Here is a 127,137-nt window from a genome sequence, read left to right as displayed (position 1 = left end):
AATCTCCCAACAAACAAGAGTCCAGGGCCAGATGTCTTCCAGCGGAATTCTACCAAACATTTAAAGAAGAATTAATACCTATTCTTCTGAAGTTGTTTCAAAAAATAGAAATGGAAGGAAAACTTCCAAACTCTTTCTATGAGGCCAGCATTCCCTTGATCCCAAAACCAGACAAAGACCCCATCAAAAAGGAGATCCCTGATGAATATGGATGCAAAAATTCTCACCAAGATACTAGCTAATAGGATCCAACAATACATTAAAAGGATTATTCACCATGGCCAAGTGGGATTTATTCCTGGGCTGCAAGGGTGGTTCAACATCTGCAAATCAATCAATGTGATATACCACATTAATAAAAGAAAGGACAAGAACTGTATGATCCTCTCAATAGATGCAGAGAAAGCATTTGACAAAATACAACATCCTTTCTTGATAAAAACTCTCCACAGTGTAGGGATAGAGGGAACATACCTCAATATCATGAAAGCCATATATGAAAACTCACAGCGAATATCATCTTCAGTGGAGAAAAATTGAGAGCTTTCCCTTAAGGTCAGAACACAACAGGGATGTCCACTCTCATCACTGTTGTTCAACATAGTACTGGAAGTCCTAGCCTCAGCAGTCAGACAACAAAAAGAAATAAAAAGCATCCAAATTGGCAAAGAAGAAGTCAAACTTTCACTCTTTGCAGGTGACATGATACTCTATGTTGAAAACCCAAAATACTCCACCCCAAAATTGCTAACTTATACAGGAATTCAGCAAAGTGGCAGGATATAAAACCAATGCACAGAAATCAGTTGCATTTCTATACCCTAACAATGAGACAGAAGAAAGAAATGAAGGAATCAATCCCATTTACAATTGCACCAAAAACCATAAGATACCGAGGAATAAACCTAACCAAAGAGGTAAAGGATCTGTACTCTGAAGACTACAGAACACTTATGAAAGAAATTGAGGAAGACACAAAGAGATGGAAAAACATTCCATGCTCATGGACTGGAAGAATAAATATTGTTAAAACGTCTATGCTACCTAGAGCAATCTACACATTTAATGCAAGCCCTATCAAAATACCATCAACATTTTTCAAAAACTGGAACAAAGAATCTTAAAATTTATATGGAACCACAAAAGACCCCAAATAGCCACAGGAATGTTGAAAAAAAAAAAAAAACAACCAAAAAACCAAAGCTGGTGGCATCAAAATTCTGGACTTCAAGCTATATTACAAAGCTATAGTCATCAAGACAGTATGGAACTGGCACAAAAACAGACACATAAATCAATGGAACAGAATAGAAAACCCAGAAATGGACCCTCAACTAGTCTTCAACAAAGCAGGAAAGAATATCCAATGGAAAACAGACAGTCTCTTCAACAAATGGTGTTGGGAAAATTGGACAGCCACATGCAGAAGAATGAAACTGAACCATCTTCCTACACAATACACAAAAAAATAAACTCAATATGGATGAAAGACCTAAAGTGAGACAGGAATCCATCAAAATCCTAGAGGAGAACACAGGCAGCAACCTCCAAGATCTTGGCCACAGCAACTTCTTGCTAGAGACATCTCCAAAGGCAAGGGAAACAAAAGCAAAAATGAACTATTGAGACTTCATCAAGATAAAAAGCCTTTGTACAGCCAAGGAAACAGTTGACAAAACTAAAAGACAACCGACAGAATGGGAGAAGATATTTGAAATGTTTTATCAGATAAAGGGCTACTATCCAAGATCTATAAACTTACCAAACTCAACACCCAAAAACCAAATAATCCAGTCAAGAAATGGGCAGAAAACGTGAACGGACATTTCTCTAAAGAAGACATACAAATGGCCAGCAGACACATGAAAAAATGCTCAACATTACTCTGCACAGGGAAATACAAATCAAAACCACAATGCAATACCACCTCACACCAGTCAGAATGACTAAAATTACAACTCAGGAAAGGACAGATGTTGGCAAGGATGCAGAGAAAGGGGAACCCTCTTACACTGTTGGTGGGAATGCAAGCTGATATAGCCACTCTGGAAAACAGTATGGAGGTTCCTCAAAAACTTAAAAATAGAGCTACCCTACGACCCAGCAATTGTACTACTTAGTGTTTATCCAAAGGATACAAACACAGTGATTCAAAGGGGCACCTTCATCCCAGTGTTTATAGACTATGGAAAGAGCCCAGATGTCCATCAGCAGATGAATGGATAAAGAAGATGTGGTATATATACACAATGGAATATTACTTGGCCATCAAAAAGAATAAAATCTTGCCATTTGCAAAGAAGTGGATGGAACTAGAGGGTATTATGCTGAGCGAAATAAGTCAGTCAGAGAAAGACAAATGCCCTATGATTTCACTCATATGTAGAATTTAAGAAACAAAACAGATGAACATAGGGGAAGGGAAGGAAAATTAAAAAGATAAAAACAGAGAGGGACACAAACCATAAGAGACTCTTAACTCTAGGAAACAAACTGAGGGTTGCTGGAGGGGAGGGAGGTGGGGGGATAGGGTAACTGGGTGATGGGCATTAAGGAGGGCACACGATGTAATGAGCACTGGGTGTTATATGCAAGTGATGAATCACCAAATTCTACCTCTTCAACTAATAATACACTATATGTTAATGAAATTAAATTAAACATTTTAAAAAAGAAGAAATTAAATAAAGGAGAAGAAAACCATGAACAAAAACAGAACAAAAAAAAAAACCCAAATAAATGTAGTGTTTAATTAAAATAAGACTTTTTCCAATCTTTAGACCTCTGCAACTTATTTCTTTTCAATTTGAATTTAATATCCTCTAAAACGTGCTAAGGGCAAGGAAGCTCTAAGGAGAAATTGCTTCGGTGTTTTCAATTTGACCACACAATTCAAAACAAATAAACAGTAATTAGTATCAATGCACAAGAATGCTTTTTGGAAAGCCATTATTGATCCACACATATGTACATGCAGAATAATCCTGGAACAAAGTTAATTTTATTTCTCCTATATCATTATATATACTTTTCAAAAGTGGTGACTTTGCCTTTGTGAGACTTTTATATTAAAAAATATCTGCTATAAGTGTTAGCTAATTAATGAGGTGGTTGACTAGGTTTTTAAATGAGTGTTGTTAAATGCCGTAGCTTTTATTAATTGCATGGGCCCCTAAACAAAAGAGTAATTGAAAATTTAATTACATCAGTGTTTTTCCTCAAAGAACTGAAGCTTATTAAACTTTAAATGTTCAAACATTTAAGCATCTATTGGAATACCAATAGCTATAAACAATGTGCAGTTCTAAATACTAATTAAACAAACTCTAAATCACCATAAAGCGAAGCTGAATTTTAAGTAACTTTTATGGTTTAAATGTTCTTCTCCGCTTTTCCATAAGGAAGATTATCCACTTCACTACTGACCACTGCAGCAGCCTCGTGGGTATCTTCTAAAATGCTGTGGCTGCTGTGGGACCACATTCTTCCTGGACATGGACCAAGAAAGGGAGACTGATCGGACCACCTGAACACTTTGCGAATGTCACACTGCTACTCTTGGAGACTTGTTTTTTTGTGTTTTATTTCTTTTTCAACCACTAAAAGAGAATATGAGAGTGTACAGATATGAATTGGTATATTTGATGGTTTGGTTTAAAAATACCTTCATTTGGAAAAATAACATTTATTAGGTTTTATTTTTAAATGCAAAAAGTATATAAATATACTTTTAAAAGTATATAAAAATATATAAATCACCACCCAGATAAATCTTTCTTTTCTTTTATTTGAGAGAGAGAGCATGCGTGTGCATGTATGAGGAAGGGGAGGGGCAGAGGGAGAGGGAGAGACTCTCAAGCAGACTCCCCACTGAGTGGGAGCCTGAGGCGGGCTTGATTCCAAGACCCCAAGATCATGACCCCGGCTGAAACCAAGAGTTGGGAGCTCAACTGACTGAGCCACCCAGGTGCCCCATCACCCAGATAAATCTTGTATGCATCAAAAAAAAAATTGATAAAGCTTTCTGCTTCCCACTGTGATCGAGTAACAGGTGCCAGACTAGCCTTCCTACCGTACACAGCTAGAAACTTGGCCTACGTACATGAATAATCTGTTTTCAGCCAGTGGACAGTGTGCTCACGGGAGAAGGGCTTCAGCTTGGAAGCAGTAACCGGGTTCTGACACCCAAGGGAGTATCTAAGCAGAGCAGAGATGAGACCGAGAGAACACTTAGATGGTTGATGGTGGGAGGAAAGGGGACCAGGGAGGAGGGGGCTCTGCAAACAAATTGCTCCATATTTCTGAGTTTTGGGCTGAATACTAAGCTGTGCATCTATAGAGTGAAAAATATACAAAGCTGGGGAAAACCCAGTTACCAGGGAACGATAAACTGAACAACTAGTGGTGTTCACATAACCTCCTTGTAACACTGAAAGATATTTTAATGCCAAGCAGCCCGAGTGGAGAAATGCTGTGGAAGAGCAGAGCACTTAGTGGAGTTTCCAGGAAGCCTGTGCATTAGGAGTAAGCTAAACCAGCCCTAGAGTAAGGCCACTTTAGATCTCTCTTTCCTAACAAAGCTTAAAAGCAAGGCTTGATAGGATCAGACTTACCCACAAATAACTAAACTATCCGCCAGAATAAAACTCAACACACTTAAAAGAAGACAAGAAAATCCAGACATTCACAAAAACTGGCATCCAATAAAAAACTACTAGCGGTTGTAAGAAACAGGAAAATCTAACAAAACCAGGACAAAACTCAGTCAACAGAAATAGATTCAGAAATAGTGGAGAAAACAGAATTGGCAGACAAGGACTTTAAAATAGCTATGATAAATATGTTTAAGGATTTAAAGAAAACAGAATTCTAAAGAGGAAAAAACCAGAAGATAAAAAATAAAACACAACTCACAGAGTTGAAAAAGTATTTTAATCCGAAAGACTCACTAAAAACTATCTAAACTGCCGCACATGGAAAAAGTTTGAAGGAAAAAATGGACAAAAACCTCAGTGACATGATGGATGATATCAAGGAGTCAAACACACATTCAATTCATATCCCAGAGCAGTGACGAAGAGGAGAAAAAAATACAAGGAAATCATGGCTAAAAATTTCCCACAGATCCAAGAAACTCAAAACCTTCCAAGCAGGACGGACACACACTTGTTAGTTGTGACAAAGCAAGGTGCTTTGTTATGAGCTGCTCTCTGGAGACACCCATGTGGCAAGGGACGGAAGGAAGTTTCCAGCCAACAGCCAACAAGAAACTAAGGCCCACGGTCCTCCAGCTCATAAGGAACTGAATTCTGCCAACAACCATAGGGGCAGAAGGAACACGTTTGGGTGATAGAAATGTTCTAAATCTGAATGGGAGTGCTGATTACATATGTGGACCCATTCATGGGACTGTGCACTTAAAATGAATGCATTGTACTATATGTAAATGATACCTTAATAAAGGTGATTTCAAAAGTGATATAAGAACTCACACAATATTTAACAGAAAGACATACAATGAAAAGTAAATGCCTTCTTCCCTACTCTCCACCCCCTGCCCATTTCTGCTTTCTCACCCTGTAAGAAACTGTCATCTGTCGTTCCTGATATACCTATTTAGAAATATGTGTACACGTCATAAATACATATGTATTTATATTTTTTTCTTTTCATGGAAGAGATCATTTTCTTCATTCTGTATTTCCCCCTTTATTACATATCTTGTAAGTCTTTTCACAAATGTTTATGCAGAGCCTGAGTCAGATACATTAAGTTCTGAGGATATGGTAGTGAAAACAAAACAAAACAAAACAAAACACTGCCTCTACCTTCATGATGATTATCTTTTAGTAGGGAAGGCAGCTGACAGGTAAACAGGAACCCAAGGAGAGGAATTGCTGAAACATAGAATAGCCATAAGTCCAACTTTAGTAGGTAATGCCCAATAAATTCCCAAATTTTCCCAATTTCCCTATGGGAAAACAATATAAACTGTTATATCAGTTTATATTGCCTTTACAATGCATGAGAATTCCTATTGCTCCACATCCTAAGCAATATTTGGCATTATCAATTATTTATCCTTTATTTTATGTTTCTTTGATTACAAATGAGGTCAAGTACCTTTCTGTTAGTTTATTAGCCATTTGGATATCTCATTTTGCAAAGCACCTATTTCTCTCGTCCATTTTTCTATTGGGTGAGTCTGTCTTTTTAACTGATGTTTGGGGGGAACTCACTATGTGTTTGTATATTAATTCTTTTAAGTGCTGGTATTATGCTCTCTTTTATGAACACAAATTCATATTTTAATAAATGTCACTTTATTCATCTTTCCTTCTACAGTTAGTGGGTTTTTTGTATCCTCAGAAAATCTTTCCCTATTCCAAAATCATGAAGATATTTCTTATATTATCTTCTAAAAATCTTACTGTGTTCACATTTAGATCTGTAATTCATGTGAAACTGATTTGTGTGTGCATGCACACATACACATGTCTGTATGTAAGGGATGAGGTAGGACATATACTTTTTCCAAAAGCATTTACTGAAAAGATGTCCTTTCCCACTGTTCTTTGTCCATGTACATGCAGAATTGTTTCTGTGCCCTCAAGTCTGTTCCACTGGTCTAGTTGTCTACTTCCTATGCTAATACCACACTGTCCTAATAACTGTAGTTGTGCAATCTCAGTATCTATTTTTTTTAAAGATTTATTTATTTTTATTTTGGGAGAGTGAGAATGAGAGAGAGAGAGAGAGAGAGAGTACATGAGAGGGGGGAGGGTTAGAGGGAGAAGCAGGCTCCCCGCTGAGCCGGGAGCCCGATGCGGGACTCGATCCCGGGACTCCAGGATCATGACCTGAGCCGAAGGCAGTCGCTTAACCAACTGAGCCACCCAGGCGCCCAACCTGAGTATCTATTAAAGCAAAGACTTTTACTGTTTTTTTTTTTTTGTCAAATGATTACTGTTACAACACATATTTATGTATTTTAGAATCAACTTGTCAAATTCCACAAAGATTGCTGGATTTTGGGATGGAATTGAATCTGAAGATAAACTTGAGGAGAATTGACAAAAAATAATGAGTCTTCTGATCAATACCTATCCTTTTTATTCCAACTTTCTTACATTTTTTCAGTAGCAATTTAGAAGTTCTCTGCCTAGAGATTTTGCCCATCTTTTGTTAGATATACTTTTAGTCCTTGATACTATTGTAAATGGTTTTCATGTCACTGTAAATGGTTTCTTGTTTTTTTAACTTCATCTTATGTTTATTGTTGATATGTAGAAATACAATTGATTTTTGTATATTGATTTTATTTGAGCAACACTGCTAAATTCCTTTATTGATTCTAGGAATTATTTGTGGATTCTTTTGACTTCTTTATCTATGCAATCATATTATCCATAAAGAAATACAGAGTTAATGCTTTTCAATTCTTATGCCATTTGTTTTTCTTGCCTAATCTTACTGGTTAAGACCTCTAACATAATGTTGAATAGAAGTGGAAATAAGAGGCATTATTGTACCTGACGGGGAGGTACTAGCAATCCAGGAGCTTTTTTTTTTTTTTTTTTTTTTTAAATGTAGGCTCCACACTCGGTGGAGCTCAATGCGGGACTTGAACTCACGACCTTGAGACTGAGACCTGAGCTGAGATCAAGAGTCAGATGCTTAACAAACTGAGCCACCCAGGTGCCCCTTAATCCAGGAACATCTTAATCCAGTTTCAGGGACTGAGATTTTGGACTGAGCTTGGGCAGCTTAACTTCTCCTCTGTCCTTATGCCTGGGACTGATAAGTCCTTCACAGGTTTTTATCAGGGTGCTCGATTATGCGGGGTCCTGGATTCCAACTTTTGCGCCTATAGCACCTTCAGGTTGTCAAACTAGTATGTTATAGGCAGGTAAATGAACTTGGGAAAAAGTGGTTTCAAATGCCTTGGTCATGTCTGTGCATTAATGAATACACTGTTCCCCCACCCCCACACAGGTATGTCTGTAGGGTAAAATCCTATAAGTGCAGCTGCTATATTAAAGAGTTTTTATGTGTGTATATTTGACATACATGCATCTGTAGAATAAAGTTCTTATGGAAATAAATGAAAACCAGGGGCACCTGGGTGGCTCAGTCGGTTAAGCATCTGCCTTCAGCTTGGGTCATGATCCCAGGGTCCTGGGATCGGGCCCCGCATCGGGCTCCCTGCTCCACGGGAAGCCTGCTTCTCCCTCTCCCTCTTCTCCTTCTTGTGTTCCCTCTCTTGCTGTGTCTTTCTCTGTCAAATAAATAATTAAAATCTTAAAAAAAAAAGAAATCAATGAAAACCATCCAAATGAGAGCAGACGCCCTTTATTGAGAACTTGCTGGAGCAAGCGATGTATCATCGCTTGCATTTGGCAGAGAACGGCAGGCAAGGGAGTGGGAAAGCTTGACAGTGAAAAAAAGGAAGGCTTCAGGTATTTTCTGACTGGAGGTTGTTGACTTGGGACTGCTGGAGGCAGGCTAACTAGAAGCAGGGTACCTTATGTGACTGATTTGGAGAGCATATTTGGCTTTCTCCGCTTGGTCCTCATTTGGAACCTGGGGGCAAAAATCGGGATGCTGGTAGTTGTTGACCAAATCCCGACCATTCTGGGCCAATTACTACAGAGGCTGTGATTCCGATTCCTGGGCAGCTTGCTGTAGAGGCTGTGGTTTGGTTTTCTGGGGTGGTTGTTGCAGAGGCTGTGGTTTGGCTTCCTGAGCTTATGTGGGTCTGACCACTATCCATTGATATATTCAGTCTCTGATCCTAAAACTGACATGGCTGTACCGAAGAATGTATACATTCAACATTTTGCCCAGTAGCTTCAGTAAAAGTTGTATCAATTTATACGTCTACTAATAATGCATGGTGATTTGCTCCAACACAGCAGGCTGTTCTTTTGAACTTTATTCATCTAATAAGTAAAAATTTGTATCACATTATGTCTTTGATTTGCATTTTTATAAGATTGAGCATCTTTTCATACATTTAAGACTCATTTGTGTTTCCTCTTTAGTGGACTATCTTTTCCTATCTTTTGCCCATTTTTATAGTAAATTGTTGGTCCCTTTTTCCTGTTGATTTGTGGGCGCTTATTATATATAAAGGAATTTGGCCTTTTGAACATTAATAAAATTGTAAATATCTTTCCCGGATTGTTTTCCTTTGACCTTGTTTTTGATTTCTAAAATTTTTATGTAGCTAAATTTATCAGCCTTTTTCATTAATGGTTTCTGGGGTTTGTGTCCAAGAAGGCCTTATTTACTCTGAGATTAAAACAAAACCAAACCAGGGGCACCTGGGTGGCTCAGTCAGTTAAGCATCTGCCTTCGGCTCAGGTCATGATCTCGGGGTCCTGGGATCGAGTCCCGTATCGGGCTCCCCGCTCCGCAGGAGGCCTGCTTCTCCCTCTCCCACTCCCCCTGCTTGTGTTCCCTCTCTCGTTGTCTCTCTCTCTCTCTGTCAAATAAATAAATAAAATCTTAAAAACAAACAAACAACAAAACCAAACCATGCCAAGTAGTTTTATTTCTTTAAGTACAATCTGGGGATACTATTTATTATTTAAAACGATATCTTATTGTTTACTGAGAGGCGACTTGACAAAAGTATAATCAATCTTTTTAAAATTTTATTAATTTTATTTATTTTTAAAGATTTTATTTATTTGACAGAGAGACACAGCGAGAGAGGGAACACAAGCAGGGGGAGTGGGAGAGGGAGAAGCAGGCTTCCCGCGGAGCGGGGAGCCCGCTGAGCAGGAGGCTCCATCCCAGGACCCTGGGATCATGACCTGAGCCGAAGGCAGACGCTTAACAACTGAGCCACCCAGGTGCCCCAAAAGTATAATCAATCTTAAAATGCTCAGTGAAACCGAGGCTTCCCATCTTCAGCATTCTGGAGTATTCTCCAGGCTGGGAGGCCGTGGCACAGAGGCTCACGGGTGCAACATTTGAAAAGTCCAGGAGCCAGAGTCCAAAAGTTTCCACAAAGCAAAAGATTCTGGTCTCCTTCAGAAGTCCCATCCCCTAATGCCCACTGCCCGTGTTTTCCTCCCCCCAAATTCCATGTCCAGGGCAAGTCCTCAGTTAACCATTGAGAGAATCTCTTCCTGAAATCTTGCATTGTCTCGGCCATCATTGGGGCAGTTTGCTGGGCGGGGGCCCCGCTGGAGCTCAGGCAGTCAGAGCCCGGCTTCTCCAAGAAGAGGTTCAGACTGTCGCTCTGGCTGCTTCCTGGGGGTGGGGGTGGGGGGGTGGGGATGATGCTGGCTTGATCTGCTGCTCCTCCCTATTTCAAACTCCTCCTGGTTCCTTTGAATATCAGAAGGGGGCTGGGCCACACAGCTGAAAAGGGTCAGCTTTGCCTGCCAGCCTTTGGGCTTATTGACAGGTACAGATCCGATGTTTGTCAGTACTCCGTAGCCGCCGCTCTTGGGCATCCCATGTACGACTCCCACCATGCCCCATGCTCTTCTGGACTTTCTTAATGTTTTGGTGACAATGAATTTTCCATAATTTATGTTTCTTCAACTAGTACATGATTGTATATTTACGCGATATAGCTGATTGGCATAAAATCTCCAAAATGGATGGGCTCAAGAACTAAATGTGTGACTCCTCCCACCTCCAAGACTGATGTTGTTTTTAAGTACCTGGATGCACGGTTGGCACAGGGTCGTCATTTTGCGCAGACAGGCACCCTTGGAACCAGAAAACATCTGCATCTTCAAATTCATTCTGCACCCAGGAAATCCAGCGGCTTCCTCTTCCTGGGGAACCAGTGCTTCTTGCTTTGGTTGGAAGGAGGACATCAACTCAAAGGCAGAAGTGGTCAGTAATTGGCCTGTACTCTGGGTAATGGAAGGTCTGGCAACACTGGTAATGCATCAGTGGGGACCTCTTTCAGCTTGGCTAAAGGGGCTCCGGATGGCCACAGCTTCTCTGACTTGCTTTTGTTCACCTTAGGTAACCTCTGGCCCGAGTCCAAGTTTTCACTAGTGCTTTTAGAATCATTTTTAAGTCGCTTTTCTCCAAGTGCAGTAGCTGAAGATTTCACGGTCGTTTCCTTTTTCCTTTTTCTTCTGGGGCTAGTCATAGTATGCCTCCAAAGGCATGGTGGTTGGTTCCAATTCATCATGCAGATCAGCCTCCTCAATGTCAGGGAGGGAGTCCACTGACTTTCTATCCAAATTAGAAGTTTTTATCTTCCCTTCCTGAGTCCTTGAGTTGTTAGAACTTTCTCTTTCACCCTGGGCAACAGGCCTCTTGCCCACTGTCCTACATCTAAGCTGTCTTGACTTGGCTTGTTTTTGTCTGATTTGATTTTCTGGGAGGCTCGTGCTTTTGCTTTTTTTTTTTTTTTTAAGATTTTATTTATTTATTAGAGAGAGAGAATGAGAGATAGAGAGCACGAGAGGGAAGAGGGTCAGAGGGAGAAGCAGACTCCCCGCCGAGCAGGGAGCCCGATGTGGGACTCGATCCGGGACTCCAGGATCATGACCTGAGCCGAAGGCAGTCGCTTAACCAACTGACCCACCCAGGCGCCCTCGTGCTTTTGCTTTTTAAGGCATCTGAAGCAACCACCCATGGAGGTGAAAACTTAGGGATGCAGTGGCCCTCTTTCCTTCTTTCTTGACACCCTCACTGAGACCGTGTCTTCTTTGTGTTGTCTCAGGACAGAGGCCTTGGGCTTTCCTCTCTGGAGAAGACCTGGTTTGATTTCTGGCTGATCAAAGCCTTGGACTTCTGACGTCCCTTGGTACCCACCAGGAGTTTGTCCCTTTAGGAAGATTGGTGCCCCTTGCTTTGACTCACAGCCCCTTCCCCTTGGGGCCACCCAGGTGTCCTTCTTGCCTGAGGCCCCTTCTGTCCTGAGAGGCAGCAGAGTGGCCTTCTCCAGGCCTCTGGCATACAACCGTGGGCCTGTGGGGCATCTGTGCCTGTCCCCAGACAGCTCCTGGGGAGTAACCAGAAGATTCCTGCTCTGAGGACTAAACTGGAGCAAGTCTGTGGTTCTTCCTTGTCTCCTCTCACGATGTGGGACACTGGGTGGGGCCTGTCAAGCTCGGAGGCTTTCCTGTGTTTTTTTCGGTCTGTGCTCAGGGCAGTCCGATCGGCCGCTGGACGCTTTCAGGGGTGTGGGTGGTGTCCCTCCATTGCGGCCTCCTGAAGAGCGGTTCCAGGGTGCCTTGGGGAGTCCTCTTCTCCAGGTAGGGCTCAGCGTCTGATCCATGGGAGTCAACTTCTTCCCATGGGCCACGGCCCCGGCAGGGCTGCGGATGTGCTGGTGTTTGTGCAGGTGAGTGACTGTCCTGCCCCTCGGGTCTCCGCGAGCATGGCTAGAGAGCGGCCAGGCGGACTGGCTCTTCAAATCTTGCCGCAGCTTCTTTGGGTGGAGGCTGGTGGGCAGGCTCCCGCACAGCTGGGTGCCCCGACCTCGCTGCCATTGCCCTGAGCCAGGCTTGCGTCGCGCCTCTGGCTGGGTGCAGGCCTGGCCCGGACTGGTGCTCCCGGGGGGAGCTGGGTCTGCAGTCTGGGGGCACCCGACACCCTGGCTTCTAGCTCCTCGGGGTGCGGAGCCACTGCGGCTGCAGCCCACGACGGAAGGAAGCCCCCTCGCCAGATCCTGGCCTCATAGGTATCCCACCCACCCTCCCCTTGGGGGCTGTGACCAGTGCGCGCCCCAATGAAATGAGCTCCTGTGGGTGGTCCCTGGGCCGCCCCGCCCGCTCCGGTCCTGAGAATTAGCAGGAACCAATCAGCAGTGACCACCCTAGTACCCTGCGCCTGCTGTTGACCATCTTAATTTTAACCTCAACTTAACCCAACGAAACGAGTTATATTTCCCCCATTTTATGGATGAGGAAACTGAGGCTTAGGGAGATCAAATTAACTTGCATGTGGTCACATCACAGAAAGAGGTGAAGCTGGAATCTGAATCTAAGTAGCTTGGGTCTAGGGTGAGCACTCACCTCTGAATAGGTGGAGGAATTGAAGCCTAAAGACAGGAAGGATTAGTCTAAAGTCGAACAGTTTAGCCCCGTGAGGACGGTAATAGTCCCGACATTTGGCTTGCCTCCAAAGCAGTGTATGACAGGCATCAAATAAATTCTTGAATGAATGAGTAGCCATTTGTTGTGACCACCTGAACATCCACAGTAGGGCCTGAGTCAAATCAGCCTAAGCACCCCCCTCCGACCCAATTATCCTTGAAGGCACTTACCCTTCTCTTAGAAGGACTACATTTTATTATTACTATTATTACCACTAATAGTAATCACTTACTAGTCTTAACTTAAGATGGCAGCTTTAATTACAGCTCCTTTGATTAGATCAGAACTGATTAGGTCCTAGTCAGATCTCCAGCAATGCATCTGGCCAGAACTCTTGCTCCGATCAAGAAAGTTCCATGGTTGCTCTTCCTTTATTTTTTTATATTTAAATTTTTTAATTTGTTGAAGAATTCTAGAAGTATACATTGTGAGGTATTATTATCAACTTTTCCCTCAATTCTTTCCAGTTGTCTTAACATTATTTACATAGTTTGTTTATATAGTAGCCTATATTTCCCCCATTATTCTAGGTTTTAAAGATATCTCAAGTCTTAGAATTTATTAGATTTAAGAATTCTTGCAGTTATTAGTTTTTGATATTCTCAGTAGCATCAATTGGCAGTTCTAATATCACATGAACGCTTCCGCAATCACAAATCAAGTTTAAAGAAATGATAGGTAACGAAGAGAATAAATAAAATAAAAACAGCACATTCCCACAACCCAGATACACTAAGGTGTTAACCAAAGGTGAGTATATGGAGAGACACTCTTCCAAATCCTTTTCTATGTGTGTATATACAGATACATGCACACACACACATGCTTTACCAAAATGAAATCATATTAAATAGTGTTCTTTAACCAGCTGGTTCTCTAACCTGGATCATGCATCATATCTGGTTGTTGCATCTCTCATGTCTCTTTGAATCAACACATCTTCCCTCACCCCCTACCTTCTCTATTGTTATTATATTTTTTAACAACACCGACTTGTTCAAGAAACCACGAGAATTGTTCTCTAGAACATCTCCCCTTCCAGATTTGTCTGATTGTTTCCTTGAGGTCTCATCTGCTGCTCTATCTCCGGTGAATGAGAAGTTGGCTCTAAAGATTTGATGATTTCAGTTAAATCCTTTATTTACCTCAAAGGCGATACTGAGAACTTCACATTGTATACATCAGGGGACCGATAGTGCCTGTGACAGCAGTCTGATCTCCCTACCGTGCCACTCTGTGATAAACAGAAAGGAGCCTGTGTCAGCATGAGCTTTTGAAAAAAACACAAATATCGTAATTCCATAACCTAGTTCAGAGTTGAATAACAATGGGGTGGTATGGAACATCTCCTGTTTCAGTAGACTTTATACTTCTCTGAAATCCCAAATTCCATAACCAGTTCATACTCAGGATTAACAACAAATGCCTCCTCTCATGGAACACTGTTCTTGAGCATAGTTGATCAGTTCTGACTTCATATTAGAAACAATAAAGGCCTTTCCTGGATCTGTAGACCCTTTTTTGGTAGTTCTAGTGCTTTGTCAAGTCGTACAGCATTTGAAACTTAGGAAGTTTCCTGGTAGAAACAGGAGATAATCAGGAAACAAACAAAAAACAAATCAGAACCTATGGGTATATATTCAAGCTTTTAAGTGAATATTAGATGCAGGGACTGTAAAATAGAACTATAATAAAAACATTTGAAAGAAGAAATGTGTCCTTTTTAACTGTTTGTTTTTGAGATGGAAAGCTTAATGCAAAATTTGGATCTTATTACAGAAATTGAAACGAGCTCATGCAAATTAATCTCTATTGCACCCGTAAAAAAGAAATTAAAAGCACTAATGTTGCATGTGGTGTATATACAGTAACATTTCCTAAACATCTTCTGGGTCTAAAACTAGGGATGATATTCAGTGCTTCCTTTTCCTCAGGCTACAGTCTCATAGGATTCAATTTTGAATCTGATAATGGAGGCATTTTTGTTGCACAATTGCTCACAAAGGAAATGAAGGAAGAAGAAAACAGCCAGGTCACTGAAGCAGAGACAAACGAGATACTGCAGTTAGATGTTCGCTTCTGGACCTCCTTTCTTTGGTAGACAGAAATTAATTGAGCATCTAATTGTGTCCATTTCAGGGGCACACCATCTTTTACAGTTTAAATTGTCCATGTGTTGGTGGCCCATTCTTAGTTTTTTAATTCAGAAGACAACTTCCTATGCTCATCTAGATTGACATGAGTATAAAGATGTTACAGATCTGGTAAACTTTACACTCTTAACAAATTCATGAGACCACAGTCTGTGTTTCAAGTAATAGCACGTCTTAAATATTTAGTATTAGATATTTGAATAGTATTTTCTTATATCTTTTTTCTATTCTTACTAAATTCTGAATTCCCATCAAACTCGTTTCAAATAAAAAGCTGAATTATCATTTCAAGGCCGGGAACCTCCCAAGTACAAGCTGTTTTGCCGTGTGCTTAGTAAGAAAGCCCTTTTTGAAGCATCTTCATTACCAAACAGAATTCTAAGTCACTGAACCAAAGGGTGTCCCTCAATCCCCATTGTCTGCCCTACACATCAGGACTATTTGCCAAACTTGGCGATTCCAGCCAAAAACCACTAGATATACTCTTGACTGGAGTTGGGACAGCTACCATTTTCCAGGAATGTAATCAAACCCCTAGACAAGCTATTCTTTGAAGAATATGGTCAACATTGCCCAGATCAGCCTAGGATCCAGAGGTGCCTCCATCCTAAGAATGAGAGTTTTGCCTTCCTGTTTATCCTGCTCTACTGTGAGTTCCCCAGGTCAGTGGTTCGCTGTTTAGGTGGCACTCCCAGGATTCTAACAGGAGTCTGAGGGAGATAATTCTGACAGACCCTCCAGCTCAAGTTTAGTTGGGGTGGCTGTGAGACCCAAGCTGCTAGCTATGGATGGCAGACAATAGCACTCCTAGGTTTCTCTGCATCTGTGCATGCGAAGTGAGGTGAGGTGGGGTCTAGGGTCACGGGACTGGGACGTGTGGTGTGGAGGAGGTACCTTCAGGTGCCTGTGTACGGATCTTTCCCTTCCAGTGAATGAGAACGCTGCCCTGTACCCCATACCCCCCAAGGCTGGGGCAGAGAACCTGGATGTCAGAGGTGGTAGGTGTAATCCCTTGGCCTAGAAATTTTCTGATCTGTGAACAGTTGAGCCCAAGCTGAAGTTTTGTTTGCTTCTTACTTACCAACATTACATTTAAACAATTCAAAAGTATAGGGATTGACCCTTAAATTGCTGTGCCCCCAGCTCCTTCCTCTACCCAGAGGTAATTACATACCTGGGTTTTTATTCCTCACTTTTTCTATGAGTGGAAGATTGTGGCTGTGTATTTCTGTGACTTTTCACTTTACAACAGATCTTAGAATTAGGTAGATCTACATATGCTGGAATAGAAAGATTTTTAAGACATATCATTAAGTGAGGGAAAAAGCAAGATGCCCAACAGTATAAACAAAATTATTCCATTTTTGTAAATTTTTAAAAATTTGCGCATACGTATGTTGATATATTCATAATTCCTTTCTGAACCATTACATGAGAAATTAAAAATAGTGGATAGCATGAAGAGAGAATCTTGTCTTTTTAAACTGTACTATTTGAAGTTTTTCTTTGTTAAATTTAATTCAAGCTTGTATTTTAAACTTTCTTTCCCTGAGTAACACAGTATTTGGGGTGGGCAGTGAGTGGGGGTGGAGAGAAGACGCGATGTCTTCAGGATCCTCATCAGTGTATAAAGACCCACCTCATTCCTCTGACTGGCGCATTGCATTCCACCATGAGCTCGTGCCGTGACTTATTTAACCACTAATGGACATTAATAGCCTGTTTCTATTTTTTTGCGAATACAAATAATGCTGTATTAAACATCCTTGAACATTAATCATCGTGCATACATGGACCATTTCTATAATATAGTATAATTGATCTTCTATAGTGTAAATCGCTGGGAGTGGAATTGCTGGGTCAACAAGTACGTGCATTTTTCATTTTGATAGATTTTGCCAATTTGCTCTATAAAAGGGTTGTACTAGTTTACATGTCCACAAGTCATGTCTGAGTGCATGTCTTTTCATACCTTGCCAAGCCTGGGTATTATCTGGATAACATTAAGATTTCTGCATTTAAAAAAATTGGAGAATCTTACTGAAAGAAGCTTATTTTTGTCCAATGAACTGAAGAAATATTAACAATACTTAAGGTGCCTTCCTCAACTTTTATGTGCATGGCCAATGATGACAAAACCAAAAAAAAAAAAAAAAAAAGAAGTCTACAGTAAAGGGGAATGAAAGCCTTCTGGATGGTTTTGCGTTTTCTTTTCTTCCTGGTATGTCTCACCTGGACTCACGCAGACTGAGCTGCTCGTTACAGCCGAGTCATCAAGCACATAAAGGAGTGCCGGAGGCAGCCGAGCCCACAATGGGACCAAGCACTGCCATCAGGCTGGTGAGCAGGCTCTCATCGGGGTGTGGGCGATAAGCAGCTCTTTCTCCCCACCATTTCCATTTTGAAGCACTCCAAAATGTTGCGTGAAATGATTTCCATTTTCAGTCAGACCATTTGTTTTATATTTCAGGGTAAAAAATTACTCGAATTATTTACATTCATTTTAACCTTCTTTTCTCTACCTCTCCCCATTTGTTTCTGGCATTTTAAAACAGCCTTATTTGAGATATAATTAACATACCATGCAACTCACCCGAAGCATATTTGTGGAGAGATACAACCATCACCACTGTAACTTCAGAACATTTTCACTGCCCCAAAAAGAAATTGTGCCCCTTAACTGTTACCCATCCTCATTCCTCCATCCTCCTCTGCGCCCTCCCAACCCTTTTTCTTTTCTTCTTTTTTCTTTATTTTTTAGTGAGCTCTATGCCTAATGTGAGGCTTGAACTCACGACCCCGAGATCGAGTCGCACACTCCACCCACTGAACCAGCCAGGTGCCCCCCCTCCCCGTTCCCTTTTAAAAACCTCTCTCCCGGGGCGCCTGGGTGGCTCAGTCAGTTAAGCGTCTGCTTTCAGCTCAGGTCATGATCCCAGGGTCCCGGGATCGAGTCCCTGCCTGCTGGTCCCCCTGCTTGTGCTCTGACATATAAATAAAAAATCTGTAAAAAAAAAAAAAAAAACAACAACACAAAACCCAAAAACAACAAACATCTCTCCGAAGATCTTTTTCTGTTCCCCTAATAAGTTTTCTGGCTTTACCCAGACTCTCATCTTCAGGAAATTCCGAGCTATCAGCCAAACCCAGTGCAGTGTGTGCGGTCCTAGGGAGCACAAACAAAACACTCCTTAGCTAATTTTTCTCAGCATCCTACTCATAAAAGAACTTGTGCATCTGTGCCTGTTTAGATTAGGAAGAAGTGCATGCTTCCAGTGTGAAGGATGGAGAGACTCTGAAATACATGAACAAAGCAACTAACAGCTGTTGAGCACCCACCGATCACTGACCCTGCTATGGGCACAGCACCCCCCAGTTTGCAAAACACTGTCCAGTTGGAAATGGCACTAGTCAGTGTCCAGGGAAGTCCCTCTGAGAATGGACATGGCTCTCATGGCTCTTGTAAGGGACACCATTCTTGTGTTACTACGTGAGGTCAGCTAAGAAAGACTATCTGTTAGCCACAATTGTTTGATTTTAGCAAATTTGGCACACGGATTTTGGCAAGTTAAAATAGCTTCTCTTTAGTCTGTGGTTAATGTGTAGGGGTGGAGCGGAATTGATGAGGAAGGGGTGAATGCAGGGGAGGAAGTGATGAGGGGAAGAGCACTGGATTCTGATCTCAACTCTGCAGGCTTTTGAGCAAATTCCTCATTTATCTGGATCTTGGGTTCCTGAGATTCAATGATCTCCCAGTACCTTCTAGACTCTTAAAATTCTGAGTCAAAACCCCAAGCATGAACTTGAGAATTTGTATATTTAGAAACACAGCCTATCACTTTTATTACTGCTTATTTAACAGGTGGTTATATTTTTATTTTGCAAACTTGGTTTGGACTGAGTTTTGTGATGATTGTCATCTTTATTATGAGAATAATTTGGAACTAACCTGGATTTCATGAAGTGCTTCTCCTCCTAATACACTAGATGGCACTAGAGGCAAGGCAAATCAAATTCCCCCCAAAAAAGGCGGGGGAGGGAGGGTAGGTTTTGACTACCAAAGTCAAAGTTATTAACTACGGTAAATTCAAAAGGTTTCAGTCTTTATCAAGAATCGTTGTGTCAACATCTTCAGAAAGATGAGCAAACACTGCCAGTGTTAAACATCTTAATATCAGGATAGTGTCATTTTGTGTAGCAGCTTTCAAACTGTGACTGTGACCAACTGTAAGATATCTTAGACTGGGACCCAACACATATACACACACACGCTAAAGCAACAGAAGTTCCACAGAGCAATCCTAAGCTTTCTTCCCTGTCACAAATTCTGAGACAATTCTCTTGCATTGAAGGGGAGCCTTGGGGGCATGGGTCAGGGGGAGTGTAAATGACACATTATCTGATGTATTTGATGGTGAGGAAAGTGATGAGGGGCCTTTAGAGGTGTGCTGGTGTTTCAAAATTAGCAATAGGTATACAGAAAAGTAACCAAGCTAAAAAAAAAATGAGGCAATTATTCATTCCAAGAAAAATAATGTACAGAAATGGAAAAGTACTTTCTGATTCAGCAGTGAACATTGTTTACATGGTTACAATAATAGAACAACCGAATCCTGGTATCACTGTAAGGGGAGGGGAGGGTGAGAAGCTGGATGGCAGCTTGGTTCTCATCTACCGTAACAGGATGGGACTAGTTAATGCCGAATATTCATGTATCGTGGAACACTGATATACTTAGAAATGTGGAGGTAAGTATGAGAAGAAACAGCTAAAGTAATTAAGGTTGTTGCATATAGGGAGTGGGTGGGGGTGGGGTAGTGGAGTGGGGCAGAGACTATTGTTTTTCTTTAAAAATGTATAGTACTAGTATTCAGCCTTAAAAAAGGAAAAAAATTGGACACATACTACAACATGGATGGACCTTGATGACATCATGCTGAGTGAAATAAGCTAGACACCAAAGGTCAAATACTGAATGAGTCCACTTCCATGAGGGACCTGGTATAGGCCAAATCATAGAGATGGGAAATAAAATGGTGGTCGCTAGGGCTTAGGGGGTGGGGGGAGGGCATTATTGTTTAATGAATACAGAGTTTTAGTTGGGAGAGAGAAAAAAAAGCTCTGAAGACGGATGGTGGCACAACAGTATAAATGTACTTAATGCCACTCAACTATACATATACATAGTTGAAATGCTACATTTTATGTTATGTATGTTTCAGCACACCAAAAAAGCAATGTAAGAAGAAAAATAATTTATGGTACTGTTTGAATTTTAAAGAGCTGTATGCCCACTTTAATTTCATTACATTCATTTTTAGAAAGCCCTGGATGAACGAGAAGTTTTTGTATGTGTCGTGAGCGTGAGTGTTTGCGCACAGATTTTACGATACGATTTGGGCCACTCAGGGGCCTTTTTTGCTTTTATCCAGTTCTTACCTGTATTCTTAAAGATGTTAGGTAAGCTATTCTCAAGTCAGGGAGGTATTACTGAAAGTAGGTATTTTATGAATACATTTCAGGGGAATTTGAGATATCAGGTAACTAAATGTAGCACATGAACGCTATTGAATAAATGTACAGATGCATCCAGTTTGAATAAGGACATTATTACGCAGGAATTTCCCTTTTCTGGCCTCTGTTACTCTTAGTGGATATTCTTTTTTTTTTTTTTAAAGATTTTTTATTTATTTATTTGAGAGAGAGAGAATGAGAGAGAGAGAGCACGAGAGGGAAGAGGGTCAGAGGGAGAAGCAGACTCCCCGCCGAGCAGGGAGCCCGATGTGGGACTCGATCCCGGGACTCCAGGACCATGACCTGAGCCGAAGGCAGTCGCTTAACCGACTGAGCCACCCAGGCGCCCCTCTTAGTGGATATTCTGAATGTTTGGCTGTGTTGTCACCTGCTGAATGGCTTACTGGAATTCGTCACCACATTTGTGCTGGGACTAGGTGGGACTCTGAGTGAAGTGAAGCTGTCGTAGCAGGTGAATACCTGTGATGTCAGAGCTGATTTCTAGCTCATGAGTTTCTCTTTACCGTCACTTTCCTTAACCTGGCCCAAATAGAAGTGTATATATCCGCTTCTTTGCAGTTAGGAGCAATAAAATGCCAATTAGCTGGGCCGTAGAAGTTGACTAGCAAAGCGCAATTCTAATTTAAATCATCGTACCTTCAGTTTACAAATGAGAAGGCAGCTCTAAGAAGAAGACAATGGAAAATAACTTTATATATTCTTAGAGATGTCAAACTGCCTTCCAGCCTTTAAGTCATGCTTAAAGGTTTTGGTTTTGACAGGTTACATTTCCCTTCAAGGGTTTATTGCTATAAAAAGAGTCTTCTATCTGATTGTCATCTCATTTAAATTTTCCTTTTTGTTCACAGTGCGAGATGAGGACAGAAGCACGACGAAAAAATCTTCTTATTTTGATTTTGCATTACTTAACACAGGAAGGGTATGTTACATTACAAATATTTACAGAGATGATTCCTCTCTTTCTCTGACCCCTACTTTTCCAGATACACACTTATCAAAATAGTTCATAGAATTTATGTTTAGAGCAGTTTTCTATTTATAGAAAAACTGAGCAGAAAGTATAGAGACCTCCCATCTATTGGGAATCCCCCCACCCCAGCCACTCTCCCCTATTATTAACATCTTACCTTGGCATGGAACATTTGTCACAACTGGAGAACCAATCTTGATATGTTATTGTTAGCTGACATGCATAGTTTCCATCAGGGTTTACTCTTCGGCTGTATAACTCCGTGAGATTTGACAAATGCATAATGTATCCAGCATTGTAGTATCATATCCAATAGCTTCGCCCTAAAAATCCCTTGTGCTCTGCCTGTCCCGGCACCCTTGTTCAGCAACCCAGACACATACGTTTATTGCCTCATTTACATAGATATTATTCCCATTACGCATTTGAAAACTTTAACAAAGCTACCCAGGTCCTGAGATACCTTCCCTTTCCCGTTCAGGTTTCAGGCCTATCAAATGAGGTTCCTGGGGTCCCACTGCTGGGTATCTACACAGAAATAATGCTCTTATTCCTCAATTCTCCTTCCCTCAAAATAAAGGGATCGCATTTACCTGATGACCTGTGCTTGATTCTCTTTTCTGGGTAATGCCATTCGATAACTGGCAGGTGAGGAAATTGCTAAGCATTTGAGTTTGGTCATCTACCTGATTCAGAAGCGTGCAAGCCCTTACAATGAAGGCTGCCAGTGTTCTGGGTTTTGTGAGGAAGAGAGCTCATCCACTATTTACTTTCAAGTTTCCTTTCTTTCCAAGTTTCAGCCAGGAAGAAAATACTCGGGTTTCAGGCTTAGGGCTTGAACTTGCAAGTTAAAGCAGCATTTCTCAACTGGGGTGATTTTGCCCCTTGGAGGACATTTGGCAATGTCGGGAGATGTTTTTGACTGTTACAATGGCACCTAGTGGGGAGAGGGCGGGGATGCTGCTAAACATCCTTCAATGCACAGGACAGCAACCCACAACAGAGTTATCCAGCCCCAAATGTCAACCGTGCCAAGACACTGTATCAGGAGGAACTACAAAAACAAAAAGACAAACAAAGAAAAGTCAGCATAGTTTTCCCCTTCTCCTGCAAGGCTTACTGTGTTATTTACAAAGCATGCATTTCCCCTTTCTGCCACAAGATGGCCCCTTGCATCTCGAATTAATGAAAATTCGACTAGAGTTGATCATTTTCCTGAGACCCACTGGTTAAAGTACTTATGAGTGGATCCTCAAGATGAAAAGTAAACTGTCAGAAAAGTAGACCTGCCTCTAACAAAATACTAAGAATTTATCCTCACAAAGAGGATAAATTATAATGGACTGGAATAAACAAAAAGCTTTGTAGAGAAAGTGATATGAGCTGGTCTTGAAAGATGTATAGAATACAGACAGACAGACATGATGGACGAGGATATTCTAGGCAGGCGCGGAGAGAAAGGAAAGAAAGAAAGGGCACGACCTAAGTGGAACAATGAGGTAAACAGAAAGGCCAGAGGTTGACTATCAATTGACACTGACAATGTCTTTAAAGTTAGCAAGGTCACTGGAAATAATCATGGCCACCTCGTTTAAGAAAGTTCAAAGTTTCCAACTGCCCTGAATCTGGGGCAGGGAAGAGAGCATAATAAAGTTTTCTCCTACTTTCCCAGATTAGAATCAAACAGCAAGAACTCTGTCCTGCGGCAGGAATTCTTAATCTGAGGTCCTTGGATGAAATTGTATGCTAACTTGTGCATATTTGCACACTTTTCAGGAGGGAGTCATTGGTTTCAATAAGAAGTCAAGAGTTAAGATTAAGACCTGGAAAGTCTTCCCACTTTCAGAGGATTGTGAGACAAAGCATTTGTTTTTATTGCTAAGACCACTTAATTTGGACAGCCCTTCAACTGAACAGGTTAAAAATCTTTCCCTGGGGAAGATGGTGCTTACACCCACAGTCAGCTGCTAGTGTCACGTGTGACTGAAGAAAAAACTACCAGAAATAATACATCCAAGCTGATGATGTCTTCTTACACCACATTTCCCTCAGTGATATTGATCAACATAGTTTTGGAATTTCCTTCAGAACTCATGACCTACCCTTTTCAGCTGCAGCAAAATCATGGTGAATCTTGCCTCTTGGGGTTGAATTTGGGTTTATCAATTGCCCGATGTTATCCAAAATGATTGCTGGTGAATAAGGAGGTAATCATTTGGGCAAATACCCACTTTAAGCTAAAAATGAGTAAAGGTAAAGCCCAAGACATTTTCTTAGTTGATTTACTTATTTGACTTTTAAGCACTTCCAAAAACATTTTGAACCATGATGACATCAGTAGAGTAAGTACGTAGCTTCTCGAGGCAACTGCTTTGAAAAACACTACGTGCATATCCTCACGGTATGTGGGGCTCCTTACTCTATAGGCAAACCTCATGTATTCTAATTGTTATCTAATGTACTACTTAATATAAGCTTACTATTTGTATTGAACATCTGTAGACTTGTCATGCCTGTTTGCCTTTATTCATTTTACCCAGAGTTAATTCTTTTTTTTTTTTTTTTTTTTCCCTTCGTGAAATGGCCAGATATATTGATGCAGCCAATGCTTTGGAGCAAGAAACTAAACTGGGGTTACGACGCTTTGAAGTTTGTGACAACATTGACCTTGAAACTATTTTGATGGAATATGAGAGCTACTATTTTGTAAAATTTCAGAAATACCCCAAAATTGTCAAAAAGGCATCAGACACAGGTACATGGCTATTTTCTAGAAATAAGGTTTCCTCTCATCTTTAAGATTAGTGTTTCTTCCTCATTGTATTCCCAGATAGATGCTACCGCCACCCTCTACTGAAGGAATAGACTGGAAAGACTGTGTAGCCTCTATTAGGTCCTGTACAGACAATGTAAACGTGATCGTCTGGGCAGGGATGTCCCCATAGCCATGTTGGTATTTGTTCAAGGAATGTATGTTTTAGGACAAGGAAAGCAAAGGGTCTCCTAGTGTATCACAGTTATTTTTTAGAAGACCAACATTACTTTCATTTCTTTAGAGATGGAAAGAGCTGTTGGGAGAGGATAAATGACAGAAGACTTTTTGTTGTTGTTGTTGTTAGGAAGACCTATTATCTATCTTGAAAATAACATGAAAATGAGTATTGGTGAAGCTAATAGCTCATGTATAGATAATGAAATGCTTTTGAAAGCCATCAATCCAGATAATGATCAATATAATGCAGAGACCCAGTATAGGTTAGCAGTCAAGGAGGCTGGCTGGAGGAAAGATCTAAAGTGAAGGCCCTATGTTTTGTAGTAGCATTGACTTAGACGTCTGTAAGTGGGGGAAGTAATTATAAACCAAGGGAGATCATTGTCCTGTTTACAAGGCACTTGTTAAGCCACAGACTTTAACATTTCATGTGGGGACCAGGAAACCAAGAGGAATGTCAATTAAAAATAGCCGGGGCGAATCTCCTAGCTGGAAGGGATATTTTATCTGAGCTCCTTTCCAGTGCAGCGTTCAGAGCTCCAAGTCCTTGGCTGGTCGTTGGATCTGGGTTTTGGCAGAGAAAGCACTGCCGCCTAACCACTGGGCCACCAGGACTATCACTGACACGATCTAATTTCTAGATTGCTGGTTCTGATCTAACTTGGAACCACAGTCTCCTGGGATATTGGACACAACGTGTTTATTTTAAGGTAAACTGGCAGAGTACTGATAAATGTTCATGCAATCGGCCTGGTATCCCAGAGATCACACAGCAAAATGTCAAGTTTATGAAAACCTGAAATGGTTCCTGTCACCTGGCCCACACTGATGCTGCCACCAGGTTCATGGTTTCCAACACGTTTCATAGCTGAGGGCTTTGGGGTCCTCCTCTGTGTGGAAATGCTCGGGAAACACGGGCTTCTTTCTCTTTGCTGGTAGTTTCACTTCTTTCTACAGGAGAATAGCTTAAAGCTCCTGGATTCCACAAGGCTGTAGCACAAATTTTAAGAACAATGTGAAAGGACAAACATACCTGACAAATCACTTTCTCTTAAAAAATTAAATTCTTTCCCTTTCCTCCCAATGTTTGTTTTGCCACAGTGGAAAATAATTTACCACCAAGAAGTGGAGGGAAGACCAGAAGGTAAAATGAATGGTAATTCATCTTGACCAACCCAACTCTAGGAGTTTGTGGGATCCCTTTCCAGAAGATTCTCCAGCTCAGCTGCATGTTTGTCTACCAGCAATTGCAGACTATGATCATGTGACCTTGGTGGGCCCAGCCATGGGTGCTCCTCACATTACAGATATCCAGGATATGGGTCACTGTCTGTTGGTTCTTCTGGTTTTATCACAAATAACTGCATTCACTGGTGCTCCTTCGAGGCTCTGTGCTATGAAGAGTACAGACCTTAGAGATGAAAAGGTCCAGGTTCAATTCCTGTCTCTGCTACTCACCAGCTTGGAGCAAGTTTCCGACACAAAGTGAGGTCCCCACACATAGCAAGCACCCACACATGCTTCATGATAATATTCCCAGTGATGCTCTACCTGAGGCTACCTTTGCTTTGTGCTATTCTTTAGGGACAGTTTTATTGTTTTGACCAAAGTGTTGTCCTTTTATTTACAGTTTCCATAAAGCTAGTCAGACTCTGACAATGAATGATAACTACTTTTGAACAGAAACAGTGAGGAGCATTTTAAGAGGCCAGCTTCGGCATGCATTTGGATTCTGATTATTTTTCAGCCACACGCTCATACCTGGAACTTCCCCAGCATTCTCTACCTGGCAGAACGTTCCATGAGTGAATGTCTTCCGAGCACTTTGCTTCTCTTTAGGGACAGAGCTTGACAGCTTGGGTGTCTTCAGCTCCTCTCTGAGGAAATGTTTGTACATGGCAAGCATAGAGGTCAGACAGCACATGGTTGGAGTTAAGAAGGATAATTAGGAAACTAATGAACACTGTTTGTTTATAATTTTATAATTGAAGATAGCTATTGAAATGAGAGGTTGTGTCATGAGACTTGCTATTAACAAGTAAAGTAGCTTCTCCTAATCTGGGCGTCTCACACCAGAGAGCAAGCTCCCGGGTTACAGATACGCAGATGACCCAGTGGAGGAATGGTTATTTAATGTGATGGATAACAGAATTATGATGCCAAAAAATCCTGACAATTTGGAAGATGGGCTCAAAATAACAAGATGGAATTTAACAAAATAAGGTAGAGGCTCTAACTAAAGATTAAGTCAAATAGCTCCCTCATTACAAAATCAGAGACCCAGAAATTTGAGTTAACAACAGATGCAGTGGGAACTCAACAACGTGATGTGATTGCCAATGTGGTCTCGGGCCTCAGTGATAGAAATACAGTATCCACAAAATACGAGGTGACTCTACTGTGGTCAGAAGACAGTGGACAAAGGAAAAATGACCAGGATGAGGATGAATCTGGGAGCCAGGTAACCTTAAAAATGATTGGAGCAGCTGGCGATGTTTAGCTTGAAGAATGGAAGACTTGGGGAGGAGGTGCCCCTAGTACAACATGGTACCAGTCTTCACTCTCTAAAGAGGGTTGAGCTTTCTTTGTAGAATTCCATAGGGCACACCTTGGAGTGGCAACTAAAGTTACAGAGGGGTGAATTTGGTTCCATACTAGGAAGAATTTTACAGTCGTTAGAGCTGATGGGAAATGAATTGTACTGCTTTGCACTTTAAGCACTTGTCTTTGATAGTGTTAAAGCAAATCTGTGAATCACTTGCCTCTAAAGGGAAATCAAAGAGGGGAAGCAGACTCCCAGTTCCCTGCCAGCCCCGCAATGTTAGGCAAGTTTAACTATATAGTTTAACTTATAATTTATATAAAGTTTAACTTTATATATATATATATATATATACATATATATATATATAAAACCTCACTTCATTTAAATCATTGCTATTCATAAGAGTTTGCACTTGTAAAATTTTTGGTATTCATTTCATAGATATTTCATTTTTGTGCCAGCAAAAGGCCTGAAGGACAGGCATTTTTATTCCTAATTTACAGATGAAAAACAAATGCTGTCTACCTCTTATGACACTCACCCCAGTGGGTCAACACTGGGGTCACTGTGTATGGACACTGGTGGTATTATTGGTGTGGGTGGTCTTGCTGGCCAAACACCTATGTGTTTATATTAGACACAAACAACTTTTTCTTTCCCACAAAGAAATGGAGAAATAGCTGTTCTCTGAGACCCTGTAGAACATGGGAGAAATGCTTCCAGTGAAACTCTTGCAAACATGTCTCACATGTAAGGACAAAGAAACTGAGAAAACCAAACAGCTTCTGATGTGGGAGTTCATGCTGTGCCTCTCAAGCAGTCCTGCCTCTCTCTAATGTCATCTCCTATCTAACAATATTCCAATCCTGAAATTTTAGGTCTCATGGACAGGACCTCGTGAACAAATTTATTTTACTTTTGCACTGATGTATATAACATATATAACATATATGCAAACACATACATACACATATATATGCAGTCAAACACATATATACACATATATGCAGTCAAACACATATATACTCTTGTAAGTGCCACCACCCCAGCAACCCCTCAGCAGGCTCCCTTCCCAGCCAATACTCCCCATGTCCACCAGAGGTAGCCACTATCTGACTTTCAGCCCCATCAATTTGTTTTGCTTTAAGTGAACAATATTTGGTGAACATTTGTTTTGCAAATATGAAGATCTGTGACAAAAGAGATGAGGTAAGGTTTGCTTCCCTTCCACAAGTCCCCTCTAGGTACACCCAGCACACCGGATCAAAACCACTGGCAAATCCCTAGGCTTTCTCCTTCATCCCCACAACCTGTCCCCTGGTCTGCATACTGTTCTTTAAGGAAGATGGGAAGAAACGTTGGAAAAATGCTTGCAAAGCCATGTGTTCTTGAGAATACAGAGCGATGTGCAGAAGGGCTGGAGACAGGCGGCATGAGGGAAAATGAAGAGGAGGTCAGGGGCCTCCGGGGGGAGGTGGACCCTCTAGCCTGGTCTTGGAGGAACCCAAGGAGTAGACTGGATCAAGTCAGAGCCAAGATGGATGGGGTGGGAGGGCAGTGAAGATGGAAGGGCCCAACTGTGGTACATCTGCCTATCTTTCTAGAACTCTTTCTTTAAAATGTGCTACACAAGTTGTTTAGTTACCTCAAATTAAGTGGTTAGAATAATTCCCTCCAAGGTCTTTGTTCCCGCCCCTAGGGTGATGAGCGACAGCTGTCAAAATCTTCCCAAGATCAGTCAGCAGAGGCCACGGTCCAGAACCACAGTGGGGAAGTCAGGGGATGTCAAATCCCTCCATCAGGAGCATCCTAAACAGGTCTGGACAGCTTTGCTTGGCATTGGTAAAACTGCAGGTGGCTGAGAAATAGCTCCAAGAAAAAAGTCACATTTATTTATTTAAGGACAATGTTTTTAAAATGCTGTGTGATTTTGTTAAATTGTAGATGTTCTTCTGGATTAAAACCACAGGCAAATCTCTAGTCTTCCCAGTGTTTTTTAATTTGAGTGGGAGGTCTCCTTCCTCCCCCTAGCCTTTCCTCTGGTCAGAGTGCTAGGTGACAGGCTTTGAGGGGTTCGGCCTGGGCCCAGTCAAAGCAGGGGGCCTGGTTGCTACAATGCTCAATCATCCCATTTGCGGTAACTGTAGGTGGCAAGTCTTCCCGTCCCAAAGCACATTCCCGGGCTCCTCAGATTAGGCCAGGGATAGTCTCAGGAATGGCTGGGTTTCTCCAAAGCACACATGGTCGGTCCCCACGCCGGACCTCCACACTGGACAATCTTGGGGACAGGGTGGGCAGCAAGAGAAGAGAGCCCAGCAGGTGGGTGAGATCAATGGCTCCTGACTCAGGGGATCCATACCTAGAACCTCCTGTGTTGGGATAAACATACCAGGTTTCAGAGGAAAGAGAACCAATTGAAATTGGGAAAAGGAATGGGAAGACTGGATGTCAGAGATGCCCGGCGGGATAGAAAGGAATAATCATGAAACTCAATTGTCAGAAGGAATCTCTCACTCTCAAAGAGGTTGTATACCTCTGGCCAGTGTAGTCTGAACTCAGGTGGAAGGGAGGTGAAGGTGGGGCAGGAGAATTCCACAGGTGGCTGGTTGACTATTGACTCTGCTCCATCTCCAAACTTAGCCACTCCCAGCATCAAACACCTCTGGTTACAGGAGAAAAGCCAGGGAGTGGGTTTGGGTTGAGGCACCGTGGTTTCCTCCACTGGAAAAGCTCCTCAGAGCCCATGGCTTCCAGCGACAGCTCTTCCCACATGGCGCAGGCAGCCAGCGAACTCATCCTGTTGGGACTGCACAGAAGTGGCTGAATTTCACATGGGGTTCCCATCTACTGAACTGATATCCAGTGTGTGATTTGGGACGAGGGAATAGGCAGTTTCTACCGGCTTTTGTAACTTGCTTTCCATGGCTGACTTCCCGCTGGCTTCCTCTTTCTTCAGGAGGCTGTCACTAATTCTCATGCGGAGAGTGCTGACTTTGGCTTGAGTATATCAGGAATCAACAAAGGCAGTGGAGAAGAAAATGTCCGCCCACAAAAAGTAAGTGGAATTCATGAATCTAGCACCAAAAGGGGAAATCCCTTTTCTTTCTAAAAATGAAAACTAAAAAATGTTACTGTTGTCAAACAGAAAAGCTAATATAGAATGGTCAGAGCCTGGCTATGAGGTGGGCTGAGAAGAACACTGGGTGAGGATTAGAGCCCTGGGGCTCTGGTCTGAATCTCCTTTCTGGATGAATGGTCTTGAAGGAACTCCCCATCTCTAAGAATCTCAGTCTCCCTATTTGTAAACTCAGGAGTTTGGAAGAGATGGCTTCCAAAGTCACTGTCAGCTTAAACATCCTGTGATTGAAATGGTAAACGTCGGTGTTCGGCATCATTGAAGGAGTTATGGCGGAGTACTCATCTTTCTCCTCCCTGCCTGTGGTAGTTGACTAGTGGTGGCACCTTGTCTCCCTGGGGGTGTGGCTCTAGGCTTAACTGTCATTTCACGTGAACCATGAAACCTCAGTTGAAATAGGGTGGATCTTGTCCCTACTAGATATCTCTACTCCTTTCATGATGAACCTCGTGTCTTGATTCATAAATAAGAGCTGCTCAAATAGAAAAGACTAATTGGGTAGATGTAGGCAAAAAGCAGGTTAACACATGTCCTTTGGAGATGCGAAGAAGCAGTATCAACATCAACAGGTTTCTCTTGATTATAACTTCAGGGGTTGTATTTCTTGTTAGAGCCATCTCTCTTTCTTTGGGCAAGTTCTCAGACTACAGGACTTCGGATTTACCTCTGGCCAGCTCTTCTTGGGTAAATGAGACTCTGGCTGTGTGCGCTTGGAGGGGAAGCTGGGAGCATCTCCCTGGAAATGAAGGGAGCTCTCATTGGCCTGAACTGGCTCCTTGGGAGGGCCTCCATTATATGGGTGATCGCTGGAGATGATGCATTCAGATCAGTGCCTCCCTCAGAGAAATACTTCCCAGTTCACCTCTGCCACTTTCATTGTGTTTTCGGCCACTTTGGCCTAGTAATTTTGTGGCCCTGGTTTCTCCTGTGAACATCTCACGTTGATATGAATAGTTGTTTCTGATCAGGTCACAAGGAAGGGACTATTTAACCCAGCACTTAACCTTTGAAGGAGTCTGGTTATAAGTTCTCTTTCCAGCAGAAGTGTCCTCAGGGTTAAAATGTAGATGGTTTTCTTCCTAGCACTGCAAATGTTCATAAACTGAACAAGGGTATATGGCCAGGGGCCCATCTCCAAAATGGGTCTATCATTGCCATGTTAGGGCCCCTAGCTTCAGGGTTCCTGAGCCCCCCTACAAATTTAGTAGGCACGGTGTTCTTAAAGGCACTAGTCAGATTGCCTAGGTTCAAAACCCTGCTCAGACTTTCCCAGCTGTGTGACCTTGGGCAAGTCATTCAATCTTGCTGAGCCTCATTTCTCTTATCTAGAAAATGGAAATAATCAGCTTGTGCTTTAAACATCACGAGTGGAGAGTGTTAGCACAGTGCCCGGCATATAACATGCACTCAGTAAGTGCTGGCGACTGCTGCCAATATTCCGTTTCTGCACGCATCCTTCCTTTTTCCTTCTGCCTGCGGGGAAGGCAAGGGGGTGCTGGGAGGAGTATGGGAAGACAGATATCTGGGTTCGAATCCTGGCCTTAAGCCACTTGTTAGATGGGACTCTACTGAGTGGAGAACGTACATGATAGTAAGTGGGAGCTACTGTTACTCCTACGTCAATGAGTTCTTCCCGTGCGGGGGATGTTTCCAAGGACCAGACAACGTAGGGGAGGCGGACCTGTAAGGAAGCAGAGGGCGTGGTGTCAGAAAAATGCTTGGGAATTTCCATTCAAACCGACTTCGCTCTGAAGAGTTTATTTGCAACTTAATTTTTTTTTTTCTAGAGTGCCCAACTTGAAGAAATCGTCTCGTTTATGATTAGTGCAGGTTCTTTTTAAAGCCCCACTTTAAGTTTGCCCTACATATCAGGATACATAAAGGTGTCTTGACTGACTGAAGCTGAGCTATTAGGGATAGTCTTCCCCTCATGTTTTAATGGTGTAAATAACCATTACTCCCTTTCAGGGCCAAATCATTGACTTCCGAGGGCTGCTCACAGATGCCATCAAAGGAGCAACCAGCGAACTTGGCTTGAACAGCTTTGACTGTAACCCCGACCCCTCAGTAAGTGGCTAAGATGTGATATTCATCTTGCAAACTACCAACATCTAGACGAACTTCAGAAATATAATTTTGAGTCCAGACAAACCTTGAGATCAAATCGAAGGTCACAGCAACCTGCCACCACTTACGTCACCGAGATCCAGGCCCCGTTTTGCTTCTAAATTATGAGCAATATTGTAACGTAAGGCTTTCTGTTCCTATCGTCAGGAACGACTGTTGAAACCTCTGAGTGCATTTATTGGCATGAATAGTGAGATGCGAGAATTGGCAGCCGTGGTGAGCCGGGTAAGATCTGATATTCAATTCACAAATTTACGGAGGCGGATTGGGGCTCCTGGAACATTGTGGGCTGCTTCTTTTATTAATAACAATAAATATGATCATTTATTTATAAAGTGCCCTCACTTGCAAAGGCACTCATATTGTTTAGAGGCACAATAATGCATGATAAATAAATTATAGAATCATAAAATTACAATACAAAAAGCCCACCATCTCACTACAGAGGCCAAGAAAACCAAAAGGGAAAAAGACTTAGAAGGGAAGGGACAGGTGAAAGGTTTGAGAGCAGAGCCAAGAGTTAAGGAAAGAAAGCCTCTTAGAGAAGGAAAGAGCATGCCTGTGTCTTGTTTAAACAGTCAAAGTCTAGAAACAGAGATGTTGGGAGTCTAATGATTTCATCATTGGAAATTTCTTTTTTTTTAAATTTTTTTTTAAGATTTTATTTATTTATTTGAGAGAGAGAATGAGATAGAGAGAGGGCATGAGAGGGGGGAGGGTCCGAGGGAGAAGCAGACTCCCCGCCGAGCAGGGAGCCCGATGCGGGACTCGATCCCGGGACTCCAGGATCATGACCTGAGCCGAAGGCAGTCGCTTAACCGACTGAGCCACTCAGGCGCCCTCATCATTGGAAATTTCCATGAAAAACAAGATTAGCAGGAAAGAGCTTATCATCTGGACTACTGATTTTTAAGTTTACCCTCCAGAATTTATTTATTTTAATTTCTTCTTTTTAAAAAAATTTAAATTCAACTAGCCAACATATAGTACGTCATTACTTTTAGATGTAGAGTTCAGTAATTCATCAGTTGCATATAACACCCAGTGCTCATCACATCACGTGCCCTCCTTACTGCCCGTCACGGTTACCCCATCCCCCGACCCACCTCCCTACCCTCCAGAATTTAAAAACAGTGAAGTCTCATGGTTAACGACTGGAATCAGCTCTGGGATCAGTTGAGCTGGATTTGATTTCTACATCCTTCTCTTTCTAGCCATGTGACTTTGAGCAAGTTCCTTGGAAACAGGATAGATTCCTGAGTTATAGGGTACTTATCTGATATCTAGCAATCTCATATTTAATGAAAGACTGAAAGCCAAGCAGACTCAGAGAGATGTTTAATATGCTCCAAAAAATGCGCAGGTATTCCACAGTAAAAGGGTTCCCTAGCTCTGGCTGTTCAGTTCAGCCTCGGTTACTGCCCCTCTTAGGTATCAAGCACGCGCTGGGGGCTGGAAACACAAAGATGAACGAATCAGACACAGTCCTTGCCTATGGAAGTCTTTCATCCCATGGGTAAGGTGCACTTGGAGAACATAAAGGAGGGGTATTTTGTGCCAAAGGGTAGGGAAAGCATGAGGGAAGAAGATACACAAGAAATAGGCACATGAAAATGCACAAGAGGAAGGGTGGAGGGTTCTGGACCAAATAACATACACCTGGAAATTGTACAGCTTTGAGCCGAATGAGCCACAAGGAGCCACAAGGAGTGGTGGGGAAGGGGGCTGCAGAGAGAGGCCAAGTAAGGGGCACAGTGAGCACTAACCCAGGGCTGGAAGTGGCCTGTAGGACGTGGGAAATCTTTGAAAGGTGTCCATCGGCAGAATGGGATACTCAAATGTGTTTTTCGTCTGTTCTAATGACAGTGTGGTGGCTGGATATCAAAGAAATGGAGATGAGGAGACCAGCTCTCGAGTTATTACTAGTGAGAGAGGACGAGGTCTGAGCCAGGCCGTGGTAATTAGGATGCAAAGGAGAGCAGAGAAAAAAAAAATTTCTATGCCCTTAAAAATCAATAGTCTCGTTACTGTTTCTGCAAAAAGACAACATGACTAGTGATGACAGAGTTATAGAGTAGAAGTGGTCTGAAATGATTCCACCCAGCATCTTTTCTACAATACCATGGGAAGTAGTCATCCAGTCTCTGCTTGAATGCTTACAGTGATGGGGAGATCACCACCTCATGACTGATAACTTTTGTTGCTATAAGGAGGAACTTCCTATTGGGAAGTTAAACACTGCTCTGTGGAACTCAATGTCAGCTCTAGAAGAGGGCAAGAAATACTGCTCTCATCTATGGATGCTTTGAATTCCAAGGTAGATGAGTCCCCACTCTGTGCCAAGCTTTTCCTTAGAAAGTATGGTAGTAAGAATGTGAGTGGGTGGTGGGCTATCCTGCAGATCCACAATCTGAATAGGGGGCGTTCTCCCAAGATTTTGGAAGACGGAGTCCTTTCTCTGTCGCTGTATCAATGGATCATGCCCATTACGCACCACCAAAATCACTCGTATGAATATTTTCGCTAATAAAAGTGGTCAGTCGTGGTGGAGGGGATGTGGGAGGGTGGGCGACAGGGATGGGGGTATACCATCTCATCAGCATTGAAAAAACATACTTTAAAAACATTTTTTAAACTTAATTAATTTATTTATTTTTAACGATTTTATTTATTTATTTGACAGAGAGAGACACAGCGAGAGAGGGAACACAAGCAGGGGGAGCGGGAGAGGGAGAAGCAGGCTTCCCGCCGAGCAGGGAGCCTGACGTGGGGCTCGATCCCAGGACCCCGGGATCATGACCTGCGCCGAAGGCAGACACCCAACGACTGAGCCACCCAGGCGCCCCAAAAACCATATTTTTATATTTTGAACCATGTATATTATTTAAAAATTAGATAAATATAGGGGCGCCTGGGTGGCTTAATCAGCTAAGTGTCCAACTCTCGGTTTTGGCTCAGGTCATGATCTCAGGGTCATGAGACTGAGCCCTGCGGTGGGCTCTGCACTCAGCAGGGAGTCTGCTTGAAGATTTTCTCTCTCTCTGCCCCTCCTTCCATTCAGGTGCACACACACTCTCTCTCAAATAAACAGATCTTTAAAAAAATTAAATGACTATAAAAATAGTTACCAGATTGTTCTGTAGTCACTCAGAATGACTTTTAAAAGGAAGCTTTTTCTGATGTAACTCTAGATACTCAGTATGCTTGGAACTGCCCCTACTGAGAAAGGCCCTGAGTGGCTGTTCTGAGGCGTCCTGTGGAATTGAAATTTGGAACCTGTAAATTAGTTATCAGTAAAAGCTACCTTAATTGATTGCCCCAGATGGTTGCTACAGGGCTCCACTAGCAGAGGGCAAACTGTGCTTTTGCTTGTTAGCTTCCTTGAATTCTGTAGAAGCAATTGCTCCTGATGGAAAGTAGGGAGAGATCACTAGGGAAAAAGAGAAATTGGTTTCAGAGGAACATTATCTCTTTTAGGCCACAAATTAAGAAAGCATTTGCGAGATCAAGGAGCAAGCGAGGCCAGGCCCTGGCTGGGAACTCTGTTTTGCAGTAAAAGCCAATGTAATTTGAAGGCATATTCTGTAGCTTCTTTGATTACAGTCATAAATCAGCATGGTTTGCTATTGACTGAAGACAGGTATAGTCCATCGTTAGGAGATTTTGTTTCCTCTTAAAAGTACCATATTATCTCATCAATCTCTTCTTCAGGGAAAAACACGGAATATGTTCATGGCATCCATTTGGTGAACTAGCCCATAATTACAATGCATATATATACATATATCTAATATGGGGAGTTTTTATCACCAGCACTTTATGTCCTATTGTAAGTCAAGTGTTCTGCTGCTCCTGTGTTTATTACAGCTGTGGAGGAAAACATTAGTTTTAACAAAATGATCAAATGTACATTGCAGGACATTTATCTCCATAATCCAAACATAAAGTGGAATGACATTATCGGACTCGATGCAGCCAAGCAGTTAGTCAAAGAAGCTGTTGTGTACCCTATCAGGGTAAGGATGGGAAGCCTCTTGGGGGTTGTTCCTGTTCATTATCCATTGGCCAAACTGTATGTCATGCACCCATCAGGAAGAGAAGGGCAGGCTGTTCTTCTGTCATCTAGTTAACTTTTTGCCTGTGTCACAATATTTGGTTAAACACTGGAGTGCCAAGGCCCTGTCGATTTAAAATCATGTTACATATTGGTTCAAGGCAGGTCTGTTCAAGTGATCATTTAAGATCTAAGACTCTAATGTAGATGATTTGTCAGTTACCATAGATTGGTTCAAATTAGCCTGCCTCCCTAAAAATATACTTCTTATAGTAGAAAGGCCTCCTCTAAGAGAGGGCCTCTCACTTTATTTCTATAGATCTTACCCCCCCCCGCCAATACCCCCATCATCTGAGGTTCTGCTTTTGACTTTTTGTAAAGACTAGACGGCCCCTTCCAGGGCACTGGCCAGTAAAGCCACCATGTTATGCTCACTGCTTTTTCCCGACAAGTCTCCGTGCAGAGTGGGTCATGAAACAGGAAGGAGAATAGGAAAATAAGATGTTCCGTGTCGGGTTTACGACTGTGGTGACGAGAAGGTCTGTATACCACATAGCTTTGGCTGTATAACAGACCACCCCAAAACGTTGTGCCTTAAAACAACAATCATTTATTTGTGTGCAATTGTGGCGGTAGGCAGTCTGGGCTGGGCTCATCTTTTCCACCTGGTACTGGCTGGGCTTACGTGTCTGCGGCACCAACTGGCGTGGCTGGGAAAGTTGGAACAGACAAGACGACTGAGCCTTGTCGCCGTGCCTCTCATCCTCCAGCAGGCAGGCCCAGTTCCTGTGGCGACACAGACTTCCCAGACAGAAGCCAGAAAGGGCAGGTCCCAATCCAACAGCATTTTTCATGTCTCTTCTTATTACAGTCCTTATATTTTCAAGTCTCTCCTTATATTTGCTAATGTCTCAGTGGCCAAGGTCACAAGGCCAAGTCCAGATTCAAGTGGTGGAGAAATGTACTCTACCGAGAGGCAGAAATATACTCTGCCTCTCAGTGGAAGGAGCTGCCGATAATTTGTGACCATTTTCTGTGATCTCTCAAAGTCAAGATAACACATTTATTGTATTGAATAATCTATTGATTCTTACCACTGAGCCCACGCAGCCCCTGATTTTTGGTTGCTTCTATTCTAATGAGACAAAAATCAATAAATTTGGATGGTCTCTCCTGCTTTCTTCCTGTGTTTAGACAGGGGGGTAAGGAATATACTGGCATTCAGAATTAGTAGAAATTTATTCACCCTTTCCTCTAAGTGGCTCTACAGTATAAGTTTCCTGGGAAAGGACAGAACATCTCATTGAAACTCTGGATATGTTAACTCCATGGTGTTATAACCTTTGTATGTGATGGCATCAAGATTTTGGCATTAGCATCAGCAAGAAACCAGTAGCTAGTTACAATTTTACTATTGTTTTTCCTTCTCCCTTGTTCTCTATCAACTCTCCCTTCCCTCTAGACTGTCTGATTTTGAACTAATGAGAGAGAATCCCTGAAGTCCATGCATGTCCTGTTTGGAGTCCTTGTCTCATAATGCATTCAGCACTGAATGTTCCCAACTTCTAAATCAGGCTTTGCCATAGCTTTGTGCTTTATTAATATACACCTTTGTTGTTGGTTTTAGTGTTTATCTTAAAGGGTATTCCTGGTTCACAACATTCAAAAGATTGCCCTGTACAGAGAACTCCGGGGGAAATAATGTTATGTATGTAGGAAATAACTACTGGAGCGGGAAAGTACCTAGATATGCCTTTCTTTTCCTTAAAAAAAAAAAAAAAAATTGCTCTTTTAAAAAGCTACAAAAATTAAGCCAGGCATGGCTATTAAGTGTGAAAGTAAAACTGGGGTAAATAAGATGTAAACAGAAGCAGCCAGCCTTAAGAAAAGGAAGACGTGACTCTCTGCGTTGTGCCGTGTTTCAGTCCAGCTTCCTTCATTTGTCTGTGCTAACGGTGTGCAGGCTGATGTACTGATGCCAAACCTCATCTTTGTTTCTTGTTTCCACAGTACCCACAGCTGTTTACAGGAATCCTTTCTCCCTGGAAAGGACTGCTGCTGTATGGCCCTCCAGGTAAAGGAATCTTTCTGTTTTGGTCTTGATATCAAGTGTGTGCCGAGGATGAGTTGCCCTATCTGTCCTCATTCGGGCCGGCGGCTGATGAGCGCTGGGTAACCACCTCCTTTTTCACTTGTGAGATTGACTTCTATCTGTGAGCAGGGGAACGGAGCTCAGGTGTCACTCATGTTTTATCCCCATGTGTCTCTAGGTACAGGAAAGACTTTACTAGCCAAAGCTGTGGCCACGGAGTGCAAAACCACCTTCTTTAACATTTCTGCATCTACCATTGTCAGCAAATGGAGAGGGGATTCCGAAAAACTTGTTCGGGTAGGAATTCTTGATTTTGCCTTTTTTACAATAAGCTCCAGCAGAATACGATGGTACACGATGATGTTAGAGCTTATTTGTTTTAATAGAATTTACCCTGGATTTTGATTACCAAAAGCCCAGGAGATGGGCTGACTATTATATGTGGATATTAATCTTGTCCCCATCAGCAAAACATGATCTCCTTTCCTTCAGGAATGTGACCAACAGTCCTTTTTTGATTCCTGTAGCTTAGGAACGGAAGCTGGGACAAAGGTTTTTTATGAAGTGGAATATTTTTTTCTTCATTCAAGAAGCATTTATTATTAAGCATGTGCAGTATATTCAGTTAACATTTATCGAGAAGCTACTACCGTATGCTAGTTCCTACACTAGATACTCTCAGAAAGAATCAAGAAATTGAAAACAATTATTTTTTCAGATGCCCTGAGCAACTTTCCTCCACAGTGCCCCAAAGCCTTACAGTTTTTTCCGCTCCTTAGGAGAGAAATATAAAATATATTTTATGTAAAATATAATACAAAATTTTATGTTCTAAAATTTTACTATACTTTCCAGTCACCTTAAGAGAACATCTGTTTGGGCGCCTGGGTGGCTCAGTTGGTTAAGCGACTGCCTTCGGCTCAGGTCATGATCCTGGAGTCCCAGGATCGAGTCCCGCATCAGGCTCCCTCCTCGGCGGGGAGTCTGCTTCTCCTTCTGACCCTCCCCTCTCTCATGTGCTCTCTCTCTCTCTCTCTCTCTCTCTCTCTCTCTCTCTCATTCTCTCTCTCAAATAAATAAATAAAATCTTTAAAAAAAAAAAAGAGAACATCTGTTTATGATTTACACCTCATTGTAAGGTGGGCCCTTCTCAGAAGTCCTGTTAAACAGTTGAATTCTGTAGAATGACTGGTATGAAATCAATACTAAGTCAGTGTAAATACCATGTATTTTCTGAAAAGAAATTACTCTAAAATATTAGGCTTGTTATATTCCCTTGGATGACTCATTTTCAAAATATTATGGCTTACTTGGAAGTCATAATAGAATATTTTTATAGGATTGATTTACCTAAAATGACCTATTATTTATTACTTTGATACTTTTCTCAAGTTACTTCAAATGTGTAAATTTTTATAAATTTTTATCACCCCTTCAAGATTGTAATTCGTGGAAATCCACGTTGACATCTGTTTCTTTGTTCTTTGAGTCTACCTTAGTATCAGGTCTAAAGGTGGGGTTGGATCTTACCTGTTCCTAAATTTGTGGGTTCTTTTTTTTTCTTAAAGATTTTATTTATTTGAGAGAGAGAATGAGAGAGAGAGAGAGAGAGCACATGAAGGGGGGAGGGTCAGAGGGAGAAGCAGACTCCCCCCGCTGAGCAGGGAACCCGATGCAGGACTTGATCCCAGGACTCCAGGATCATGACCTGAGTCGAAGGCAGTCGCTTAACCAACTTAGCCACCCAGGTGCCCCAAATTTTTGGGTTCTATGTGATACTAGTTAGTCTGATTTCAATTAGCTAAAATCCAACTAACTATAAAATCTTCATCAGCCTGAAGACTTTTTTTTAACATTCCATTTCTATGTGCTGAGGAACAATAAAACTTTTACAAGATGACCCCAGAATCAGTTTAGATTCATCTCCTGTCATGAAAAGTGGTGTTTACAACTGTGAGCACAAAACACTGCAAGATGCTCAAAGAAAGATTACATTATATTCCCTGGACAGGACATCCCTAAACAGAAGAATAAATTCAAATATTTTATGAATATTCTTTTTTCTTAAAGATTTTATTCATTTATTTCAGAGAGAGAGAGCACACGCGCATGTGCAAGCATGAGCAGTGGGAAAGGCAGAGTGAGAAGCAGACTCCCCACTGAGCAGGGAGCCTAATGCAGGACTCTGTCCCAGGACCCTGGGATCATGACCTGAGCCGAAGGCAGATGCTCAACTGAGTGAGCCACTCAGGCGCCCCTTTTATGAATATTCTCAGTGAAGATTGAAACTACTAAAAGAATTGTCTTGTTTAATGTTGGATAGCCAGAAAAGTCATTTAACAAGGACTCTCCATTCTGTGTGAACATTTTATTTAACTAAAGTTTTCCTTTGCTTCAGTATTATTTTGTTAGAATTCTTTTTTTTTTTTAAAGATTTTATTTATTTATTTGACAGAGAGAGACACAGTGAGAGCAGGGACACAAGCAGGGGTAGTGGGAGAGGGAGAAGCAGGCTTCCCGTGGAGCAGGGAGCCCGATGTGGGACTCGATCCCAGGACCCTGGGATCATGATCTGAGCCAAAGGCAGACGCTTAACGACTAAGCCACCCAGACGCCCTATTTTGTTAGAATTCTAAGGGCAAGGAAATGATTCCTCCCCCAATTTCTCCCTTTCCTTTCCCAAATATTTTTTAAAAATAACTATGTCGGAGTGCCTGGGTGGCTCAGTCAGTTAAGTGGCTGACTCTTGATCTCAGCTCAGGTCATAATCTCGGCTCAGGTCATGATCTCAGGGTCCTGGGACCAAGCCCCACGTCAGGCTCTGTACTCAGCAGGGAGTCTGCTTGAGGATTCTCTCTCTCTCTCCCTCTCCCCTTCCTCCCACTCATGCTCCCTCTCTTTCACTCTCTAAAATAAATAAACAAATCTTTAAAAAAACCACACTAGTATTTTGGAAAAAAAAAAAAAAAGGTACAAAAGGGAATATAGACCCTTGAGCCCTCTCCCTAGAGGCAACTACTACAGTTTGCTAGAGCAGCCTTTCAGGACATTTATCTATATCTATATTAATATCAACAACTTCCATCTATATCTCCCTTCCTTATTAAATACAAGCTGGAACATACGACACATAACCTTGTATACCTTTTGATTTTTTTCCACACTCAAGAATATAACTTGGCTGTTGTTCCACACTATTATAGACAGAACAGTTCTTTTATAAGTCTGCATGGCATTTCATTGCCCACGTATACCAAAATGTAATTAACCTGTCTTTTCTCAATGGACATTTAGGTTGTTTCTAGTCTCTTGCTATCGTGAACAAAGCTACAGTAAACAATCTTACTATATACGTGTCCTTGCATACATAGTAGTGTAGGACAATTTCTTTGAAGTAGAGTTGCTAGGTCAGAGAGAATGAAAAATCACTGATTGCCAAATTACCTGACAACAGCGTTGCACCAGCTTACACACCCATCAATGATGTGCACTGCTCATTTGCTTCCCCCACCCTGGCCAACGCTTGCAGTACTTAAATTTAAAAATCTTTGCCAATCTGATAGTGAAAGTAATATTTCAGTGCTCAAATATGCATTTATTTAATTCTGAATGAACTTGAGCATCTTTTTATAGGTTTAGAAGATATGTGTATTTTCTTTTTTTCTGTGAAATGCATTTTTGGTTTTGGATATTTAAAAAAATAATTCAACAGGGAAATAGATAACCTCTGCTAACCTTGAAGGATCTCATCTTCTATCCTTTCAGAAATTATTTTCTGAGCTCTTGGAAAGATCCTCACCTGGAAAATCTTGGTCATGCTGTCAAGATCTTTACTATGCAGTTTTCAGATAAAGAGAGCAGCCCTTCAGGACCTTCCCCTAAATCAGAGACACTTTCCTACCATTTGTTTCTCTTTCTATTCCAATTAAAGAGTTATTTATAGGGAACCCTTGGGTTATGTTCCTCCCTCCCCTCCTAATGTTCTTGCCTCCTAGGAATTGATGCTATTGAATAGTTGAGTGGTCTCTTCAGCAAATGCACACACCTGTTGGTGCTTACATCTTTCAACACCCTCCCCCTGCCCCCCAGTCATATGATTTAACTTCCTCCAAGTACTTTTGAAAATTTTAGACTAATGCTTCCAGAGCACTTACCCGGAATTCTATATATTCTCTGGCACTGGAAAGAGCAGTGGCGTGGTCAATATGGAGACATAGGCTCCAGATGTGGTTCTCCTTCCAACTGGATGTTTGGTCTTGTAGAGCCTCTTGGTCTCTCTGCACCTTAGGGAGCACCTTAAAAACATGTGTGGTTCTATTAAAGAGTTCTGATATTCTACTTTTCATTGGGAAGATTGCTGCTATTGTAATCATCCTTAGTATCAGTTATATCTGGGCTTTTTTTGTGATAAGGAAAACAAGTTACTGGCTTCTAATGAGAGGGTCTCTATTGTGTCTAAAAGGCATTTGTGATGTGTGTCCCAGCATTGATACTGTTCTCTCAGTTCATTAGGCTGAGCCAGTTGTCTCGGCTGAATGAAATAGGATTCTGTGAAAGGAAAATACTTGAGGATGAGCATGGATGTACCATACGTGCATGCAGTGGTGAAGGTGAGGAATTTCCCACTCAGTGACAGGGAGACCTGTAAGGGATAACCTGCCACTACTCACGAAAACTGCAATCTGGCCTTTTCTGGGCTCTTCTCCTCTTATTTGTTCTGTGATGCTTTGCTAGTGTTAAGTGACATGGAGAACAAATCCCCTATGCCTATTAAAGAACTTCTATTCTTTTCTAAATCTCTACTGCTTTCTCTGATCAACCAGTGAAGAATTACATATGGTGCTCAAGAGATCAGTTTCAAGGTTAAAAAAAAGAAAGGTTTAGTTTTTTATACTCTTTTCATCACCACCACATCTCCCTTTAGAGCTCTTTATTTTGTTTTTATATGTCTGTTCTTTTGCTGGCTGCTTTCCTGTTCTTGTTCAGTCTATAATATTTTATTTTGGAATGGAACATTTTATTCAATTGGGAATTGCCTTCGAGTACCTGAGCCTACCAAACAACAGTGTTTGGAGTGGAATGGGGGCCCCAAGGAGTGATATGGGGAGTAGAAAGGGGCAACATTCTTCAGCCTTGTTACCCATGACTGGAACTGTATCCTCTCCCTACAACCCTTCCTTCTAAGAATAACTTTCATTGTCCCTAAAGGTTAAGGGAAAATCAACAAATGAGTTTAAACATTCCAAGGCTTTTGTGTCCATATGGAACATATGATTGGCAGGGAGTCTCAGGGGCTAACTAACTGACTAGAAGCTCAGGAACTGAGTTTTATCTTAAGCTCTCCCATTTATGATTAGTAACCTTGAGCTTACCATTAACTCTCTCTGTCTCCAATTTTATCAAGTGATAAGTGGAAATAATTGGACCATCCATGGGGTTGTGCTAAGGAGAAATAATTGCAATGATTATAAAGTTATTGTGAAAGAACAGAGTGCAGCATAAATGCTTAATGTTACAGCCATCCTAAGCTTTTAATCTCTGGGAGCATCAGTGAACTTAAACTTAAGTATATGAATTTGAATATGTGGTTGCTTTTCTCCCACCCAGGTGTTATTTGAACTTGCCCGCTATCACGCCCCCTCCACCATCTTCCTGGACGAGCTGGAGTCAGTGATGAGTCAGAGAGGCACGGCTCCTGGGTAACAGACAGGGTTTTTTTTTTTTTTTTTGGTCATCACTTCTCCCCTCTTGTAAGTGTGTTTGATGGTCGGAAGCCCATCGACATTTACCAGCAGAATGAGCCTATTAATAAGCCCACAAATTTTCTGCAGACACATGGAAAGGTCTTTAAATTAGATCCTGTTAACTGAGTAGCTGATTTAAGGAGTTTTTATAACCGGAGGAAATGTCATCCTCCCTTCCCCCTTTCCCCACAGAGTGGTTTTCAGGCCTGAAGATCACCCAGCCCCATGATCCCAGGCTGCCATAACGGTCTTGCTGGCTCAAAATAGCTGTCTGTGACCACCTCCTCTGGAGCCAGAGGGGCTGCCTGCGGGGAATGGGGCTGCAAAGGCCAAGTCCCGAGAGGCAGCCCTCGACAAGGTGTGTGAGGCCAGGGAAGCCACCACTTCTCTGTGACATCAGGTTGTGGCTCAGCCTGATTTTAAATATGTCAAATATGTCATCTCTAAAGATTAAGTGTCCACTAATGTCCCCAGCAGGAAAGAACACATCTCAGACTGCAGTGAGCCTTCTGTGTGTGTGTGTGTGTGTGTGTGTTTTAAGAAAGTCTTTCTGTCTTAGTCAGAAGTATTCTTCTTTGAAACTTTTTACTAAACCTGGCTTGGAAAAACATGTCTCTGGGCAATCTCAACACAGCTGCATTTATTAATGGCCTCTAATGGTCCATTATCAAGGCAGAACTAGTAGTAATAAGAGGCAAATATTTAGCTTCTTGGATATATAACTACAATATAATTTATGAAATTTTACTTATTGGAAATCATTTTCCTAACAGCAAAGCAACCATTAAGATGCACCCAAGAGGCATGGCATTGATGGCATTGACTTAAATGGGAAAATTGCCATGGCTTAATGGGTGCTAGTCAGCCCCACGCTGGGACACCTTGTCTTTCTATTCAGGACCTGATGGGAGCAGAACAGTGCACAGGCACCCAGCTGGGCACCCATCAGGCAGATCACTCTAGTGCTCATCTCACCTGCAAAGACCTGGCCCACCTGGCTGCCTTACCATAGTGACCTGTGCACTTGTGCTTCATTTGCTCTGTCCATCTCCACTCCCAGGTTTCCCCACAGCTTTGAATGTGCTAATTTGGGAACTTCATCAACTATCCTTGTGTGTGCTCCCAAGGGGAAGCTGAACGTCAGCTTCCTTGTCTGGAACTTGGACCCTAAAAGTAGAGTCTTCAAAGGGTCAGGGAATAAGGGCAGGTGCTCTGAAGACTTCGTGGGTCATATGATGTTAAGAGAAAAATTATGAGTAAATGCCAAATAAATATACAACTCTACTGTGAGACTCTCCTTTCTCTTAAGAAAGGTAGTTTGATAGTGAGTGGCACAGTTCTTGAAAAAACACATACCTAATCGATGCTGCCACCATACACATGCAGAGATGAGAGGCTGAATGGCGTGCGGTCCAAGAAATGCATTTTTTGTCCTTTTACTTCAATCTGTACAAGTGAAGAGGAAGGAGAACCTGCTAATGTAGTCAGTATTTAGAGCCAATTTAGATTGTTAGGTCCTGTAGTGAGATCCTTCTTGTTGGGAGGGTCTTTGGCCGTGGTGGAGGTGGGGCTCAGAAGGTGAATTTGCACAGAAGACAGCCTCAATCTGCTGTGTGAGGAAAGCATACTTTCCATGTCATTATCTTGGTTCTTATTAGAAGAGAATGAAATAGATTCATTGTAGTAGCTCATCTCTCTTCTTCAATAGATTATATCCACAAGTTATACTAAAAGAAATGCTGTGTATAAAAGTACTTTTATGCCCGCTACAGAAATGAAAGGATTCTTCTCAATTACACCGTTTTCACCAAGGGCAAACAGTACTGCAGGTTGACATAGCCCGGCTGCAGTAAGTCCATCAGGGCTACTGTCTACTTTTCAGCTGTTTTCTAGTTCACTGCCAGCCTTTGGTTTTCTTTTCAATATCGTCATTATGTTCATTTACTTCCTTTCTATCACCCTCTATGTGAAAATAGTACCAAACTGCTTGTTTCCTCCAACTCTAGTACAAGTGGCTCCTTAGAATGAGGCAGGGAACCTGTTCTACAGGCACCGAGTCATTGATGTGAATGCTACTCTTGTCCTGGAAGCAAAGGCTCCACGTCTTGGGAGAATCTCACCTCTGTGTCTCTCTGTAGGGGAGAGCATGAAGGAAGCCTTCGGATGAAGACAGAGTTACTGGTGCAAATGGATGGGCTGGCTCGCTCAGAAGATCTCGTGTTTGTCTTAGCAGCCTCTAACCTGCCATGGTAAGAGATCTTGTTACATTTTGAATACATTTTTAAAAAAGATTTATTTATTTGAGAGCAAATGCCCTAGAGGGGCAGAGAAAGATGGAAAGAGAGAATCTCAAGCAGACTCCCTGCTGAGCGCAGAGCCCTATGTGGGGGTTGATCCCATAACTTGGAGACCATGACCTGAGCCAAAATAGAGTCTAATGCTTAACTGACTGAGCTACCCAGGTGCCCCTTGAATACATTTTCATGAGCCACTGAGTACGGATGAAGACATTGTGTTGACCGTTTTGGGCAAAGGCTCATTGTTTGGTTCCAGCCCTGGGGAATTAATCGGAAGTCTTTCCTGGTCAAGTCCTTAGTCCTTGCTATCTGTACCATGAAAGAATCTGCCTTAATAGAAGGAACATAGGCCAGGCCTACCACTAACAATATTTAAAATGGACATTTTGGGGCACCTGGGTGGCTCAGTTGGTTAAGTGTCTGACTTTAGCTCAGGTCATGATCTCAGGGTCCTGGGATTGAGCCCCATGTTGAGCCCCACCTCAGGCTCCATGTTCAGAGGGGAGTCTGTTTCTCCTTCTCCCTCTGCCCTTCTCCCTGCTTGTGTTCTCTTTCCTTCTCTCTCTTTTAAATAAATAAATAAAATCTTTCAAAAAATAAAATGGACATTTTGAGTTTCAAGTCAAATTATTTACTATATTTGAGCAGGGCTTTGGCAGAGAACTATAAAATGCCAAAGTGTTCAGGCAGGATTCAAGGAATATTCCAGAAATAATATGTTTATACTTTAACAGTATTAAAATCAAACTTTTTTTTAAATTAGGAGGAGAATCTTTAATGTTGCATAGTAAATAGGAAGCTAAATAATCTCTAATTGAAAATATAATCTACTCTCAGAGTCTTTTATTTAAATTGTATCCCAGAGTGGTTTAAGAACAATTCTAGAAGTGGAATTGGGAAATAAGAGAGGTTGACTAGGGAAAAACAGTATCTATTTGGAGAGTATATTTAAAAAAAATAATTATAATCCCTTTATAGTTCCAAGAATATTTTCACATACATTATTTCTTTTGAGCTGCAGGTGAAGACAGGAGACAGATAAGGGAGTGCTGTTTTTTCCCATTTGCAGACAGGGACCAAGGACAAGGAAGGTCAATCCACCCAAAGTCCATAGCAAATCTGCAACAGAGCTGGGACTTGTCACCCTAACCCCCCACTGTCCCCCCTACCCCATCCATTTCTGTTTCCACATGCAAAGACGAAAGAGAAACTCTTCTGTCGTTTCTCTTGCTGGTCATCTAGGCTCCCAAAGAAGTCACTGAAAAGAGATGGTGATGTTCACATGTAATCTGTTATTTTAAATATATTCCTAATTTCAACCTGGTTCCACCTTCCCTCAAATTTATAAGACTTCACTAATGTGTAAGGTGATCAGCATTTATGTGTTCATGATAGAGGTATTTATATACAAATATTAAAGTGACGTCCAAGCAGAGAACTGTCATTTAAATGTGACTGTGAAATCCCTCAGAGAAAGAATCTCCATTGCTTCATCCATTTGAAATAGGGTTGATCATAAGCACTTTACTCCCCTCCCAGGTGATGTGGGAGTCAGCTGGAGAGGGTCTGTGCATGGCTCTGGGAACGTCTGTACACCCTGGGGGGACCGACACATTTTCTACAGGAACAGAAAACCTTCTACTCCCAGTGAATACCTAGGACTTTGTTGAGGAAGTTACTGTGCTGCCACAATTTCCCCTAGGTGATCAGTTTTTGGTAAACCCCAAATAAAATGATCAGAGAAGAAAAAAAAAGGCAATCAATCAAATATTAAAGCTTAGAAGTCTTTTCCAAAAGAATTGCCCCTCATCACGGTAAATGACAAATACGCACAATGCTTTTGAGCTTTGCCTGCATCGTTACAATGTACCTTGGAATCAATATGTTCTTTCTGACCCACCCTTGAGCAGTGCTGGGCTCTAGAAAAACTTCTTACTATGAAAAATTCCAAACAGACACTAAAGAAGAGGAAAAAGCACCCACCATTTCCCAGTTTCAGTAACTAACATCTTGCCCAACTGATTTATTGATTTTTAAAGATTTTATTAATTTGAGAGAGAGAGCGTGCACAGAGGGAGAGGGAGAAGCAGGCTCCCCACTGAGCAGGGAGCCTGACATGGGGTTTGATCCCAGGACCCTGAGATCACAACCTGAGCCGAGGGCAGACGCTTAGCCGACTGAGCCACCCAGGTGGCCCTTGCCCAACTGATTTAATCTATTCCTGCCCCCTCCCTCGTTTTGCTGCAGGACCTTAAAGTATATCCCAGACTGTCCTGTCCCTATCGTCATGTCACCTCTCACAATATGCCTCAGTATACATCTTTTAAAAAAAGGACATTTTCTTCCATTACTGTACAATGCCATTACCACCCCCAACAAAATTAACAGTAATTCCTCCATATCATCTAATACCCAATTTACATTCAGATTTCCCAGATTGCTCCAAGATGTCTTTTTACAATTAATTTACTGAACTGGTATCCAAACAAGGTTTGAAGTTTGTAATTGGTTTTTCCCTTAAGTCTCCTTTAATCTAGAACATACCTCCTCTCTCTTTTTCCCCACTTGCCATTGACTTGATTGTCAGGGAGACTGTCCTGTAATACATCTAAACTGTCTGGATTGTGCTCATTGTATCCTTTAGTGGGAAAAATAATATTTAGAGATCGCAGTCTTACAGGGGTGCTCCTTGCTAACTGGGTTTTCATTGCTTCTTGGCCTTTTGATTGGGCAGAACTAGGGAAATACATAGTTTTAAAAAGAAGCAAATAATGACTTCATACTAGTATTTTCCATCCAAATTTAAGATTACAAGAGCTTTAAATTATTTGATTATGTTTGTACCTTTTCTCTGATTGTGAAAATCTTAGTTCTTAACATTAATATAATTAATAATCACTTAATCCTAATATGTAGATATATTTTGTATTTGTGTATGGAAGAGAGTTTCTCAGTAATAATACCAATACTCTCATGACAGCAATATTTTGATGAGGAAGATGGTACACACCTGGCCTGAGATGGAAGTGCTAATTCAGGATTTCTTAACTTCAGCACTACTGACATTTTGGGCCAGATAATGCTTTGCGGGGGCTGTCCTGGGCATTGTATGGTGCTGAGTAGCATCCCTGGCCTTTCGTCACTAGATACCTCACTGAAAGTGAACGGTCCCCTGTAACTGTACCCTGGCAAATATAAATCTTCCCAGAGTCTTGTGTAGCTTAGACACACACACACACACAAACCTCCATTGTAACAACCAAAATTTGCTTTCAGACATTGCCAAATGTTCCCTGCGGGTGGTGGTGGGGGGGGGGGCGGGGGTAAAATCATCCCTAGTTGAGACTCACTGAACAGAAGTAAGTGACAGACATTATATAGAAACAAACTGTCACATGCCCCACAGATGATCTCTCAAGGGGTTTTCTTTTAAACCCCCCAAAATAATTGAATTTGGTTAACTTACACAAAAGGTGGCATATTATATAAATTGTTCTGTATCTTGATTTTTTTTCTTAACAAAATATTCTGAGCAGAAAGTTTTTACTCCCTTTATAGCTGTGTATGTTCCATTTTGTGCAGCATATGATAATCTATCCCAATCACCTGATGATGGGCATTTGGGTTATTCCTACTCTTGCTATTATGAATAATGTTGTAATGAATAATGGTGCGCATATATCACTTTGTGTATTTGCCAGTGTATCTTTGGGATAGGTTCCTGGAAATAGAACTGCTGGGTCAAAGGGTTAATGGGCATGAAATTATAGTAGAGATTGCCAAATTTCCCTCCATAGAGGTTGTACATTTTGTATTCCCACTAGTGTCCTGCTTTCATTACTTAACTTTATAGTGAGAACATTTCCAAAGTCATTAAATAATCCTTGAAAATTGGATTTTGTAATGGCTGTCCAAAATTCCCACATGTGAATATGCCACAATTTAGTTAATCATTCCTTTCCTGTTGAACATATATGATGCTCCCAACTTTTCTCTATTATAAATAACACTGAAATGAACTTCCTTGAATAAAAATCTTTGACCAAAATTTGGGTTTTTTTCTTGAGGACAGATTTCTGGAAGTAGGATTACTGTATAAAAAGGACATGGATGGTTTTTAAGCCCCTGGCTACATACTGCCCAAGTCCATCTATGAGGAGATACCGTGTTCTTATTGAGGCTATTGGAACAGACCTTTCTCTTGGCTTCAGTGTCTTACATGAGGGAACAAACTTATCTGATTAAAGCAGACAGTCCTTCTGGGGGAAATAACTAAATCATACCAAACTATATAAAAACCCAATCTTAAAATCCCCAAAGAGATTCTTCATGGTTGGTTAGTGGTAGTTCTCCCCTACAGCTTCTTTCAGGGCACAAGGCTATCGTTTACTACTTGTTAATTTACCATCTTCCCTGAGGGGGAGTCCATTCTGTCTCAAAGGGTTGGTCAGTTTTCCCTTCTCAGCAGTGAAGCCTCTCTACCAAGGAGCACCTTCCCTCATCTATAGTATCACAGAGATGACTGGAAGGAAGCAAGAAGTAACAGCGTGGCTGTGTCATTTACTGTGTAAATAAGCAATGAGGAGAATAACAAATGTTGCATTTGTAATATTATCATTAAAATAACAGCCATGTAAGAAATGTTTAGTGAGCACAATTAGGGCTAATTTGACCCACCTCAATTGTTAAGTATGCACAAACTCACGCCTAAGAGTCCAGAGGGAAACAAAATACTGAACAGGGCCATTAAGGCAAATGCCATCCTTAGATGTCTCTTGAATTGGATGGTAGTTTGTACAAATAGGTGTGAAAATTTTATGTGTGGAGCATGAGGAAACTCATCTCTTATTAACTATTGCAGAAGGGCTAGAAAGTTCACTATCCTTCTTAAAAATCAGACACTAAGTACGACCAAACTTTGGATTAAAAACAAACAAATCCCAATCCTAATATTCAGAAGGAAGCATAAGATCCAGAAGATTATTGCACTGGGAACGTGCAAGAATTTACCTATGTAAACTGACTTCTTCCTGTATGAGCTATCTCCTCTCTGGTGTGATATTTCTATGAAACTGTGTGCATGGGATTGAAGAGCTCAGCACACATAACCCCAGTTCTTTCCACAATTTCTCTGTGCATTTCCTGGGCTCCAGGGAAAAGCCTCATGCCTTGGCTATCATCACCCTCTAGATCAACGTTTATCTGAGAATGGTCTGCCATAGGTCAGTAAGGATTATCCGAAGGATAGAATCTAGTGACCTAGTAAGTTCAAGAGATACTGAATTGAAGACAGTTCAACTGGATTTTCCCCAGGACAGGACTTCTCGGTGCCTTTAAGATGTTATTATGTGAAGCTAAGAGAAAGAGGTACTTTCCATACTTATTTGACCCCAGAATCCTGTCCTCAAGGAGCATTTCACAAGACCAGTGTTCCATTTGAGAATGCTTTGGGAAACAGTGGTTTGCATGAACTCACTCTGATCTGATGATTGCATCTTTTTCACTGCAATTGCATTCAGTCATGCTTGCAGGCTTTTTATTGTTCACTCTATTTTTGTGCTTACCAGTGGTCAAACTGTTTTGCTTGAAATTGCTTCTGTCCATACATAATGTCACTATCCCAAGCAACAATATTGAGTCCGTGATCCTCCACATGAACACGATGGAATATTATGCAGCCATCAAAAGGAATGAGATCTTGCCATTTGCAACGATGTGGATGGAACTGGAGGGTGTTATGCTGAGTGAAATAAGTCAATCAGAGAAAGACATGTATCACATGACCTCACTGATATGAGGAATTCTTAATCTCAGGAAACAAACTGAGTGTTACTGGAGTGGTTGGGGGTGGGAGGGATGGGGTGGCTGGGTGATAGACATTGGGGAGGGTATGTGCTACGGTGAGCGCTGTGAATTGTGCAAGACTGTTGAATCAGATCTGTACTTCTGAAACAAATAACGCAACATATTTTAAGAAAAAAGAAAAAAGATAACAGGAGAGGAAGAAAAGGGGAGTATGTCAGAGGGGGAGACGAACCATGAGAGATGATGGACTCTGAAAAACAAACTGAGGGTTCTAGAGGGGAGGGGGGTAGGGGGATGGGTTAGCCTGGTGATGGGTATTGAGGAGGGCACGTTCTGCATGGAGCACTGGGTGTTATGAACAAACAATGAATCATGGAACACTGCACCAAAAACTAATGATGTAATATATGGTGATTAACATAACAATAAAAAAATAAAAAAAAAAAAACACAAAACCAGGAAAGAAGGGTGTGGTGCAGGACTGGGTACGTGCAGTGGGGAAGGCACAGGACTGGCTGAGCAAGAGGTTGCTAGTAGTAATCTTGCCCTTGTCCCGTTCATATCTTACTCCATTTGCTTGGTTCCGTCAGACATAAATCTCTTTCAACCTGGCCCTACTGTAGCATTACTCTTTCTTCTTAATGGTGCAGGTTGACTTGTGAACTGTAATTTTAGAACCAAATTTTACAAACTATGAAATGTAACTGTTTTATGGGAAATTTGAGAGCTAGAGAAAAGTACTTACAATTTTATCACTGTGACACAGGTATTAGCCTCTTTGTATATACCTCCTGGCGAAAATGGGTTAATTATCATTTGTTGCCTGTGTACCTTTCCATGGTAATTTTTCCCCCCAAAGAAGGAATAGTTTTACTGTTTCGGCTATGTAGAAAAGTAATACATGTTCATTAAAAATACAGTATATGCTTTGGTATTGCTTGAAAGTGAACGGTCCCCTGTAGCTGATATAAATCTTCCCAGAGTCTTGTGTGTGTGTAGCTTAGACACACACACACACACACAGACACACATGATAAAAAATGTGATCATCCTATGGATGCGTATTATTTTCTTATATGGCCTGTTTTTTTTTTTTTTCTTTCACTCCATATATTGTGGACAAGTTTGAAAATCTACCCAATTCCATACAAAATTCCACTGTATGGATAGGCCATAATTTATTTGATTTTCCTTTTCTTTTTTCTTGAGGGTTTTAATATAGCATCAGCCTGGTGGATCATGCTCCTCCCACCGCGGCTCAGCTCCCAGCTCAGCCCCACAGATACTCTTAGGTGGGAAGCAGTTTTTTTCTTTAGTGTTTGGCTGGAGTAGGGCAAGTATTATCAAAAAGGTTTTCATAGTCCTTCGGATAAAGAGAATGGGCTTTTGCCTGTGCATGTTAGCAGTTTTGGGGCCTATGCGTCTCTAGTACCCACTGGGGATATATGAGAAGCAAAAAGAAAACCCAGAGAAGCCACCGTCACATCATCTCTCGAGTCCCGAGGTGCCTAACCTCTCCTCCTCCTTCCCACCCTTCAGTGTTTCCCAGTATTCGTTCGCTGTATTATGTCCAGGGATTTTTAATTCTAAGAGGGTGGGCTGTTCCATCTTGGCCAAAAGTGAAAGTCTCTTCTCTTCTGATTCCCTTTTTATCTATTATACATCTTAAACACAATGATTTTATATTCTAGGTCAGTGGAGTCTGTTAGTTTCTCCTGCTTTCATTCATGGTGGTTTGTTATAGGTCTTGTAATTTTAGATGGTGAGCTTCCATTTAATGAAGGGGACTCCATCTGTGAGTCTTGCATGTGCCCTTCCAGAGAAAATTTATATTTGACCGTGTCAAGCTTTAGACCACTTTAAGCTAATCCTCAGCTTAAGGTTTCTCTGATCATGCCAATGAGAGTAGGTCTGTAGTGCTGAATCACGAAGGAAGACTTTTTCCTACCCCAAAGTGCAAGACAGACAGATTTCCTGTTCCTTCCTTGGTAGTGGGTGTATTTTTCTAACCCATCCTTTCATAGAGGATGTGCCCTCTGGTTGTTTTATGTAATGGGCCTTGACTCCACCTCCCATCTTGAATGGGCCCAAGGCCTTTTATGCTATCCCACATGTAAACTTTCAGATCCAAACCTTTTTGTAACTACGAGGCAAACACCCCAAGTCAGCCACAGCTTCAACTTCAACAGCTCAGTGTTGCTTCCTCTTCATTTTTAGTCCTCAAGAATTTTGGCCCTGCTTCTTTGTGGGCTCATTATTGTGTATTCAAAAAGTGTTTCCTATTATTCATCATTTTTAAAGGGACTTTATAACAAGAGATTTCTGGATATCCTAGAGTTCTTCACTGTGCTGGAAACAATCTTCCATTTTTAAAAAATCAATTATTGATAATATATTTGCTGGAAAGAGTAATGGGAATATATCTTTGTTGTTGGTACTATAGTAATTAGAAATAATTTTTACTCTTTATTATAAAGAGATGATGCTTTTAACCCAAATATCAGTAGGGCATAAACTGAACCGATTGCTGTAGACTTTCCTACTGGATCCTCTTGGCTCTGGCTTGTGAACTCACTTGTCAGAATGAGAAGTCTCTTGAGATGAGAGGCTGGAGACTCCACATGGAGACTACATCTTTCTTTTCTTTTTTTCTAGATTTTATTTATTTGAGAGAGAGAGAGAGAGAGAGAGAGAGAGAGAGAGAATGCACAAACAGGGGGAGGGGTAGAGGGAGAAGCAGACTGCCTGCTGAGGAGGGAGCCGGGTGAGGGGCTCAATCCCAGGACCCTGGGATCATGACCTGAGCCGAAGGCAGCCGCTTAACCGACTGAGCCACCCAGGTGCCCCAAGACTACATCTTTCAATTCATCTTCAAAAGTATTGCTCAGTCAAGTGAGTTTGATGAATCATCCCCTAAAATCGTTTCCATTATTTTCACTAAAGATGAAAATAGAAAATTTTATTCCCATTGCCTGAATTGATGCTGATTTTCTCTATTAATCAGAACAAATGACTATACAATGCTAATTTTCAACAAAGCAGATAAACCTTCATAAATAAATGCTGGGCTTTAAGAAAGCAGACCATTTTACATGAAGCCTATAGCCCTGCACCAAAAGTTCATTCATTCATCCAAGTAGTATTTATTGAGCACCTATTCTGAGTATTCTGCATGATGGATGGATGGGGAATTCAAGAAATGTGGTCCATGATCATTGGCCTCTGGAAGCTGGCTATCTGATGGGACAATGAATGAGATATAAACACAAATAATATGAGATGGGGATATAGCCAGTACTATGTGAATGGTACAAACAATAAGTAAAATACAATTGTACAGGGAAGAGGCCATTTCTGAGAACAGAAATTTAAAAGAAAAAAAAAAAAGCCTTTATGGACTAGAGCACACTTGAATTGGGCTTGTAAAAATGACCTGGCTCTTGGTCGACAAAGTGGACAAAAATTGCCTGAGTAGAAGCTCAAGGAAGATGGCAAAACATGGATTCTGTGAGCAGCAAACAGACCAGTTTGGCCCACGTGGGAAATATAGATAAAAGTCAGCTTATGCGGGCTTCACTGTGGGAAACGAAGTAACCTTTACTGCTTTTTTCATTGGATCCCCATTATCTACCACACAATACTGCAGTTCCTCACTCTGCTCTTCAAGGGCGGCCATGTCCCTTCATATGGGTTATGGACAAACTGCAAAGGTTGCTTACAAAATGGAAGGTTCCTTTCCTCCTGCCATGCTGAATAGTTTGAACTTAGTATGTTTTAGCTATTGAATGAATTAGTTCTGTTTCCGAATTCTGTAAAATTTGGAATTATCTCTGTCCCAGGAACCACACAGTTTAACAGGGGAGACAGGTAAAGGGCTGAGGAGAGGCCCTGAATTCAGGTTTGGCGCAGAAGCCCATGGGTTCGGGTGCAAGGCCTCGGGGCTCGGGTGCAAGGCCTCGGGGCCCAGGCAACTGTCTGGGAGGCCAGTGAGCACAGGCCCAGCAGCCCGGGCCTGAGGCCTTGTGAGGCTCTTCTGTGTCTCACATCACTCTTGCTGGTTGCTTTTGCCTTTCGAGGTGATGAAGGTACCAGAGAAACAAAATAAAGGAGACATAAGAATGGAAAAACTAGTCAAATATCAAAGTGTAAGAGCTAAAGGGAATATTTTCTGGTTGCCACACATTAAATTTTTTCATATAACTATATTGGCATAAAGAATAATTCCTGGGTACATTCCATTTGTCCTTTGTTTCCTCCCTTGTATGATTATATTATTATTGCTGTCATTAAAAGTGCATCCATCAGACCTGGCTGTCAGAGAGTTGCATTTACTTTGTGCCCACAAGCAGTTTTGAGGTAAATCTCTTGCTTTAGGGCATTAGTTGATCAATACAGACATCTATAGTGAGCTATTGTTTCCCACCCCCCGCATGACTCCATTTTCCTAAGGCATTCTGGGGACCTGCTCTTCCTTTCAATAAGAAGTCCCTCCAGGTGCGATGGGGAGACACAGGAGAAGGTACCCCTGCAAAAGGACGTTCCTTCTGCAGTCCCCTGCCTTTGCAGGAGGGGCAGCTGGTCCAAGGAAAGGCCTTGTAAGAAATATGGCAACTGCTTGTCACCCCCAGCTCTGCAATTTCCTTCAGGGTAGTCTCTGTTCCCTTCCTGGGTTTTAATCCGATCTCAAGTCCCATTTTCATCTTTGATGTTTACGGGACCAACATATCTGCAGTCCAAAGCCAAAACCTCCCTAGGATTGCCTCTAGTTACTCATAAGGAGGGAGTCTGTCTCATTAAATTCTCTATTTTGAAGACTTAGCAGTGACAACACACTTGGCAAGTGGTATCGCTGAACTAAATTCCTAAAATGTGAGTTTAATGGTTTCTCCTCTATTAAATTATCCCTCCCTCTCTGCCTTTCCTTTCCCATCTTCTCCTCCCATTCAGCCACAACTCTCTGCTGTCTGATTCTGCTCTGGATTCATTTAGCATACCATATTGTATCGATTTCATCTTCTTGGAGCCATGTCTGCCAGAACCTTCTTGCCAACACCAAACTGACCTGATGATCCTCTGCACCCATAGATAAGGAGACCCTGGGAGCTCACCTCATCATCCTGGAGATGTCCTTTCCTTTCTGTTTCTTGAATCCCATGAAGCCCTTTGGTTTGGTTTCTGCTCTCCCTTTGGTCTTCTAGTACTTTCCTGATCAAGGGTGCATGGGAGGTAAATACTTGTAGGCTTTGCGCGTTGAACATATCTTAATTCTGTCCCCACAGTTGTTTGATCAAGATAAAGACTTCTACATTGGAAATTATTTTTCCTCAGAAGTTTGAAGGCATTGCTCTATTTTCTCTATCTTCCATTGCTGATGAGAAGAAGTCTTCTTACTGATCCTTTGTCTGTAACCTGTTTTTTCTCTCCGTAAGCTTTTACGATCCTCTTTGTGCTTGGGCTCCTGCAATCTCATCATGATTGGAGTCGGCGGTCTACTGACAGTTACTGTGCTGGCATCAGACCCGTACCAGAAGCATAGGCTCTGGGCTCTCGCTTTTCGGATTCAAATCCACTGCCACCATTCTCTAGCTTTCTGACCTCAAACAAGCTACTCCACCTTTGTGCCTCAGTTTCCTCACCTTAAAATGGACAAAAAAAAAAAAAAACAACACAACATAGTACCTACCTTGTAGGGTTGTTGTGAGAATTAAGTAAGTTAATATCTGTAAAATGCTAAAGACAGTGCTTGCCACTTAGAACTACTACTTAAGCAAGTTTTTAATATTTCAAATACAAAAAAAGTAATTTCCTAGTTTCACAAGATTTCCTTGACCCTGTGCCTTGAATAGAAATGTTGGCCTTGGGAGGGTGAATGGCTACACAGAGGGAGAGGGCCTGAGTCTCTGACGTGAAATGAAATTTCAACAGGGCAAGGCTGATAACAAAGCGAATGCAAAAAAAGCAAAAGGTGATTGTTATTGCTGGTGAAGCACCCCAGACTATGGATTCTCAGCTCAGGACTAGAGGGGTAACAGATAAAGACAGAATCTTTAAAGAAATCTAGTCACCCCAAGTTAGGATTCACATATGCTCCCTGAAAGGGTGTTTTCATTTTTCAATGTAAAAGGGAGTATCAGGACAGAGATTCAGAATGACAGCAAGAAGAATGGGAAGGTGCGCTGGACATTGTGTCTTTACGAATGAGAACTACCTGGTGGTGCTGCTTTCATTGTCACTCTTTATTAATGGTTAAGCCAGACCAACACACAGGCATCGCCTAATTTCTCTACTAGGAAATCAAATAGATGTTTCCCTCCCTTCTAGGAACCTGAAGTTTGAACATATAAAGAGTTCACAAACTCACGCTCAAAATGACCTACTAATAGGAACGGTAATTCAAGGTAACTGAAGAGCCCCAGTTGAGGGAAAGCTCTACTTTACTGAATACTGCCAAATAATACATTTGGAATGAAAAAAAATTTTTTTAAATCACTATTTTGCACCACTCTTACGAAATAACCAACTTAAAGATCATTAACAGATGCTAAAACCACTAGTTGAAAGGGGATGGGAAAAGGGGTATTTACACAGTGCCAAAGTATTGTACATAAAATACTTACTACTTGCGAAGAGATGTTTACTTTATAATGGAGCGATCTGTGGTCACCAGATGATCCCAGTAATTAGACACCACATCAGTAATAGTGGGATACACCAAAATGTGGATCCCAATGTAATGAATATGAAAACATAAAATCATCCATGAAATATACTTGCCAAAAATCATTACCCTGATTCTAATTAAGCTTTTAGATCTAAATTCCATCACAGAGGACAGGACACAGAGGAACCAGTTATATGATACCATGAGGAAAACATCAGGAGGTCAGAATGTGTCTTATCTTGGTCAAGGCAAAGTCTAAAGAAAGGGCAAGGAGACTGGTCTAGATTATAAGAGATTTAAGAGATATAACCATATGTAATGCATGATTCTTGATTGGATTTGGGTTGGAAAAGATATTTCAGGGATCACTGGAGAGATCTGAATATGGAATGAGCATTAGACATATTATGCAATCAGTGTTCATTCTTTTGGGTCTCATAATAGTATTAAAGCTATGTAAGAAAAATGTCCCTACTGGGGGAATTACATGCTAAAGCATTTTGGGGGTGGGGTTTCATGATGTAATTTACTTTGAAATAATTTGGCTGGATGAATAGATATGAAGCAGATATGACAAAATGTTGACTGCTGTTGAATCAAGACGGAAGGTTTACGGATACCCAATGATTCCACTTTTCTATCTGTTTGGAAATTTTCTATTAAGAAGTTCAGGGAACTGGCTTGCAGATGCAAAATTGCATAAACCTGGCCAGACAGTGTTTTAGGAGGGGCAGGCATGCGGGTCTCAAAGGGCCACATTTCCACTGGGCTCCCTGGAAGGAGCTTTTGCTCTTTTGAGTTCAACCAGAGCATGGCGTGACACAGTCATTCGCTCCGGAATGTATGAGAGTTTGGGAAGAATTAATGTACTTCCCAGAGTGCCCAAGTTATTGTCAGGAATAATAACTCACTGGCAGCATCAGGCTGAATAATTCATGGTACGACTGCAATGGGAATACTCACGTGTGATGGTTGTTAGTTGGATTTTTCCCCCCAAATTAAGTCACCTAAAATTATCTCCTTTACATGAGGTATTTTGGGGATCTGTTTTCTTTTTTTAACCAAGTCTTTCTCCCAAACAACACGCGGTAATTGTCCTATTTGCGCACGTACAGATGTAGAATAAAGTCAAAATGCAGAATTGCTTCCTACCATGCTAAATTGTTCTTAAAATATAGTAGTTCCTTCAGAAGTGAGTTGGCCGCTCTTGCCAGTTCCTCTGTTTCCCCCGCAATCCCAGGGAGCTGGACTGTGCCATGTTACGTCGTCTGGAGAAAAGGATTCTGGTTGGTCTCCCCAGCCGGGAGGCCAGGCAAGCCATGATCCGCCACTGGCTGCCCCCTGTGAGCAAGAGCAGAGCTCTGGAGCTGCGCACACAGCTGGAGTACAGCGTGCTGAGCCAGGTAAGCTGCCCTTGAGGGAGCACCTGCAGGCCAAGCAGCCGCCACACCAATCTTCTGGGCAGGGTCCTCTCGTGTGCTGTTTTGGGGGCATATTCCTTGAGTCACTTAGAAAGACTTGAGCTGCCCCAGCAATGCGATGTGCCTCTTCTTCATGAGAGGGTGAGCTCTTTGTCCCTCAGAAACATTCACGTGGGGAGAAACAGCACAATGTAGTGGCAACAGCATAGGGTTTCGACTCAGAGCACCCCGTCAAATCTGGGTCCTGCCCCTGATCAGCTGTGTGGCCTCAGGGAAACCCCTGACTAAGCCTGTTTCTTCATCTGCAAAACAGATAATTAATATGCCACAGTGGATTACTGTGATGATCAAGTTTTTACAAATGGAAATGGGGGTACATGCCTGCTACCCTCATTGTCACTGGTGTCACTCCCTCCTGAGTGGACACTTGAACATGTTCTCTGTTCATCTGAATGATGAACATCTGAATGATGTTCCCTGAGGTTTCTCAAAGGCAGGTATGATCTTATTCACAAGAACAGAAGTGTCTACCAAATTTGATCATCCTTGGATTTGGGCACAAGGGCCCCATTAGGCTACCATGGGTGGTCTAGTCCTTCACCAGCATCTTCCAGCATGTATCTGGATGGTGTTAGGAAGTTGTTTACTGCCCAGCTTTTCAGGTTATCCAAACACATAAGCAGCCTCTCTCCCCCTCAAGCATTACAGATCTGGGAATCTTTGTGTAATGTTCATGAGGGACAGATACAGATTCTAAACAGGGGCTCTTTTTAAAATTTATTTACATTCAATTAGCCAACATATAGTACATCATCAGTTTTTGACGTAGTGGTCAATGCTTCATTAGTTGCGTACTGCGTCTTGCCTATAAGAACGTGATCACCACCAGCACCCTGCCTGCTGACCAGCGGCTGGTCTGCGGCTTGTTTCAGGAGACTGAAGGCTACTCAGGCTCAGACATTAAGCTCGTCTGCAGGGAAGCAGCCATGCGGCCTATGAGGAAGATCTTCAGTGCACTTGAAAATCACCAGTCAGGTATGGTGGGAGTCACAGCGACTCTGGGAAAGAAATTTCTTTAAAAACCCAACTTTCACCAGCAGATGGAGCCTTGCTCCTGTTCTTGGTGGCTCTTCGCACTTGGAAACGGTTCTTTGGTCAAATTGTCCATGTACTCATTTCTCCTCTGGTGTTCTGTTTTGGATCAACTTTGCCCCAGATTATAAACTCCTTAGGGCTCGGGCTTTTCTTTGGCACACTATGATGTTGGGCTGGATCCATGTGGAACACTATATAACTCTTAAACACTACTTTGATAATGATACATTTAAGTCATATTTTTTATCTGGGCTTCAGGGGCTGAGATGCACATTAAAGAATTTCTTCCCCAGCTCTCTTTAGTCTTGCCTTTTGCTGCATTAACCATTAAGAATGCTGCATTATGCATTGTCTTGAAAAAAGGTCTATTAGCTTTTCAAGAGCACAGATCATCATAAGGTCAATTATTGTGCTGTTACTGCTGTGTTTTTATCTAGAGAGCAGCAACTTACCTGGAATACAGCTGGATACAGTGACCACTGCTGACTTCTTAGATGTGCTAGCTCACACCAAGCCTTCAGCAAAGAATCTGACTCAGAGATACTCAGCCTGGCAAAGTGAGTTTGAGTCTGTATGAAATCACATCTACCCTGACCTGGCCACAGAGACAACCACAGAGGCCTTCCGATTTATTAGTGTAAGCAGGAGAAGAACATGATGATTGGGAGAGAAAAGAGAAAATTATCCTTGAAGACTGAGTTCGTTTGAATAACTGTACTATTTTGGAAATGAGAGATATTTTTGTTAATTTTTCCTGATTGATGCCCACAAAATACTGAAGATGTCAATTACAGGTGTATATGCTACTAGTCACATAACGGAGACTTTTCTCACACTTAGACTCCATACAATTTGATCAACAGTTTCTTACGGTGCTCCTTGTTTGTGAATTGGTATTTTCATTTTGAAGAAAAAGATGTAGTTTGGGAAGGTGTGTTGGAACGCACAGTGGCTCCGAGTTGGGGGGGCCCATTAGAAGCGAAGGGTGACAGACCATCCGACCAGCAGATGGGGTTGAGGGTTGGTTAAGAATAGGCGCAGGGAAGGACACACAGCGTTTCTTCTGACAACATCCTGAGTGTCATCAGCTCTCCCTAACTCTGACCCCAACCAGTTTTCTCAGCAGCAAAGCCCTAGCAGACTAGCTCCCCCCGCCCCCACCGCCACCCCCGGCCCCGGGGTCGCTGCTCCACATCAGGGGAGGAGCATGTGGAGTCTCAAGCTAGCAGCACACCACCACCAGCCTCCAGCCTGAGCTTCCAGTCTGAGTTCTGGCTCCCAGTAACATCTCTGGACAGTTCACATCCCATGTGCTCTGCCCTCTTCCCATTGCCACAGCTCCTCCGTGGATCCAAAGCTTAGGATGGGGAACCTGAGATTCAGAACAGTCATCCTGAGTCTTCCTCACTTAGTCTCTCCTACATCTCCTTATGGGGTTGTTAACAGTTGGAAGCATCTCCCTCAGAAACTCATGATCTGAACCATCTATTTTCAACCCCTGAAAAATGCTGCTAAGTGACGCCACCACCCCTCTTCCCAGCTAGAACTTACCTGTGGTTGTCCCCCCCTTCTTCCCTCCCTCACCTCATTTTCTTCATCCCAGCAAGGCACACTCCTCCTCCGAAGAAAAACTTGCAGGAAAAGGGACATTTTGGATAGCTAAATATTCCAAAGGATTACCCTAATTTTAAACAAAAACAAAGCATTTTGGGGAGGGTACTATTTTGAGAATATCCTCAAATGCCTTTTAAAATGCCATTTCATGGGCAATGTAGTCAAACTGGAAATATACCACATATAGTGAATTAAAAATAAACAAAAAGACATTTCATCTTAGTATATACTAAACTCAAGCTTCTTTATGATCATGAAGGTCTTAACACTATCCAACACTAGCTCTACTCTAGATGTAGAAATCTCTAAATGGTCTCAGACATCTGCTTCTCATGTTTTAGGATCATTTCCTCTTTTCTTTCTCTTTCTTTCTCCCTTCCTTCCTTCTAAGATTTTATTTATTTGTCAGAGAGAGAGAGAGACAAAGGGCAAGCACAAGCAGGGGGAGCGGCAGGCAGAAGGAGAAGCAGGCTCCCCGCTGAGCAGGGAGCCCGATGTGGGACTCGATCCCAGGACCCTGGGATCATGACCTGAGCCGAAGGCAGACGTTTAACCAACTGAGCCACCCAGGTGTCCCAGGGTCATTTTCTTTGTCAGGCTGTCAGTGGACATTTCTTGCAGCTGTTAGTCCATTAGCTTGTGGCCACTAGCATCCTTTCTGATTTCATAAAATCTCAAGCAGATGGAACCTCAACCGTTGTTAATTTGTCGTGGTTGGAAAGTAGATATGTTTGTGCGTGTGTACCTAAAGGTGAACAGCTTTTGGATAGCATGCTTTTTGACAATGGCCCCTTTTAGCTTACTGCTCTTTCCTTACCCCAGTCAGGGTAAGCGTGGTTTTGCTATCCCTCACAGCAAATACACACAATCCCACGCACAGCTATGTACCTGACACACCTCCACATCCTTCCTCCATTCCTCCTAAGAATCTCCAAGTTCATCTTTGTAATACTTCCATCTTATTCAATCGCATATTCAATCCTCCTCTTTCCCTTGGGAAGTTTGTCTCCAAATAATTATGCAAGTATGTTTGTAGGTCATGCTTTTATTTCAGTGACTTCTTTATCCGTTTTATACACTATCTAATGACTTCTTGCTTTGGATGAAATGAAATGTAGCTCTTTCATCCCTCTGCCACATCCCCATCATCGCCAAACAGTTATGATTTTAGGTTTACTCAATAATTGGTATTTCTATGGGAATGTATACTGTTCATGCAGAGCCACTAGTGAATCAAAATTACATTTCCTGTATATGTTGGTTTTGTCTTTCCAGGAATTAATTGCCTTATTTTATCATTTGCTTAATTTTTGAAGTATCTCTTCTGATTTTTTGCAACTCAGTCTCAGATCTGTCAGATACCTATCAGCATTGGTTTCCAAATGGCCAATATCAGATAAACTGTCAATTCCATTCCCATACCCTCTGGTCCTGGTGTTTTAATGGGAAAGGAACCAAGAACCCATACAGAATAAGAACCCTTACAGAATAAGCAGAGATGTACCTAGTCTCCCCATTTGCAGTCCTGTAGCTCACCCCGGCTCACCACCATGCCCATTCTCCCCAAGGCCTTCACTTTCATGGCTCCTGGGTCTCCAACCATTTTGTTTAGCAGCTTCAAACTAAATCTTTGCTTCTCAGTGCTACCTCACACCTCACCTCCTCTCTACCTAGTCTCCAAGACTTCAATCTTTGAGGTTCTATAGGATGAGTTTTGGTTGTCTTTGCACAGATTTTGTTATCCACAACCTAACCACTTCCATCCTTCAAGTTATTGTACCCTCTTGTCCACTGATATATCTCCTCTTGTGGGCTCCCCTTGTGAGTTTATACCTTCTTTATTCCTTCACTTTGATTTTAGTGGGGCTCTGAGAAAGAGAGACCAACTAAGACACGTGATTAGTTTACGTTCAGAGTCTGTATTATTTAAAAAGTAGATTAGAAGTATATTCAAGTTTATAGGGATACAGGAGCCTGGCCTATTGCTGGAGGAAAATTTAACTTCATCCAACATGTGTTATGTTCTCCTAAAGCAGAAGTCACAATGTCTGTAGGAACTTGGAACACAGTAACACATGGGTAAAGTAAGCTGGGTGTAAAACGAGGAAGAGGTGGGGCTGTGATGGAGGGTCAGACTACCTGAATGACACAGCAGTGGTGCGGCTCCCACCGAACTTAGAGATTTGGACCAACATTGCCAGATCTTATAGTATTCCTAGGAAAACCAGTAGCAACTCATTTGCATTTGAGATCTCCTGATACCCAGATGTTGGCCACTAAGGTTAAGTATCTAGGTTAGAATTCATGGCTTGTCCCTGCATTTCATTCAGGTCACCATCAGAAGCCTTCTCAGCTGGACTCTACTTATCTAAAATAACTCCCTCCCTCGTTTTCTTGTCCCTCACGGAGCCATATAGCTATTGTGTTAAGTAGTGTGTATATGTTTTATTGTCCGTTTACCCTACCCAAGTGTAAGCCCTATGGTTGTGGTACTTTTGTCACTGCCACTGAATGAACGCAACATTCTTTAAAATGAGCACTGTATCTGCTTCACAGGCTAGAAGCTGTGATTACTGTCCCAAAGCACTTAGTTCACTGTACATGACCTCTTCTCTGAGAGGACTTCTACAACACACCTTGAACTTGTCAGAGCCTTTTGGACTGTTGGACCCTTGGACTGTATAAAAACATATTTTTATATGCTTTGACTTCCCAACTAGAAGATATGCATCTTAGGAACTGGAGCTACACTCTGCTCTGTCTTCCTTTGTACTTTTACCCATAGTTGGCATTTAATAATTTGGTTTTCTCAGGCACATTAGCCAGTGAAACAAACAGGAGTTAGAGATGTGTAGGACATGAAGGTAAGCACTGAAGAGAGTAAGGTATTCAAAATTGTTGGATTTTAACAGATACATAATTTAAATGATAAAATGATTTCTGGTGCTCTGGTGTCTTGTTTTGGTTGTCCCTTAGACAAGCATGCTTTGGTGTAGTCGGTCTTGATGGCTGGCAAGATAAAGTCAGCAAATGTCCTATGCATTTATGCCGAAGAAAAGTTTCTGTGACTATGTTAAAGGAACCTGATAACGCAAACATGGCTTTAGTCAAGCAGCTGCTAATATGAAAAAGGGATTCTGCTGTTTGAAGCAGAGTGTTTTAATGAAATAGATTAGTGCGGTTTTAAAAATTCTTTACCGAAGGTGCCCAAGGCCTTCAGTTTCATCCTACATGAAACACCACTGATCTCAAACCAAATAAACAACCTGTGCATGTGTTTTTGACTTCCTGGTCCAAAACGGTACAGTAATTTCTGAATGTGGGGTTAAGAGTGAGGTGATGAGGGGCGCCTGGGTGGCTCAGTCGTTAAGCGTCTGCCTTCGGCTCAGGTCATGATCCCAGGGTCCTGGGATCGAGCCCCGCATCGGGCTCTCTGCTCTGCGGGAAGCCCGCTTCTCCCTCTCCTACTTCCCCTGCTTGTGTTCCCTCTCTCACTGTGTCTCTCTCTGTCAAATAAATGGATAAAATCTTTAAAAAAAAAAAAAAAAAGTGAGATGATGACACTATCCTTCCAAAGTAGTTTCTGACATCTGTGGCTACAGGTGTTCGACGGCCCCGATCAGCTCCGACAGATGCAGAATGGTGTGTAGGAAGAACTACAGCAAAACGAGCCAATTCTGGAGGGAGGAGAGGGAAGTGGTGGGCTAGCCAGCTGTCTCCGCCACTGGACTGGTGCTCTGCCTTCCACACCCAGGACACACCTGCCTTACAGCAGATGCTCAGTACTCCTCTCCTGATAGTGGGTGTTCTTTACTACCCTTTCCAGTCCCAAAATAGCACTTGGTCCCTTTTCTGGGCCTAGCAGAGGATTATAGTAAAACTGATGCAAACACTGTCCTCGAGGTCATACCACTGGAAAGCACTGTAATTGGGATGGCTAGAAAAACGAAGTCTTTTCGGTACTTTGGTTATTAAATCTCCTCCGTGAGGCCCAAGGCAGACCAACCAGCTATGCTGGGAATGTTTATCGTAACCTGAATCTAAAACCAGATTTTTATTTATCCTCCTGAACCTCACTGTGGACAGGTCAGTTAACAAGCCCTATATGATGCTTGTTAAATAAGTAAAACATGAAACAAAAATTTTAATGGCCCAATACGGCCAAACTAGAATGGAGGAAAGAAGCCATTTCTCTTGGCCAAGGACCTGAGGCTCATGTGGTCTTACCTATTCCTGTCACTCTGATTCCTGAACCCATTAGTGATGTCTACCTCTTTGCTTTAGCTCTAACCTGTCTCTAAAGCATCAGATCCATTATTTCTGAGTGTCTAACGGGGCCTCCTCTGTGGGCAACGAGTCTAAAATTAAACTTAATTTTCTCCTCCCTACTCATAGCTATACCTTCTGACATGAAATTCCTATAGTATTTACAGCTAGTTTGTACTGGTTCAGTAACCATCTGAGTAAGAACTATCTGTGTTGCAGGAGATATAAAAAAGACCGAGCCACAGTCCTGTCGGGAGGGTGGGGGGGAGGAGAAGGGATGTGTGAGGACCGAAGTATAATCTAACAAGTGCTAGGAGGGCACAGAGGAGGGAATGCCTCATTCCACCTGCAGTCAGGCAGACATCACAGAGGAGGGCCATAGGAGTATTAATAACATCTTGTGCATTCTCCCTAGCTCCTCCACTAGTAAGGATCCTCAGGGCAAAATCCTTTTCTTATACGCTCGATTATTTCCTAGCATGGCACTTAGCACGTAGCAACCAGCAAACACTCAATGGTGCTTGAGCCAAGGCATCACTGACCCAGGTGGCCAGGTAGCAGGCCCCAGCTGAATGGAGCACATCCATCAGGCACCAGGCAGCATGTTCCATCCACACGCTGAGCTGCTCCGTGCACCTCCGTGTGGGCGTTTCAGTGCAGTAGAGTGTCTCCTTTTTTTAATCCTTAGGAAGACTTCCCCCACTGAACTGACTGTTGAGATGAATTCTATCAGGATTTATCAGATTATTCAGTGTGGACAGTGCTGCTACGTCTGCCTCATCATCAGCGCCAAAAACACACAGCACTCAGCATTTGCCCGATTCTACTCTCAATAATTAATATGCTGGTCACGCATTTAACCCTCACGACAAGCCTACGTGGTGGGTGCTGCCACGGTCTCCATTTTACAGATAAGGAAAAGTGGGCGTGAGAGCCTAGGTGACTTGCCCAAGGGCCCTGAGCTAGTTAACTGCTGGTGAGGCCCCCAAACCTATGCTCCTGGCCATTCCGCTCGTGCTTCCGATCGGCGGCAGCCGTCCTATCACAGCTGTCCTTTGCACTCTAGGCTGTGCAAGTACTAAGTCAGGGCATCTGCAAAAACAAGAACAGAGTGATCACCAAACCACCAAAAGGAGAGGGAGCTGCCATTTATTTAGCTTTCCTCCCTGCCATCCAAGACCAAGCTGATCTCTAAACAAGCATCAAAGCCCGAAGCTCATTAACATCAGCATGTGCTTCAATAAGGTGAACACCACAATGATGTACAATTACATGCTAATAATTCAATGCCCAAGGGCCCTGTAAAACAATTGCAAAGGCCCAGGATGATCACAGTATGCAAATGCACTAAGAAAATCATTACCTACTTAGGCCCTTCATTTTGGTGGGTTTAACATGAGAAGAATAATCCATGCTACAAGACAAGATTTCATTTTACAGCTGTAGTAACCAAGTACATAAAAGCTTGAATCTGTCCCAATAGCTTCTAAAAGATTTTTCCCATAGTGTCAGAGGCAAAAATAATGAAATCTTGCAAATGTACAGTTAATAGGACTCTGGTGGACACTAACTTCAAAAATGCATGGTCTATAAGACATTAAAGGCTTGATTTTAGTTTCTGCACTGTTCCTGTTAATAACAATGTCTAATTAAAACATCTGTAAAATACTGATAGTTTTAATTTTACATAAAATTTCCAAAACAACTGTTACACAGTATAATAGGTATCTGCAATGAATAGGTTATTAATGGAAATATTATTTTAAATTAAAATCAGGTTCTAAATTTAAATTAGTCATCTCTGGCTAATGAAGAGAAAAAGAAGTCACCCATGCTGGGAATAATACAGTAGATAATCTAGTTTTCAACATCCGTTAAGGCAAATTCACTTGATCACCTGGGCTAAAGGACAATTTATTTTGCTGCTTCTGACTTGTACTCCACTTGGCACTTCTGATGGATTTCACAGTTGAACTCAATATTAAAACTACAGCCAAAATGCACTTCTCGCCACATTATCTTATAATTTAAAAAATGCCATTCAATTTTCTTCACAATCGGAACCCTCGCCCCTCCCAACGGACCAGTGAGAAGGCAGTGGAGCCCATGAATCCCCGCAAGAGGTTCTCCCTCCCAGCCCTGCTGAGCCCGATGACTATTTTAAAAGGAATGGCATAGAATCTCAGCTTTCCCTTTCTCTGGGTCTCATCTTCTTTTACAAAATAAAACAAAAGGGATAAGCAAGGTGTAGTGGCTGGCTGCAATTCGATACCTTTCTCTCTAATTAACACACAATAGAGGAGTGCTGGTCCATGTCTAGCTATGCTGGCATGGAGACGGGGAGCGAGTCACTCCGGACAACGAAAAGCTGCATCTCCGGTTGCTTCTGAGTCACATCAAGGATCACAGGAGATGCTGCAGAATGTGGTCCACGGCATGAGGGAAGCTCTCGCAAGTTAAGTAAGGAGGCGGATTAATTTTTTCTTCATCTGCCGCTCGGTATTTCCCTGAAAGTAGAGCCAGTGAAAAGGCTACTGCTAGAACACCACATTCATCACGTCCTGTGAACACCAGGGCCACCACCCAACCACCGCGGCGAGTCCTGGAGAGGCGGCGGCTCCCCATCTTCCAAAGCATCTCCCAGTGAAGCTTTAGGCTGCAATGAGGCAATTCAAAGCAGTATCACAGCCAGCATTTTCCCAGGACTCTGGTCCTTTACAACGGACACAGGGCCCGGGGCACCTGGCCGCTAAGGCTTCCTTCAGATCTCCATGGCTGGGGAAATCATTTTCTTCCCCACCAGCCCTAAAGATAGGAATGGAGACCGAATTAATGCTTTTCAGCGGAAGCCGGGCCACCACAGGGCGGAGGCCTGGTCAGCCTCTGAGGGCGCACGTCCTGCTGCCACACAGGGACCCCGGGAGCACCCAGGGGTGGGGGTGTAGAAAGCGACACAGGCACACAGGCCTGCGCCAGGCAGGACGGTCCGCCCAACAGGGCACCGCTCCAGTTTCCCCGGGCTCTGGAATGTGGGACCCATAACCGAACACCCCTGTACAGAGAGGAACCCTTCCACACAGTGGTCACAGGCAGGCCCCTTTTACAAATGTAAATCCAAGATGATGCCCCGTCCCTATTTAAACACCCTTGATGGGTCCCACTGCCCTTCAGGAAGAACCCAAATCCCTACCGCTGCCCTTTGTCATCTGGCCAGCATCCCTCCAACCTCAGCATGTGTCACTTTCACAAGACTGCAGTCCTAGACGGGACGTGGCTCTCTGAGGACCTTCACACCTGCCATCCCTCTGCCGGCAACAGTCTTCTCAGCCCACTCACTACCCCCCGCACACTTCGGGCCAAACTTCATATTCCCATCCCACTTCTATCTCCTTCCTCCCTGTTAGTCTCTCTCTCAGCACCCTGTTCTTTGCCTCCATATTTATAATGCACTGCCATTATATATTTATTCGCTCAGTGTCTGCCTCGCACCTAAGACTGTGAGTTCTCTGAGAGTAGGGACCATGTCTGTTATTTTCCCCAAGGTACTCATTCCCAGCACTGAATGTAATGACTAACACATGGTGAGCATGCCACAATTTTTTCTTTAAGAATGAAAAGAAAGAAGAGAGGGAGGAAGGAAAGGGGGAGGGAGGGAGGGAGGGAGGGAGGAAGAAAGGGCAGACCACTGCTTCAGCTGAGACCTTGGAGAACAAGACGGAGTGGCTATCGGGCTACCTCTGCACTTCCCCTTTCTCTGTGCTCTCTCATCCCTTTTCTTGTCATCTCTTGACATTTAACCCTCTGCATTCTCCAGCACTCTCTGCCTGAATCCAGCTCCCCTAACAACAGACCCACCGTTTCCTACAGTTTCCCGCCATTCTCCATAAACTATCTCTTTATGAGGCTTTGCCCAGCAAACACAAAGCCTGAAAATCCCGTTCCATACCTCCGCACTGTGGCGAAGAAGATGTTTCCTGCCTTGTCTTACTAACTGTGAATTCCTACAGGAGGGGGGTCAGCATCAAATGTACAAAGGTAATGAGTATCTGCCTCACTCACCTTAGCATCCTCAAGGCACCTGTCCACAGTATGGGCCACAAGAAAACTCTGCTGCTAGTTTTTTCTCAAGCTTAAATTCCATGAAGTACAAACTCTTAACACGTTTCTACTTGGCCTCATACAGAAGTCACTAACTACTGCTCTACCATACCACCTACTCCCTGGGGCCAGTGGCCTAAGGGCGCACACGTGAAAGTCAAGTTTCTTAGCCATGGGGTGCTGCTGCTGTCCGGCCCTGCAAGTGGGGGCTTCTACAAAGTCCACACTGACACAGTGGCTGAGAGACGTGCGATAGTTCCAGCACCTCAAATCGTGGCTGACACACAGCAGGTGCTCACTGATGTGGGCTGAGTGAATGAAACAGGCCATCGTCACTCACGCCTGCCTCACTCACTGTGGCAGTCTGTGCTTTCCCGGATAGATAAATTCCTGGGAGAATACAGGAAGCCATTCTGAGGATATTCGATAATATCTTTTCTAGGTGACTGTTTAACATGCTAAACAAATACATTCTGGGTAGGACTAGTCACAAATCTTTATTAACAAATCATTGGGCAAATGCATACTGAGCTTCTACCATGTGCTACTCACTGAGAAACAAAATTGCTCAAGACTGTCCACAACAAGCACTTATTACGGGATAGATTAACAACTTTATGATCATTTTCAACACTGGGAAGCCTAGTACTTGTTCAAATACAGGGAGTTCAAATTTAACAACAGAGCCAGCCGTTTTCTGTGCTTTTAGAACAGTGGACTTACTTGCACTTGTTTCTGACCAAAGACGAACAGTACAAATGGGCCTGTCTCCCTGCACTGGACTCAGCTGCTTTACTGGTTATATGTTTTCAGTTTGGTCGAGTTATGCTGCTGGGTTCTCTAAGACCAACTGGATGGCTCTGTGACAGGTTGGCCACAACCAACTGCCAGTCTGAAAAGGAGGGACAACCAGCAGAAGCCAGGCCAGGGGGAGGGGAGAAGGGCCCATAAGACACCAGCATAGGGCGGTTTCCATACTTAGTGTAAATCCTTAATTATGTGAGCTAAAGAGAGTAAATGGTCACAGGACTGATACACAGGAGGAGAAATAGTTATCTAGAGATTTCCTCAGTGACCAGAAAATAAAATAGTGAATGGCAGGAATTTGAAAATTAAGATACAGGGAGGGATCATGAGTGTGATGACTTTTCTGGACTTTTTCTTGATACTTCCTCTTTTTCTGCTTACATCAAAGGGCAGTAATGTTCCCAGGAGGGTGCCGATCATTTTGACTGAGAAATGTGAACAAACACACTGTTCGTTCTGGAAAGACTGGAGTCACTATTTGCAAGGCTCCAATGATTCCCTCCAGAACCCTGGCATGGCCTGCACCGTTCACACAGGGCCTTGCCAAATACTTTTTATCCAATGGTAGCTCTAGCTACGCTTTCTTGTTTCTACTTTTAAATTTAAAATAGGTTTTGTGCAACCACATTTTCTTGAATAAATGTCAGTCAGGAGTAAATGTATTTTTTCTAAAAAATTTCCATGTTGCAGCTCTTCTGAAACTTTGCTTAAATCTTCCTTTTTAGGAATAGCCTCTTAAATGGTTTCGCTAGCATTACATGAACCCAGGCACATGCCCTTGCACGGCTAATCACTGCGGACTGAGGCCAGGACCCAGGACACTAATGGGTCCTCTGTAGTCATAATACCATTATTAGCTGAGTCCTCCCCAGTAAGTTCCTGTCTTCCTTATTTTTACTTTGAGGGACCACAAAGAATATACATAATCTTGGAATAGGAAACAATTCCTAAAACAGTAAGTAAAGGATAAAAGTTCTTTGTGTGATTTTTAAAAAATGCAAATGTTAACAGAAAGTATCAGATCACTTAGCCCACCAGTTCCTAAAGAGACCAACTTTATCAGCTTATAGCTGGCACCAAAAAAAGGATACTTTTACAGAGCATCCCCAAATCAGTTGTCTTTGGTCCATTCCAATGTGGTGATTTGTATATCAAGGAAATCATATAAATACTAATTGTCAACCAGCCTGGTTATCTCTGGGTAAGTTTTAAAATAACCTCTGAACTCTCTCTGATCTTTCTAGTTTTATGCAGCATGGGCCCTCCCACAGTATCTTTTGTTCCCCGAGATCCTGAGCCCATTTTATTTTTGCTTTGTGAGAGAAAGAGAATTAAAGTGCCCAGTGGGCTTTGTCATTTCTGCAAAGACTGTTCCTTAAGGAACTGTGTATTTTACCATCCCGTTTTAGAGAAGGCTTATGCAGAAGATACATACCAGTTTTTACTAAGATACCCAGCATGCCGACATTCTGAGCCCCACCAACATCATCCCTGCAATCCTAGAAAAGCATAAAGAAAGCATTTAGTTCACTGTCTTCAGTTAGCTTGTCAACAAAACCCTACCAATTGACTGATTAGGTTGGGATGGCCAGCTGTAATAGCATTATTTTTTCTTAAAATACAAGAGGGGAAAAGGGGGTAAATCCACATGGAACCATCTGAGGAAGCATGTCATTTGGAAAGGGAAGTGTCAAAAAAGTGGAAGGTGTACAACAGAGTAGTAATTCTAGCGATCAAGCACAAAGAGCACATCTACAGTTCGTCTTTTCCACATGTACATCTGTCTCAAAACAGATCATGGGAAAAGCATTCTATTGATCTGGCAGCTCTGAAGGTGAACGATCCAAATGCAGACCGTGAATGGACTACATTCGGAAGACAGCTCTGCTGCTCTAACACACTCTCCTTACTTTCCAACCAGTTGTCCCTCAAAGGTGGAATCAAGCCAAATCAGAATACTGAGATTCTCTGAGATTCACTTCACACTTGGAGGTGAACTGATTTAACAGATCAGTTAGAAAAGGTAGCTCCTCTTTCTAATTCTTACCCACAACAGAGATGAATATAATTGGTTCACTGTGATGATAAACACCAGGTAATAAAAATCCAAGGACTGGAAGAAATATCAAGAAAATCAATCCTTGGGGCCCCTGGGTGGCTTGGTTGGTTAAGCGTCCCACTCTTGATTGTGGTTCAGGTCATGATCTCAGGGTTGTGAGATCGAGCCCTGCGTTGGACTCTCTGCCGGGTGTGGAGCCTGCTTAGGATTTTCTCTCTCCCTTTCCCTCTGCCCCTCCTCACCGCCCCCCCCCCCAAAAAAAGAAAGAAAATCAATCCTGCCATCTTATGTCTTTATAGGACTTTACAGACAGGACTCATTCAGACCATGCCTGAAGAAAAGTCTTCTCCTCAAAAATCATTAATATCATTCAACAACAAACCTTGGAAATGAGTTTTAGAATACAAAAATCTTCATTCAAGGTCTAACTTAAAACCTTCCATTGCATCTAAACCTGCCCTAGAGTGAAGCGGCAGAGATGGGGGAGAGGGAGAAAAGGAAGGAGAGAGGTGGGAAAAAGTGGACAAGGGAAGGGAGGGAAAACCCGTTGTCTCTGGGGTAACAAGCAACCCTCAACGCAGCTGAACACTGCCATCACGTGCCCTTCCTGCCTCCCACCCTGTCCTCATACCGGAAACTCCTGGGATAAAGAATTCTGACGTCCCCACTTCTTCAAACACGCATTTGCCTAGGAAAGTCAACTAAAGGTTTGCCAAGAGGAAAAGATGTGACCAAAAAGATGGCTTCTCAAAGCAACATCAAGTTTAGTGATTGTCCCGTTTAGGTTCAGGTGAGTGAGGAAGGAAGTGGACAGGGAAATGAGGAACACTGGTCTGTATCTGCACCATCACAAGTGAGGCAAGCAAGGGATCCACAGTTTGTTTTGGAGGAAGTCCGGAGCCTTGAGTTCTACTTCCGGCTGGGCCACTCATTAGCAATGGGAATTCAGGCATGGAGCTTTACCTCTCTGGGCTCCAGCATCCCAGTCTATCAAATGACGAGGTTTGAACTGGACAACCTCCATGGTCCCCCTTCCAGCCTAATGCGCTGACTTCAAATTGAAATATAATCCTTGCCGCCTCCTTGCCACAAGGTAGTGTGCTTTCTAGCTCTTTTCCCCTCACAGCACACGTAGAAGGTTAACATTTTCCCAGGACACTGGGGGAAAATGGCAAGGTGCTCCTGGCCAGAGGTCATTGGCTAGAGCTTCTAATTGTCCAGGTCCAGCCCTACCACTCAGAGGGCCGAGGCAATCAATATTTGTAGCTATTTGTGGCACACTGACTGGGAAGTTCTTCCATAAAGCATATACTAGGAAAAAAAATCAATAATGGTAGAATTCTATAGGTATACGCTGTTCTCTGTATATGTAATGTTCAAAAAACCTTAAATTTGTGTAGAGGTTTTCTTCACAAAGACATATACAGCACTTAATTGACTTGCATTTAGTGGTCTTTTGATTGTACACATATCTCACCACATTATGAACAATGTCAGAAGTAATCAAAATTTCAATTCTTTTTTTTTTAAAGATTTTTATTTATTTGAAAGAGAGAGAATGAGAGGTAGCACAAGAGGGAAGAGGGTCAGAGGGAGAAGCAGACTCCCTGCCTAGCAGGGAGCCCAATGCGGGACTCGATCCCGGGACTCCAGGATCATGACCCGAGCTGAAGGCAGTCGTTTAACCAACTGAGCCACCCAGGTGCCCAAAATTTCAATTCTTTACAGGAGTATCACTAACCATCTACTGGCAAGCCTGTTTATAGGTACCCACTTACAACCATCTGATATCTGCAGTAAGAGTCTGCCTGTGTTTCAAAGCAGTAACTCGAAGCTGGCTCTTGCCCGCATGACAGGTAAGCTCCGGGCATTTCCTGGGTTTTTCTACTTACATCTCCTATCATGACGGCCTCCTCAGGTTCACAGCCAGTGCCCCGCAATGCTTCCAAAAAGAACGTTTTCTCTGGTTTTCCCACAACTGTGGCTTTGGTGTCTGTGGCATACTCCAGAGCTGTCACGAATGGTCCAGGCCCCAGGGCGAGGCCATCTTTCCTCTTGTAATACCTGGCTTTGTGGATTGCTATCAGAGGTGCCCCATCCAGGAGTAAGCTAGGGAGACAGAGAAAATGGAAATTGGCTAAAAGCAAGGCTTTTATAACTGGAAAAGAATGTCAGACTCACAAAGTAGTTTTATTCACACCCATGGAAACAAATAGTTTCTTATTAACTTTTAATGACTTGCTGTCTTCTAATGAATTCGCGAAGAACTGCTGGGAATTACACTCAGATACGCGAAAGAAAGGTGATAGATTATTAAATTTGGGATTGCTTCAACCTTTTACCTTTAGTGGTTTCAGACACTTTACCCAAATCACCAGGGAAAGAGAATGAACAGAAGTAAAGCTAAATAAGACACTCGAGGGAAGAAGCTTAACTTAATGAGACAAGTTGTTTCAACCTTCCCTAATGGTAAGCAGGAGGCTCTGGAGCCTTTCACCGCACGACGCAACTGTTATGCGCTGCCATATTCGGCTAACTCCAGAAATACCTGGATTCCTCTTTTTCTGCTCCAAAATGGAAGTTTCTTCCTAATTCAGCAATTTAGAAGAGCACTCTACGAACGCTTTCTCTTGTACCTTTACCTCTTTATTCCATCTCTAACTGCTTCAGGCCATCTTCCCTGAAGAGCACGCCAACGAGGTTTAAGGGTCAGCCCAGGCTGTCAAGTCCCTTCTTTTGTCCAGATGTAGGACACATGCCCTCAGACCAACCAGAAGGGCAACCAGAGTTTGAGAACCAAACTCTACACAAAGCTAAGGATCCTCATGAGTGACTCAGGCAAAACACACGAACACAAATCCAAACAACCATACCAACTTCCTCATACTCACCTCCCAAGCCCCATCCCCAAACACCTGCCCTCCGTCCCAACAGCGCAGCCTGCGGTCACTTGGCAGAAAGAGCCGTGCGTGTGTTCTCATCTAACGGCATGTGGGACAGGACAGATTTCTTAAGCTGCTTTTAACCGATGTAATAAATGATCTCACTAGCTTAATTTACTTTAAGTCGTCTCCTTAGTTAAAATATTTAGTATGTCCATCGAGGAGGAATTCATCACATCTTACCCTTCACAATTATGAGTAATTAAGCGCTCGACTATGAAACTGCTAAATTATTCTTGTCAGTGGGCACAGAAATGCCTTCCTGTGGGAAATGCAGAATTCAGACATTTATGATTAAATATTTTATTAAGTAAAAACCATACTGGACTATTACAGGGCCTTATTGTTACTTATTACGAATTGCTCACAGCACAGGATAGATCCTTCAAATGTACTCATTCATATTCATACAAATTTACTTCTTAAAGCAGATCTTGAAATCCAACTGTCAGGAAGCCTGATAAAGCCACTATGTTGGCCTTAAGGAACCACTGCTGATAGCAGTGAAATAATAATGGGTGATTTATCTACCCCACCCCCATCACCCTGCCCCCAATCCCATTTATTTGCTACTCTACCACGGAACTGGAATTCTTTATGCAACAGACCTCAAAATTGCTTTCCACTTATATAGCTAAACTAAAAACTCATTTGATTTAGCTTTGTTAATATTTTATTATATATTAACTGGGGATAAAACTTATCAGCTTGATTGATGTGTGTACTTTAACTCCCAGGCAGTACTTCAGTGCCTTCCCTGGAAGGGCTGAAACTGTGGGTTCCTCCACATTTCTCTAAATGGGAACTGGTTCTACACTAGGCTGGAGAGGACAGGCATCTCTCAGGGAAGTGCTTCCTGCTCCTACCCTCCTTCTCTGCATAACATGGGCTTTACTGTATCTTTGAGGAGCCAAAAGGCATATTCAGGATGGACTGAAAGGTAAACGTGTTCTAGGACACAGATGAAAAAGATTTTTTATAGTTAAACGTTTAAAAAAAGTCAAAAATAGACACCCCAATACCTGGAGTGTTTTTACACTTCCTAGACAGGGCAACAAAGGGTTGTTGCTTTTGTTACAAGGAATCCATCAGCAGGAAGTCTGACAATTTTCTGTCTATACCTAACTATAAAACCACTGAGGTTCAAGAAATAAGAGGGAAAAAAAGGCACAAAGAAGGCCTGATTCAAGTATCTTTGGCTGTAAATCCCATGTAGGCAAAGTAAAAAACCTGTACCAAGTCCTAGCCAAGCAGGGCCACAATACGGAAATCCTAGGCAGAGCAGTGAGAGGGAAAGCTAAGGGGATAACTTACATTCGCGGCTACAAAACCCTGTCGCAAGGCGTATCCGGTCGAACAATGCCCTGTCGTTGGATGAAGAGGTCGTCCAGAGATGTTGGCCACAATCAATCGCACCACCAAGGAGAGCTATAACCCAGAGAACATCTGAAAACCAATCTAGTCTTCTTCCAAAGGCACTATACTGTCTTTCTAAATAACTTTTCTAGGAAAACAAACTTTTCATCATTTCCAAGGAAGATGGAGCATATGGAAATGAAATCACATGGCAGCTTAAATAATTGTCAGACATCTCCCATATGTCCAACGTCAAACGAGAGAGTCCCTTTTCTCTGCACCCCCCCCCCGCAAAGAATCACCCCCACCCATCTTTCCCATCTTGATATATTCACTCAGGTCCTCAAACCAGACACCTAGTAGCCATCCTTGCCTTCTCCCTTTCGCCCATCCCCCCTCACCCCTACTCATTAACATACCCAGTAAAATTTCCAATTCCAAAACAAAAATAGTATCTCAAAACTGTCTTCCTCCTCTCCTGAACTTCTGCAATTGTCTCCTAATTAGCCTTCCTGCTTTCTACTCTTGCTCCATTCTTCCAAGCCATTGTACAGGCAATAGTGGGAGTTTGAAAAGTACAGATGGGGTCACATCCCTCCCCCACTCAGAAGCCCTCAACAACTTCTCACTGCCAATAGTATAAAACCCCAAGTTCTCACTGCAGCCTACATCTCCAGTCTTAAGTCACCTTCCCTATCGATGGTCGTGTGCCAGAGTCTCTTCCAACTTCTTAAAAACCACGTCGTTCTCTTGTGCTCCAGCCCACAACTCTTGACACAGCTCCCCGTACTTTTCACATAGCTATCTTGTGCTCATTCATCAGGTCTCAGCTTCAAGGTCAGCACAACAAAGAAGCATTTCCAACCTCCACATGTAAAGCAGACTTCCTCCTCACCTCTGATCTCTTCTCTCATCACCCTTTTTCCTTTGTATCACTTCCCATAGTTGGTCATCCTTACTCAGCTGTGATTGGTCTGTCTTCCTCACTAGAACATAATTTCCACTATGCCCATCAGTTTTACTCATCACTGTATCTCTTACTTCCAAAACACAAACAAAAAAACCCATGGCACTTCTCACTAAATGTTTACTGAACAAATTAATGGATGAAGCTCCATCTGTCTCAGTGTCCTGATATATGACACGAGGAGTGTTGCTTACCTTCCTGGGGAATAGAGGGGATATATGCAAACCTTTTCACAGTATCTGTCTGACGATAATGGCAATTATTCTTCTTCATAAATATAGGAAGTGTGGGATCTATGCTACTTAAAATAGGTAACAGCAAATCACTTCATATTTGTGGGCCTCGGTTTCTTAATAAATGGAAGAGGCTAAACAGATCAGGGCTTTTCAATCTCTGCACAGCTGACATTTTGGACTGGAAAATGCATTGTTGTGGTGCCTGTCCTATATGCAGGAGGATGTTTAGCAGCACCCCTGGTGTCTCCCCACTCACTGGAAGACAGTAGCATCCTCTTCCCCAGTTGTGACAACCAAAAATGTCTCTAGACATTGCCAAATGTCCCCTGGGAAGCAAAAGTGTCCCTCGTTGAGAACCATTAAACTAGATGTTTGCCACAGCCTTGACGCTCAATACATTTAAAACTAATACCAATCAACCTGAAAAACACAAGCTATCAAAAGCTCAAATTAAAACAATAGTAAATCATGAAGTATATCAAAGGAAAATCTCATTAACAATGAACTGAAACCTTCAAAATATCTCCAATGTCGTACTGACACAGTAACTGTCTCATCAATAGCCGGCTATCTATTATCACCACCTTTTAGTACTGTGGTTGGGATCCCAGACAGTATAATAAAGCAAGAAAAAGAAATGAAAATATAAAGATTGGCAGGGGAGAAGTAAAACTGTCATTATTTGTAGGTGACACAACTGTCTATGTAGAAAATCTAATCCAAAAGACTCTACAAATAAATTATTAGAATTAGCAAGTAAATATAAGATCAGTAAATATGAGGGTAACACACAAAAACTCAGTTATACTCCTATGTATTAGCAACACCCACTTAAAAATGAAATTTAATGAAATACCATTTAGAATAGCATCAAACAACATGAAATACAAAGATGAATGTAACAAAAAGTCTAAGACCCATACTTTAAAAACTGCAAAACACTGCTTCAAGAGTGTAAAGATCAAATCTAAGTAGTGGAGATATATTCCATTTTCGTAGACTGGAAGAGACATCGTTGTTCAGATGTAAATTCTACTCCAATTCACAGATATACCAATCACACTCCCAGTGGGCTTTTCTTGTGAAAATTGACAAGTTGATTCCAAAATTTATCTGGAAACTCAAAAGATGTAGAATGGCCAAGACAATCTTAAAAAAAAGTTAAAGCTGAAGAATGCACACTACTGGATAATAAGACTTATAAAGGTAGAGCATGTGAGACAGTATGGAACAGCATAAACACAGATAAGGAATCTAGAAACAGAGCCTTGCATCTATAGTCACTTGATTTTTGTCAAAAGCAGCAATTCTAGAATAGAAAGAATGGGTCTTTGCAATAAATGTTGCTGAAAAACTGGGTATCTATATGAAAAAAAGAACTTTTATCTCACATAATTCACAAAAATTAATTCAAAATAGACCTTAGACCTACTTATCAAAGGTAGAATAATAAAGCTGGTAGGAAAAAAAAAAACAGGAAAATATCTTCATGACTGTGGGGTAGGCAAAGATTTCTTAAGCAGAAGAGAAGAAAATACTGACAAATTGGACTCCATCAAAATTAAGAACTTCATGTTTTCATACCATTAGTATTCTCTATATTCTATAGAGTATTCTCCTACTACTAACAGAGGCGAACCACAGACAGGGATAACAAAGCTGCAATACATATATCCAACCAACGACTTGTATATATAACAAATAAAGAGCTCCTACAGATCAATAAGAAAAATACAACCCAATCAGAAAAGACAAAAGATTTGAATGGGGACATCACAAAAGTTATCCAATGGCCAGTAAGTATATAAAAACAACATTACTCATATGGGAAATACAAACTGAAACTCAGTAAGATACACTATACACACCAAATAGAACAGCTAAAATTACACGGACTGGCAAGAAACTGGTCAGAATGGGGAGCAAGTGGAACTCTCACTGATATAGCCAGTGGGAAAGTACGACTTGGTACAATCACTTTGGAAAAACTGTTTGGCAATATTTATTAAATCTAAACAAGTACTTACCCTATTTACCCAGGAATTTCATTCCTAGGTACAGACCCGAGAGAAATGAGTGCATATGCTACCCAAAGACATGTAGAGGAATATTCGTAGCAGCTTTATTCATAACAGCCCAAACTGGAAACAATCTAAATGCCCATTAACAGTAGAATAAATAAATTGTGGAATGGACTACTGTACAACAGTGACAACAACAATAAAAAAAGAAGAAATAAAACAGAAACTAAGTATTGCTACATGCAACCTGAGTAATCTCAAAATCAGACAAATATGCTACAATTTTATGATTTCATTCACATGAAGATCAAGAACTGGCAATACTGACAGCAATGAGAATAGTGACCGTAAGGAAGGGGTTGTGTGGCCTGGGCTAGGGGGCCTTCTGGAGTGCTACAGATATTCTGGCTTTTGATCAGAGTGGGGGTTACACAGGCATATCTGTGTGTAAAATTTTACTGAGTCATAGACTAACAATTTGTATACCTTACTGTGCATGTTATACATCAAATCAAAAAAATCAGTAATAACATATTTATGTGATTTAGTCACCAGAAGCTTTTATTTGGAATAGCAAGAGCTGCTTTGACCATAAAAGAATCTCCCCAATTGATTAAAAAATAAGAGTCGTTAGTGACTGATAATCAACTCAATTCTGTATTCTGATTTTCAGACTGTCATAATAACTTGTCCTCCTGCCTGTACTAATGGCATGCTTTATATAACATAAGTTCTTAAGTCTTAAACAATTTCTTACTTCCAAAGTGTTTTATTTTATAGTCTGGACTTTAATTTTAAAAACTGCACAGCAGTCAGCCCTTTCAAAACAGGAAAAGCCCACAGAAATATTATTTCTACTTTAAGCCCTGCTGCCACATTGTTCTGGAATTCCTCATGCCCAGGGCTCTAAACACCTAGAAAATATTCAGGAGTTCCTGTCCAAATGCATTAATAACTGAGCCCATTACTGTTGATTTTTTCTTCCCTTTCTAAGGAACGGAATATACTGGCATAATCAAAACATTTTATTTTTTCTTAAGGAGATAGGGAAAAGAAAGCAATTCAACACTGAACAGAGATCATTTATGGTGATAAGGATCTCCTCCCCCAAACCAAAAAACCCCCTAATTTTTCCACACCTCTATGACTTTGGGAGCATTCCTGCACCTGGCAACAATTACAGAAAAGAAGTCATTTACAAAGTTTCAAAACATTATTATTAAGTAGCCTTCATCTCTGCATTTAACTGTGAAAGTTGTGGTGTCATTTACCTTCAGTTACAATGACATTTTAAGAAACTCTTCTAGAAGCTGTAGGACAGCTGCTCTTAATTTAGGGGGAAAAAAAAGCAACAAAAAAACACTTTAATTTTTCCTAGGTTAAGCAATTCTCTAGTTTTCCCCCCAAATTCCTTTGACCCAGCAACTATATACTTCTGAAAACAATCTTAAGGCATAAACATAAATACAGTTTAAAGAAACATGTTTTCATTTTTCAAAAACTCACTTCAAAATCCTGGAAATAACCAATAGGAAGCAGATGGCTACACAATGTATTGCACTTTTTAAAGTGGAATATGCTGTTGGAATCAAACATGTTTTGGAAGACTAAGAATATAGAAAAACATGCACAACAAATTGTGGGGTTTTTAAAAAGCCAAGTGACCACATAGTATATATACATTCTCATTTTTATCTAGTATTTACGTGCATGGAAACCAACAAGCTATGTGCTAGCATGTTAACTGGGGCTCTCTCATAGCAGGATTACAGGTAATTTTGTTTATTCTTTTCCTTTTTGAGCATTTAAACTTTTCCACAATGAAGACATATTACTTTTGCGCTGATTTTTTTTTTTAGTCTTGTAACTAAGTTCAAGTTAGGTTATTAAGTGATCTGTTTGCCCAGCAGCCTTTCTCCTAATAGAGATCAGCAAACTTAATTATAATTGGTCCATTACTAAAATGCTCAAGCTTTGTGTTTCTAACTCAGGTCAGCAGATGAAAACAGACCTTGCTACAAGCAAGTACTACAGCTGTGAAAATGAATCAGCTGGAGCTTTGGATATTCGTGGTGATGAATCAAACAATACTACCAGGGGATAAAGCAAACTGATAAAAGTATAAAACACACAAAATAATATTACATATTGTTTAAAGTTACCTACCATATGTGATAAGTATAAAGAAATATACGACAATGATAAACACAGAATCATAACCATGATTACTTTGGGATGTTGGGCGATAAAATAGGGGAAGGATATGCAGGGAATATCAAATGTGCTGATAATTTGTATTTCTTAAGCTGGTTGATATTACTCTTTGTATCTTTTAGTTTTAGATAAAAGGGGAAAGCTACCCATGACTCTTAGGATTTGAATGTCTTCTAGAATCCAAACCCAAATCATGTCTGTTCCCTATAGCTGGTTCTTATCCTTCCCCAAAATCAATTCTTTAAAATCAGGTTTCTCAATTTCATTCAGACATTTAAGACACATTTGTAGACAGACTGTACTATGCATTTGTGTGTGTGCATGTGGGGGGGGGGCGCTACCCATTCAAAACACAGTAAATAAGGGGCAGTGTAATGTGGAAAGTTGATGTATCTGCCTGAGGGCAATATGCCCCCGAAGCTGTTATTCAAGGCAGCTATGCAACGGGGTTTAAAATCCAATGCTTATTCTCATTATCAACCTGAATAGTAATTTAACTAATCGGTGGTTCATTTGAGATGTCTATATTTGACACACACAATCCAAACAGCTGTAGTCATTGGTTGGAAGGCATAGTCTCTGTGGAGACATCAATATGCAAAGAAGGGCAAGACCTAAAATCCTTCTGTTAATTCTCCACCCAGCTGTTAAGTGCATTTGTGAAATTAGAGTTGACCTATAAGTGCACTGTAATGCTTTAAAATGTAGTGTTTAAAAAAATCAATATGGTTAGGGAAGTGTACTAATTAGACAGCATCCGAGCAATTACAAAGTCAGTATTATGTCAACATACATTTTTATTACCCTGCGTCTAGTGTTCATCTAAGACAGAGACCTCCCAACTTCCTATTAAATATGTCCTTCCCAAATTACCAGCTAAAATCAATCAATACCCTCTCCTTGAATTCTGTGGTTAGAGAAATGGATAAAAGGTAGTGGGTTAAGTTCAGAAGTAAGAAATCATAACAAGTTCTCCATTTCACATAAAAACTGATTTTGGCATAGTGGTAAACCTTACTTAAGGAGCAGTTAGACAATCCATCCCCCAACCCCCAACCCAAGAAGCTAAAGTAGGATAACTGAATTTTAATACCATATACCCCAAAGTATATCTTCAAGCAATATGGCACAGCAATAGCTCCTCAGGAAGTAAATACAGTAAATAGATACTGAACAACTATAAAAAGTGAGTTCGTTCCTTTTAAACAAAGGCTTGACTATCACAGTGACTAATAAGAGAGTCACAAATAAAAGTGCATTACGTAGCCATAGTTTCCATTAACCAAGGATCTAAAATAAATGTTCATGCAAAGAAAAAAGGAGGCTGTGCCCAAAGTGCTATTTTTGGCTACAAAGATTTTCAAGATCAACAGCAAATAATGTGCCTGGATGTGTGAACCCTGTAGTGAGTTTTAAAGTTTCCCACAAACATTCTGATTTTTGGACATCTACATCAAGAAATGAATTCTACATCAAGTACACATTAGAATGATTCTTGTATATCTTCGTACTGGTAAGAAAATTATGTTTTTATGGCATTCTTTGTAACTAAGTACCAAAAATTTACCAAGCTGTTAAAAAAAATTTTTTAAACAAGTTCAATATGCAATATTGATGCAATATTTAGAACTACTTAACTTGTCATAAATTGAAAGGCAAATTATACTGGCTTAATGGTTTGACAAGAAGTAAAAGATGAAAAATGAAAAATCTATGAAAAATGAAAAATCCAAGGGAAAAAATCTCACTCTAGAGCATATTTGCGGGTAAATTCTGATCCAATTTATCTGAAGTGTGAGAACCAGGATGCTGTCTTCCCTTTGAAGCAGCCAGTGAAAAGTTCATGTAACTAAAATGGACACACAAGTGAAGATTTAGAAATTTTCCATTGTATTTCCCCAAATTTCTACCAGCAGCCATTAGAACATCTCCAGTTAGATACCCCAAAGGCCAAACAGCCCCAACCTAAACTTATCACCTCCTGAACCCCAAACAGGGAGTGCTGTCACATGTGCTCATGTTAGAAATCTGGACATCTGCCTTGACTCACTGGTCTTCCTTACTCCCTAAACCGAACCATCCATCAAGTCATGTCAACACTACCTGAATCTGCTTCTTCATCCCTACTGCTACCATCCCAGTTCAGACTACCATTATCACTTATCAAGTAATTTCTTTGAAAGTGTGGTCAAATGTGTCAACTTTTCTCAATACCCTAGATTATCACTGGAGGAAGAAATCACATGTATTGTTTTTGGAGCGTTAACCAGGATGATACACCTTCCTTCAGAGAATAGCATAGTCAGTGGAGAATCACAGGAATGGTAATAAAAGATAAAACTGAAACTATGCTCCACAGGATTAATGAGGTTAAAACAAGCAGAAAGTTTAAAGCTTGCTTTTCAGAGAACTGTTGCTCATCAGCTATTACATCTTTTCAGACTCCACCAACATATCCACTAGCTGTCTCTACAAGAGCCTGGACTCAAGGTCATCTGATATGGTTCCAGCCTATGAACAAGCAAAGCCCCGCATTCCTTCCATGAGATAACGAGCCCAAGATCCCATTCAGTTTATACCAGCTCTCAGAGCATGCCCATAGCCCCTTTGTCCCAAGATAAACTTCTGACATCAGGGGCTGAATTTTGCCTCATTCTGGTGTTAAATCTCCACCCCAAAGTGAACATGGGATGTTACATCTATGTTTGCTGAATGATCACACTCCAACTTTCCTCATGAATAGTCATATAGTTTCCCTACCCTTTTCATCAACATGTATGTAATCTCAACCCCTCTGATTATAAAACACTTGTTTTCTCTCCCTTTGAGAAGGCAGATTTGAAGCGTGTCCTCCAGTCTCTTCCTTTGGCTGCCTCTCGAATAAACTCTTGCCTTGCTGCAAACCTGATATCTCAGTGATTGGCTTTTCTGCCCACCAAGCAGATGGACTTGGGTTCCATTACAAAACTGCTAACTTCGGAGTTGCAATTTTATTATGAATTTCTGCCCCAGGATATTGATTCTACAAACAAGAAAAACTCCAATGATCATCACATTTTAACATATTGATTATTTTTTAAGAACTAAGCAAGATAGTAATAAATATGATTTAATGTTGATCTTGAAGCGATCTTGAAGACATCTATCCTCATGCACAATTTGGGTGGCCAGAAAGTAAAATATATCTATAACCTTACATGACAGAGACTCAGGAAGGGAAGAGAGAAGCATATGATCAGAAGAAAAATAGCTAAAGACTTACCGGAATGCTTGATTCAGAATTTGATAATGAAAATGTTCTGGTGCCAATCCTATGACCACAGCATTAGGATCACTTGTTTGTATTCCTGGGAATGGAAAAAATATGTAATTGTTGAAAAACGCAATTAACAGTAATAATACATTTTATAATAAAATAGCTTTCTTTAGTCAATCAAACACAAATTTTTGCTGTAGCCATAATCTGAAATTTAAGAGATTATTCTGTCCAATGTACTTTGGAGGTATAAACAATACTTAAAGAAAATAGTTTTTTTTTATATATTTTTATTTTTCTAGTATTTCTGCATATTCCTTTTGCATGGTGTTACAACTACTTAGTAACTAGAAGATCTCAATGGAAACTTGCAACTTGATGTTCTCAAACAAGTGACCATTTCTAACTTTTAAAAGCTTTACTGATTACCATCAACAAGAAGAGAGGTGAGTCCTCTATGAGCTATCAGATCAATAGCAACTGATGAGGGACTAAAAGTCTAAGAGGCAAGGGAAATTAGACTTTCTAATTGACACAGCTGAGGTTAACACATTCATGATAAATAAGGAATGCACTGTAGATTCTACAGTTTTCTACTTAATACCTAATCCACTTTCAGTTCCACAAATATTATTCTGTCATTAAAGCATATTTTAAGGCTTTGGTATCTGAAAAAAGAACTTCAGATATGACAACCAAACAAGTATATTCACCATCACAGTTATTAAAGGTCCAATTAAAGGTTCTGTGGATTTTCTATATACCAATTCCTATTTGCCTCTCCCACTGCCTGCCTTGAAGCATCCTCAACATAGATTCCATCAAAATGTGAGGGGAAGAAATAGAGCAGATACCCAGATTCCCAATTTCCTCCTTACTAGTAGCCACAAGTACTGAGTAGTCCAGAAATGGTAGTGTGCCACCATTGAGCATTGGTTGTCACTGCTTCTAGGCCTTTGCAGTGGAAGATCTAGATAATATGTATTTTTTAAAAGAGAACAAGGGAGTTGATAATGATCTTTCTAATTCAAAATTAGTAATACACGGCTTATTTGATTTTTATATTCATATCTCTTTGCATTTACACATAAAATCGTGGGTACTACCAATACTAGCGTAATTACTACTTTGCTTTATCCTATATCTACAATTTAAAAATAATAACTAATTCCTACATTACTAATAACACTAAGACTACTGAATGTAGTTTAAGATTTCTTTGCAGTTTTTTTAAATTAACATATAATGTATTATTGGTTTCAGCGGTACAGGTCTGTGATTCATCAGTCTTATATAACACCCAGTGCTCATTATGTCACATGCCCTGCTTAATGTCTATCACCCAGTTACCCCATCACCCCACCCCCCTCCCCTCCAGCAACCCTCAGTTTGTTTCCTATGATTAAGAGTCTCCTATGGTTTGTCTCCCTCTCTGGTTTCGTCTTGTTTTGTTTTTTCCTCTCTTCCCCTATGATCCTGTTTGGTTTCTTAAATTCCACATATCAGTGAGATCATATGATAATTGTCTTTCTCTGACTTATTACGCTTAGCATAATATCCTCTAGTTCCATCCACATTGTTGCAAATGGCAAGATTCCATTTTTTGATGGCTGAGTAGTATTCCATTGTGCGCACACACACACACACACACACACACACACACACACACACACACCCCACATCTTATTTATCCATTCATCTGTTGATGGACATCTGGGCTCTTTCCATAGTTTGGCTATTGTGGACACTGATGCTATAAATATTGGGGTGCAGGTGCCCCTTCGGATCATTACATTTGTATCTTTGGGGTAAATACCCAGTAGTGCAATTGCTGGGTCATAGGGTAGTTCTATTTTCAACTTTTGGAGGAACCTCCATACTGTTTTCTAGAATGGCTACACCAGCTTGCATTCCCACCAACAGTGTAGGAGGGTTCCCCTTTCTCCACATCCCTGCCAACATCTGTCGTTTCCTGACTTGTTAATATCAGCCATTCTGACTGGTGTGAGGTGGTTATCTCATTATGGTTTTGATTTGTATTTCCCTGATGCCAAGTGATGTTGAGCATTTTCTCATGTGTCTGTTGGCCATCTGGATGTCTTCTTTGCAGAAATGTCTGCTCATGTCTTCTGTCCATTTTTTATTGGATTCTTTGTTCTTTGGGTATTGAGTTTGGTAAGTTCTTTATAGATTTTGGATACTAGCCCTTTATCCGATACGTCCTTTGCAAACATATTCTCCCATTCTGTTGGCTGTCTTTTGGTTTTGTAAACTGTTTCCTTTGTTGTGCAAAAGCTTTTTATGTTGACAATGTCCCAATAGTTCATTTCTGCCTTTGTTTCCCTTGCCTTTGGCGACATTTCTAGGAAGAAGTTGCTGGGACCAAGATCTCAAAGGTTGCTGCCTGTGTTCTCTAGGATTTTGATGGATTCCTGTCTCACATTTAGGTCTTTCATCCATTTTGAGGATGTGTTTACCCCAAAGATACAAATGTAATATACCATACACAAAAATGCTATTTTTGTGTATGGTATAGGAAAATGGTCTAGTTTCATTCTTCTGCATGTGGCTGTCCAATTTTCCCAACACTGTTTGTTGAAGAGACTGTCTTTTTTCCACTGGATATTCTTTCCTGCTTTGTCGAAGGTTAGTTGACCATAGAGGTGAGGGTCCATTTCTGGGCTCTCTATTCTGTTCCACTGATCTATGTGTCTGTTTTTGTGCCAGTACCATACTGTCTTGATGATGACAGCTTGTAATAGAGCTTGAAGTCCGGAATTGTGATACCACCAGCTTTGCTTTGCTTTTTCAACATTCCTTTGGCTATTCGGGGCCTTTTCTGGTTCCACACAAATTTTAGGATTATTTGTTCCAGCTCTATGAAAAAAGTTGATGGTATTCTGATAGGGATTGCACTGAATGTGTAGATTGCTCCAGGCAGCATAGACATTTTAACAATAATTGTTCTCCCAATCCATGAGCATGGAACGTTTTTCCATTTCTTTGTGTCTTCCTCAATTTCTCATATGAGTGTTCTATAGTTTTCAGAGTACAGATCCTTTGCCTCCTTGGTTAGGTTTATTCCTAAGTATCTTATGGTTTTGGGTGCAATTGTAAATGGAATCGACTCCTTGATTTCTCTTTCTTCTGTCTCATTGTTAGTGTATAGAAATGCAACTGATTTCTGTGCACTGATTTTATATCCTGCCACTTTGCTGAATTCTTGTACAAGTTCTAGCAATTTTAGGGTGGAGTCTTTTGGGTTTTCCACACGAGTATCGTGTCATCCCTTTGCAGTGCTTTTAACCTTAGAACTGACCCCCCTATGAACGAACCATCAAAATACTGTATTTTAAAGTCATTTGAAGTAACTCTTTTCTCTGAGTGGATACATCATCAACTTGATAGAGAATTAAATTTATTTGTTTCAATTTGATTTTGGTTTTCAGGGACTGGCTTGATTTTTACTTTTTAATTGCCTTTTAAATATGCAAAATATTTACATGGTTCCAAAGGCAATGCTGTAAACAAGGTACCTGTGGAGAAGTCTTGTCTCCTAATCCCTTTCTTCCTTCCTCCCCCTTTAGATAACCACTTTTCCTAGTTCCCCCTTTATTCTTCTTTAGCTTCCTTTCACAAACATAAGACAATCACATATCCATTTCTCTCTCATTTTCTTACACAGAAAATATGTTAAGGTTTTCTACACCCTCCTTGTTCACTTAATATACCCTATGAAGACCACTCCTTATCAGGAGATAGAATTTGCCCTTACTTATTTTTCAGTTACAAGGCATTCCATTCTGTGGACATATCACAGTTTAAACAGTCAGTCCCTTCCAATGAACATTCGGGTTGTTTCCAATCTTTTGTTATTTCAAATAAGGCCATAATGAACAACTTTGATTGCATGCCACTGTGTTTTTCTGTAACTATCTCTTAGGGATAGGTTCCTACAAGTGGCAGTTCTGCTTCACATGCAATTTTGCTAGCTATTGCCAAATTCCTCTCCATAGGAGGTGTACCATGTTATATTCCTGTCAGCATTCAGATCCTTTTTATAAATGTATTTTCTGTTTAATTCAGCCGAAGTTGGCTTCTGTTTCTTATGAATAATAATTCTGATTGATACACTGTTCTATTTCCTGATAGGACAAGTTTTGAGGTTCTGCCTAACAATATATTCACGCTAAATTTCCCTAATCGTTATTTGTAAAGCCATCCTATGGTTTTATAATGAGGTATTTATACCCATTTTTCTATATTGTGTCATTTCACTCTGAACGTCATTTATAAAAAGAAGTAATGTGGCAAAGCTTCATAAAACCAGGATATTTTCCCAGAGTCTGTTCATTTTTCCAAAGAAAAAAGTTTTATTTTGATTAAAAGTATTTTATGGTCATTGCAAAAATTTCACATGATACAGAATGGTATCTGTTTTTTTCACAATACTATTAAGATTTATTCATCAGCCTTGAAAACCAAGCCCATCATAAATATAAACTCCTCATAATCAATATTTATAAGTGGGATCAGATTAATTCTATTAACAAAAACTGAAATAAAATGTAAGATTCCAACATATCTCATTTAACCAAATTAATACAGTGGCTCCTGGATTGAGGATTATAATACACAAAGTGATTCTGACCTGTTTTTTTCAAACTGTGGGCCATGATCCATGAGCAGATGTGAAGCTAATGTGGAGGGCTCTATACAGCATCAAATTCAAACAAACAATAAAGTAAACCAAATAGAAAATAGAGTACATCTCATAGAGTAAGAATAAGTATTGTTTAACACACATAAACACAAATATGTATCTACTGGGTTACTATATTATGTGTGCATATTGTGGAGTGCAGGTTTGAGAAACATGAATTTAGATTAAAACTATCTGTTGACCATTTCAATAATAAGAGAAAATCTGACAAAAACACTTGTAAACGTCCAGTTTTAAGAATGATTTATAAGCGAATATGAAGAACCAATTTCTGTATATTTCCAAATGTCCCCTACCTTTGAAATCAGGGAGCGCCCGATCATCCACTAGCAGCATAGGTTGAACCTGTTTCTGCTCCACTAAATTTCTGGCTGCAGTCAGCGAAGTGAATATTTCATCTTCAGAGATATCAAACTCCAATTTTTTCAACCTATCCAATAGGTCTTGCTTGCTCTCTTTGGTAGTATTGGTCACAAACCTAACTATTACAGAAGCACCACGTAACCTGGGAAAGTCAAATTCAGATGTCAATACATAGCTTTTACACTCTAGCCCCATAAAACCTAATTTGCTAGCACTTGCCAGAGGTCAGAAAATGAAAAGTAAGTCACCAAGTAAATGTTTTTATGGCCATTAAGTTTTTTTTTTTTTTATAACCTATCCAGATTTTTACCAATCATCCACACCCTGCAGACTGCTTCATATCCAAAGGCTGCAATGTCTAATTGTAAAAACTATGTATGTCTATCTTTCTGAGGGCCTTCTGTAACTAAATTTTACCACAGGGTTTTAGTAAAGAAGTGAAAAAACAAAACAAAACACAAAGCTTATTAAGCCACTGTACTCACAGATTATGAGAGAGAAAGGTATCTTAGAGATTATCTACTAGTGCAACCTTCACTTAAAGATGAGACAACAGAAGCCAGGAGGAGTTAAGTGAATGCTCAGCTCTGCACAGCTGGGTGGCAGTAGAGCCCAGATGGGAACTTGGATCTATGTGCTGGTACAGCTTCTGATCTACATTAAAAGAACAGAGGACACTTGAGGATGTTTATTCCTTCTTCGGAGTCAATTAGAGACTGGCTAAACCCTCACATGTTACTAAGTTAATAAACAGAAACTATCTGGAATGCTCAAAGAAACATTCCAGTTGTACAGACTGAAATGTGTTTTCCCCCTGAACTACCTACATACAGGATTGTTTTGATTCTGTGAGCTGCTTCTGGAACCTAAACTGGCAATCAGGTACCAGAGAGAGAATTCATGATAGTCTAGCTTTCTTTAAAAATGGAAATTATTGAGATCTTGCCATTTGCAACGACGTGGATGGAACTGGAGGGTGTTATGCTTAGTGAAATAAGTCAATCAGAGAAAGACATGTATCATATGACCTCACTGATATGAGGAATTCTTAATCTCAGGAAACAAACTGAGTGTTACTGGAGTGGTTGGGGGTGGGAGGGATAGGGTGGCTGGGTGATAGACATTGGGGAGGGTATGTGCTACGGTGAGCACTGTGAATTGTGCAAGACTGTTGAATCACAGATCGGTACTTCTGAAACAAATAACGCAACATATTTTAAGAAAAAAGAAAAAGAAGAAGATAACAGGAGAGGAAGAATGAAGGGGAGTAAGTCAGAGGGGGAGACGAACCATGAGAGATGATGGACTCTGAAAAACAGAGGGTTCTAGAGGGGAGGAGGGTAGGGGGATGGGTTAGCCTGGTGATGGGTATTAAAGAGGGCACGTTCTGCATGGAGCACTGGGTGTTATGCACAAACAATGAATCATGGAACACTACATCAAAAACTAATGATGTAATGTATGATGATTAACATAACAATAAAAATTTAAAAAAATGGAAATTATTTTCTTAGACCTCCAGTATTTTAATCCAAAATCTACAAATAATTTTAATTTAACAGCAGTTTAAAATTTTATATCAATACCCTGTTGCTTTTTATTTTATGCCTGTCTCAAGTGGATGCAAAACATAACAGCACCAACTACGATTTAAAATGAGCAAGCAAATAAATCAGAAAAAATATTTTTAAGTATTCACCCAAAGAACATTAAATACATGTGCATGATTCAATGGTTCACTGTCATCATGATTATCTGTATAATATCTGTGTGATAGCTTTCCTGAAAAACACATTAAATTTGGTGATTTATCTCTCAAAAGAAACTGATTACTTCAACATAACTACCATCAACATAATTAAAAACGAACAAGTACGGAAATTACCACATCACTTTTAATGAGCATTTTTAAAAAAACTTTTCTTTTGACTCGTCCTTTAACTTCCCTTAGTCTCTTTTGTTTCCATAGAAACCCAAACCAGCAGTGACAAGAGTACAGTGATTTCTTTGGGACGGAAAGCCCCCAGTGACAGTAAGAGAAGAGTGTGTAGAGTCCTGTTCCCTCCAGACTGGCAGGCTCACAGTTTACCGAGCAACTCAGAGATGTCATCCACAGTTCGCCAGAAATAAAAAGATTTTTCTTTCAACCCAGAGTAGAAAGCTCATCATTAAAGCAGTAAAAGCTCTTATCCAATAGGAGAATAGACTGAACAACAGGCATCCTTTTCCCTAGAAGGCCTACCTAGAAGAGCAACCGTGTCAAGAGAAAGTCCAACCCTGCAACGGATTTTCTTTTGGCTTTAAACATGTTGTCCACCTATAACGAATATCGTAACTCTAACAAAACTGATAGATTCCAACTGAAGCCTACCAGATACAGAAGCCTCTTCATGTTCACTGATTCCCCAAATGGGAAATAGGCTCCTTGAGAGTACAAAGTCTGTGTCAATCTTTTGCTCTAATACCTAGCCCTGTGACACTGATGACTACATTTGCTGAATAACGTTATGCTATGAATATTTTAAGGTTGGAAAATGAGAAGCACCCCATGCTCAGTATTGCTGGTTTTTGAAAATTTCCCTAATTTATTTTAGGATGAAAGTACTTAGTAACATTAATAGTTCTGTCATATCGATGAGTATTTTCCTCAAAACTCAGAGGCAAACACATTCGCACTCAGTTCACTTTGACAGACTTTTCCCATATCCCCAATTTGTATGCAGACTTGTGTTAAGTGCTGTGGTTGATACATCAGAAATAGAAGAGCTCAGTCAGATGGCCAGAGATGCTTCTAGAAGCACCAGCATGTTGGCTGCCCAAGGAGAACCCCAACTCCAGTTCAAACTTTTGTGGTGGGCGATGGCAGTACTGGAAAAACTATGTTTGTGAAACGTCATCGGACTGGCGAATTTGAGAAGTATGTAGCCACCTTGGGTGTTGAGGTCCACCCCCTCATGTTCCATACCAACAGAGGACCTATTAGGTTCAACGTATGGGATATGGCTGGTCAGGAGAAATCTGGTGGGCTGAGAGATGGCTATGACATCCAAGTGCAGGGTGCCATGTCCGATGTCATGTCAAGGGTTACTTACAAGAATGTGCCTAACTGGCACAGAGATCTGGTCCCAGTGTGTGAAAACATCTGCACTGTGCTGTGTGGCAACAAAGTGGACCCCGAGCGCAGGGCAAGTAAGGCAAAATCTATCGTTTTCCACCGAAAGAAGAACCTTCAGTACTATGACATTTCTGCCAAAAGTAACTAGAGCTTTGAAAAGCCCTTCCTGTGGCTTGCTAGAACACTAAGGGGAGACCCTAACTTGGGGTGTGTCACCATGTCTGCTCCCGCCGCACCGGGGGCTGTCATGGAGCCAGCTCTGGCAGCACAGCAGGAGCACCATCTAGAGGCTGCTCCAACACCCGCTCTCCTGGATGAGGACACTGACCCCAGACAAAGTGTAGCTGGAGCCCAGCATCAGAAGTGCAGTTCTAGAGGCAACCGTCCTGTCATGTCGACGGTGCAGCGTGCCTGCCACTTTATGATACAGCTCAGCAGAACAAGTGTTTCATCTTTGGGATGCTGAAGGAAATGAATGGGCTTTGGAATGTGGTCGTCTAAAAAGTACCTTCGCTTTTTGGACCTGCATATGTAGCTGTTTTGGAATGCAACTGTTTCCCTCCTCAGTTTCAGATATGAGACTGCTATAATCCCATCACAATATCCAGTGGTGAAATCTCATCTGTCATTGTCATTTCCATTCCTTTTCATTTAGAATCAAAATAAAGTTGTATTTCAAATTAAAAAAAAAAAGAAAGAAACATAAGATAGTCTCTAACCTTCAAAAGCACTAAATTTAGTTGATAGAAACAAATATAAAATTTCAAGTCTCTCGCTAAATTTTACTCAAGCACAGTTGCACACTCAATGTTAGATTTTGGGTGAAGGGGAAGCAAGCAGAACTATACCTTTGTGTATGTGTGTGTTTCATTTTGTGATTCCAGGATTCATTTGTGATTTTCCAATGCTATTTATTCCATACTTTAGAATCTTAAGTTTTCATTCCCAAATTTACAATACTGACTTAAAGAGACACACACACACACAGAACAAAAAGACTAGATCAAAAGGCCAAAACTAATAAAGATTGAGAAAACAGTGTTTGGAGAATATTACTGTGCATACATCTAGCTAAACCCAAGGTGGTTCCTGTATATATGGTAAAAGCTGGTGAAACACCATCTAAGGCCATCCATTTAGCTAATGATCTGCCTTGGTAAAATGGCACTTACGAACATATTTGTCAGCTGAACCTAGAGAATAGCTTGCCTTTTAAGAGCTTCCTGGGCGCCTGGCACAGCTGCATCTTCAATGTGAAGTGTGCCATTGAGATCCACCAAAACAGCTTTTAACGCACGGCGTGCTGCCATCCTTCATTCCCTAGGAGAGAACAAATGAAATTAAAAATACAGTTTAGGAAACAATGGACAATTAAAAACTGGTAAGTCTTCAAAAATATCATTCATATCCAGGAAAATACTGCTTAGTGTTAAGCTGCTTCTCTTTTAGAAAAGAAATGTGTTTTTAAAAATCCAAAATTTGATCCATAAAACTTTTACAATGTTTGGGGTTTTTTTTTTTTTTAAATCTTGAATTAAAAACCACAGAAAGGGGAATACTAAAAGAGAAGTTACTGTTTACTTTCAGATTTCTTAAAATAATTCTTTGGTGGAATAGTTCATTCATTTATTTTAAATAGGAGCAAATGTACTCTGAAGAATGGGTGGATGGAAGCCTTAAATCATTGGCAAAATCTTTTTCATCTTTTCCTATATATGATGAAAAGTGTTCAGGGGCACTTGGGTGGCTCAGTTGGTTCAGTGTCCACCTCTTGACTTCAGCTCAGGTCATGATCTCAGAGTGGTGAGATGGAGCCACGTCAGGCTCAGGGTGGAGTTGGCTTGAGATTCTCTCTCTCGCCCTCTTCCTCTGCCCCTCCCCCTGCTTACAGGCATGCACGCATGCTCTCTCTCTATACGTATTAATTTTTAAAATCTTAAAAAAAAAATGTTCTAATTGCCCATCTCCACCATTACAGTCTGATATGGTATATGTGGTCAAGGAGCTACCGATGTTTACAGGTCACCAAGAAGGAAATTTCAAGTTATAAAGTAATTTTAGTCAGGAGATGTTCTCCTTACCTTAACCACATTCAACTTTCCTTCTGCATATTTTCCCTTTTAGAATTTGCTTATTATGAGCTACATCATATGTACAGTGGGCATATGTACGGTTTAAAAATAACAAGAGTAGGTAAGAACAGTAGCGGAAGCTAAAGAGAAGAGGATGGGACTTCATTTTTAGTTTTTTTAAGCTTATTCATTTTTTCCTTCCATTTTTTGTTTTTATAATAAAATATTTCAGACACAGAAACAAGTATCAAAGACATCACCTTATAAATTCCCCTGTGGTTCCTCCTTTGTAGTCAACTGCTCTCCCCTCCACCAACTCCTGGTAACCACTGATATTCTGTCCCTAGTTCTTTTTCAGAACGTCTTATGAATAAAATCACAGAATATGTAGCCTTTTGGGGTGGGCTTCTTTTACTTAGCAAAATGCATTTAAGATCCACCCATGTTTTTGCCAGAATCAATAAAGCTCATTCGTCTTGTTACTGAATAGTATCCCACAATGTGGATATACCACAGTTTATCCATTCTCTTGTTGAATTTTACCTTGGTATTTCTGGTTTTCAGTGATCATGAATAAAGCAGTTATAAACATTCATGCACAGGTTTTTGCGTTAACAGAAGTTTTCAATTTATTTGGGTAAACACCTAGGAGTTTGACTGCTGGATCCTTTGGTAAGCCCAAGTTTCATCTTTAAAGAATGAAAAATGTAGCCAATAAAGATATTTAAAAGAATATGCTACTAGCTCTGAAACCAATTCCAAAAAAAGAGTTCCAAATATATCTTGAGCAATGGCAGAAACTTGTAATCTCCTACACATTGACTCCTTTGAAAAGCAAATACTTATTTGTGGATGAATAAACTCTGGTATGCTTCTTTTTTAAAAAAAAAAATTATTCTTGGACTTGGGCTTCCAATAATATAGCCGGCTAAGTAACCAAATTAACTCTCCAAATGAAACCTAACAATACTAGATTAAAATACATACTCACACACCCACACACACAACCCGTGAACAACAACAGGGATGCTGACCCTGCACAGTTGGAAATGCAAGTATAAGTTTTGACTCCACCAAAACTTAACTACTAATAACCTACTATTGACTGGAAGCCTTAATCGATAACATGAGCAGTAAATTAACATGTATTTTGTATGTTGTATGTATTGTATGCTGTTATTTTTATAATAAAGTAACCTAGAGAAAGGAAATGTTATTAAAAAAAACTGTAAGAGAAAATACATTTACAGTATTATACTGTATTTATTGAAAAAAAAATCGCTGTATACGTGGACCAGCACAGTTCAAACCCATGTTGTTCAACGGTGTATTTATTTGTGTATAATGTGTGTGTTTGTGTGTGTGTGTGTGTGTGTGTGTGTGTGTGTATAAAGCTTCAAGGAGCAAGGAGAAAATAAGGATGTCTTAGATCTGAATAAAGCAACAAACCAGAAGATGAGAAAAATACTGCAGCCTGTTTTGGCCCTAAGAGCATCTGCTCACACTAGGTTACCTTTATTTGAGTCCCCCACCTCCTTGGCCCCTTCAGGGAACAAAAAAATAAAACTCAGAGCCCACCTGAAGAGACAGATCCTCCCAATCTAAAAGCAGAGCCCTCACTGTAAGGATGAGCCAAAAATAAGCCATCACTGGCACTCCCATCCTACCTTGTCTCAGTTGACTACAAGAAAATCAACTACTATGAAACTTGGCCCAAAGAGTGAAAGGAAGAAAGTGCCACCGAGAATGTGGAACCATAGCCAGCCTGGGACCCAGTCTGCAGACTAAACTCATATTATCAAAGTAAGTCCTCAGAGAACCTTCCAAGATTTTAATTACAATGACCTTGACAATAGGTGCCCAGCTGAAGCAAATGCAAACCCTCCACAAGATATTACTTTCAGCCCAAACAGTAAAGAAATCCCATAAATAAAATCAAATAAAATTTTAAGCATAATGAGCAAGTAACCTAAAGAAACAAGGACCATAAGGGAGAAGAACCTACAGAAACAACCGTGCATAAAGCAGTCCCATAAGGGCTCCTTTGATAATGTTGATTATCGGATAGATCCACTGGATAGGCCTACCTGTTTAAGAATAAAAGACTGAAAATCTGTGCAAAAAAACCATGAAGAACTATCCACGTACAGATTCAGAAAGCCCAACGCATTCCAGAAGTCCATATCTAAATCACTGTATACTGAAAGCAAAGATAAGATCCTGAAGGCAGCCAAGGGAAAAGACACATTACTTTCAAAGAGGCAACACACTGACAGCTGAGTTCACACTAGCAACAATGACAACCAAAACACATTAGAATAATATTTTCAGTGTGCTGAAAGAAAATAACTGCCTACTTAGTAACAGATAAAAAAAATCACGACCAAGTTGGGGTTATCCTATTAATACTAGGTTGGTTTAAATTACGAAAATCAGTCACTGTTATTTACATTAACAGATGAAAGAAGTAAAATGATGTCTGATCATGTCAATTCATGCAGAAAAAGCATTTAATAAAATTCAGCATCTATACACACTAAAATACTCTAAGCAACATAAAAATGGAAGGGAACTTCTATAAGCTGATAAAGGCTATCTACAAAAAGCCTATAGCCAACATCAGACTTATCAGTAACATACTGGAAACATCTTTGAGATAGGAATAACACAAGGATGCTACTATCATCACTTCCACTTAACAGTGTAAATAATACCCCAGCTAGTGCAGTCAGGCAAGAAAAATAAGGTATAAGGATTGGAAAAGAGAAAACTACTGCTGTTCATACATGTTATGATTGTATATACAAAAATTCAAGATTCTAAACCAATAGGAAAGTAGGGCAATATTAAAAATCACTATCATTTCTATGTCACTAAAAATAATTAAAAACTAATTTAAAAATATTACTTGCAATAGTATCATAAAATATAAAGTCACCAGAAAAAGCCTAATAAAAGATGTCAATATTTTTATGTCAAAATTTAAAAACTTCAATGAAAGCCACAAAAAAATAAATATATTGAGGCACCATTTCCATGTAGATTAAAAGGCCCAATATTATAAAGATACCAGTTTTCCCTCTAATGATCTATAGATTCAGGGCAATTCAAATCATTATCTCAAAAAGTGTTTTGTGGAACTTGATAAGCTGATTCTAAAAGCTACACATCAGTGCAAATGGCCAAAGATAGCCAAGATACTTCAGCCAAGACTGAAGAAGAAAAAGAAGGTGGGACCTTGCTTTACTAAATATCCAGATTTGATTAATGAACTCTCATAATTAATTAAGATATTGTGGTATTAGCACATAAAGAGACAAACTGATCACTGGAACAGAAGAGAGAATCCAGAAAAAGACCCCCATCCCATGTATAGAAACTGGACATGACAGAGGTTACTTTGAGATTCATGAAGAAAGAATGATGTTAGATCAATACAATGGTGCTAGAACAATTAGAAAAAATTAAATTGCACTCCCATATAACACTATAAACAATTTTTCCCAGGTAGATTAAACAACTACATGTTTATGGCAAAACTGTAAAACTTTTTTAAATTTATTTTTTAAAAAGATTTTATTTATTATTTGAGAGAGAGAGAGTGCACAAGCAGGAGGGAGGGGGAGAGGGAGAAGCCGACTCCCTGCTGAGCAGGGAGCCTGATGCGGAACTCGATCCCAGGACCCTGGGATCATGACCTGAGCCGAAGGCAGACACTTAACCGACTGAGCCACCGACCAGGTGCCCAAAACTGTAAAACTTTTAGATAGGAGAATATCTTCATGACTTGAGGATAGGAATGGCTTCTTTAAGCTATAAAAAAGCACTGACCATAAAGGAAAAGGCAGATAAATTCAATTACTGGAAAAGAGAGTTTTTAAAAGTACTGGAAAGAGAGAGAGAGTGAAAATATACAGAGTGAAAAACAAATTTCCAACACTTGTGAGAAAGGACCAGAATCCAGAAAATATAAACTATAAATATTAAGACAAACGACCCAGTAGAAAAATGGGTGACATCTGTACTCAATAAAAAATGTTAACTCTGAAGGCAATTAACAAAATATAAACAAGACTGGATAAACAACAAAAGATGTGTAGTTAAAAAAAAAAAAAAACCTGTACAACTAGAGCCAGCAAATGGTTGTAATAAAAACTGATAATATTAATCCTTACTGAAGGGTGCCTGGGTGGCTCAGTTGGTTAAGCGACTGCCTTCAGCTCAGGTCATGATCCTGGAGTCCCGGGATCGAGTCCCACATCGGGATCCCTGCTCGGCGGGGAGTCTGCTTCTCCCTCTGACCCTCTTCCCTCTCGTGCTCTCTCTCATTCTCTCTCACTCAAATAAATAAATAAAATCTTTAAAAAAAAATATTAATCCTTACTGAAGCATCCACATAGGCTTAATGTTACCAAAGCATTTAAAAAGGCCGTATTTTTGCTTTCATCAGTTCCACAGAACATACCTTTTAAATTCCAAAATGCTCTCTGGAGCATTACATATCTGAGTGACTGACTGAGGCCTAGAAGGAAAAAAACTGAGATGCCCCACTCAAACCTCAAAATATATTTCCTCAATTAGCCCCAGTATAGGCCTTGACCGCTTCTGCCATGATCTCGTCTGAACCTCTGTAATACTTCTTAGTTGAACTGCAGGTCAGTATTTGATAAAATAAAATTGCAAAATATACGTGTCACCTCCATAAAACAGGCAAAGGCTTCAGAAGTAGTCCACGTCTTTTGTTTATCTTGGGTCCATGTCCCACCATCTCCCATAGTTTGAACAGGTTATAGGGGATATACCTTAGAAAGTCATCAACAGCTGATAATGAACAGCACATATTCAGTGCAAAGAAGAAAAGTAAATTCTCTCTAATGCCAAAAGGAACTCTTCAAGATACTTCAGGACATCTCCCCTTAAATATCATGGTGCATCTCAGGCCAGCAAGCCCTCTTTACCCTCAAAGCTGCTCTTTTTCCTACAGTCTTTATGAGGGAATGGCCACCCCAGCAATCCAGATGTAGCCACCAGGCACTCCCACTCTTTCCTCCCCTTCAATCAAATGCCAAATCATGTCAGCTCTACCTCCTTTGAATCCACTCACTCCTCTCTATCATTACTAAAACTATCTTGGTTTTGAAATCACCTCTAATCTAGCCTATCTCAACAACTCCCTAAATGTCTTCTCTGCTTCAAATCTTCTCCTTATTTCCAGCCCCAAATCCATTCCTCGAAGTGAAGTAGTGCAGTGAAGTCCAAGAACTAAGGGGTTGTACGTGCCTGGGTTTGAATGTGACTCACTAGAGCTGGGGGAACGTGGGCAATTTTCTTAACTTCTCAGCCTCAGGTTCTTCATTACTAAAGTGGAAGGAATTACACCCACCTCTAACGGTTGATAGGACAATTAAAGAAAATAACACATGTATTGTGAACGCTGTTCCCCACATAGAAAGGCTGGGTTATGTATGTGGGGGTGGAGGGGAGGGTACATGATGCATGTGTCAAGGACTACAGAAATCACAGGATACTTATGATGCAAAGTCCTCAAGCCATCAGAATAACTTGAGGATTTGAGAAAACATTTTATACCAAACCAAGTATATACTTTGGTATATCATTCAGATCTTGTATAAATATTTAAAACAAGAGATTTCCACAAACAATTTTCTCCTGGGAGGCTGGGGCTTTTCAGAATATGCCTTCTAGACCTCCTGGGGAATACAAATTCTCTTTTCTTCCCTATGTACTTCCGGTAGAAAAGTCTGGAACCACTGTATGCACTCAATAAATGACACTGTTACTCAGTCACTTTCCAGTTAAAAATCTTCCAGTTGCTCTGCACTGCCCTCAGGATAAAGTCTGAACCATGAATGACTGGTGTCATGTCCGTCATAAACCAGAGCCCTGGTTTCTCTCTCCAACTCCTTTGTCTCTACTCCCACACCAAAGTTCCACGGCACTGCAGTCGGCTACCAGGCCTATACTCTACCTCCCTCAACGCTGGACTTTTGTCTAGAATCACTTGTTCCCTGACTTCTACCACCCCTGTCCCCTACATCCTCCCACTCCCTGGGCAACTCCTGCAGTTCACAGGTCTCAGATTATCATCCTTTCCTCGGACATTCCTGAGTCCAGGGCTGGGCGAGGAGCTCCTAGCTTACTACTATTATCCCACTCATCACTCGGTCCAAACTGTTAAGCTCTACGAGGAAAGGAGCTGTTGTTGCCTTTTCCGCTGCACTACTGATCGCTCAGTACAGGCTTGTGAGTTAATTCAATTCATGAATCCCGGTCTCAGGAACTGGTAGAGTTCCAAGAACAAAGGTCTTTCAGCACTAACAACGGCGATCTCCTCCATCTCCTGGATGGGAAAGGGCCTCAGGACTGGTCGCTGCACTCTGTCCCAGCACCAAATCCAGGACCTGGCAACATTGACCGGAAGGGACACCAGCTTCGAAATACAGCCCAGGGGCAGGTCCCGAGGTACGTCTACCACACCAGAATCGCAATGTGCCCCAGGACCACCAACAGCCCCGCGCCCCCGGGGCCCGTAAGAAGTGCCTGGAGCCCCACTCCGCACATGCGCGGTGGCCCAGTTGCCGCGGGAACCGCCCCCGCCCGGAGGGGTGGGCCCGTCCTCTCGGAGGGCGCGCGCGGGTTGGTCCGCGGCCCAGGAGGGGGTGGCCTAGAGACGCAACCAGTGTCCCCGAAACCTCTCACAAAGAAACGCAGCTTCCGCACGGGTGGGAGGTCGCCCGTCCCATAGCGGCTCCTCACCCCTGCTCCGCACGCCGTCCTCAGCAAAAGCCCCGCTACCAGGAAAGTCAGCACAGCCCCGCCATTCGCAACGTCCTCGAGGACAGCCCAGCGCGCAAGGTAAGTGGCCGCTAGACGCCGGAAACAGGGCCCACGGCCGCACCGGAAGTCCCGCCTCTCCCCGTCCAACTCCGCCCCATCCGGCCACGCCTCGCTCGGGATTTCGGACGCCCGCTCTGGAGTCTATAGTCTTGCTCCTGAGCACCTTCAAGGTGGAGAAGTTGTTCTTGAGACCCGCTCCCTCAAGGGCGCGGCCTGCTTAGCCTCAGATGCAGGAGGGTAAACGAAACCTCTGCCTTTGCTCAGCCGCTCTTTCCCCTTCTACAGCACCATTGGTGAAACAAGTATTTAGTACCTTTCTTTGCCGCCACCCTCCGTCGCTGCACCTCTTCATGCCCATTCTCGAGGCGTAACTCGGAAGTCATCTCCGTGATACTTTCCGTGAAATACCCGATCTCTGAAGTCATTTTCTGCTTTGCTACTTAAACAGCATCTGGCATTTGTAGCTGTGTTAACCACAACCTCAGGCAACGAGGTTCCTCTTTTCCTAGATCAGCTATTCCCAAACCTTAGGCTGTCAACTCTCCCATCATGCCTCTCATTAGAGCAACCAGAGGCCTTGCCTCCCCGTCCCTAGGGGAGCAATATCTCGAGGTACGGGGAACCATCACTGCTCCCCTCCCACGCACCTACTGGGAGTCTCTACTTTGATCCACATTGGCTGCCTTCCTGAGTGCAGAGGTGGTCATCCTGTGCATTCTCTATGAAAACGACTAAATGAAAAACTTTCTGGAGCGGTCTGACGTAATAGGATACGCACTCTGGTTTGCACAAATGAAACTCCTTGCCTTGGGACTTGTGCTGCCAGAACCCATCCAACATCTCTGCCCAGTGCAGCAGTCTGCCATGTTGTGAGCTAGAACACTTTCCTCTGGACTAGTGACCCTCTACTACTTTTCCTCCCCACTGGTCCTGGCGGCTGTTTTTGTTTTATTCATATTTGTTAAGTCTATTTTCTATGTGAGGACATACGTGGTCGGAGGAAAAGGAATCAGCTCCTAGTTTCCCCTTCAGACCTAAGAGCTGCGACCAGACTAAAACAGCTCTGAAGGATTTTAAGCAAGTGGGTAATGTTAAGACTTGCCTTTTTCTAAGTGCTTACTCTGGGTGTAGTATGGAGAATGGATGGGAGAGGGGCCAACTTGTATGTAAGACCAGGTAAGCTACTGCAGGGCTACAAGAAGAGATGCTTGCACTAAATTGTGGGGAAACAAAGCAAATTGAAGAGATGTTAGGAAGTAAAATAGTCAGAAATTGTTGACAGATTAAATTGGTAAGGGAGAGGAAGGCATCAAGATAATTACTAAGTTTTAGGCTTGGGCAGTTTGGCAGTATAAGTGATGGTGTCACTCACTATAATGTGGCATGATTGAACAGGACTAATGGCTTCCTCCTCAAAAGACTCAAATGATTTTGCTTGCCAAAGGGCAAGATGAATAAAGAAGGGATAGGATGTCTAAACAGATGGTGACTATACTTATGGGGATGAGCAGTGCATAATGTATACAACTGTCAAATCACTATGTTGCCTGAAAGTAGTAACATTGTATGTCAACTATACTTCAATAATGAAAAAAAAATTGTTATTGACAAAAAAGAAAAAAGGGGCTGATTTTGGAAAAGAGAAAGATGGTACAAAAACACAAAGGGAGAGTAAACAAAGCAGTGTCAAAAACACAAAGAGTAAAGAAAGCAGTGTTTTCCTGAAACAAACAGTAAGATTCCAAAATTCACCTTGATCAATACCCTTGGACACTGCCCACTATGTGTCTAAAGTCCTTGCACAGAATGTTTTCATAATATCTGGCATCTAATGACCAATCAGGGGCCAAGAAAAATTTCAGCAAAAAATAATTCCATTTTGCTTAGTATCAAAATTTTATTTATCGGTAATAACTCTGAAACTATGAGGCACTGAGAAAGCACTTTATTTCACTAAAAACATTTACTTTGGGAGAACATCTCTTTGGTTGAGGTACATCTAGAATCAAAGGTTAGTGACCTGGAAAAGGTATACATACATAAATCACCTGGAGCAGATTTCTGTTCTGAAATAGTTCTGGACCAGTTTTACAGACGAAGCAACTGTAAACAACTGAGGTCTTAGGAAGTTTGTCTTGTCATGATAAAAGGTTTTGCTTGGCATATTAGAAATACCCCACCTCCCACCCTTTTTTACTACTCAGATATATTGCTTTCTCTCAAATCACTTCATGAGTACATCATATAACTCAAGTGATAGCATATACCTGTAGACCACAGATCACATTGCCTACTCTTATCTAAAGTACGGATTTCTTTTTTTTTTTTTAAGATACTCTTTTAAACTATGTTTTCGAAAACTTAAGAGTTTTGTGGAAGTACCTTAGGAATGATGACAAGAGTGGGGTGGAGGTTGAACAGTGGGCCTTTGGGCCCCATCCCTGCTTCGACTAGAAATAAGTGAACTGCTCTCATCTGTTTCGGTTAGTGGAGCATTACAGTTCTGTGTTATCCCTTTTGGAATCTGGTTCTATCATTAACAATCAAAACTTGAAAACCACTGTACTTAACTAAAGATCAGGGTATGAATGTGGTTAACATCTACACATGGGCCAAGATCCTTTATGAGATAGGTCAGAGGCATATAGACACAGGGTCAGCATACATTAGGACCATAAACATCATGGATATTTGGAATCTAGAATGATCACCAATTGTTAACAGAGAATGGCTAAGGGGAGGATGTGGGCAGGCAAACAGACACTGAAGTTACTGCCAACTAAGTAAGATACTATACTTACTGAATTTCAACTGCTCTGGGAAAATCAGGACTAACCTGTGAAAGCTTGCCGATCTCCCTACAGGCACACTGAAGCTAGAATTGTGTTAAGTGGCTGCCAGAGATGAAATATTTTGATATTCAGTGCTTCAGTTTCCTTAGAACTACTTTGCTACAGAATATTCTGATCCTGCCCTGCTATGACTGGTCTCCACTGGAGTCTGAACTTGGACAGAATCCCGCCACTAAACGAGCATGAAGGTGTGCTGTAAATTTTACAAGAAAATGGCATCAGGCCAAGGTCTCTCTTTTCTTTCCTTTTAAAGTTCTGTATGGTCTGTGGAGAAATGGGAGTGCTCTCAATTAACTGCATGTATTGAATCTGTTCAGTGGCTTAAACTTCGACTCATGCATCGGATTTTTGTTAAGGCCAAAAGAACACTGCTTCTAAGTGCCAGATATGTTACTCATATGAGCCAGATAATCAACTAAGAATCCCTGGTACATCTTTTTGGTTCAGCTGCAAGCCTGTGGCCCAAAGATCATCTATCTCTAATTCAGGCATGGCCAAAAGGCATTCAGTACCTGCTCCAAAGTTTTAGAAGTAACCTAAATCATGGAATAAAAGTTGCTCATGAGTCTCCTTGATGTAATCAGCAATTCAGTTAACTCACTGAAGGAAAAAAAGTGACTAATGTTTACTTTCATTAAATTTATGCTAGGTGATTTTACAGCAAAGAAAGTATATAACCAGTGTCACACATGAAATGAGATTAATTCAGTTAATACTGACAGGTAAGGTACAAAAACAAGTGCTTGACTTGGAAATTTAACTTTATTTACAAATGTTCTCCTGTAAACAAAGATGCCACTCTATCCCTTTAAACTATAATAACTGACAATTTCCTAGGAAAACCACTTACATAATTTTAATCTTCCTGCATAAAACTGTATTATGGAATGAGCAAATATGGAATGGTCTAAGAATATAAAAACAAAACAAAAAACTTATCTAACATGAATCTCTACTGACAGACAGAATGAAGAATTAAGAATTATACCCCTTAATGTGCTACTCCAGAAAACGGAAACGTGATAATTTGGGGGAGAGGTAAATGCTTCACAATAGTCTTCCTACATAGCATAGTTTGTGACTGTTTAGGATTGCTCTTGCAGGCTAATATTTAGGCTGATTTTAAGAAATAAGTCATTATTGTAAAAAAGGGCACAGACTTTTCTACACAGATTTTTCTACCAATGGAAATATGTAGATAGTGGTCTGATATCATTCAGGCCAACTAATAAAATAACAAACACATGAAAAGAACTTAAAAACACAATCATCATGTGACTATCTGACTTACAAAATTAAATTCTCCCTGAAGTCAGAGTATTGCTCAATAGTTGCTATAAATTTGAATTGTCATGGCCAAAACGATATATAGACAAAATAAAGTGTTCAAAGTAAAATTATCCAAATTACCAATTTATCATTTTATATGTAGTAATTACTTTTTAAAAATCCTTTAAATTTTATGTAGGAAGATAATCACTCTCACATCATAGCTAAGTCACAAGGACTTCAAAACCTTGAAAAAAATTTATCCCTGAGAAGTGAGAGAGGAAAAATCTCTAAAACCACACAAATGACAGTCCTGTACCCTTTTAACAATCTTTATCATAGCATGAACTTTTATTAACAGGTAGCAATCAAATGTATTCCAATCCTGGATAGTTACTGCCTCTGATGACCTAATCTTTCTGTAATGAAACTATAAGTGCAACATTTTTTAAAAAATCAGATAAATAGGGACTCTGGCTTTATTGTCAGGTTTACATTTTTGTCAAGTGCAAGGATGACCAGCTAAGACATGTATATTCCAATAATGACTGAAGTAATAACTTCTGCTGGCATCTCTTCTTCTGAGTCTCCATTTCCCCCACTGTTCTTCACCCAAATAATAAAAGTAATACAATGGCAATTGAGTTTATTATTATCAATGGCACTGTAAAGAAAAAAAAAAAGTTCGTTACTATAAAGAAAATAGCAGGAAAAAACTAAGTAATAGTTACTAGCATCCAGGGAAGATGAAAATACCAATATGTCATCCATAATTATGTTGCAAATCATTGTAACAAAGGAACATGCACTGGATCATAAAATCCAAAATTTATTTTAAAGAGGGCTTGTGTGACTGGGGTTAAGAGTCACACTGGTACAACTGAATCAATATAAGACATCTGTGAATGGTGCTGGTGCAGGGCTGGGAACACAGAAGCACATCAGGCCCAGGCAGAAGGAGACATGGCTGTCTGTGACACTTGACATTAGGAATAAAGGGCAAAGAAGATTCCACAGTTTCACCACTAAATTAAGAGTGAACTTATTTACCATTCTATACAGAGTTGTGATCAAAAATCCTAACAACGGAAGAGGGAGACAGACCCTAATTTTAATGGTTTTAAATAAAAACTTTTGAACCCTTCTTTCTCCAGTTGCTCTAAAATAATATCTAATAGGGGCGCCTGGGTGGCTCAGTCAGTTAAGCGTCTGCCTTCGGCTCAGGTCATGATCCCAGCCTGCTGCTCCCCCTGCTTGTGCTCTCTCCCTCTGACAAATAAATAAATAAAATCTTTAAAATAATATCCAATAGACTGGTAGATATGGGACCTTTATTTTTCTTTCAAAAGCCTTCTAGGACTCTAGATGACTTTACTACTTGAAGCAACATAATTTCCAAAAGGTAAGAACACTGCTTTCAAGTCTGAGAGGTAACACGTGAACAGATTATACCATTGGGCATTCCATTCGCATCAAATGGTTTAGACAGAAGTAAGAGGCAAACTAAGAAAGAAAACCAGTTAACTTCTAAACAGTAAAGCCAGGTTAAAGAGAAAAAAACTTCACTACAAAAATGGTGTGATAGTATTCACACTCAGAAGCTTTGCCACTTCAAATCACAAAATTAAAACTTAAAAGAGTGTTTCACTAATTTTTTTTCCTTACCTCTCATCACAGTTCTTACAGATCGAATAAGGTTCATTAGCTGAGATTTAATTCCTGGCTCCTCTCCGAATCCACCAATTCCCTGGTCTGCTCCCCAGCCAACTGCATAATATAAAAATGATTAGTTGTGTTGAAATTTATTATGCACTTGCCTTGCTCCCTCATTAGTCATCTTCTAAAAGATGAGCTTGAGTCTTTGTTAAAGACGATAAAATATAGTCATCTGAATTAAAAGTTACCATACTGATTAAATATTGTAGAGTATATTTTTTACTTTGGTAGCAGCAACAATCTCATTTCATTTCCACACTGATTTTATAAAATAAACTACAGTCTAAATTATTCCATGGCATTTAATTCAGTGAAGATGATTGTTGTGACATCCTGATTGGTTTTTGCCTTTTTTCAAACAAAATATTTTTCAGGTCGGAACTGAAAACCAAGGCGTATGGTCAAACTCGATAATTAGCTCAATTCAGAATTTGTAAAATCCCACGCAATTAGCAATATAAAAATGTTGTGGCTGAGACGCACTATCTACATTACTTGGGGAAATTTGAACTTAAGCATGCTCACGGCTTGCTTAGGCTTTCAGAGTGTGCTCCATCCTGCCGGCTGGGGCACATCTTTCTCTCTTCATCACTCTCTTCATTTCTCCATTCTAGCTGTGGAATCTAGCCCACTACCCCACTTATTCTCTGTAGAAGAGTCTTTTACTTTCTTCTGTGTAACTTTCCTGATATACATCATTATTTCTTTACCTTTACCTGCTAGTTCTCTCTTTCCTGCCGTACATTCTGCTGAAGGCCTACAAGTCCTCATTTCTGCAACGTGTCCTTCTCTGGTCTGCATTTCAGGCCCACTTTTCATATCCTACATTACATTGTTTTGTAGCTCCGATGACTATAGGGCCTAGTTCCTGACATGCTGGCCCTTAAACTTGATGATGGTCTTTATTTTATATGTGAAAGAACCAAGTCTCAGGAAACAAGACTGCACTTCATTTCATCAACCTTTATTTGCTCAACATGAAAGTTAAGCAAGGACTGGCCTGCTTTTTTGATCACATCAACACTGAGATTTGTTGTGGGATAAAGCTACTTTAAAATTCGGGTTCACAAGAGAGCCAACGTGTTTGGACTTGCACTCCCCCTTCGAGGCCAGCTCAGGCTGTGCTGACAAGCCATCCCAGTTGACAGGGGTGTCGCTCGTTTCTGTGCCCCCGCACTGCAGCCACCGTCACAGTGGTTACAATCAGCCTCTCTGATGTCTCACAAGACTCTCTCAACAGATGCCTCACAATCTAGCTGTCTTAACCCCTTGAGTTTTCTCCCTTACGGGGTCAGACCTCTCCACCACCCAATCATGTGATGATTCCCACTGCCTACCGAGTATAGTTCAAATCCTAAAACTGACATTCTAGCCTTATATCCCACCACTACCTTCCAATTCCTATTCACACTCAATGCCCACTAACTGCGGTACATGTTAAAGGCAGCTTCTGAATCTAGGTCTGACTTCAGCGTCAGGGCCTTTCCTAGTTCCCTCTCATATCATAATAAACCTTCTTTCTCTTTGCTCCTCAAATAGCCTCCTGACTGTAGTAACTTTGTTCTCCTTCATGGTTAGCTGTTTTCAAGTTTCTCTCATTAGACTATAAAATCCTGGAAGACGGGGACTAAATTTAGTCTTTCTTCACCTTCCCACTCTCCTGCACCCCCATCCCACAGCAAGTATTTAGTAAAGGTTTGTGGAATTGAAGTGAGTAATAGTAGACTGAGTTAATCTGGGATAAGGTGAAATAAGGTAATTTCTAGGATCCCAATTCCAAAGAACTCCATTTCTGAATTTTTATGACACAAGAAGTTGTAACGTGAACAGATCATTCCACTGTAGCTTTAGAGGAAGGGGATAGAAATCCTCCAATATCAAATGTACACATCTATCCAAATTAAAAATAATTTTAGAAAATATACCTGCATCTTTCCTGGGCAGCATCACCCTCCTACTTCAGGATCTACTCTCTCCAACAAGCAAATAAACTTCTGCCGCTTCTCCAACATTTGCTTTTACTCTATCACGAGTTTTACCACATCTTTCCTCCAAATATGTCTCACTGTCCCAGAAGCTCAGTCAGCATTGTCCACTAAATGGCAGTCCTCTTTTTGTAATCTAAGTTCAAACTGCAGCACGAGCCTTCACCTACATACAGTGTGGTAAAAGCTATTTCATATTCATCTCTAGACATATAGGATACACAAAATGACCACCCACCATCAACTGTGTCAGTTTCCAACCTCCATAACTGCTACAGGAGATTTCTATGGGAAAGCCGCATGGCTGGGATAACTTCCTTACAGAAACCTCTTTAACAGCTCTGTACAATAAAAAAGCACTGTGGTTCTGGTTCATCATGATGGGGTCAGGGAGGCAAAAGGTAACCCTGACCTTCCTGGGGTCCCTGACTAGGTCTGAAAATTACACTGATAAGGGGTGCCTGGGTGGCTGAGTCGGTTGAGCATCTGACTCTTGGTTTCAGTTCAGTTCATGATCTCAGGGTTGTGGGTTTGAGCCCCATGTTTCTCTCCCTCTGCGTCTCTTTTTCACTCAAAATAAATAAATAAAATCTTTAAAAAAATAAAGAAAATTACACTCATAAAAACAGATAAACAGGAAAAAGCATACAAAATCTATTAACTTTTTACGTGTACATGGGAGCCTTCAGGAGAGAATGAAGAGCCAAAGAAGTGACTAGAGCAGGAAGCTTTTGAGACATTTGTGAAGAACTGATAAGACAAAGGAGTTTGAGCTGGGAGTGGGGAGTAATAAATGTTGGAAAAGTAACAAGGTTTGTTTCTACAGCTTTCCTCTCCGGTGATAAGGATGTCTCCCCTCCTCCTGACACCGGGAGGGTACCTTTCACATGGGAGATCAAGTATCGGCTTCGAGAAAAGAGGGCAAGGGGAGGGGGGAACAGACGGTGAGAACGACCTTCCTGCTTCTGCCATTTTCTCAAACTCCTTCAGCTTAAGATACTAAATACTGCCAAGGTGTCATATTTTGGGGTAGTATGTCCTGAACCTCAAACCTCATCAATGGATACGCATTTTTATCTTAGCTTTCTCCTGAAACCCTACTAAAAATGACAATAAAGGATATAGCTTAACAAAAGAGAAGTCTTCAGGCAAGGGAACTCAATCAAAATTTGGACATTAAAAAATAAATGAAGAAGAATAACTGACTTAGTGGAGAAAGGTGAAACCTAAAACTCTGCAGGGAGCACACAATAAAACACTGAGGTGACTCGTGCTGAGAATGAGAACCCTGGGAAGGTGAGAGAAAACCTCAAAATGCCAATATAGGCAACAGGGACAAGAAACAGGAGGACTCACTGAAGGGCTACGTAAGAGCAGTTAGCTCCCCCCTGCACTCCCATCTCCTTTCATAGACTTGACTGATGGAAGAGTGTGCCTCTCACCCACATCAAAGACAAGAGGTTTACTCTTTCAGCAGAGAACCACAGAAACTCTGGACCTGGGGACATCCGCTGTGAGTGGAGGGAATGAAAGTCTGCACACCAAAGTGTCAGACTCTTGCCCATCTCCTCTGCTCATCTCTAAATCTGATCATATAATGCTTACATTCTGCAGGTCGGAAGTTAGAAAATTACTTGGAAATTAGCCAGTTGCCCAGGAAGAAAGACTTCAGATACTGACACGGGGGGGGGGGGGGGTCAACAAGACAATGTCTTCAAGCACCAGTGAGGCCCACCAGTAAACAAGCCCCAAGCACACAGCAAAGCTTCCAATGAGCCTCTGTGCCCTCAAGAAGAAACCATCCTTAACTTGGAAGGAAAGAGCAAAAACAGAAAAAGGAGACTCTGAGGAAGAGACGATGCAAGAAGTAGAAGAAAACCTTTTTACTATGTTTTTTTAAGTGACTGGTTTATTCTTTATTTTTTTAAGTAATCTCCATGCCCAACATGGTGCTCAAACTCATGACCTCAAGATCCAGAGTCGCATGCTCTCCTGACTGAACCAGCCAGGCACCCCAGAAGAAAATTTTAAAAATGAACATCCATAGAGAGCAAAGCTCCTGTACCTATGAAACAAGAACAGGATGCCATAAAAAAGGAACATTAAGGAATCAAGACAAAGCTCTTGTTCTTGCTACATTAGCGTAAGAAGTTCAAGAGGTTGACAGATTAAGTTGAGGAAACCTATCAGACAAGGCTAAAGGAAAAAAGAAGAGTATCAACCTGTCAAAATAACTGGAGTTTCAGAGAGAAGAAAGAACAGACAGGGAGAAATATCAAAGAAATATTAAGTGATAATATTGTGGAACTGAAGGACATGAGCCTTTAAGCCAAAAGGACCCAATGAGAACAGCCCAATAAAAAAAAAAAAGCCCACATGCTGCCACATTTTTGTAAAATCTCAGCCCTCTGAAGACAAAGAGAACACCCTAAAGGCTTTAAGAGAGACAGTTCAGGTTATAAAAAGAATCAGAAACAGAATGGCATCAGACTTTTTTTTTTCCCAAGATTTTATTTATTCATCTGAGATGCAGAGATAGAGAGAGAGAGAGAGAGAATGAGCCGGGAGAGAGGCAGAGGGCAAGGGAGAGGCAGGCTCCCCACCAAGCCAGGAGCCCGATGTGGGGCTCGATCCCAGGACCCTGGGATCATGACCTGAGCTGAAGGCAGACGCTTAACCATCTGAGCCACCCAGGTGCCCCAACTTTTTTTTTTTTTAAAGATTTTACTTATTTATTTATTTGACAGAGAGAACGAGCAAGAGTGAGAGTGAGAGCACAAGCAGGGGGAGCGGCAGGCAGAGGGAGGAGCAGGCTCCCCGCTGAGCGGAGAGCCCGATGTGGGACTCGATCCCAGGACCCTGCGATCATGACCTGAGCCAAAGGCAGATGCTTAACCAACTGAGCCACCCAGGTGTCCCCGACATCAGACTTCTTTATGTCAATACTGGAAGTGAGAAAATTAAGTGGGACAATGTCTTCAAAACTCTTTAGAAAAATTAGTTCCAATCTAGAATTCTATACTCAAACCACAAATCAACTAGAAGAACGACATCATTATTTTTTATTGTTCAGCTGTGAGCAATATTCAGTGACGGTAACATAAATATGGAATACCAATATTGCCAATAATTGGCTGGAGATGGGAGAGATGGGGGAGGGGATATGTGTGTGTACTTGTGCTCCCACGAGCACAAATGTGCTGCTGATGGTATAATTATACTAAACCCTTCCACAGCAGTCAGTCAGTGACTCAAAACTTGGAAGAGTTGAAAATAACTACTTTTGAGAAATGGGGCTCAGGTTGCAGAGAGATGAGGCAGGAGGCTTCTATCTTTCTTTATAAACAGAAGAGCTTTTTGACTTTAACAACCACAAACACACTTACACTGCTTTGACAAAAAGAAAAATGAAATTTAAAAAGAAAGCCTGTAAAGACGCTTACCCACTGGAGAAACCCCTCTGCAATTAGGCCTTCCTCTTCAGGGCATGAATACCCTGAGGCCAGGGACAAGGTCTACAAGTGGAAAGTCTTCATCTATGAGTTACTCTGAATATTTAAAAGTATGTTTTAAAATCAGCTTTAGGGGCGCCTGGGTGGCTGAGTTGGTTAAGCAACCGCCTTCAGCTCAGGTCATGATCCCAGGCTCCTGGGATCGAGTCCCACATCCGGCTCTGCTCTGCGGGAGCCTGCTTCTCCCCTCTGCCTGCTCTGCCTGCCACTCCCCCTGCTTGTGTTCCTTCTCTCTGTCAAATAAGTAAATAAAAAATCTTTAAAAAAAACCCCAAAACCAGCTTTAAATGGTATTGTTGGTTTCATTTCCTTTACCTGCTTTTTTTAGAATTTATCATTGCTAAAATAACAAGCCTTTCCACCCACAGCCACAATCTTAGATGGTAAAAGGGACTTGTTTTCAGTATGTTATGGATTATGCACCCAATTATTGTTAGAAAGCATAATTTCCAACAATCTTTTTTTCTTTTAGACCTGTTTCAAAAATGTTTGAATGTTTGTTTTTCCATAATAAGAGTGACTGCCAGAAAAAAATGTATTTTCCAACACTGACTAACTGCTCTTCAACAGAACAGGATAAAATTCTACAATATTGGGAGTATGACATTTTAAGCATCAGCATTGAAGTATTTTAAAAAATACCAAGTTATCAGTTAATTTTAGCCTAGTCTCTATTTCCATGCCACCAGAATGAAAAGAAAACTTAATTTTGGGTAGAGAGAGTAAATCATGTGTTTAGATATTCCATGGACAAAAAACACAAAGGTGACAAGTAAAGGACCAGATACCATGGATTATCTTTTACTGTAACAAATAGTTTTCCCTCCAACTGCTACTTAGGGAGTCTCAGTTGTTTTTCTAAGGAAATTGGCCAAAGCTTTAAAGAGCTTTGCCGTTTTTTTTTTTTTAAAGGAGAAAGATTTAATTCTGCAGCTCTCTTGACATTTCCATTGCTAGAGGGCCTAGAAAAGAACAAATGGTAAGACTAGCCAGCACTGGTTGCTGCCATAATTTCAGGAAGAGAGTTAAATATGAAAAGTTACTTATTGCAAACGCCAAAAATGTTCTTTTGCTGCCCAGACTTCAAAAAGTCACACAAAATGGCAATCCATCCAGATTCAGCCAACAACCCTCAGCCAGATACATTCTGAAGAAAAAGTATTAGAAACATATTAGTACAGTGTTAGTATTAAAAGTATTAGTAGAGTTTTGAGGGCTGGTTGACCCTGTTTCCATACGTGCAAAAGAGACAAGTTGCTTCACTTTGTCAGTGTCACCCAAGTTTGCATGGGAAACAAATGCTATCACTGATGTGAAAGTACCCAATAAACTCCAGAATAAAGAATTCTGCTAACATAAGTTTTAAAAAATTACCTTGATCAAAAAGATCAATGTTGAAGTAAATGATCTGGTATACTTGGACTAATCACTCTTGGATCAATATAATTAATTTCCAGCTCAATGTAACAATTTCTATTTAATCTGGGATGAAATTCAACAAATGCTTTTTAGGAGTATATATTTACAGAGAAACTTATATGTCTACATGGTTTTCTTAATGTTTTATAAACTGCCATGCTCATACCCTATCATACAAGACCTGTAAAATGCCTTGCTCATTTCTCTATATTTATGCACACCTGATTTACTGTTTAACATCTACCTCCTTTAGGAATTCTCCCTCCATTACTTGGGCTCATACAGCTCTCACTACTCTAAATTCTAATGTTACATTGGCTCTGGAGCAGTCATTTAAACCCTGAATCCGTAGTACCTTGTAATATTTTAACTATTGCTATGAATTGAATTGTGTTCCCCCCAAATTCCTATGTTGAAGCCTATGTGGAGACGGGGTCTTACGGAGGTAACTACAGTTAAATGGATCTTAAGGGTAAGGCCCTAATCTGATAGGACTGTGGCCTTACAAAAAAGAGGAAGAGAGATCTCGATTCCCTCCCCCCTCCCTCCACCTAGCCATGTGAAAACACAGAGAAGGCACCCATCTGTAAGCCAGGAAGATAGCCCTCACCATAACTTGACCTGATCTTAGACTTCCAGCCTCCAGAACTGTGAGAAAATCAATTTCTGTTGTTTAAGATACCCAGTCTATGATACTTCCTTATGGCAGCCAGAGCTGAGTCATACACTGTTTCATGTATGAAATGTTTCTTTTGTAGCACTCATAAATGCTACTGGACATTATACTTGTCAAATGGATCCATACCCGGCACCATAAACAAAAACTAGTAAGAATAATTTTGGCAGGTATTAAAATTCACTGCATGTGTTTTTTTTTTTTTTTTTCTTGTACAAAAAGGGAATTTGCATCATTGTGGAACACCAGAAGAAATACATTCTCTGCACTACAGTCAAAATACTGGCTAAAAAAAAAAATACTGGCTAAACTATTTGGTATAAACATACAGCTTTCAAATCAGGAATTGCAAGAATATGATAATGGTAATGTTACTCAGTTATTTAGAAAATACTCACTGACTGATGGAATTGTAAAAATGAGAGAATCCTTGTCATCAGTCTACTGGAGAAGACCAGAAAGGAACTGCAGTGGTGCTACAACCTATGAAATAGGTCAGTGATGGTTTCTAGGAGAGGCAAATGGCAGAGGTAGGCCTTAAAGAACAGTATGAGGTAAGTCAAGGAACCTGAAGGCAGAGGAAGTATGTATAAAGGCTCAGGAGCGAGGAGCACATGGTAAGAATAGCACGCAGGGTAAATACTGCAGAAGGGGAAAAGGAAGGGAGGGACAGAGAAGAAAGAATACATTATGGTGAGCCTGTAGGGCACACAGGGAGTCTGACTTTTATGTTGGAGGCTATGAATATTAAAGAATTCAAGAATTTCAAACCACTGAGAAACATGTTCGGCTTCTCATGGAAGGTTAAACAAAGAGAAATAAAACTGGGGGTGCCTGGCTGGCTCAGTCGTTAAGCGTCTGCCTTTGGTTCAGGTCAGGATCCCGGGGTCCTGGGATCGAGCCCCGCATCAGGCTCCCGGCTCAGCAGGAAGCCTGCTTCTCCCTCTCCCCCTCCCCCTGCTAGTGTTCCCTCTCTCGCTCTCTCTCTGTCAAATAAATAAACAAAATCATTAAAAAAAAAAAAAAAAAGAGGGAGACACAGAAACAACCTGGAGGGAGGGTGACCAGTGAGGAGGTTACTATGAAATAAGAGTCAAGAGCCTACACAAACAATATTTAACAAATACTCAAAATATCTTAAAATTCTATTTTAAAACATATTTAGATATTTCATTTTTTATTTTTTGTAGTTATTGCTACACCCAACATGGGGGTTGGATTGAGAGTCACAGGGTCCTCTGAGTCAGCCAGGCACCCTTGAATAAAGGGAGTTGTTTTTTTTTAAGTTGGCTCCATGCCCATGTGGGGCTTGAACTCAAGACCCTGAAATCAAGAGTGGCATGTTCTCCTGACTAAGCCAGCCAAGCGCCCCTTAGATATTTTAAAATAACAGCTTATCAACTTAGACAAGCCAATGTGGTGTTTTCCCTTAGTTCTGGGACCATATTCAAAACATATATTCAGATAACATATCTGTGCTACTTCTGGAGAGAAGAGGAAATGAAGACAAAATTATAGGAGGAAAGTATTGACATTTCTGGGCCATTCCAACAGTTTGTAGTAGTGATTTTCATTTAGGGGCACAAAGCTAAGTCACCTGCAGAAATTTTGGAGAAGACACTGCTGAACTTCACTTCTGGAAAATTTAAATGCAGGTCTGGGAGTAAGGTCTGGGCACTGTATTCTCTTTCAAAATCGTTTTGGCAATTCTGGGTCCATTTCCTTTAGGAGCAGTTGTCAGTTTCTGCAAAAAGCCAACTGGGATTTTGATAGACTGCATTAAATCTGTAAATCAATAATATTAAGTATTGTCATCTTAATGATATTAAGTCTTCTGATCCATGACCATAGATGTCTTTATTTTCTTTAATTACCTTTAAGAATATCTTTATTCTTTAATTCCATTCAACAATGCCTATGTTTTTCATAGTACGAGACTTGCACCTCTTCTGTTAAATTTATCCAAGTATTTTATTACTTATATTGTAAATGAAATTGTTTAATTTCCTTTTCAACTGTTCATTGTTCATATATAGAAAAACAATTGATTTTTGCTCCTGACCTCGTACCCTACAATCTTACTGAACTCATTTATTCGTTCCAATAGCTTTTTAGTTACCCCATAGGATTTTCTATACACAGGATTATGTCATCTGCAAACAAGGGATAGTTTTACTTTTTCAGCCTCACTATCTGGATGCCCCTTATTTCTTTTTTTTCATCTAACTGTCCTGGCTAGAATATCCAGTATAATGCTAAACAGAAGTGGCATCAACTGTGTGTTACTACAATAGATTTCAAATAGCTAAAGCAATCTTGAGAAAGAAGAGGAAAGCTGGAGGCATCGTGCGCCCTGATTTCAAACTATATATAAAGATGAGGTAATAAATAAAAGTATGTGGAACAAGGGAACCTTTGTGCATGGCTGATGGAAATGTAAATTGGTACAGCCACTATGAAGAACAGCGTGGAGGTTCTTCAAAAAATTAAAAATAGAACTATCAGGGCACCTGGGTGGCTCAGTCGGTTAAACATCCACCTCTTGGTTTTGGCTCAGGTTATGATGTCAGGGTCGTGAGAACACACCCCGCATTGGCACCGTGCTCTGTGGGGAGTCTCTCTCTTCCTCTGCCCCTCCCCCCACTCATAGGCACTCTGTCTCTCAAATAAATAAATAAATCTTTAAAAAATATTAAAAATAGCACTACCATATGATCCAGCAATGATCCACTTCTGAGTATTTCTCCAAGAGATGAAATCACTATCTTGAAGAGATAATATTTGCACTCCTATGTTTATTGCAGCATTATTCACAATAGCCAAGATATGGGAACACTCTTAAGTATGCACTGAGAGATGAATGGAAAAAGAAAATGTGGTGTATTTATTAAATGGAATATTATTCAGCTATAAAAAAGAAGAGAAACCTACCATTTGTGACATGAGTAAATCCTGAGGTAATTACAGTAAGTGAAATAAGCCAGACAAATATTATATTATCTCACTTATGTGTGGAGTCTCAAACTCTTGGAAACAGAGTAGTATGGTGGTTGCCAGGGGTTGAGTGGTGAGGGAAATGGGAAATTCCCGGTCAAAAGGTACTACCTTTCAGTTATAAGATGAGTAAGTTCCAGGGATCTAATGTACAGCATGGGGACTATAGTTAATACAGTACTGTATACCTGAAAGTTGCATTGAGAGTAAATTTTAAATGTTCTTACCACCACAACCACAACCAAATTATAATTATTTGACATGAAGAACACTAACTGGGGTAAGCGTTTTGCAGTATATGTGTATCGAATGATCATTGTACACTTTAAACTATACAATGTTATATAGGTATACCTTATTTTATTGCCCCCCTTTATTGCATTTCCCAGAGAGTGTGTTCCTGACAAATTGAAGGTTTATGGCAATCCCGTGTTAAGCAAGTCTATCGGTGCCATTTTTCCAACAGCTCACTTTGTGTCTCTATCACATTTTGGTAATTCTCACAGTATTGCAAACTTTTCCATTATTACTGTATTTGTTACGGTGATCGCCCTTTTTATCACTTTCTGCTCACTTCTCCACACATTCCAATTCGGATTTTATCCACAGTTGTAATTGCTTGTGTAAAATCACCAATGACTTCTATTACCCTGAATGCTTAGGACATTTTTCTGTCCTTATCTGATTTCCCCAAACATTCCCCTGTTGTACCATGTCTCCTTCTTCAAACATTCCTTGACTTCTGTGAAATCCCACTGTCTAGATTTTCCCATTTCTCGTTTTGCTCATTCATCAATTTCTCCTATCAGTTCTTCCAGCTCTACCTAAACATTAAATATTGGAAGAGATTCTGGGACTGTCCTGGTCACCAATTCTCTTTGTACTGTATTCTCTCCCTGAGCAATTTCATCTCTTCGTATGGCTTCATCTATCATCTGTGGTTGACAAAGTCAAATTCAGTCTCCACTGTGGCTCTTGCTTCTGTTCTATGGACTTAACTCCAACTGACTATCCCACACCTCCACCTGCATATCTCACAGAAATCTCAAACTCACCATGTCCAAAACTTATTTCACTATCTTTTCACCTTCTTACCTACCACCGCTGCCCTCATTTTTCCTTTAGTACTATCTAACTTGGTAAATGTACTATGCTTTACTCAGTTGCTCAGCCAGAAAACCTAGAGATCTTTGACTTTTTCCTCTTCCGCATTCCCAATGACCAAACAGTAAAATTCTGCCTTTTCTGTCTTTAAAATATCTTCTGATCTGTATTAGTTTCCTAGGACTACCATAACAAAATGCCACAAACTGGATGGCTTAGCAGAAATGTATTTTCTCACGGTTCTGGAGACCAGAAGTCCAAAATCAAGGTGTGAGCAGGGTTGGTTCCTTTTGGGGACTCTGACGATCTCATCCGTGCCTCTCAAAGCTTCTGGTAGTTACTGGCAATCCCTGGCATTCTTTGGCTTCTTGCTGCATCATTCCAATCTCTGCCTCTGTTGTCAATTGGCCTTCTTCCCCCACATTTCTGTATCTCTCTCTTTATATGGACACCTCATTGGATCTAAGGCCATCTTAATCCAGTGTGACCTTATCTTGACTTGATTATACCTGCAAAGACCCTATTTCCAAATAAGGTCACCTACGTGGTACCACGGGTTAGGACTTCAATGTATCTTTTGGGGGGACACAATTCAACCCCCACATACCTTCTACTTTTCTGTACAGTATAGTAGTGAGGAGATGAACTTCTCAGTCAGAATGCCTAAGGTGAATCCTAGCTCTGCCACTTTCTAGTTGTGTGATCATAGAAAAGTTACCTACTCTCTTTTGTACTTCTGGTTTCCCATCTGTAAACTGGGGATGAAAACAGTACCTATCTCATAGGGTTGTTGTGAGGGTTATACAAGTTAATATATGTAAAGCACATGATACAGATCCTGGTATGTGGTGTTAAGTGTTAGTTATTGTTATTATACCAACTCAGCTGATGTGATACCCACCATTTCTACTTGCCCTGTTTGGAATGGTGCTTCCCACACCCACTATTCTACCCTTCCAATCTGTTCTCCACACTGTAGTAAGGCTCTTGCAAATAATACAAATCTGGTCATGTCACTGCCCTGCTTAAAACCTTAAAACCTCGTTTCACCTGCCCCAATTTTCAGAAGAGCTCTTACTCCTCATCCTCCCAACCCTTCACCTAATTAATGTTTACTTACTTATGAGATTTTGGGTTAAACACACTTCCTCCACAACGCTTTCAAAGATTCACAAGCTAGTGTTTCTCTGCACTTCTCTTTCATAATATTCTGCATACTTGTCATTGTTACTTATTTATTTTTTACTTAACTTCCATTAGAAGGACAAGTGACTCCTGTAACCTAATTACATGGGCTCGGCACATAATTTGTGCTCAATAAATCTGAAGGAATAAATGAAATGAATCAATCTTGCTCATGGGTTTGGGCTTCACTCACACAGACATACCTGGCGTGCTTATAAATGATGGTATATTTTGTATATTAGGTATACTTGCACAGAAAAATGATGCACATCATGCAGTATCCTGTTTTAATTTTGCCTCATACAGCAAGAAGTGGCCCGCCCAGGATGGCACAGAAATCGCCGTATTCTGTGGTATGACAGGCATAACTGTGTCTTCACCTCGGTATTCTTAGATTCTAGCCTGGCACACTGTAGACACCCAATAAACTGTGCTGAATAAACTTTTCTTGGAACGTGGGTGTCTGGATGCCATGATAATCCCAATACCTTCCCTTTCCTCCTAGCCTCATACACCAGGAACCCCTATGGGGGTTCATTCTTCATCAGTTCATTCTTCTAATTACCCAGTTCATTCTTCTAATTACCCAGGCTCCAAAATGAGCCACGCCCCTTCCTCTGTAACTAAAACCTCACACCCCAAGTTTCTGACCATTAAAAGCGATCACAAAAGGAGTGCATTAAATTACTAAACCAATCGCAGGCAGAGGCTTCCCTGGCTCTTCTCTGTACCCCTTCCCATCCCAACTCCCGGGGTCCCGCACATAGGAGACATCTGTTAAATAATCTTCGTCCCGCTGTTGAGCTCAAACTCGGTGAGACGGGAAGTGGCTCTGCTTCTTCCCTCCAAGGAATCGCTGCAAGAGTCGAGCCCTCGGCCTCCCGTTGGTCGCGGCCCAGGGTGTCCCCTCCCGCGGCCCGCCTGGGCTCCGCGCCCCCGGGGATCCGCCGCCGCCCCCTCAGCCCTGCCCCGCGGTCCCACTCACTGTTCTTGAGGAAGCGCTCCTCGTGCAGCACGGCGATGGCATTGACGCAGAGCAGGGCCGCCTGCAGCAGCGAATACAACGTAAAGGCCATGGCCGCCCGGAGCCGCCCCGAGGCCCAACTGATCTTTCTCCCGCCGCCGCAGGGGACGTGGCGCCGCAACGGCCGGCGCTCTCCTACGGGAGCCGGGGAGGCCCCAAACGCGCTCTCCCAGAAGCCCCGCCCCGATCTGTCTAGGACCCGCCCCGCGCTTACGTCAGCAGGGCGCATGTGATCGACGGTCTAGACCTGTGCGGTCCAGTGCGGTAGTCAGCCACGTGAGGCTGCCGAAAGCCGGAAATGTGGCCGGTCGCAGTTGAGGTGCTGTAAAGTGTGAGACTGTGCACGCCGGATTTCAAAGACTTAGGACGAAAACAACGTAAAATCTCCCATTAATTTTTTAAATGTTGATTACATGTTGAAATACATTCAAAATATATTAGGTAAATAAAATGAATTAGGAACATAACTTTTACTGTAGGGGCGCCTGGGTGGCTCAGTCCTTTAAGCGTGTGCCTTTGCCTGGGGTCGTGATTCCGGGGTCCTGGGATCAGCCTGGAATCTGGCTCCCTGCTCAGCGGGGAGACTGCTTCTCCCTCTCCCTCTGCTGTTGTCCCTGCTTGTGCTCACTCATAAGTAAAATCTTTAAAAAAAAGAAAATTAACTTTTACTGTTTACTTTTTTTTTTTAAGATGTTATTTATTTATTTGACAGATAGCGAGAGCAGGAACACAAGCAGGGGGAGTGAGAGGGAGAAGCAGGCTTCCCGCTGAGCAGGGAGCCCGAAGTGAGGCTCCATCCCAGGACCCTGGGATCATGACCTGAGCCGAAGGCAGATGTATCAGGCTCTGTGCTCGGCGGGAAGCCTGCTGCTCCCTCTCCCACTCCCCGTGCTTATGTCCCCTCTCTCGCTGTCTCTCTCTCTGTCAAATAAATAAATCTTTTAAAAAAAATGTAATCATCAGAAAGAATAGGGCCTCTGTTTCCCAGTGTCTACCCTGGGAGGGTAGAATCCTAATTTTGATAATTGTCAGCTCATCGTCATAACTGGCCAGTCAACATTTACACTGACCACCCCTCTGTAATTTTTCACTTCTCTAACCCTACTGAGCCCCTGTTTACCTCCCTTTCTTCTCTCTTTAAAATGCCCAGTCACCTCTGTACAAATTGAAATGAGGTCAGTTTGCATTTGACCCTCTTGCTTATTGCAATGGTATATTACAGATTAAAATCTGTCTTTACCATTGTAACTGGTGTCTAGCTTTGTTTATCTTTGACTGAGGGCAGCAGTAAGAGGCTGAGCCTGATTATGTTGAATTTTAGATATTGTTGAGGCCAAGTATGCAAATTAGTCACCTTCTGAACTTCTCATGGTCCCCTAAAATAGAAAATAGAAAAGCAGCACATTAGTCCCAGAAAGGACTTTGGAGGCCCATGTGCTTGTTGCTGTGGCTGCTGCTGGAGGAGACACTAGCCAAAAAAAATAAAAATAAAAAATAATTAGTTAATCTCCGAAGAAGAAATTAAGCTTAAATAGGCCAACTAGTTAGTACCTACAGGGAAGAAGAGATGTATTATTTCCCACAGACATACATAAACACTACCTCCATAATCGGCCCTGAATGCAAATCAGGTAGGGAGAGATGCGGGAAGATAAAGTAAAGGAAATAAAAGAAGCAACGAGATACCAACAAATCCTCCAGTTTTTCTAGGTCCACAAAACTCTAGACTCTGGTGATAGAGAAGGAAGGTTGTTTCTGTAAGTGGACGGTGACCAATCCAGGATTGCTACCCTGGGCTGGGAGAGGGGAGAGGGCACCCAGGGGACCTTGTCTCGCAGCTTTGGTTGAACAGTGAATAACAGTTTTTACTAGCTTGTATATTTACTGAGGAGGGAGTAATGGGGGAGGGGGGAGTCTGGAGATTATGGGGATAGATGCGGAGGAGGTGGGGTAAAGCCTCTCACAGTTACCTCTTTGTGTCACTTGCCCCTGGGTCACAATTCACTTGATTCATTTCTTTTATTTTCAAAAGAATCAGGTTAACCTCTCTGGGCCTCTGTTACTTCATCTATAAAATTAGGTGATTATGATCTCTAAGGCTCCTTCAGCCCCCAAAATCTCTAGATCTAGCAAAAGCAGCTTAAAATATAAGATAGTGTACGAATACTAGTATGACATTATCTGATCCACTATTTTTCAAAAATCCAGGCTTGTAGACTAAGCTGATAATAGCAGATTATATTTTTTAAAAGAATTGTTCCTTGAAAAAAAAAATTGTTCCTCGGATGTCCTTACTTCCAAAAAAATTTAAAAGCCTGGAATTTTTAAAATATATTTATTAAACAGTTGTCTCAGTTTAGAAAAAAATCTTTCCCCAAACAAAGAAATGGGTAAAATGCATATTCTGTATCTTAGTAGCTTGGGGGGAAAAAAGAAACCCAACTGGGTATAGCCTATTTAAAATTAGAACTTGCTGCATGGTGCTGAGCTTCTGATGTCAGTGTGGTACGTTTTCATGCCTTCATGTTAGATATCTTACCAGACGCTGCTGTTGAGCAGTTTTCAATTTCACATACAGATGTCTCCTTATCATTTGCTTCAGGTTGTGTTTTTTTGTCTTCAGACTGTTAGGTGGCACACTTTGGCATCTTGGACCATCTTGCCACAGACTTTCTTTGTAACTGGTACTATGGAATCAATATTTTCATTCCTATAACAAAAATCA

The 127,137-nt window shown here is 41.2% G+C and overlaps 3 protein-coding genes and 2 pseudogenes across 3 annotated transcripts; 2 read left to right on the top strand and 3 right to left on the bottom strand.

Moving 5' to 3' along the window:
- Positions 1-10,211: 10,211 nt before the first annotated feature.
- LOC148162259 (elongin-A-like) lies at positions 10,212-22,422 on the bottom strand (annotated as a pseudogene).
- Positions 22,423-24,407: 1,985 nt separating this feature from the next.
- Positions 24,408-62,286, top strand: KATNAL2 (katanin catalytic subunit A1 like 2). Its single transcript, XM_028098346.2, has 14 exons — positions 24,408-24,495; positions 25,834-25,876; positions 28,977-29,094; positions 30,234-30,332; positions 32,382-32,480; positions 32,688-32,765; positions 36,458-36,556; positions 38,605-38,668; positions 38,865-38,983; positions 44,294-44,385; positions 46,569-46,679; positions 60,434-60,596; positions 61,547-61,649; positions 62,147-62,286. Exons 1-14 carry the CDS (start codon positions 24,423-24,425, stop codon positions 62,284-62,286), a joined length of 1,401 nt encoding a protein of 466 aa, XP_027954147.1. The 5' UTR covers positions 24,408-24,422.
- Positions 62,287-68,717: 6,431 nt separating this feature from the next.
- On the bottom strand, positions 68,718-104,726 carry HDHD2 (haloacid dehalogenase like hydrolase domain containing 2). Its single transcript, XM_028098304.2, is given in 7 exon segments — positions 68,718-70,096; positions 73,930-73,993; positions 76,446-76,662; positions 87,552-87,636; positions 92,565-92,773; positions 96,956-97,066; positions 104,596-104,726. Coding segments are annotated over 6 exon segments (792 nt in total). The 5' UTR covers positions 97,057-97,066; positions 104,596-104,726; the 3' UTR covers positions 68,718-69,980.
- On the top strand, positions 95,437-96,212 carry LOC114204970 (GTP-binding nuclear protein Ran pseudogene; annotated as a pseudogene).
- Positions 104,727-106,548: 1,822 nt separating the features above from the next.
- On the bottom strand, positions 106,549-124,548 carry IER3IP1 (immediate early response 3 interacting protein 1). Its single transcript, XM_028098305.2, has 3 exons — positions 124,374-124,548; positions 110,463-110,564; positions 106,549-109,461 (listed from the first exon to the last, which is right to left on the bottom strand). The coding sequence occupies exons 1-3, from the start codon at positions 124,462-124,464 to the stop codon at positions 109,406-109,408; spliced, it is 249 nt and encodes an 82-aa protein (XP_027954106.1). The 5' UTR covers positions 124,465-124,548; the 3' UTR covers positions 106,549-109,405.
- Positions 124,549-127,137: the final 2,589 nt, after the last annotated feature.

The sequence above is a fragment of the Eumetopias jubatus genome, unplaced genomic scaffold (assembly GCF_037043125.1).
Source record: "Eumetopias jubatus isolate StellerSeaLion01/CBP00866 unplaced genomic scaffold, mEumJub1_p1.0 scaffold_16, whole genome shotgun sequence".
Taxonomy (NCBI): Eukaryota; Metazoa; Chordata; class Mammalia; order Carnivora; family Otariidae; genus Eumetopias; species Eumetopias jubatus.
This window is presented reverse-complemented; position numbering and strand designations above follow the sequence as displayed.

Bases quoted from the DNA above. Each gene is read 5' to 3' on its own strand.
- KATNAL2 (XM_028098346.2), top strand. From the start codon at position 24,423: ATGGAATATGAGAGCTACTATTTTGTAAAATTTCAGAAATACCCCAAA. The intron at 44,386-46,568 runs GTAACAGACAGG...GTCTCTCTGTAG, and splicing joins CAGAGAGGCACGGCTCCTGG to GGGAGAGCATGAAGGAAGCC. The intron at 60,597-61,546 runs GTAAGCTGCCCT...GGCTTGTTTCAG, and splicing joins AGTACAGCGTGCTGAGCCAG to GAGACTGAAGGCTACTCAGG.
- IER3IP1 (XM_028098305.2), bottom strand. From the start codon at position 124,464: ATGGCCTTTACGTTGTATTCGCTGCTGCAGGCGGCCCTGCTCTGCGTC. The intron at 110,565-124,373 runs GTGAGTGGGACC...TATATTATGCAG, and splicing joins GGAGCGCTTCCTCAAGAACA to TTGGCTGGGGAGCAGACCAG. The intron at 109,462-110,462 runs GTAAGGAAAAAA...TTTTCTTTACAG, and splicing joins TGTAAGAACTGTGATGAGAG to TGCCATTGATAATAATAAAC.